General features: G+C 44.1%; 2 protein-coding genes across 5 annotated transcripts in view; both read left to right on the top strand.

Moving 5' to 3' along the window:
- Positions 1-10301, top strand: part of rnf217 (ring finger protein 217) — a 199574-nt gene extending 189273 nt beyond the window's left edge. The window contains exon 6 of the mRNA XM_068025366.1: positions 4700-10301. Within this exon, the coding sequence (XP_067881467.1) occupies positions 4700-4773 (74 nt within the window). The 3' untranslated portion in view covers positions 4774-10301. The remainder of the gene's footprint in view (positions 1-4699) is intronic.
- Positions 10302-29281: 18980 nt separating this feature from the next.
- On the top strand, positions 29282-136148 carry LOC137352577 (chromosome partition protein Smc-like). 4 transcript variants are annotated; one of them, XM_068018234.1, is made up of 12 exons: positions 29292-29353; positions 37612-37667; positions 49509-49568; positions 49852-49944; positions 51632-51710; positions 56917-57031; positions 73545-73729; positions 74703-74857; positions 92506-92668; positions 101319-101477; positions 103819-103986; positions 135906-136148. In XM_068018234.1, exons 3-12 carry the CDS (start codon positions 49543-49545, stop codon positions 136104-136106), a joined length of 1344 nt encoding a protein of 447 aa, XP_067874335.1. In that variant the 5' UTR covers positions 29292-29353; positions 37612-37667; positions 49509-49542; the 3' UTR covers positions 136107-136148. The 4 variants fall into 4 exon arrangements, with proteins under 4 accessions (XP_067874344.1, XP_067874335.1, XP_067874354.1 ...); XM_068018243.1 differs by lacking the exon at positions 37612-37667 and having other exon boundaries at positions 29282-29353; XM_068018253.1 differs by lacking the exon at positions 101319-101477.
- The last annotated feature ends 8031 nt before the right edge of the window (positions 136149-144179 follow it).

Below are 144179 nucleotides of genomic sequence, written 5' to 3'. Positions count from 1 at the left end.
ATCTGAGGAGTAACGAATGGTGCTGAACATTGTGCAATCATCAGCGAACATCCCCACTTTTGACCTTATGATTGAATGAAGGTCATTGATGAAGCAGTTGAAGATGGTTGGGCCTAGGACACTGCCCTGAGGAACTCCTGCAGTGATGTCCTGGAGCACAGATGATTGACCTCCAACAACCACAACCATCTTCCTTTGCGCTAGGTATGACTCCAGCCAGCGGAGGGTGTTCCCCCTGATTCCCATTGACCTCAGTTTTGCTAGGGCTCCTTGATGCCATACTCGGTCAAGTGCTGCCTTGATGTCAAGAACAGTCACTCGTACCTCACCTTTTGAGTTCAGCTCTTTTGTCCATGTTTGAACCAAGGCTGTAATGAGGTCAGGAGCTGAGTGGCCCTGGTGGAACCCAAACTGAGCAGGTTATTGCTCAGCAAGTGCCGCTTGATGGCACTGTTGACGACACCTTCCATCACTTTACTGATGATTGAGAGTAGGCTGATGGGGTGGTAATTGGTCGGATTGGACTTGTCCTGCTTTTTGTGTACAGGACATACCTGGGCAATTTTCCACATTGCAGGGTAGATGCCAGTGTTGTAGCTGTACTGGAACCGCTTGGCTAGGGGCGCGGTAAGTTCTGGAGCACAGGTCTTCAGTACTATTGCCAGAATATTGTCAGGGCCCATAGCCTTTGCAGTATCCAGTGTCTTCAGTCGTTTCTTGATATCACGCGGAGTGAATCGAATTGGCTGAAGTCTGGCATCTGTGATGCTGGGCACTTCAGGAGGAGGACGAGATGGATCATCAACTCAGCACTTCTGGCTGCAGATTGTTGCAAACACTTCAGCCTTATCTTTCGCACTGATGTGCTGGGCTCCCCCATCATTGAGGATGGGGATATTTGTGGAGCCACCTCCTCCAGTTAGTTGTTTAATTGTCCACCACCATTTACGGCTGGATGTGGCAGGACTGCAGGGCTTAGATCTGATCCGTTGATTATGGGATCGCTTAGCTCTGTCTATCGCACGCAGATAATGGTAGAGTGGGGGATATGCCAGTCCAGGAGGTTACAGATTGTGGTTGAGTACAATTTTGCTGCTGCTGATGGCCCACAGCGCCTCATGGATGCCCAGTTTTGCATTGCTAGATCTGTTCGAAATCTATCCCATTTAGCACGGTGATAGTGCCACACAACACGAAGGAGGGTATCCTCAATGTGAAGTTGGGACTCCGTCTCCACAATGACTGGTCACTCCTACCAATACTGTCATGGACAGATGCATCTGTGGCAGGCTGATTGGTGAGGACGAGGTCAAGTATGTTTTCCCCTCTTGTTGGTTCCCTCACCACCTGCTGCATACCCAGTCTAGCAGATATGTCCTTTAGCACTCGGCCAGCTCGGTCAGTAGTGGTGCTACCGAGCCACTCTTGCTGATGGACATTGAAGTCCCCCATCCAGAGTACATTCTGTGCCCTTGCCACCCTCAATGCCTCCTCCAAGTACTGTTCAACATGGAGGATTACTGATTCATCAGCTGAGGGAGGGCGGTAGGTGGTAATCAGCAGGAGGTTTCCTTGCCCATGTTTGACCTGATGCCATGAGACTTCATGGGGTCTAGAGTCGATGTTTCGGACTCCCAGGGCAACTCCCTCCCTACTGTATACCACTGTGCCGCCACCTCTACTGGGTCTGTCCTGCCGGTGGGACAGGACGTACCCGGGGATGGTGATGGCCGTGTCTGGGACATTGTCTGTAAGTTATGATTCCGTGAGTATGACTATGTCAGGCTGTTGCTTGACTAGTCTGTGGGACAGCTCTCCCAACTTTGGCACAAGCCCCCAGATGTTAGTAAGGAGGACTTTGTAGGGTCAACAGGGCTGGGTTTGCCGTTGTCATTTCCTGTGCCTAGGTCGATGCCGGGTGGTCCGTTCAGTTTCATTCCTTCTGGAGAGAGAGGTCCAGTGTGTGCATGTGACAACGCATGGCACTGAGTATGGATCTCAGGTTGTGGCGTGAACAGCTGTCTGAGGAATGTTGTATTTCTCAGAGATACCTGTAATCCTGGGTGGATTCAAAACCTGAAGGATGAACCTCACTCTCTCCTACATACATCGGCAGCTCTCACCTCCTGGTGGGATGGTGGGGCTGACAATGTGTAATTGCTGGAGGGCCTCCTATTGGCCCTCCAGCCTCAGGAACCATCCACTAATTGGCCTGACACTGAAAAATCATGTTGGGGGATCTATGTCCAAAGCGGTGCGGGGTCGGGACCCGAGAGTTCTCCCGATATCGGTTTCCCCACCCCTGAAGGAAAATCCAGCCTGTTCTGTTAACGATTACTGCTTAAAAGACTTGTTGAAAGAAAGTTAAATACTGAATAGAGTGTATATGACAAAAACAATTATAATTTCCATGTAATGCAATAATTGCCTAGTCTCAATGAAATAGCTGTGCTAACACATGAGCAAAGTTGCCATTAACCCATAATTTTAAGAAGTATACTTTGCCAGTTCCTACTTAACTATTGTAAGGGTTTTTAGTTCTGTTGTAGTAACCCTAAAGGAACAACAGGAACTGGAGGGTGAAACATTTTTCCATTGCCTCTGCAATGCAAGGATTGTAGAAAACCTCAATAAGAAATGCCCAACTTTAAACATTCCAATTTTACAAATAATGCCATTTAAGTGCCTATTGTGTCTTGTCTATTTTGACCATATGCCAAATGTTGCATTTTTATATTGTAATACAAATAGTTTTTTTAAGAATTGCTGAGGGTGATGCAGGTAGGCAGAACAATGGCGATGAAATTTAATGCAGACAAATGTAAAGTGCTACCCATAGGAAGAAGAGGTGGACAATACATGTATGCCATGAATGGTGTTAAGAGTATTGGTAGACTCGACATAAAAAATGTCCCACCAATACAGGGTAGCAATTTCTGAAGCTAATAGCCATAACAGTGGAATATAAGTTAGAGAAGATAATAATCAAACTTTATACTGCTCTAGTCGGACAACATTTTGTATACTTTGTTCAGTTCTGATCACCAATAAACATGCAAATGCTGGAGGCTGTGCCAAAAGGCTGATAAATATTGAGAAGAGACTGGAGAAACGGGCTTTACAATCCAGAAAGAAAATGAGTAAGAGATGATCTTGTGGAGATAGATAAAATTATTACAGGTGTAGAAAAAGTTAAGAACATAAGAACTAGGAGCAGGAGTAGGCAATTCAGCCCCTTGAGCCTGCTCTGCCATTCAATACGATCATGGCTGATCTCATCTTGGCCTCAACTCCACTTTCCTGCCCATTCTCCATAACCCTTCAACACTTTACTCATTAAAAATCTGTCTATCTCCTCCTTAAATTTAATCAATGTCCCGGCATCCACCGCACTCTGGGGTCGTGAATTCCACAGACTCACGACCCTTTGAGAGAAGTAATTTCTTCTGATCTCTGTTTTAAATCTGCTACCCCTTATCCTAGGACTATAATCTCTTGTTCTAGATTGCCCCACCAGAGGAAACATCCTCTCTACGTCTGCTTTGTCAATCCCCTTAATCATCTTATATATTTCAATTGAATCTCCTCTCATTCTTCTAAACTCCAGAGAGTAAAGGCCTGAACTGCTCAATCTCTCTTCATAAGGCAAACCCCCATCTCTGGAATCAATCTAGTGAACCTTAAGCAAGAATGTTACTTTAAACGGCCAGAACAGAACAAGGTTCTAAAAGAGGATATTTTTTGGACAGGTATCAAGAAATCCTTGTTCATGAAAGATGTGATCAACACGTGGAATAAACTTCCAGATAGAATAGTGAAGGGAAAACCCTGTTATCTTAAGAGATAATTAGATGCTACAATGCTGTGACAGGATCTCACTGGAGGAATAGTTTAGATGGGCTAAATGACCTTGCTCATCCAGAATGAGCTTGTAATTAAACCCACAGAATTTAAGCTGCTAAATAGCAGCACAATAACACTTCAATTTTTTAAACCATTTTATAAAGAAACAACCTGCAAATTTGTACTGGGTTATATTGAATTTGGTGACTTTAAAGGGATGAATGCAGGAATTATTTTGTTTAGTTTTAACAGACTCTAAATTGTGAGCTAATAAATACACAAATATTTTCAAACACCTTTGTATTTTGTCCTGTCAGATGCAGTCTCTATACGTTAACTGGCAACATAGAATACACAGAAAAAATTATCTGCACTGCATCTAATTTTACAGGGGAAGTAAACCCTTAGATGGAGCAGAGCAATAACAGGATTCACTTCCTATATTTTTATTATGTTGATTTAATCACATTGTGTCATTTTGTTAGATTATGTACCTCATCCGCTAGAAGCATCACGCTAATCACAAGAACATTTTGAGTATTCCACTCACAGAACCTAATAAAAATAATACTGCAAATCACTGTAATTGCTAAGTGCAAAACGTTAGTTTTCTTTTGTGTATTTTTGCAACTAATTGATGATGCATTTTATTTTTGTTGCTTCTCTTTAATTCTCTAGTTATTAATTAAATAATAGCATTGTGTAGTTTTAAATGGTTTCAGAATAAATCATTAGTTATAGAGCTTGCTTATCATGGAACTTTATTAACAATCAGAGCTATTGGTTTTACACAAATTAAATAACTATATTAATATATATTAACTTTCACTAATGCATTTTCCTTTTCTTTTCATAGGCTTGTTTATCTTTCCTATCTATTACATTTGTAAGAAGCAGAGGAAAAGGTCACAGACTGGCATGTTTACGTAAAAAAAGAAATGAGCCTTGTTTACATGGGTAACGACGGATATGTCAGGGTCCTCACAGAACGCTGCAGTGAGAAGCAATAGCACGCAATTAACAACCAGATATTGAACAAACATGAAACTGGGAATGTTGTCATGAATTATTTCTTGGCCATATTAGTAGTACACCATTCTCGGAATAACTTCCAAAGACCTCGCTTCAAGCACTGTGATGTACAACTCAAGAAAGAAGCAACTAATCAGATTCTTTTCTTTTTATGGATGGATCTGGGGTAAAAGATAACAGTGCTGGAGATAGGGCTGTTTTTCCATTTTGCACATGTTAGCAGTACTAAGCTGTAATCACGGATGATATGGGCCTCTGGCAATGTTTGCACTTCTTGCATTGTCCTAACACTGTCTTAAAACCTCAATTTTTGAAGAGAATTTTTCTCTGCACCATGTGATATTCCTGTACCCTTTGCAATGAAAATTCTTATCTCAAAGGATGCTTACGTACTATACACGCCGCTTCATTAAGATTTCATCTAATTGGATATTTTATACACAACTCTTCTAGCAGTTAACATTTGCAGAGGTGGCAGTTGTAATTCAGCTCAAGGCACTAGAGGTAAACTGGGATATTTTAGATTACTGCCCAAGTTGTGACTCTGCCACTTAGTCCAAACAGTAAGTAGACCTGATCTTTAAAATTCTAGAATCATGGTCAACAGCATGAGCCTGAGTTTTAGCCAAAATAATGTGTACAGTAGGTTTTGTCCTCAACAAAGGCTGTCCTTGCTTTATTTCAGTGGTGGGAAATATTGAAATCTGGTCAAAACAAACAGATTGCTGAAGTGTGAACATGCAGAACAAATTCGGATCATGCAAAAGAAAACTCATTTTGTTTGTTGCCAATTTGGCAACTTTAATGGGGCACAAACAATAAACAGTAAATTATACAAAAATAAAAGAAAATGTAAAATAAATTAAAATTTTGCCCCAGACATTGACTATGCACTCCAGTCCCTCCAGTGCCCATCAGTCACAGAAGGCCTCAAAGGGGCTGAATTTTATGAGCGTGCCACAAATTGCAGCAGCGTGCTCTCATCTCAGCGGACTGCTCACGCGGATGTGCCATTGCTGAGCCCTCTCAATATTTCGTGTGGAGGTTCATTTAAATGGAGGGGGGGGGCGGGGGCGGAGCGGTCGCCCCCAATGACGTACAGCCGGCGCCATTTTTAAAGGGCTGCAAGACCTTATTGGCAATTTCAATTTTTAAAGGGACGTTGAGGCCAAATTAAAATTTTAAACTTTATTAAAGGATCGAAGCCCCTATCCCACCCCCCAATGTACTTAAGGCACACAAAAAACTTTTCTTCCCATTAACAACTTTTCTCCCCTACCTTTGCCCTTCAGCCCCTGCCCAACATCCCCTCAGCCAATACAAAGTGTTTTCTCCACTCCCCTTCCTCCTCCGCCCTGATAATTTTGCTCTTCCCCCCCCTCCCCACCAGTGTCACTCTTCGGAACTCTGAACGGAGTTCCTAAGGCACACGAGTTCTGGCTGGTGGCCGGAATATCGGCGTGGGATGGCTGCCGGGACGAGGTAGATTAATTTGCATTTATTTTACTTCATTTTAATATTTGAATGAAGGCCCCACCGCTGAGTGGCAGAGGGACTGCACCGAGGCCTTGCCGTCGCCAGTAAAATGCGGTGTGGCCTTCTCGGCGGCGGAAGTCATGGCAGGCCTCTCCCGGAAGAATTTTCCGGGACCCCCGGCCACGACCCCAACGCCGGAGGGCTCATGAAATTCAGCCCAATGTGTTCCCTCGCCGGGGACACCTGAGTCAGGAGGCAGGCAGTCGGGCTGAACGGCACCTTCAACCGTACACTGCCTGGACCCTTGGATGGCCATCTTGGAATATTCAAAAGCAAACCTTTGGAATTTACACCTCAATTACAGTAAGTTCAGATGACTGGCTAGTATCTTCCCACTTAGCTTCACTGTTGATTTCCAGTTGTGACTATTGCCAGGCTAATGGAAGTGGAGGAAATCCTGACACTAGATCTGGCAATCACATTTTGCTTGCTTGCATTCCACCGAATAACATTAAATGATGCCATCTTAAAGTAACTTTTAGTGCCTTATTAGCAATTTTTTTGAGAGAGGAGAACCTTTCTGCTGCTAATAGCCATGCTATAGTTATTCTTCAATTCTATTTCTGTAGTATGAAATGGGTCACTTGACAGTCTAAGCATAATTTTTTAAAAAACATTAACTAATATTGCAGAGAAGTTCAAAGAAGTGGTTTTGTGGTTTTGCTAGAAATGTTTCTTCATAGTTAATATTTTAACAATTACACAGAAACATATTGATCATCCAGTAGCTCCTTTCATTGGAGAGAACTGTTGTCCTGTGTATTGAATTTCCATATCCTGCTCATTCGAACTCAAGAAATTGTAGAAGGGCCGTTTGTTTCATCAAGCCTACTCCCCCCGCTCTCTCCCCCCCCCCCCCCCCCCCCCCCCATAGTCCATATATAATTGACCTAAATCCTGGACTATATCCCATACTTTTAAAATCAAGGTTTGGCTTAATATTTATAAGAACTTCACATTGACTGAAATTTTTCTGTGAATAACTGGAAAATATACTATACTAATAGCTATCCCTTCAACACGAGCACATATTCTGTTTCCTGTTACATTGTGCATTATCTGCATTTTTTTTAAACTCTGTAAACCAATCTGTTTAATTGGACCAAGATCCTTTGAATGCAGTTTATCTTCCATATAAGGCACTATAACATCGTCATCAGCAAATTCAATATTACAAGAAGTACTGTTATCCAAATCATTTATTTGTCATTTGTGTTAATGACAGGAGAAACAAACAATTTGCTGTGGGATTCTGTTGGTCTCTTGAAGCCAGGCAGACCCTTTTTTTTAAAGTTTAGCAAGCATCTGCTTCCTATTACCAAACTAATTTTCAGTCAGCTATCTAATATGTCAGTAACTCACTGAGCCTTAACCTTCTTTAAAAGGCCGAACTGTAAAACTTTAACAATTTAATTTTCAAAATCTAAGTAGTGCACATCCACTAGTTTAGTTAATCCCTCAAATTAATGCCAGTGCTTCTAAATCGATGCTGATTATTACTTATGCTAGTAAACATTTTCTAACCAATGTAGTTAGGCTAAAGGGTCTCTAAGTTCTAGGTTTGCAATTTAACCATTTTTGAATATTGGGATAAAATCACCATTCTCTATATTTTATTTATCTCAGCACAGTCAAAACCTGATTGGATGATATGACAAATAGGTATTTTTACCTGAGATTGCAACATCTCGGAACCATGAACTATCAGTAATATGTCTCCTTTGAAACCAATTTAAAAGACTCTGCTGATTCTTTTTTATTTTAATGCACCAAAATTCTGTGCTGAAGAACTTAAGAAATAAACTATTTCTAAATCCTCACAATTAGTTTAAATACAACATTCATCAGTTTGTAGCATGTACATGTCCAGTACTGTTATTTTCCTATTAAGTTTATAAGGTGCTCATTATCAAGATTGCACATCATATCCTACACACCTACCATAATTGGCAATTTTTTTATAGTGTACTAGAAAGATAATTTCTGTGATAAGCTGACTTGTGATTGTAAACATTTATTTTTATAACTTCTAAAAATACAGTACTTTTGAAAACACTGCGATATTGACAGGTTTTGCCTAATGATAAGTCAGTAAAATCCCTCAAACGTTGACAGTGGGTAGTACAAATATCTTTGAGTGTAACAGAAAGTTGTGAATGGCTGAGAATTACATCAAAGCCCATGATAAAATTATATGTTCTGGGGGAAATTTGTTTTTATACTTTCTGTAAAATGAAATATCAATTCAGGTAAAATCTGAAAGTAGTTTTGTGATGGTAATGATGTAAGTGCATTGATGCCTCCCCTCCAATAAGACTGAAGAGATGTGAAGGTTAATTCCATGAACCAGCAGCTCCGAAATGAAGCCATATTTTCAGGGAGCATGGGGCAGAGAGTTAGGGCTGCAATATTATTTCCAGAACTCTGACCTGTGCTTCCTTTAATTACAGCTTCCTCGCTGGGAGCACAGGATCATGGAATAAGGCTATGATTTACATATTTCACTTAAAAGCAACATTTTTTTATTCGTATTTTTTCAGTAACTATTGGATCTTTATCAGGATTGACCCTCTTAGACTTTCAAACATAAATTTCATCAGAACCAATAAGCCAACACTTCTTTATGTAGAAATTTTAAAATATTATTAGGTGATTTAGATTTTTAGGAAACTTTTGATATTTTCATTTGTTTTTTGTTCTGTGAAGTCGAGTAAAATTAGTGCTAATGGTCCAGACTGCAGTGCCCTCCATCGCATCTCTATTCTGTTTCTTGCACACAAAGTAAAATCAGAAGAACAGAGAAGTCCATTATTTAATCACAAGTATTAAATATTTTTTGTCAAGGCATGTTACCCTTTAGTATATAATAGTTTACTTACTCAGAGGTTTGAACAGTCATCAGCTGCTCCTAAGGATAATTTTCACAAATTAAAGATCGTTGGGGTAAATTTTCATCTTCATTGCCTAGGCGATAATTTGATGAGCTGAACACCTGTCCATTTTAGAACCCATCTGATTAAATCAGTGGAATAAAAATTGAGCAAGCTCTACAACAGGCAGAAGTCCACTTTGTCAGATTACTGCCCATTTACTGAGCATGAAAAATTGCCCCGATGAGACATTGGGCAACAGGGCAAATTTTCTTCCCTCATTCACTATTGTTTTTTCAAGATCGTCCTCTCTCGTTTCTTGTATCTCTCAGACATATTCTTCCTGCTTGCTTTTGCCTCTGAGATGACATTGTTCATATCTGTTTTTGAAGTAACTCCTCTTCACTGGTCTGTTTTCAAGATCTATTGCTCTCTGTTGCCCTTCCTCACATTTGTTCTCTTTAATCTGAAACCTCTGTGATAGCAATCTGAGGAAAATTTCTACATCTTTGATGAATCCGATATTATCAAAGAACAAAGAAAATTACAGCACAGGAACAGGCCCTTCGGTCCTCCAAGCCTGCACCGATCCAGATCCTCTATCTAAACATGTCGCCTATTTTCTAAGGGTCTGTATCTCTTTGCTTCCTGCCCATTCATGTATCTGTCTAGATACATCTTAAAAGACGCTATCGTGCCCGCGTCTACCACCTCCGCTGGCAACGCGTTCCAGGCACCCACCACCCTCTGCGTAAAGAACTTTCCACGCATATCCCCCCTAAACTTTTCCCCTCTCACTTTGAACTCGTGACCCCTAGTAGTTGAATCCCCCACTCTGGGGGAAAAAGCTTGCTATCCACCCTGTCTATACCTCTCATGATTTTGTACACCTCAATCAGGTCCCCCCCTCAACCTCCGTCTTTCTAATGAAAATAATCCTAATCTGCTCAACCTCTCTTCATAGCTAGCGCCCTCCATACCAGGCAACATCCTGGTGAACCTCCTCTGCACCCTCTCCAAAGCATCTACATCCTTTTGGTAATGTGGCGACCAGAACTGCACGCAGTATTCCAAATGTGGCCGAACCAAAGTCTTATACAACTGTAACATGACCTGCCAACTCTTGTACTCAATACCCCGTCCGATGAAGGAAAGCATGCCGTATGCCTTCTTGACCACTCTATTGACCTGCGTTGCCACCTTCAGGGAACAATGGACCTGAACACCCAAATCTCTCTGTACATCAATTTTCCCCAGGACTTTTCCATTTACTGTATAGTTCACTCTTGAATTGGATCTTCCAAAATGCATCACCTCGCATTTGCCCTGATTGAACTCCATCTGCCATTTCTCTGCCCAACTCTCCAATCTATTTATATTCTGCTGTATTCTCTGACAGTCCCCTTCACTATCTGCTACTCCACCAATCTTAGTGTCGTCTGCAAACTTGCTAATCAGTCCACCTATACTTTCCTCCAAATCATTTATGTATATCACAAACAACAGTGGTCCCAGCACGGATGCCTGTGGAACACCACTGGTCACACGTCTCCATTTTGAGAAACTCCCTTCCACTGCTACTCTCTGTCTCCTGTTGCCCAGCCAGTTCTTTATCCATCTAGCTAGTACACCCTGGACCCCATGCGACTTCACTTTCTCCATCAGCCTACCATGGGGAACCTTATCAAACGCCTTACTGAAGTCCATGTATATGACATCTACAGCCCTTCCCTCATCAATCAACTTTGTCACTTCCTCAAAGAATTCTATTAAGTTGGTAAGACATGACCTTCCCTGCACAAAACCATGTTGCCTATCACTGATAAGCCCATTTTCTTCCAAATGGGAATAGATCCTATCCTTCAGTATCTTCTCCAGCAGCTTCCCTACCACTGACGTCAGGCTCACCGGTCTATAATTACCTGGATTTTCCCTGCTACCCTTCTTAACCAAGGGGACAACATTAGCAATTCTCCAGTCCTCCGGGACCTCACCCGTGTTTAAGGATGCTGCAAAGATATCTGTTAAGGCCCCAGCTATTTCCTCTCTCGCTTCCCTCAGTAACCTGGGATAGATCCCATCCGGACCTGGGGACTTGTCCACCTTAATGCCTCCCAAGAATTTGCACTCGAGGAGCCGCATTAACATTTTATTCAGTATGAGTTATACATTGGGCAGGGGTAGGAGCCTACCTCCATTGAAGAATGACCTAACCTGCTTGTAAGTTAGTAAAAATTATCATCTTGCATCTTTGGAGTAGCTTACAATTTTTTGCCATGTGCAACCAAAATGGTTAGTTAAAAATGGTAGCAATGATATGAATGCAGGCATTTCCTCAGGAGTTCTCCTGATTAACGATCATAACTTGGGCAGGAGGTCAGCGGAAACCCCTCTCATAAACAGATTTTCCACCAGAACTATGGCAACCAATCATGAGACCTTCCAACAAATTCCCAGTGAGATTCTTTAATTGGGGTTACTTCTAACCCTAATTCTTCAAACTCTTAACCTGTGCAAATGTAACATATTGGAATAATATCTTGGACTGTGGGGGAGAAAATAAAAATCTAAGCATCTGATATGTTGAGCCGCCAAGTGGGTATCACAAGTGCTTTTTTGATCTATGAAGGAACTAATTTAGCGAAACCACAGCCCACAATGACATTTGTATAGTACTTCCTCTTTCAATCAGTAGCATTCTGTTTAGGTCGCTCTTTTCATCTTTTGTCTTTATAACAAGATTTTTGTTTTTTCTAAAATGGTTATTAGGGTAACTGCACGAACAAACTTGGTAACTGGACAGACATATTGGTTTTATTATTTAAGTGATGTTTATGTAGGTAACATTTTTCTGTTTCCAAATAGCTGCAGTAGAATGAATGCTGCATAGTGCCCTTAAAAAAGATGGTTTCTGTTTTTAAGTATTATTTGATAATTCATCACCAAAGCACGTGCCTTTGATGTGGCCTCGTTAAAATTTGTCTTTTCACTAAGAAAATTACCTGAGATATATATGGCTACAGCTACTCAGCAATGACCCAAAGTACAAATCCATAAAGGTATTCATTTTTAATGCCAATTTAAATTCCTCTTTCTCCCCCTCCTACCACCCCGCCCCATTCCCCGGTAAGAAAGAGCAGGGGAAAAACTTGAATCTAGAGGTACTTTGCACTTGTGGTAAATGTTTAATGATTGATCTTCTGCCAATTGTGGGGTCCTGCTGGTCAGGATCAAAAAAAACTCAACAGTTTTACTTTTGCAATATAGTTTCACTGTGGAATGTGCTGAGAAAATATATTTAAGCATTTTCACTTTAATTTTATGTTTAGTTTAAAAAAAGAGATGTAGTTGTTAATCCAATGACACTGTTAAAAGCCAATTCCATAAAAACCACTAAATGAATCAAATTAGTAAAAATTACAGTGGATAATACATTCTGTGTAAATGTGTCTAATTAATGACTCATCTGCATTCATAAACTAGAAATAACAGCTTGGGTAGTTCAAGTGACTTGCGACTGGACCACAAACAACTACCAGTACTACTTCTGATAGCTTTTTGTGCAAAACCAATAGCTGAAATAATGTGACTAAGTATATCAAATGTACGAATCTAGAGAAAAATAAAACAAAATTACATTGTGTCATGTTTTTAATTTTAAGTTAGTAGTTATATTTTCTCCATTGTTTTGATTTCTTGGAGCTTCAATTGAAAAAAACATAAACCTAATTTCATCCCTTGCAAGTAACAAGTTGCTGAATTTCATAACAAAATATTCAACTTTTATGAATGGAAGATATTTTGGGGTCCATTAATTTTCTATATTTTAGCACCTTTCAGTTAAACATGGAAACATGCACGCATTTGTTTCCGATATACATGGTATCTTTTTTCGGAGTCTATATGGGGGACCAGGAGCCTATGTAAGTTGGTGAGCAACTCCTTGTGCATGAGAGGATATGGGCAAAAGAGTTTTGGATGAGCTGAAGTTTATGGATGATGAAGGATGGGAGACCTGCCAGGAGGGCATTGGAGTGTAGTGTCTGGCAGTTGTGTGTGACTGACATTAAAATACATAATTCTCTGTGTAGACAGCAGAGGAAAATCAGCAAAAGAAGTCTCAGTCAGTGGCAGGAGGTTCAAATTTGCAACCAGGAGCAAGACATGGCAGTCCCAAGAATCCGTGGACCAGCAATCCAGACAATTCTGCTGAGATCACGCCTGCCAGGAACCTCTGTCGCTGAACCTGGTTAGCTTTCTGAAGACACGGCGAAGTTCCTTAATTTGATTACCATGGCAGTTGCCCATCATGTTTAAGGCCACAAAAGTCTGGTAGAGGAATGGTTTACTGGGTGTTATCAGGGCCCTCCATTCTAGACAACAAACCTGGGTGCCCTCTGTGACCTCCCTTATAAATCAGTTAGTTCTAGTCCTCTATCCCCACTTAGGCCTCGCTTCTGTCCTTGCTGTCAAAGGGATGGGGAGATACATTGGGTTAAATTTTCATTTAGCGATGGTGGTGGGCTTGGAGGCAAGCACGTGCTGGAAATTTCATGCTACCGGTCGCTGTGCAGGTCTGCCAACAAGTTCCCACCTCTGACCTATTTTGAGGGAGGCTGCTTTCCAAACAGCATACGGGACCCTGCTGAGGCCAAAACCTGTCGGATGGATGGAGGTGGCCTGCTGGCGTCAGGCTGGGGGTGCCAGTGATGTCTCATTGACTCTCCACCAGCCCCACCCCATAGCTGTGATTGCCAGAGGACCACAGCTGTGGCCATGGGCCATCACGTGGAGGGGCTCCCCCTCCATGATGCTGGCCTGGCAGCTGTGGCCACATTTTATTTTTAAACTTGGTACAGTTTGCAGAAGGTGCCTCCATCTTGAGGCGCGGTCTCATTCTCCTACCTGCAGCGGCAGCACTCGCCTCTCCCAGTGGGGCTGCCAGCCGCCTAGAGCCTCTGATGCTCCAAATGGGTGTCCCAGCTGTGTAGCCCACCTACCATCCTCAATTGCATGCGTCTCCCTGAGACAGCCTCTTCATTGGTCGCCTGCTCGAAAATCTCCCTTGGGCTCCTGCCAGCAGCATTTTCTGGTTCCTACCTACATTTCCCAATGGCGGTATCATGACCCAGAAACGAAAAAGGCCCACTGTGTCTGACTAGGAATACCTCTACCAAACATGTACTGTCCCAGTGAAAGTCCAGAATGCAGGAAGTTTGATATTCAGACTGTCTGTCCTGTTATGGTGTTGGCCATGTTTGTGGTGTGTGGAGATTTTGCTGCCAGAAGGCCGTCCCAGATGGTTGATGACATAAAAGTACAAAAATAATTCTACATGTAAAATATCTGAGGTCATTCTGATCGCTAAATAGCTACATTACATTATAGCAACTGGAAAAAAATATTCTTTGCATACACAACGAATTCTACAAGTATTGCTTTCTTTTTAATTAAAATAGTTGGTGTAAATAACTTTTATTCGTGTAAGGAGGAACAAAATTGCAAAAAAAAAGTTATCCAGCGGAAATGAAGGCAGAAGCATTAGAGTGATTGAAACATAAGCTAATAGAAAATGTTGTAGGCCACATCCACAGATTGATGGGTGCCAACTATATTCTTGCTAAAATTAATTGAACTGCTTACCTCATAAATTATCCTGAAATGTAGACTGACTCTTATTTATACCAGTTTGTTGTTTCTGCTACATCTAATTAGAGGTTTATCCCCAAGTGTATATGGGACATTCAAACCATAGATGGGACTTCAGAAAATTAAACATTTTATCAACAGGAATTCAAAAATTGTCATTTAAATTTCCTGACCTGTACCTTTTAGTTTGGACAGGTCTTCCATTATTTGTCGAGTCTTCCTTGCAAAATGGTGCTTGAGGTTGTCCCATTGACATTGGGTGTTTGTTCCTAGGTTCACCTGCACAAATGATGACTTTGAAACAAATTTTAATGTTATAGTGAAAAAAAAGTTACTCTGATATCAGTATATATAAGTCCCATACTGTGTCAAGAAAAACAATATGCCAAATAAGGAATATTAATTCATCAGTTGGAAACTTACATTAAACCTTTGATGGAAAAAAATCCTGCAGTTAACTTTTAAAAGACTGGCAGCCAAGATGGCCACTGCAATTTTCATCAGATACATCTTTTCACATTCCAAGGCCTCCAACAAGAGACAGAGGCCTGAGGAGCATGGATCCAGAACAATGGCTTGCTCTAAGTGATTGAATTACCTAAGATTGCTTCATTAGCATAGTATTCAAGGCAATCCTAACACTTTGAAAGAGCAAACACCTTCAAATGTAAATATTGCCATCCTGAGGACTGGGGAGCCAATTCCGAACCTTGAATCTCACTAGAAGGTTCCAGAGAATACCCTAAGGCAGTCATATGACAGTGGCGCAGTGGTTAGCACCGCAGCCTCACAGCTCCAGCGACCCGGGTTCAATTCTGGGTACTGCCTGTGTGGAGTTTGCAAGTTCTCCCTGTGTCTGCGTGGGTTTCCTCCTGGTGCTCCAGTTTCCTGCCACATGCCAAAGACTTGTAGGTTGAGAGGTAAATTGGCTATTAGCAATTGCCCCTAGTATAGGTAGGTGGTAGGGAAATATAGGGACAGGTGGGGATGTGGTAGGAATATGGAATTAGTGTAGGATTAGTATAAATGGGTGGCTGATGGTCGGCACAGACTCGGTGGGCCGAAGGGCCTGTTTCAGTGCTGTATCTCTAAACTAAACTAAACTAAACTCTGTGAAAGCTGGGAGTTTTCTTGAACAAAGAGAGTCAAGCCAGTAACTCAGACTGTGCAGCAGCAGAAAGCTGTATGCCTCCCCCCCACCCCTCTCTCTCAAGATAACACCACAAGTTTTAGAAGCATCTCCGACTGTGGACCCTCCAAGCCTCAGATTGTTGCAGACAGAGACCAGGGGAAGAGCGCCACCTACAGGTCTGCTTCCAAGAAAACTCTGAGCCATGCAGGCCATCCACAAAGTGCAGTTTGATCAGCCAAAGACTTCAAGAGTACAACTTCAGCCAGAAGACCATCGAATCATCCAACCTCACAGACTGTGTATTTAATTTCCTTTTATTCTGGGCTCTAATCCAACCACAAAATCTACTTTTCACTCTGTCATCTATTTGTGTGTGTGTGATTCTCGGGTGAATGTGTAGCGCATTTTTAAATTTTTTTTATATCGGGTTTAGATTGTTGAGAATAATAAACTCACCTTTTTCTTGTTTAATCTCAAGAAAACTTTTCCGATTGGTTCTTTCACAATCACCTTAATGGTAAAAAGTAAAACACTCACTGAGGTGGTTCGCACAACCACTGTTTAAATGGATTAAACCCTGTTCTGGTCAAATAAAAGGAAGGGAAACAGGGGAGCCTGTGACCACCTCCTCACCTGGCTGTAACAACTGCCAAAATAAACATTTAAAACCCAATTCTAGATAAAAGTAAAACTTCAACATTTTTCTTTTTCTTCATAGCTTCTACTTCTCCATAATCAGTTATTCCTAACTCATATGTTTCTATTATTTCACATTATTATTCAGAGCTTAGCTGGTCTGCTGTCCTGTTGCCAGCATGTAGACCCTGCATTTATTTTTTCACTCAGTGGGCTGGATTTTGTTCCCAGCCTGACGTTGGGTTTCGTGGGGGTGGGGGGTTCCGGAGAATTGGAGCGGCAGCAGCCCACCAAGGAACCCGATGCTGGGATTGCCAGGCCCAATCTTCCCGGCAGTGGGGAAGCTCCGTGGCGGGCCCTCCGCTGCTCTGCAACAGGACTCTGGTTTAAATATTTAAATTACATGTTTGCATTCATTAAAATCTAATCCACAGAGATCTTACCTTCAGTTCCTGATCTTCGCGACATGCGGCACTCATGCGCCTTCACTTTCCCGTCCAGGGAAAGCTGGCACCACTGAAGTAGGGGAGGGGTGAACTCTGAACTTTGTGTATAGGGAAGGGGTGAACTCTGAACTTTGTTGAACTGTCTGCAGGGCTGGCAGCCTTTTAAAAATGGCACCAGCACCTGCTTCTGCATCGGTGACACCGTAAACGGCGTCACCAGCACCACTCCCACCACGTAATTGTGGGGGGGTGGCCACCATTTTCCGCAGCGGCGTGACTACAAAATTCAGCCCAATATGTGGCTACTCGAACAAAGAATGTAATAAAGTGGAACAAGTAGGCTACCTAAAAAAAACACAAAATTTGGAAAATTGTGACCACAATATAAATAGGTTCAATGTAAGAATGGAAGAAGGAAAAGAAGAGTCAAGGACAAGGATACTTATGGAGAAAAGTCAATTATAGTGAATTAATATGGGACATTTCCCAAATTGAACAGGAAAAATTAGTTAGAAAGCAGATTAGTTCAAATGTGAAACTTAAAAAAGAAACATTTAAAACTTAATTGGGTATATAATAAAGCCAGAACAACTATAAATTTTATATATAGAAAAGCACAAAAATATTAGTAAAGTGAAGAGGGATTATGAGAGAAAATTAATTGAAAAAAGGCAAGAAGATGGTTTTCTTTAAGTGCATTAATAGTAAGCAGATAGGGATAGGGGCACTAAGAGGTGAAAGACAAACTCGTGAACAGTGAAGGAATGATAGAAATACTCGGCTGAATTTTATAGAGGCCTCGATGTCGGGATCTGACGGGGGTGCGGGGGGGTTGCGGGCATGAAGATTGTCCCAGATGAGGCCACAGACCTTGACGCCGGCAGGGCCTGGCCCGATCCTCCCAGTGGCGGTGGGGCACTGTGGCAGCCCCCATGCCGCTGAACGACGATACCCGGATTTGAATATTCAGCTGGGTACTTACCATTGATTAATATGCAGGCCGCTGTGATTCAGGCAGCAGGTTACGATCTTCATTCAGATGTGTGGAACTCACATGCCTTCACTTTCATATCTGTGAAAAGCCAGTGGCACCGAAGTGTCAGTGTGCTGAGCAGGCGAAGGTGGATGGGGGACTGCAATGTGTGGGTTTAAACTCTGCATGTAAGAAAGGAGGTGGGTGGGGGACTGCAATGTGTGGGTTTAAACTCTATGTAAGAAGGGATGTGGATGGGCGACTGCAATGTGTGGGTTTAAACTCTGCATGTAAGAAAGGAGGTGGGTGGGGGACTGCAATGTGTGGGTTTAAACTCTGTATGTAAGTAGGGAGGTACACTGTGCCCTTTTTCCACAAAGGGGCCACTCTGCGCCCACTAACGTTTGGGGGGGGGGGGTGGGCGGTTTAGGGGGCTGTCCCTGCAATCAGCCAATGCTGTTTGTGGGAAGGGGGAGCAATAGCCTTCTATGACCCCTTTGTGGGGGGGAGGGGTAGGGGCCAAAAATGGTCGCAGGTTTAGGTCATGTTGCCGATGGCCCCATCCAGGCAACATCAGTAACATAACCGTGCTCATGCTGCCCCACTCTTATTCAAAGCTAAGATGGGCAATGTCATGCCATGACATATAGGTGGTGACGTAACGCAGCTGAAGCACCAATTTACATCACTCTCTGCCCTGATAGGTGCCATTGACCTACTGAAGGATCTGTACTTGGGCCCCAGCTATTCACAATATATATCAATGATTTGGATGTGGGGACCAAATTAATATTTCCAAGTTCACAGATAACACAAAACTAGGTGGGAATATGTGTTGTGAGGAAGATGCAAAGTGGCTTCAAGGGGATTTGGACAGACTTAGTGAATAGGCAAGAACATGGCAGATGGAATATAATGTGGAAAAATGTGAGGTTATCCATTTTGGTAGGAGGAATAGATGTGCAGAATATTTCTTAAATAGTCAGAGATTAGAAAGTGCAGATGTACAAAGGGACCTGGGTGTCCTTGTCAATAAGTCACTGAAAGCTAACATACAGGTGCAGCAAGCAATTATGAAGGCTAATGCTATGTTTGCCTTTATTGCAAGAGGATTTGAGTACAGGAATAATGAAGTCGTACTTCAATTGTATAGAACCTTGGTTAGACCACACCTGGAGTACTGTGAGCAATTTTGGTCCCCTTACCTTAGGCAGGACATTATTGCTATAGAGGGAGTGCAACAAAGATTCACCAGGCTTGTTCCCGGGGTGGCGGAGCTGTCCTATGAAGAGAGATTGGGGAAATTGGGCCTGTATTCTCTAGAGTTTCAAAGAATGAGAGGTGATCTCACTGAAACCTACAAAATACTTAGAGATATACAAGTCATATGCAGGTAAGATGTTTCCCCTGATTAGGGAGTCTAGAACCAGGGGACACAATTTCAAAATAAGGGGGAAGCCACTTAGGGCAGAGATGAGAAATTTCTTTACTCAGAGAGTTGTGAACCTTTGGAATTCTCTATACCAGAGGGTTGTGGAAGCTCAGTCATTGAGTATGTTTAAAGTAGAGAATGACAGATTTCTAAATATCAATGACATAAAGGGATATGGGGATAGTGTGAGAAAAAGGCATTGAAGTGGATGATCAGCCATGATCATATTAAATGTCGGAGCAGGCTCGATGGGCTGAATGGCCTACTCCTGCTCTTATGTTCCTGTGTTCACCTGCAGCATACAGATGAAACTGGTCCACCCTGTCTTTCTTAATCCAAGTACAGTGAGGAGCCATATCCACTGGAGATGGAACGAAGAGCAAGGCACAGCCCACATGGAAGCTCATGGAATCGAGCAGCAGCAGCCACCAAAGCACATTTGATGCTTGAGAAGACAGCGGGTCTATAGGTCCCGCATGACATACCTGCAGATGTCAGAGCGTCAGTGTCAGAGGCTGCTGCAGATGTCCAGAGAGGCGGTGACACATCTCTGTGCACTGCTGAATGATGGCCTGCAGCTGATGGGGTTTGCTGGACACGCTATGCCTGTGGCCCGCGGCTCTTAACTTTTAAGCCTCCGCATCATTCCAGGGACCCACCGGCAACCTGTGTGGTGTTTCACGGTCAGCAGTGCACAGCTGCGTCAGGGAGGTCACAGATGTCTTATACAGGGGTAACAGTTAATTTACAATTATTAGAAGTAATTAAAAAAATCTTTTCAGGCCCCCTCCCACCCACCCCCAGTAGCATTACATGTTATTCCTGACCTTCCCCCCACCCCCCAACCATTGCAAAGTTCAGAACCTTTTACCTTTACCCCCTTCCCATCATCCCCTAGACCAATCAAGTAAGTTTCCCTCCCACCTTCCCACACTGATAAGCTTACTTCCTCCCCCCTCCCCATAAGTGTCGTGCCTCGATTCCCTCGATTCGGAGGCGCTGCTGGGATGAAGATTGCAGTGGCAGTTCAGGGGGCAATGGGAACTTCATTACCTAAGGTATGTAAATTCATTTGAATATTTTAATGGCGGTCCTGTCGTCAAGCGGCAGGGGTCCGCCACTAGGCCTCTCCGCCGCTGTCAAGAGGACGGGCGCTGCCGACGTCGAGGTCGGTGGCGAGCCTCATCCGGAGCAATCTTCATCCCCCCCACCCCCGCCACCATTCCTGACGCGAGGACTCTCTAAATTTCAGCCCTGAGAGTCAGCACTAGAGGGCCCTCGGATTTGGGGCCATCACGGATTCCCACAGGTGCAAGGGGTCTCGACTGCATACATGCGGCCATCAAGGCTCCAGCCGGACAACCAGCCACATACCTCAATAGAAAGGGCTTCTACTCCCTCAACGTGCAGCAAGTATGTGACCACAGGAAACGCTTCATGCGCCTGCTTTCTAGGTAGCTGCCATGACTCATTCATCCTGCGCCAGTCCCACGTGCCAATGCTCTTCACTGCACCGGCTCAGATCCAGGGTTAACTTCTTGGGGACAAGGGCTACCCCTTGCAGATATGGCTCCTGACACTGGTGAGAAACCCCACCAGCGATGCAAAGGAGAGATACAACGCCTGCTATGGCTCAACATGAGCTACCATTGAGTAGGCCATCAGCATGCTGAAGATGCGCTTCCACTGTCAGGATAGATCAGGTGGAGCCTTGCAGTACTCACCAGAAAGGGTTGTGCACATCGTTGCTGTATGCTGTGCTCTGCACAACTTTGCAATACAGAGGGGGGAGGCCTTGCAGTATGATGAGAGACTGGAGCAGGAGACATGCTCAGACAATGAGGACATAGAGGAGATGCAGCAGCATGTGCGAATGGGTGGACCAAGAGCATCGATGCAGAACAGACATGGAGAACAGACAGCAAGGGATGCACAACAACGCATTATTGCTGAGAGCTTCCATAATCCCTGAGGTGCACAATATGCTCCCCATGTCACACATCACTGTGCTTCATCTGGTTGGCAGTGTTCTGCATCTGTGACATCTGTGTCTCCACTATTACTGGCAGCAGATGACTGAACCATTGCCCATGTGACTGCAGCGGTGCAGTGCCACATCATGCAAACTGGCATGGTGATGATGTTGTTCCATACATTTCTCTCAAGTCAATGATGTAATGGGAGGAGACATAGTCGGCACATGCTGACATGCATCATTCACACAGTAAAAAAGAGACATCTGTTAGAAAAACACATTTAGTGAGAAGGAATTAATACATAGGCATGTCACCTGTGATAATCCAAATGTGTCATTGTGTCTTTTTGAAACGTTTGCGGGTGCTCCTTCGCAGTGCAACCTCTGTGCTCGCAGCTTGACTGGAGGCAGGCTGCTGATCAGGACGCCCTTTGGCTTTGGTTGACTTGGGCAGTCGTCCTCTGGGTGCACGAGGCCCGGAGGTCCCTGGCTGCCTGAGGGTCTCCTGCACCAGTGCAGGGCTCTCCTCAGACATCATGGCTGCTGCAGCTGGACTCATCAGTGGAGGGGCTGAGGAACCGGTGTCCATATTGGAATTACCCTGAGGGGAGACCCCAGATATGGACCACTGGCTCGCCTCCTCCCTCTCAAGGCTCGTAGGAACCTCGCTGCTTTCCTGAGAAGAACCAGGAGCAGAGACACTCTCCAGGCCCCTGGTCCTCTCTCGCCTAGCCACTGTTGTATCCAGCTCATGGCCGATGCAAGGGTTTGCAGGTCAGTGTGCATCTGTGGAATGTGGCTCTCCATGAGGGCCGCCATCTTTCCATGGAGGAAACCACGCGCTCATATGCCTGGGACATGGCAGCTGTCATGGCCTGGATGCACTCCCCCATCGTCTGCTCATGGCTGCGCATGGCCTGTGGCATCTCCACCAGATGTTGCCTTACCTCTCCCTGCAACTCCAGCATGCCCTGTGCTGTTGACATCAAAGGGTGGTCATCAACCTGGGGCTCAGCAAGGGCCTGGCCATGCACAGTCCTCCAACTGTCAGAGGCGTTGCCTGTCTCAGCCAGCTGTTCGGCCGCATGCGCGGTGCTCTCACCAGGTTGTGACCCAGACTCTAAAGCCGAACGCATTCCCACCAAGGTGTCTCTGTGCTGGTGGAAGGTGCAGGAGTGTCACGGGACGCTGTGTCCTCTGAGATTGTCTCTTCCTCAGAGGTGCTGGAACTCCCCAGGGCCTCCAATGCCAACTCAGAGCGTCGCCCTGCACGAATAAATGAGAAGAGCAGTTTTAGGTTCACTGGTGTACATGTCACGAATATGACAACATTGTGTCTACAAATGAAACGTTTTGACTAATCATTGCATTTGTCAAACAAATATATGTCCTCCCTGGCCGCCACCTAGCTCGAGGGCCTCCTCCTCAGCCTGGGATAGTGGTCGGATGTCTGGCAACCCTCCACCAGTCCTGGAGGGCTCCCTTGCATCGTGGACTCTCTTTGCCTGGAAGAGCAACGATGCAGGTGTATAATATTACCAAACAACAATATGACGTTTAGCACAACAGGGGGACTAAAACAAAAGGTGGGGGAAGCTCAGTCTGTATTACGGATTCTGCCTGGCATGTAGATACCATGCTCTGGGGTGAAAATAAGACTAAATTCCTTCACACATGCAGCCACCCATGTGGCATTAATACTCCCTGCCCGACCTCCCTGACTTTAACATGGCAGTGACACCTATGTGCCACTGTGTGTGGGCAAACCCAGGTCAGAAGGTGCCTTACGAAATAGTGCCACTTACATTTGCTGAGCGCATAAATCGTTTATCCTGTTGCGACACTGGACTCAGTCTTGGAGAGTGACCCCATGGCAGCTTACCTCCTCTGCAATCTCCATCCAGGCTTGCTTAGTCAGGCGGGAGGGCCTGTTCTTACCATTGCTCGGGAAAAGGATCTCCCGCCTTGCCTGTACAGCCTGGAGGGGAATGAGCAGGGAAGTAACGCTGAACCGTGGGGCCACCCTTCCTCGCACCTCTGCCATCTCCTGTGCCTTGCAGGGGTACTGGTATGGCAGATATGGATGAACAGCTTCTGTGCTGGCTGGTCAGCTCCAGCACCAATGTATTTTATTAGAATGTGAATGACTGCAGGGCTGGCTGCCGTTTAAATATGACGCCAGTACCCGCTGACTTGGCAGCTGATGCCGTTTACGGTGTCGGTCAGCCTGCCCCCTCCACATTATTGGGAGTGGGGGGGGGAGAGGCCCGACCCGGGCAGGCTAATGAGCCACTGCGCTTAGGATCACGGTGGTTCCGCGACGTGCGGGCCGCTATTTTTTTCGCCCACCACCACAATTGGCGGCGGGCACATAAAATCCAGCCCACTAAATAAGTACTTTACCTCATTTTTCACAGAGGAGATGGATACTGGGATTGTAAAACCAGTAGTATTGGTGCAAGACAGTTATGGTGGGGGTGTTACGATTCAAAGAGAACTGGTACTAAAGAGGTAACTCACATTTAAAACAGCCAAATCACTGGACCTAGTCAGTTACATCTGAAGATCCCGACGGAAGCTGAAGAAGGAATGATGTGGCTGGCACTCAGATCGGTTACTGTGCAAATGTTGATTTTGATTTTTTTCCTGGGATGTGTAAAGATGGAGAGAGGACTATTCATGCTAAGAGCAGATGAGATAATTATGAGAATGTTTGCCTGTTGGACACGATCGAATGGTTCTTGCACCTGGCAGAGGCACTTGTGCATGTCGGGTTTCTCAGGCTTCTGAACAGTGTTTCCTTTCTGGTACCCAGAGTCTTCCTGGTCCAAATTGATTCCTCATTGAAGATTAATATATGGAATGTTTTGCAAAGGACACTTTGGCTGAGCTGTCACTGGAACTAAATTCACCAACATGGTTTTTATGATACTACTGATGTATTATTTTAGTGCTTTTGTGAAAAATGTTCATAGCTGTTCTAATAAAAACTTATTTACTTAATTTACAGGATATTAATTTATGCTCATTTTTATACAGAGGGTATGAATTGTGACAGAGGACTGGAAGAGGTTATGGATGGTATGGATGGGTGAGGCCATGGAGAGATTTGTAAATGAGAATGAGGATTGTGATTTCAGTGCATTGGAGGATGAGCAGCCAGTAACAGTGAGGGAAACTTAAAGTAGGGCAGGATGTAAGCAGCATAATTGAAGATAAGTTGGAGTTTAGGTGGAGTGTAGTTTGGGAAGCTTGTGAGGAGAGTATTGGAAAGGTGAATTCTTCTTATTTCGACCTTCCTGTTTTTTTTTCATTTGTGGCACTGAACATTGAAACTTTTGCCATTGTGAACAATCTGCCTCTGACAGCTTTTGTCAATCCCTTTCACAATCTCAAAAACTCTACTAAGTTAACTTTTAATTCCCTCATTTCCAAAGAGCGAGCTCAAAATCACAGAATCGTTACAGTGCAGATGGAGGCCATTCGGCCCATCGTGTCCATGCCGGCTCTCTGAAAGAGCAACTCCCTCAGTTCCATTTCCCTGCCTTCTCCCCATAACCCTGCATATTCTTCCATTTCATATAACTGTCTAATTTCCTTTTGAATACTTCAATTTACCTGCCTCCACCACGTTCTCAGGCAGCGCATTCCAGACCTTAACCACTCGCTGCGTGAAAATGTTTATCCACATGTCACTTTTGCTTCTCTTACCAAATATTTTAAATCTGTGCCCTCTTGTTCTTGATCCTTTTACAAGTGGGAACAGTTTCTCTCTATCTACTCTGTCCAGACCCCCTCATAATTTTGAATAGCTCTATTAAATCACCTCTCAATCTTCTCTTCTCCAAGGAAAATAGTCCTCACTTCTCCAATCTATCTTCATGACTGAAGGTTAGTATGTAGGTACAGAACATAATTGGGAAAGCTAATAGATGTTATCATTTATTGCGAAGGGAATTGAATACAAAAGTAGGGAGGTTATGCTTCAGGGATAGCGCAGGAAAGTGGCGTTGAGGTACATGATCAGCCATGATCTAACTGAATGGGGCAGCAGGCTTGATGGGCTGAATGTCCTTCTTCTGTTCCTATATTCCTATGTTCCTATTGAATCTCCTTATATTCTTGAACATACTTTGCTAACAGTAAATTCATGTTCCCAAACTGATTCTAGGAAGGACAAATAGGATAGGTTGCAAAGTAGATTCGGGCGGCACAGTGGCGCAGTGGTTAGCACTGCAGTCTCACAGCTCCAGGGACCTGGGTTCGATTCTGGGTACTGCCTGTGTGGAGTTTGCAAGTTCTCCCTGTGTCTGCGTGGGTTTCCTCCGGGTGCTCCGGTTTCCTCCCACAAGCCAAAAGACTTGCAGGTTGGTAGGTAAATTGGCCATTATAAAAAAAATTGTCACTAGTATAGGTAGGTGGTAGGGAAATATAGGGACAGGTGGGGATGTTTGATAGGAATATGGGATTAGTGTAGGATTAGTATAAATGAGTGGTTGATGGTCGGCACAGACTCGGTGGGCCGAAGGGCCTGTTTCAGTGCTGTATCTCTAATCTAATCTAGATTGGAAAGCAATGCAAGCTTCGGGTTTGCAAGTAATTCTCATTATGAAAAAAATCTGATATACACAACCCATTATGTATAAAATCGTTACAGATCAATTACCTACATTTTCCAGTGATTATGCTGACAATTTTCTCCTCATAGCTTTATCCTTTTAAGACTGAAGGATAACATAATTGAATCCAACTTGGTTTATATCTGAAGCTGTAAGCTTTCATTATTAAACAAAAATTATTTGTCATATCTATATTGATTACACATTGAAAACATTAGTCTTTTACATTTTTAGTTGATGTGATCAGCAGTTTTGAAATAGATTGTCCTTACTGGGCATGACAATTGCCAATATCAACTTTTTGTCAAAAGGCTTACGTATGCTTTGAATTTCTTGTCAGCTTTGGGTGAGTGAGGGGAAGGATCTAGCGCAAAACAGGGGACACAAGTCCTGGCCCACCTATTTATGTCTCCCACAAAAGTATCCATGGAAGTTCTAGCCCATAGCTGGCCCAATGACCAGTGCATAACTACATCAACAAAAGGGATAGTTTTCAATAATTCTGCTTAATTCAAACACTAACACAAGATATTAATGCTATGCATGATTAAAGAAGAAAAGCAGCAAACAGTGAAAATCAGAAAAACAGTAAGTACTAGAAATGCAAGGTATGTTCATCAGCATCTGAAAGAAAATATGGTTTAAACTTCAGCTCAGGGGGAGGGAATGTATTTTGGTTTTTGCTATTTTCCTTCATAACCACCATTTGTTAATGACACGACTGGGGTAGAAGCTCATCTGGGGCGGTAGCACAAAATGAGTGCCATTGCTTTGGCTCCCTGTTATACGCCTCTTTAGACAAACGCAATAGACAGATAGTAGTCCAGTATAACGGGCAGGTAATGTGATACCATCTGTTTTGTGCCACCAATAAAGACAAATTTCTACCTCTCAATCCTTTTACTATGTTTCAGTAAAGTGACAAGTACGGTGGCTTAATGTTGAGACCACTACTGTTTCAAATTTACATCCATGACTTGGATTTGAAACTTGATGACAATTAGATTTGCTGATGATATAAAACTAGAAGGTGCAATAAAGTTAAGAGAGGCCAACGGGAAGCTACAGAATGAGCAAAAAAACAAAATGAATGGACAGAACAATAGCAGATGAAATTTATTGTAAACACAGGTTAAAATATTCCGAAGAAGGGTCACTGACCCGAAACGTTAACTCTGCTTCTCTTTTCACAGATGCTGCCAGACCTGCTGAGTGGTTCCAGCATTTCCTGTTTTTATTTAAAATATTACACATTGGAAGAAAAAATGGGGCGCATACATTCTTCAAGAATTAGTTAAAATATTAAAGATGGAATTGAAAAAGACCTAGGAGTCTTAATAGACTCAACATAGCCAAACAATGCAGAGCTGAAATCAGCATTGGCAATGGAATGCTGAACTACATAATAAAACTAGTAGAATACACGTCATAGAAAATAGTGATCAAACTGTACTGTGCTCTGTTCAGCCTCCTTTCTTTGGCCTCCTTGTCTCGAGAGACAATGGGTAAGCGCCTGGAGGTGGTCAGTGGTTTGTTAAGCAGCACCTGGAGTGGCTACAAAGGCCAATTCCAGAGTGACAGACTCTTCCACAGGTGCTGCAGATAAAATTGGTTGTCGGGGCTGTTACACAGTTGGCTCCCTCCTTGCGCTTCTGTCTTTTTTCCTGCCAACAGCTAAAGTCTCTTCGACTCGCCACTCTTCAGCCCCGTCTTTATGGCTGCCCGCCAGCTCTGGCGATCACTGGCAACTGACTCCCACGACTTGTGATCAATGTCACAGGACTTCATGTCGCATTTGCAGACGTCTTTAAAGTGGAGACATGGGCGGCCGGTGGGTCTGATACCAGTGACAAGCTCGCTGTACAATGTGTCCTTGGGGATCCTGCCATCTTCCATGTGGCTCATGTGGCCAAGCCATCTCAAGCACCGCTGACTCAGTAGTGTGTATAAGCTGGGGATGTTGGGCGCCTCGAGGACTTCTGCGTTGGAGATACAGTCCTGCCACCTGATGCCAAGGATTCTCCGGCGGCAGCGAAGATGGAATGAATTGAAACGTCGCTCTTGGCTGACATACATTGTCCAAGCATCGCTGCCGTAAAGCAAGATACTGAGGACACAGGCCTGATACACTCGGACTTTTGTGTTCTGTGTCAGTGCGCCATTTTCCCACACTCTCTGTTCAGCCTACACCTTGAATATTCTGTCCAGTCCTGATCCCTAAAGAAACAAGGGAGATATTCAAGAGTTAGAGGCAGTGCAGAGAAGAACCAGAGATCAACCATTAGGTTGATTGCTCATATCAGGGGTCTGAATTATGAGGACAATTGGAAAGACTTAAGCTATTTAACCTGTAAGAGGTAATCTCAGAGGCATATAAGATGGTAAATGTTATGGAGAAAGGTAATCCTAAATGTCACTCAGAATTACACTGAGAATAGAACATGGGTACAGTTCAAACTAGTAAAAGAGAACTTTGGGATTGATATAACGAAGTTCTTCATACAGAGAGTGATCCGCACTTGGAAAAGTCACCCAAGCAGTGATGCAGGTAAAAACACTGAAATATATTTTTAAAGAACTGTAAGCAACAATGGTGGTGAGTCTAGGATTGCTCGGGATGGAGGAATAAGAATTGCTTTCATAGTCTTCCTCATCCCTAAGTATTTTACGATCCAAAGGAATGTGTAGGGAAGCAACATGAATAGCTTGTAAATAATTCATATGTGATACGGCGAATGGACAAGGGGGTTGTCTGCTATATTGGTCATAGGATAGAAATAGACGGTTAACTTTTTCAACAAATGGAAGGGGAATAATGAAAAGAGTGATCGTGGTGCATTTAACAAATATGGGGAAGCATCTAAATTAAAAGCTCTTGAGAGGGAGAGTTTTATTTGAGCCCCAGTAATGGCTCGGATATTATCCTTACTGTTTGAGAAGCTCTCGGACAACACCAGAGCCAATGAAACGATTCTTAATCAAAACAGGAAAAAACTTCCGACAAAAATAGATAACCTGAAAGACTGGGAGTCTGCATATCTCCCAATTATATATCGTCCTACTCGCAAGTTGCTCAGTGAGAGGCTGCCCGACGAGGTTGCATGAGAAACGTATGATAGCACCAGTTCCTGGGTCAGACGGATGTTTGTGTTCGTCTTGGTAACGGAGAGCTGAGAAAACTGAAACTCAAGGACAGTCCAGAACCTGAAGGTATGTGTTGCCGTCCTAAATATTGATATAATGCAAGGGAGTGACCAATACATTCATTGCAATAACTGGAGGGAACTCAACAAGTGCGGCAATTCAATAGGAAGTTGTCCCGCCGTTTGTGATTTTTGTGTTTTGTCGCAGTTCAGAAACGTAAATTTCCAATCATTTCGGTCAAAAATTGCAAACTTTGATGTTTCAGCATTCTTCAAAACAGACTCAGTTCCATTGTTAATTGATTTTAAGATTAATTGTATTATAAATATTCCAGCAGCACAGTGTTTCTGCAACCAACCCTTCACCCCACTATCCTTGCAAATTGCTGTCCCATCTCCAACCTCCCTTTTCTCTCCGAAGTCCTTGGACGTGTTGTCGCCTCCCAAATCTGTGCCCATCTTTCCTGGGACTCCATGTTTGCATCCCTCCAATCAGGTTTCTGCCCCTGCCACCAAAACGGTTCTTGTTAAAATCACAAATGACATCTTTTGTGACAGTGACAAAGGTAAACTTTTCCTCCTCATCCTTCTCAACCTGTCTTCAGCCTTTGACACAGTTGACCACATCATCCTCCTCCATCTGGGTGGGTCTGCTCTTACCTGGTTCCATTCTTAGGTATCTAATTGTATCCAGTGTATTATTGGGGAAGAGACAGGCGTTTCTGTGGCCGCAGACATGAATCCAGGATGGTGTTTTGCCTCCCTGGTGCCAGCGTCAAGGATGTCACTGAACGACTGCAGAGCACCCTGAGCAGGGTGGGTGAACAGCCAGCAGTCATGGTCCACATTGGGACCAATGACATAGGCAGAAAGAGGGATGTAGTCCTGCAGAAAGAGTTTACTGAGCTAGGTAAGAAATTAGCAAGCAGGATCTCAAAAGTAGTAATCACCAGATTACTTCCAGTGCCAGGCACAAGTGAGTGTAGAAACAGGAAGATAATGCAGATGAATGTGTGGCTGGAAAGATGGTGCAGGAGGGAGGGCTTTAGACTCCTGGGACACTGGGTCCAGTTCTGGATAAGGTGGGACCTGTACAAGCCAGATGGGTCGCACCTGAACAGAGCTGGGACAAATTTCCTTGCGGGGTGATTTGCCAGTGCTATTGGGGAGGGGTTAAACTAACTGGGCAGGGGTGTGGGAACCAGAAGGAAATATTAGAAAGGAATAACAGGGTGCACAGAATACTGGGAGAGATGGATGGCACTAGAGTAGGGAATAGTGAGTTATTGGATGGGGTCAGAGTAAGGGAGAAAGTAATAATGTCTAAATCGGGGTTAATGTGCATGTATGTGAATGTATGGAGTGTTGTTAATAAGATTTGTGAGTTACAGGTGCAGATTGACATGTGGAAATATAATTTTATGGCTATTACAGAGACCTGGCTCACACCTGGGCAGAACTGGGTGTTAAATATTCCTGGATACAAGGTGTTCAGGAAAGATAGAAAATGGAAAAAAGGGGGAGGGGTGGTGATATTGATTAAGGAGAGCATTGCAGTGCTGGAGAGAGAGCATATACCTGGTGGGTCAAGGATGGAATCTCTTTGGTTAGAGCTAAGGAACAAAAAAGGTGCAGTTTCATTGCCTGGTGTAGTATCTAGGCCACCAACTAGTGGAAAGGATGAAGAGGAACAAACTTGCAAGGAAATTATGAGAGAAGCAAGAATTATAGAGTCGTTATAATGGGGGAATTTAATTATCCAAATATAGACTGGGATACTAGCAGTATAAAGGACAAAAAAGGGCAAAAGCTCCTAGAGTGTGTTTCAGGAAAATTTCTACAACAGTTTTTCTAGTCCAACGAGAAAGGAGGCACGGCTAGATCTGGTTTTTGGAAATGAGGTGGGCCAAGTGGATCAAGCGTCAGTAGGAGAATATTTAGGTGACAGTGATCATTGTATCATAATGTTTAGGTTGGCTATAGAAAGGACAAAGAAAAATCTAGAGTAAGAATAATTAACTGGGGGAAAGCCAACTTCAATGGGGTAAGAATGGATATGGGCCAAATTAATTGGAATCAAATGTTGGAAGGAAAAACAGTAGGTAAACAATGGACTACCTTCAAAGAAGAGATATTCCTTTGAATGGGAAAAGTAGGGCAAATAAATGTAGAGCTCCCTGGATGACAAAAGATGTCAGGTAGATAATACAAAAGAGAACCAGGCTGCATATAGAAGGTTCAGAGGGGAAGTGAAAAAGCAAATAAGAGAAGCAAAGATAGTATGAAAAGTAACTGTCAGCTTACATAGAAGGGAATCCCAAAGTCTTCCATAGGCATTTAATAGTAAAAGGGTGGTAAAAGGTGGAGTAGGACTGATTTGGGACCAAAAGGGGGATTTACCCGTGGAGGCAGGGGGAATAGTTGAGGTGTTAAATGAATACTTTGCATCTGCCTTTACCAAGGAAGAAGATGCTACCCAGGCCACAGTGAAAGAGGTAATTAATACACTATATTAATGACTAGGATGAAGGGACAGAGTATATTAACCAAATTTGCTGACGACACGAAGATAGGTTGGAAAGTATGTTGTGAGGAGAATACAAAAAGTCTGCAAAGGGGTATAGATAGGTTAAGTGAGTGGGCAAACATTTGGCAGATGGAGTATAATTTGGGAAAATGTGAGGTTGTCAACTTTGGCAGGAAAAATAGAAAAGCATAATATTATTTAAATAGACACTGCAGAATGCTGTGGTACAGAGGAACCTGGGTGTCCTTGCACACGAATCACAAAATGTCTGCATGCGGGGACAGCAAGTAATTAGGAAGGCAAATGGAATGTTAGCCTTCATTGCAATAGGGTTGGAGTATAAAAGTAGGGAAGTCTTGCTACAACTGTACAGGGCATTAGTGAGACCACACCTAGACTACTGTGTACAGTAGTCTTCCATAGGCACTATGGAAGTCACCTTACTTAAGGAGGGACATACTTGCATTGGAAGCAGTTCAGAGAAGGTTCACTGGGGTGAGGAGTTTTTCTACTGAGGAAAAGCTGAGCAGGTTGGGCCTATACTCATTGGAGTTTAGAAGAATGAGAGGTGATCTTAATTGAAACATAAAAGCTTTTGAGGGGATTTGACAGGGTAGACGTTGAGAGGATATTTCTCCTCTTGGGAGAATCTAGAACTAGGGGGCACAGTTTCAAAATAAGGGTTCTCCCATTTAAGACAGAGATGAGGAGGAATTTCTTCTCTCAGAGAGTCGTTCGTCTTTGGAATTCTCTACCTTATAGAGCAGTGGAGGCTGACTTATTGAATATATTCAAGACTGAGTTAGACAGATTTTTGATCTACAAGGGAGACAACAGTTATGGGGGACAGGAAGGAAAGTGGAGTTGAGACCATGTTCAGATCTGACAGGGCAGGCTCAAGGGGATGAATAGCCTACTGCTGCTCCTATTTCTTATGTTCCATTTGCGGACAATACTAAATTGGGGGAGAGTATAGTTAGCACTGAGGAGGGCTGTGACAAAATACAAAAAGACATTAATATATTTGCAGAATGGGCATGTAATTAGCAAATGAATTGCAATATAGATAAGTGTGAGGTGGTGCATTTTAGTAGGAAGAACAAGGCCACACACTCCTTGGAAAATAAAAGTTTAACTGGGATAAAGGAGCAAAGGGAATCGCTAAAAGTAGCGATGCATGTTTATAAGGCTATTTTAAAAAGTGAACAAAGCACTGGGGTTCATTTCTAGAGGGAAAGGATTGAAAAGCACATAAGTTATGTTACCTTATATAGATTCTTGGTTAGACCAGACTTGGAATACTGTGCACAGTTCTGGTCTCCATATTATAAAAAGGATGTAGATGCACTAAAGAAGATGCAAAAAAGATTTATAAGGGTGATACCAGAATTGGGATGTGATACTAATCAGGAAAGATTGAACAGACTGGGGCATTTTCCTTCAGCAAGGAGAATGCTGAGGGGGTGACCTGATAGTGGTCTTTACCCTAACAAATCTTTTCATAATCTGAGAGAAGATGTTTCCACTTGTGGCGAAGCCAACACCTTGAGCCCTACATATAAGATAGTCACCAAGAAATTCAATTTTGTAATTACAAATTTGTAATTTGTTCTGAGCTGTGGCTACAAACTGGAAATAAGATAAAAGAGATTCTCAATGTATAACAGAAGTCCAAATATTGGTGATGAGAAGTCTTTTGGTGCAAAGACTGTACCATTATACAATGCTTTTAGGCCAAAACAGTTCCCTTTGAAATGCAGAACCATTGAGGCAACTACGCCTAATGTATTACTAAAGTGAACAATGGAGTACCATTCTCAAAATAATTTTAGGGTATTTTCTTTTATAAAATGTATATATTTTAAATGAAAACTGGATAATACCATGTTTCTCCATAATTCATGGCTTGTTAATGAAATACAAACGTGCAATTTGAAATTAATTCAATTCAGGGAATTCAGGAGAAACTTCTTTACCGAGAAAGTGGTTATAATGTGGAACCCACCACCACAATTGAGGTGAATAGCATAGATGGATCTTAGGCATAGCTAGATAAGTGCATGAGAGAGAAAGGAATAAAACAATATGCTGATGGGGTTAGAAAAAGAGTGATAGGGGAAGGCATGGACCAGTTTGGCCGAATGGCATGTTTCTGTGCTGTATTTTCTATGTAAACATTCTGAATTTGGGCCTGTGATGTAAAAACAAGTGGTTATCCTGAAACCAGAGTGAAACACTGGATTGTGGTAGTGTTCACTAAATATATAGGCAATATTCCAACCCATATTGCAGGGGAAAACTATGAATTGTACAAAAGCTGTTTGCAGCAATGGCAGATTTAGATATTTTCAAAGGAGGATGTGTATCTTTCCGAATAGGAAACTGAGCCATTCCTTGTCTTTCATTCTGTCCTGAAGCCTTTACCATGGGATCACAGTAGCCATTTCCATTCATGGAAACATAGAAAATAGGAGCAGAAGTAGGCCTCTCGAGCCTGCACTGTCCAAATTCAGTAGCCTGTTCCCTCTTTCTCCCCCTATCCCTTGATTCCTTTAGCCCAAAGAACTATATCTAACTCTTTCTTGAATATATTTAATGATTTGGTCTCAACTGCTTTCTGTGATAGAGAATTCCACAGGTTCACCACTCTCTGGGTGAAGAAATCCCTCCTCATCTCAGTCCTAAATGGCTTACCCCGTATCCTTAGACTGTGACCCCTTGTCCGGGACTCCCCCGCCATCGGGAACATCCTTCCTGCATCTAGTCTGTGCAGTCCTGTTAGGATTTTGTAGGTATCTATGAGATCCCCTCTCATTCTTCTAAACTCTCACGAATACAAGCCTAATCGACCCATTCTCTCTTCATACGTCAGTCCTGCCATCCCAGGAATCAGTCTCGTGAACCTTCACTGCACTCCCTCCATAGCAAGAACATCCTTCCTCAGATAAGGAGACCAAAACTGCACACAATATTCAAGATGTGGTCTCACCAAGGCCTTGTATAATTGCAGCAAGACATGCTTGCTCCTGTACTCGAATACTCTCGCTATGAAGGCCAACATACCATTTGCCTTCTTAACTGCCTGCTGCAGCTGCATGCTTCCTTTCAGCAACTGGTGCACAAGGTCTTGCAGCACCTCCCCCTTTCCCAATCTATTGTTGTTCAGATAATAATCTGCCTTTCTGTTTTTGCCACCTATGTGGATAACCTCACATTTATCCACATTATTCTGCATCTGCCATGTATTTGCCCACTCACTCAACCTGTCCAAGTCACACTGGAGCTTCTCTGCATACTCCTCACAGCTCACACTCCCACCCAGCTTTGTGTCATCTGCAAACTTGGATATATTACATTTAATTCCCTCATCTACATCATTAATATATATTGTGAATATCTGGGGTCCTAGCACTGATCCCTGTGGTACCACACTAGTCACTGCCTGCCACTCGGAAAAAGACCCATTTATTCCTACTCTTTGTTTCCTGTCTGCCAACCAGTTCTCTATCCATGTCAGTACCTTACCCCCCAAATCCCATGTGCTTTAATTTTGCATGCTTATCTCTTACGGGGGACCTTATCGAAAGCCTTCTGAAAGTCCAAATATACCACATCCACTGGTTCTCCCTTATCTATTCTACTAGTTACATCCTCAACAAATTCCAGTAGATTTGTCAAGCATGATTTTGTAAAACAAAAACAAGAAATGCTGGATTCACTCAGCAGGTCTGGCAGCATCTGTGGAAAGAGAAGCAGAGTTAACGTTTCGGGTCAGTGACCCTTCTTCGGAACTGACAAATATTAGAAAAGTCACAGATTATAAGCAAGTGAGGTGGGGGTTGGGCAAGGATGGATTTTGTAAATCCATGTTGACTTTGTCCAATCATGTCATTGTTTTCCAAGTGCTCTGCTATTACATCTTTTATAATGGACTCTAACATAGTGGCATTGGTACAAACCTCCATGAATAGTAAGCTGGTTATTAAGGGTACTTGCTATGAGATAGAGATAGAGAGGGAGAAGATGCGAGGAACAGCAGGAAAAAGAACAGGGGAAAAAACCACGGAAGGAACAATGTGAATTCCAGTTGTGCTGAGTAGCTGTGCACACATGCAGTTGGATCTGGAATAGCGAAAGCAATCAGCTTACATATTTAAAGCAAAAATATTACATTTATAACACTTATGTTTTGAATTTCACCTGCATTTTGGCATATTAAAATAAAAAATAATAAAGGCAGATCAAAAAATTTCAAGTGCTCCACAGAAGTTGCTGTAAACATCATCCTGACAGTATTCAGAATACTTGTCCTTTTAATGGCAACAGAACAGAAGCAGAATGAGGGGCATGCATAGAATAAGGACACACCAAAAGAGATTATGGCCAACTGGAAAGTACCCTCTCTTCAGAGGCAATGCTGCTCCCTTGACAATGTAATAGAAGAGATCTACTTAAGGAGGCAATGGCTCAGTACAGAGGCATGGAAGAAACCCTGTGTCCTGTTGCAAATTGATCTTCAAACATCTCTTCAAACACAAAATCAAATAAAGAACAGAGATACATTGGAACGCTGAACTTCATATCATAAAATGATTTACTGCACACTTAGATATTTACAATGGTTTCATGCGCCTATCATGCTTCCTCCTGGGGACTCTCTGCTGGTCTTAAATTTACCTGATGTTGCACTAGGGTGATGTCTGAGAGCTAGGGGCATAGGAGCATAGGAATAGGAGTAGGCCATTTAGCCCCTCAAGCCCATCCATGCCATTCAATGAAATCCTGGCTGATCTGTGACCTAATTCCATATACCTGCCTTTGCTCCATATCCCTTAACACCTTTGGTGAACAAAAATATATCGATTTCAGTTTTAAAATGAACTATTGACCTAGCATCAATTGTTGTTTGCTGAACAGAGTTCCAAACTGCTACCACCCTTTGCGTGAAAATGTGTTTCCTAATTTCACTCCTGGTCGTGTTTGTTTGTGCTATGGTATCGTTAGCCATTTGGGAGGATGGTGGCTGTCGCATCAGGACACATCAGCTGGTTGCATTGCAACTGCAGGTGTGTGGCCTGATACCTTCATGATCATGAAGAGGCTCACTGAAGTGGTCATATAAGCTCTGAACAGAGGAGAAGGTGACATTGTGAAGGTGGATTCTATCCACCTCACGTTCTGGTCCCAGGATTTAAGCTCCTTCTGATCAATCATGTCAGTTAGATCTTGCAGGCCCTGAGCAGTTTCAAAGCTCTTGTAAACCAGTTTCCATGAATGTCTGCAAACAGTCCTCCAAGACCTAATTTCCAATGATCAAAGCATCCATGTCAAATGCACTGGCTGGTCTACAGGTCTCTCTGTTAGGTGAGATGAATGCAGATGTTCCTGGTACCACCACTCGCTCCAAATAACACTGCACTCTATTGAAGTCTTCCGAGAAATTGGGATTGAGAATGGCACTGAACTCTGCCATTATCTGAGGCCCTCTGATAAGGTTTTCTGTGCTTCAATGTGTGAATGATGCTCATTCAGGATCCTCCTTTTTAGAGCAAGGCCACAGAGATCTGTTTGTACGCTCACGAGCCAGAGGCTGAATTCTGTAGAGCGTTTGGTCACTTTTACTTTTGCCTTCACCCTTGTGCATAGTGAAACATCTTAACAGAGCTATCTACATGAAATAGTAGATTGCTGTCTACTGCTGAGATAGATGGAGAAAGGGTGGCAATGTGCCTGGTTAGCCAGAGATTGAAGGTTGTTGATTCTTTCTTCCTTCTCTCCTTGTTTTGGGTTATCTAAAGAGAAAAGGTGAAGAGATGCTGTGGATACCACAACAGTTCCTCGATTGATTTTGAAGGTACGTGATCATGTTTCTTGCCATTGATAATTGGTGAGTAACATTCGTGCCACACAACTACCAGGTAATAACCATCTCCAACAAGAGAGAGCCTAATATCTCCTCTTGACGTTCAACAACATTACCATTACCACATCCCCCATCATCATCATCATCCTATTAACCAGAAACACAACTGGACCAGTCTCATTTATACCATGGCTATTAAATAAGTTCACAGGCAGGATAATCTGTCACAATTAGCTCACCTCCTGAATTCTGAAAGTTTCTGCACCAGCTACAAGGCACAACTCAGGCGTGTAATAGAATGCTGTCCATTTGCCTAGATGGGTGCAGCTGCAACAACATTCAGGAAGTTCAACACGATCCAGGATCAAATAATCTGCTGGATTTGCACCTGATCCATCATTTTAAACATCCAGTCTCTCCACCACTGGCATACCATGGATGTGGTGCATTCTGTATACAGGATGCACCAACAGCCACTCACCAAAGCTTCTTCAGTAGCACCTACCAAACCTGCGATTTCCATCACCTAGATTGAAAGGGGAGCAGGTGCATGAGAATACTATAACCTCCAATTCACACACCATCCTGACTTGACTTCTTCAGTGCTGGGTCAAAACTACCGACCTAAAAGCATTGTTGGAGCACCTTCACCACGTGGACTGCAGAGGTTCAAGAACAAGGCCCAGCATCACCTTCTCAAGGGCAACTAGGGGTGAACAATAATTGCTGGCCTTGCCAGCATCCCAATATCCCAAGAATGATTATTTTTTGAATTCTTTGCACTCTGAAACCATTGTATGGGCAAGCTGCAGATGGCTAAACACACCTACAGTTGACACTTGCCCTTCAACATCTCCAACAGGTTCCCAGCCTTATGGCATGCCCAGAACCTTCAACGTTTGCTACTCATGAGAGGTCAGTTGTCAGGAGGGCTGCCACCCATGGCCCGAGATCCTCAGTGGACCCTTTCTCTTGAGAGAGAAAAGAGGACATGAATTAATCTCCTACTGAAGGTTTGACAATTTTTTGTTACAACGGTTGACACATAAGGTTGTAACGGGTAGCAGGCAAGAAAGGAAAAAAGTGAGATGTGACTTTTTTTTAAATTCATTCATGGAATGTGGGCGTCACTAGCTATGCCAGCATTTATTGCCCGTCCCTAATTGTCCTTGAGAAGGTGGTGGTGAGCTGCCTTCTTGAACCGCTGCAGTCCATTTGGGGTAGGTATACCCACAGTGCTGTTAGCAAGGGAGTTCCAGGATTTTGACCCAGCGACAGTGAAGGAATGGCAATATAGTTCCAAGTCAGGATGGTGTGTGACTTGGAGGGGAACTTGCAGGTGGTGGTATTCCCATGTATTTGCTGCTGTTGTCCTTCTAGTTGGTAGAGGTCACGGGTTTGGAAGGTGCTGTCTAAGGAGCCTTGGTGCATTGCTTCAGTGCATCTTGTAGATGGTACACACTGCTGCCATTGTGCATCAGTGGTGGAGGGAGTGAATGTTTGTCGATGGGTCTACTTATCTAAAGTAGATTGGAAGCGGCTACTTGAAGGTAAGTCAGCGCCAGATCAGTGGGAGGCATTCAAGCAAGAGATAATGAGGGTTATAGAGTAGAGTCATTTACGGCATAGAAGGAGACCATTCTGCCCATCAAGTCCATGCCAGCACTCCCTGGTGGAATCCAGTCAGTCCCAGTATCCCCCCCCCCCTTGATCTCCATAGCCCTGTAAGTTTATTTCTTTCAAGTGCCCATCCAATTTCCTTTTCAAACCATTGATTGTCTCCACTTCTACCACCCCCGTGGGCAGCGAATTCCAGGTCATTACCACTCACTGCATAAAAAAGCTGTTCCTCATATTCCCGCTGCCTTTCTTACCCAAAACCTTCAATCTGTATCCCCTAGCCCTTTGTTATGACCAGGTGAGAAAGATGTCTAGGGGCCCTCGCAGCCTTCACCTGGTCTTACTGTAACAAGGTTTAATTTTTAAACACATCGTGTTTTCAGCTCCCCCTTGGTGAAGTTTTTTTCACCGCTTTCCAATTATAAGGCAAAGAAACCAGCACAAACAGGTTTTCTCAGGTTTAAAGAAGAAAAGTGAAATTTTATGAAACTTAAACTCTAATTCACTTAACGCCTACCGATACATGACACGCCCACGCTAGCATGCACACGCAATACACACATGCAGATAGAGACGGAAAGAGAACAGAAGAAATAAAGTGGAAAAGTTTAAGGCAATATCTGAAGAGGTTTTTTTGTGTTACAGTTCTTTGAGCTCACTGTAGTATCCTTTATTGTAGGTAGGGGGCCCAGTATTCTTCTTAAACCTTGTTCGCTGTAGGAGACTTTTCTTTCTTGGGGTTCATGTGTCTTCAGTGGATTTGGAATTCCATGAGAAAGAGATGGGAGCAGACAGGAGAGGCTGTGGCAAGCCAGCATGAGAGATCTTCCCAGTCCAGGAGCATTCTGCTTGCTGCCCAAACAATTTGTACAAATTCAAAAAACTCAGGTTGTCCAGCAGTTTAGTCATGTGACTAGCTGGTTTGACCATGTCTGTTTGTGTATTTCGCCATCTTAGCAGTCAACCTGGAATACTAGCTTCCCCACCTTCAACTGTCTGGTGATCAAAAGTCCATTGTAGATTGACTGTGGCAGGGAATGGTCCCTTGTCCTTTCCAATCACTGTCTGTTAATATGCACATATCTTTCCAGCCAAGGGTCCATTGTGGGTTGAATGGCTGCTTTGTCCTTCCAAACACTGTCTGTTAATATGTAAATATCTTTTCCAGCCACAGATGATCTGTTTAACAAGTCATTTCTTCACTCCAGTAACAGTTTAAAATCAATGTTCATGACAAAATTAATGTTCCCCATTCTTGGCAGGTGGCGGCCCAGCATGACACCTTGTACCTTCAGTTAATGGCAACAGTTTTTCCTTGTTGAACCTATCTAAGCTTGTCATATTCTTGTACACCTCTATCAAATCTCCCCTTAATCTCCTTTGCTCCAGGGAGAACAACCCCAGCTTTTCCAACCTTGTAACTAAAATCCTCCATCCCTGGACTTCTCAAGGACACTCACATCCTTCCTAAAGTGTGGTGACCAGAACTGAATGCAATACTCTGGTTAGGGCCTAACCAGAGTTTTATAAAGGTTCAGCATAACTTCCCTGCTTTTGTACTCAATGCCTCTATTTATGGGGTCCAAGTTCCCATATGCTTTGCTAATCACTCTGTCAATATGTCCTGCCACCTCCAAAGATCAAGGCACATGAACCCCCAGGTCCCTCTGCTCCTGCACACTTGTTAGAACTGTGCCATTCACTATATATTGCCTTGCTTTATCCGTTCTTCCAAAATGCATCATCTCACACCTGTCTGTATTAAATTCCATCTGCCCATTCTGCTAGCCAATCTTTTTTTATTTCATTCATGGGATGTGGGCGTCACTGGCGAGGCCAGCATTTATTGCCCATCCCTAATTTCCCTTGAGAAGGTGGTGGTGAGCTGCCTTCTTGAACCACTGCAGTGCATGTGGAGTAGGTACACCCATGGTGCTGTTAGGAAGGGAGTTCCAGGTTATTGACCCAGCGACAGTGAAGGAACGACGGTATAGTTCCAAGTCAGGGTGGTGTGTGGCTTGGAGGGGAATTGCGGATGGTGGTGTTCTAAGTGATAGAGGTCGAGGGTTTGGAAGGTGCTGTTGAAGGAGTCTTGGTGAGTTGCTGCAGTGCATCTTGTAGATGGTACACACTGCTGCCACTGTGACTCAGTGGTGTCCTGTTTGTATCATCGTCATTGTTTGCCACACCTCCAAGTTTGCTATCAGTGGCAAATTTTGAAATTCTCCTCTGTATTCCAAGATCTAAGTCACTTATATAAAGCAAAAAAGACAATGATCCCAGCACTGACAATTGGGGAACATCACTGTCTACCATAATCCAGTCTGAAAAACAACCATTTACCACAAAGTGCTGTTTTCTGTCCTTAAGCCAAATTTCTATCCAATAGGACACTGACCTTCCTATTCCATGAGCTTCAATTTGGTTAACCAACCTTTTATTTGGTACTTTATCAAAGTCTTTCTTAAAATCCATATAGACAATATCGACCGCATTCCCTTCATCCAAACTTCTCTGTTACTTCATCAAAAGTCATTAAGTCATTGAAGGTGGCAGGACAGGTTGAGAGAGCAGTTAATAAAGCATACAGTATCCTGGGCTTTATTAATAGGGGCATAGAGTACAAGAGCAAGGAAGTTATGTTGAACTTGTATAAGACACTAGTTCGGCCTTAGCTGGAGTATTGTGTCTAATTCTGGGCACTGCACTTGAGGAAAAACGTGAGGGGATTGGAGAGAGTACAGAAGAGATTCATGAGAATGGTTCCATGGATGAGGAATTTCAGTTATGAAGATAGATTGGAGAAGTTAGGACTGTTTTCCTTGGAGAAGAGAAAGCTGAGAGGTGATATGATAGAGGTACTCAAAATCATGAGGGGTCTGGACAGAGTAGACAGAGAGAAACTGTTGCCACTCGTGAAAGGATCGAGAACAAGAGGGCACAGATTGAAAGTATTTGGTAAGAGAAGCAAAAGTGACCTGAGGAAAAACTTTTTCACGCAGCGAGTGGTTAAGGTCAGGCATGCACTGCCTGATAACGTGGTGGAGGCAGGTTCAATTAAAGCATTCAAAAATGAATTAGACAGTTATATGAAAAGGAAGAATGTGCAGGGTTATGGGGAGAAGGCAGGGAATGGAACTGAGGGAGTTGCTCTTTCAGAGAGACAGTGTGGACATGATGGGCCAAATGGTCTCCTGCGCTGTAATGATTCTGTGAAAAAATTCAACTCGATTTAATCAAACATGATCTGCCTTTTACAAATCAGTGTTGGCTATCCATCAGCGCAAGAATGTTCCCTTAATAAAAAAGGGTGGAACTAGCAAATCCAGAGCTCCATGGATGTCAAGTGGCTTAAAGGAGAGGATATAGAAAAAAAGGGAAAGTTATGACAGATACTGAGGGCCCAATATGACAGAAAACCTAGAGAAGTATAAAAAGTGTAGGGGTGAAATTGAAAAAGAAATTAGGACAACAAAGGGAGGACATGAAAAAATATTGGCAAGTAAAATCAAGGAAAATCCAAAGATTTTTATAAATACATAAAGAGCAAGAGAATAACTAAAGAAAGAGTAGGGCCTATTAGGGATCATAAGGGTAATCTGTGCGGAGAACATTGTATGGTTCTCAATGAATATTTTGCATTTGTTTTCACAAAAGAGAGTGACAATGTAGACATTGCAATCAGGGAGGAGGAGTGTGAAATATTAGATGAAATTAACATAGTAGGAGAGGAAGCATTAACGAATTTAACATCTTTGAAAGTGGATAAATCCCCAGGCCCGATCAAACATATCCTAGGCTGTTTAGCGAAGCAAAAGATGAAACAGCGGAGGCTCTAACCATCACTTTCCAATCCTCTCTGGCTACAGATATAATGCCAGAGGACTGGGGGACAACTAATGTTGTACCATTGTTTAAAAAGGGAGAAAGGGATAGATTGAGTTAGGCCAGTTAGCCTAACCTCGGTAGTGGGAAAATTACTGGATAAAAATTCTGAGGAACAGGATAAATCTTCATTTAGAAAGACATTTATTAATCAAAGACAGTCAGTATGGATTTGTTAAGCGAAGATCGTATCTGACCAACATGATTGAATTTTTTGAGGAGGTATCAAGGAGACTCAATGAGGGTAGTGCATTTGATGTAGTCTATATGGAGTTTAGCAAAGTTTTTGATAAGTTCCAACATAGCACACTGGTCAAAAAAGTAAAAGTCCATGGGATCCAAGGCAAAATGGCAAATTGGATCCAAAATTGGCTCAGAGGTAGGATGCGGTCAATGGGGTCTTTCTGGAAGGCTATTTCTAGTGAGGTTCTGCAGGGCTCAGTAGTTGGTCCCTTGCATTTTGTGGTATATATCAATGAGTTGGACTTGAATGTAGGGGGTATGATTAAGAAGTTTAGATACTGAGAAGTGTAGAGGAACTGCGGGTCCTTGGAGTGCATGTCGACAGATCCCTGAAGGTGGCTGAATAGGCAGATAAGGTGGTCAGGAAGGAATATGGGCTACTTGCCTTTATTAACTGAGGCATAGAATATAAGAGCTGGAAGGTTATACTGAAATTGTATAAAATGGTAGCTAGGCCACAGTTGGAGTACTGTGTGCAGTTCTGGTCACTGCACTGTAGGAAAGATATGCTTGCGCTAGAGAGAGTACAGAGGAGATTTATGAGGATGTTGCCACGAATGGAGAATTTTAGTTATGAGGAAAGATTGGATAGGCTTGGGTTGTTTTCTTTGGACAAAGGAGGCTGAGGGGAGACCTAATTGAAGTGTATAAAATTATGAGGGGTCTAGATAGAGTGGATAGGAAGGCCCTAGTCCCCTTGGTTAAAGGGTCCATAACCAGGGGGCATGGATTTAGGGTAAGAGCTTAGGAGGCTGAGAAGGGATTTGAGGAGAATTTTTTTCACCAGAGGCTGGTGGGGAACTGGAACTCACTGCCTGAAAGGGTGGTAGAGGCAGAAACCGTCATAACATTTAGAAGGTACTTGGATATGCACTTGAAATGCTGTAAACTACATGACTACAGTCCAGGAGCTAAAAAGTGGGATTAGGCTGGATGGCTGCTTGTCGACTGGTGCAGATACGCTGGGCCGAATGGCCTCCTTCCGTGCTGTGAATTTCTATGATTCTATGTGTAGTACTTTGGCAAGAATTGCAAATGGATGACATACTCGGGAATGGCGCTTTTGTAGGCAGCAAATGAGCCAGGACGAGAGAATGGATCAGAGGTTCAGAGTTCTGCCCTAGAATACAGTGAAGGTAATTAATGAAGGAGTGCTACACATGCAGAGAACGGAAGGATGGGTGAGAGGGTTAGGTTGTTTACCTTAGCTGCTCAGGTGAGCTTGTTAGACTTCTTTCTGCACTGCAGAAGAGTCCTGGGGGTCACACAGGTCCACTCACTGCCAGAATTAGGTTAAATGAAGAGGCTTATAATGTTGCCTAAAAGAGTAGTAAGTCTGAGGGAGGATTTTAAAATTCAACAAAAGATGACTAAGAAATTGATCAACGAAGAGAAAATAGGATATGAGAGTAAACTGGTGAGAGACATAAAAACAGATGTAAAAGCTTCAATAGGTATGTAAAAAGGAAGAGATTAGTGAAAGTGAATGTGGGTCCCTTAGAGGCAGAGATAGGAAAAATGTGAATGCCTTCCCTTCCCACCCCACCACCAATTAATGCCCAATTAAGGGTCTCATCTCACTGCTGCCTGAATTAGCCCAGTGGCGGGCAGGCCTGCCGCCGCACAGGGAGCAGACCAAGCAAACCTATGCAGGTTGCTTGCCGACTTCAGGGGTGGGGGTGTCCCTAGTTAAAAGGCACTTTGTGCCTGAATGAGGGACCCGGCATCACGAAGGGTGGCGGGGGTTGCCTGGAGAGAGCCACTCCCCCTGCCATTACTACTAACCTCCCTACAACCCCCTCCTCGCAACCCCCAACCAACAAAACCCCTCCTGCCCTGATTTACCTGTGGCCTGGGTCCAGCACCTCCTGTGAGTCCAGTACCAGCAGCAGCTACTGCCTCCGTGGTGGTGCTGCTCAGTTAAAGAGCTGTCGGCCAATCAGAGACTGGCAGCTCTCAGAGGGCGGGATTTCCAGCACCGGGGTCCTTGATCCCAGGGAAGGCCTGCCGCTGTCCACTTAAATGCCTAATTGGCGCTTGATTTGGTGGGCCTTCCACAGAGGAGGGAACGCAGGGCTACCACCGGCGCTTTAGCCAGTGGTCAAGACCCCCGTCACCCAGATAAAATCCCAGCCTTTGTATCTGTCTTCATGGCAGAAGACACAAGAAATTCTAGAAGTAGTGGGGAACTGGTATGAGTAAACAAATAGCACTGGAGATAGTAATAGGACTAAAAGCCAACATATTCCCTAGACCTGATGGCCTGCACCCTGATGGGATTTTAAAAGAAGTCACTACAGATATAGTGGATACATTAGTTTTGATTTTCTAGAATTCCTTGGACTCCTGAATCGCTCCTGTAGATTGGAAGGTAGCAAATGTAATCCCACTATTCAAGAAAGGAGGAAGAGAGAAAACAGGGAACTATAGGCCAGTTAGTCTGACAACAGTAGTTGGGAAAATGCTAGAATCGATTATTAAGTGGTTGAAAAATCACAATATGTTTAAGGAAAGTCAGCACGATTTTGTGCAAGAGAAGTTGTATCTGCCAAATCTGCTGAGAGTTTTCTGAGGTTGTATCCAGCAGGGTGGATAAGGGAGAAGTGAATGTAGTGTATCTGGATTTTCCAAAAGTATTCGTTAAGGTGCCATACAACAGGTTATTACAGAAAATTAGAGCTCAGGGGATTGGGTATAATATATTAGAATGGATTGAGGATTGGTTGAGACCAAATCCGTGTTTTATACAGATTTATCACAACTTCCTTGTTCTTGTAATCAATGCCCCTATTTATAAAGCCCAGAAACCTGTATGCTTTATTAACCGCTTTGTCAACTTGCCCTGCAACCTTCAATGATTTGTGCACATATATCCCCAGGTCTCTCTGCTCCGGCACACCCTCTAGAATTGCACCCTTTAATTTACATTGCCTCTCCTCATTCTTCCACCAAAAGTTACATCTGCCATTTGTCAGCCCATTCCACTAGCCTGTCTATGTGCTCTTGAAGTTTGGCACAATTGTCCTCAGTTCACAATACTTCCAAGCTTTGTGTCATCTGCAAATTTTGCAATTGTGCCCTCTACACCCGTGTGTAGGGATAACATATATCAAGAAAAGCAGGGGTCCTAACACCAAACTTTGGAGAACTGCTCTATATACCTTCCTCCAATCTGAAAAACAACTGTTCACAACTACTCTCTGTTTTCTATTACTCAGCCAATTTTGTATCCAAGCTGCTATTGTCCTTTTTATTCCATGGGCTCTAGCTTTGCTGACTAGCCTGTTATGTGCACTTTATCAGAGGCCTTTTGGAAGTCATATACAGCACATCAAAAAACTCAAGCAAGTTAGTTAAACATGATATGCCTTTAACTAATCCACATTTGTCCAGTAACTGTTAGTTTTGACCTGAGTTATCGTTTCTAAAAACTTTCCCACCAGCGAGATTAAACTGACTGGCCATGTCGTTGCTGGGCTTATCCTTACACCCTTTTTTGAACAAGGGTGTAACATTTGCAAATCTCCAGTCCTCTGGCATCAACCCATGGTATCTAAGGAGGTTTGGAAGATTATAGCCAGTGTCTCGGCAATTTCCACCATATTTCCCTCAGAATCCTTGGATGTATCTCATCCAGTCCTGGTGACTTATCAACTTTGAGTACAGCCAGCCTATCTAATACCTCCTCTTTATCAACTTTTAGCCCATCCAGTGTCTCAACTACCTCCTCTTTCACCATGACCTGGGTAGCACCTTCTTCCTTGGTAAAGACAGGTGCAAGGTACTCATTTAGTACCTCAGCCATGCCCCTGCCTCTATGCATAAATCTCCTTTTAGGTCCCTAATTGGCACCACTCCTCCTTTTACCACACTTTTACTATTTATATGCCTATAGAAGACTTTTAGATTCCCTTTTATGTTAGCTGCAAGTCTCTTCTCATACTCTCTCTTTGCTTCTCTTATTTGTTTATTCACTCCCACTCTGAACATTATATATTCAGCCTAGTTCTCAATTGATTTATCCACCTGACATGCCATATGCACCCTTTTTATGCTTCATCTTACTCTCTATCTCTTTCATCAGGGTGCTCTGGATCGGTTTGTCCTACCATTACCCCTCATGGAAATGTACCTTGACTGTACCCAAGCTATCTTCTCTTTAAAGGCAGCCCATTGTTCCATTACAGTTTTGCCTGCCAATCACAAGAACACAAGAAATAGCAGCAGAAGTAGACCATATGGCCCATCGAGCATGCTCCGCCATTCATTATGATCATGGCTGATCTTGGGCTTCATTTCTACTTTCCAGCTCGCTCCCCATATCCCTTGGTTCCCTGCGATACCAAAAATCTATCCATCCCAGCCTTAAATGTATTCAATGATGGAGCATCCACAACCCTCTGGGGTAGAGAATTCCAAAGATTCACAACCCTTTAAGTGTAGTAATTTCTCCTCATCTCAGTCCTCAATGATCAGCCCCTTATTCTGATATTGCGTCCCCGTGCTCTAGATTTCCCAACCAGTGGAAACAATCTCTCAGCTTCTAACATATCAAGCCCTTTCAGAATCTTGTATGTCTCAATTAGATCACCTCTCATTCTTCTAAACTCCAGAGAGTTTAGGCCCAATTTACTCAGCCTCTCATCATAGGGATCAATTTAGTAAATCTTTGCTGCACTGCCTCCAGTGCAATTATATCCTTTCTTAAATGTGGAGACCAAAACTGCACACAGTATTCCAGATGCTGTCTCACCAAAGCCCTGTACAATTTTAGTTCGACCTTTTTATTCCTGTACTCCAATCCCCTTGCAATAAAGGCCAACATGCCATTTGCCTTCTTAATAGCCTGCTGCACCTGCATGTTAACTTTGTACATTCCTTGTACAAGTATACCCTTTGATTTCACATCTTTGATTTCAATTTACTTGGGCCAGATCTGTTCTCATCCCATTGAAGTTGTCCCTCCCCCAATTAATTATCTTTACTCTGGATTGCTCCTTGTCGTTTTCCATAACCAACCTAAACCTATGGTCACTGTCACCTAAATATTCCCCTACTGACACTTGATTCACTTGACCTACCTCAGTCGCCAGAACCAGATCCAGGAATTCATCCTTCCTTTATGGACTGGAAGCATACTGACATAGAAAATTCTCCTCAACACACTTCCTCTCTGTCCTTTACACTATTACTATCCCAGTTTTTATTAGGATAATTAAAGCCTCCATTATAACTACTCTATAATTCTTGCACCTCTCTTCATTGGGGAGTCCAGAACTAGGGTCACTGTCTCAGAATGAGGAATTAGCCATTTAGGACTGAGATAAGAAGAAAGTTCTTCACTCAAAGGGTTCTGGTTTGGAATTCTCTACTCCAAGGAGCTGTGGACGCTCAGACTTTGAGTATATTCAAGTCACATACATTTTTGGATACTAAGGGAATCAAAGGATATGGGGATAGTGGCAAAAGTATAGCTTATGTAAAAGAGCAGCCATGATCTTTTTGAATGACAGAGCAGACTCAAAGGGCTGAATAGCCTACTCCTGTTTCTTATGTCGAACTATCTCCTGACGTCAAGCACCTGACCCTCCTAATCAGTATTTCTGTTAGGCGAACATCCAACTGAGAATTCTGAAGTTAGCTGCTGTTCCTTTCGCCCTTGCTGCCGTCTTCTCTATTAGTTGCACCTATTTACCCCTACTTTTCAATTTGTACTCCCTATCATCTCTCTATCCATGAAAGTATATTTCCAGGGTATTGATAGGGCTGGTCTAGTTCAGCATCTGATTGATGGTGACCCAAAGATGTTGATGTTATTGGACTTGGTGATGACAATGCTGTTGAAAGTCAGAGGTGGATTGCTGGGATTCCTTGTTGGAGATAGTTATTGCTCAGTGCTTAAGTAGCATGAATTTTACCTGCCACTTGTCAGACCAAGGCTGGACATTATCCAGGTGCTAGTATAGACCGGCATGGACAATTCATTATTATTGGAGGAGTTGTGAATGAAGCTAAACACTGTAGAATTGTTATGGAATAATCCCGCTTCTAACCTTACTTTTTGTCATTGTTCTGCTTTCTTAGGCTTAGCTGGAAAAGAAGCTAACTTCTTCTCAACATGAACACTTTTCCCAACGAATTCAAGTAAGATTACGGAAAGTAAAGAATGGTTTTTGCTATGTATTTATCGGTAACTCACAGTGGGAGTACTCAGTGACTACCCATTTGTGAGGCAGACTAGATAACTCACCATGGACAATGTTGCAAGAGTGGTACAGGCTGGCTTACTCGTGGCAATAAAAGTTGTATTTCATGGGGGATATTGAGGATATATTCTATATATTTGTGAAAATAATACTGTATATTCTTTGTATCATGTGTTCGCATAATTCAGTTGTTGCACAGATTTCTTCCTTTCCTCCTGCAGTTCAGCTGAAAACCCTTTGGCCAGTGTTGAAACCGAGTTTATAAAGAATCTCCAGCAACAGATCTATTATCTGGAACTTGAAGCCAACTTTCTATATCCTTTCCGTACCAAGATTGTTCAGTAATTATGTTGACATAAGAAAGCAATCCCATGGCACACACATTTATTTATTTCCAGATTGCAAAGTGCCTCAATAGCTTTAGCTCACATCCCTGATTTGACTGTCATTCAAACTGCTTTTAATGGGTAATTTTCTCCAGATTTCAGACCAGGTTTGAAATATAGCCCATCAGAGCAGTGGAGTAATTTGTTTCATGAGATGAAAGGTGAGCCAGACCAGCCTAGACCTGCCAGAAAAACACTCCGATCACCCAAACATGCTAGTGTCAGTGTGCCTGAACAAAGCTGGTTGCTTTTAGCAGGAGATTTTCTAGAACTCCTGGTCACCATCAGGTTTTCAGCTTAGAATTTAGGGTAAACTAATGAAACTCAGCTGGAGAAAGTGGGAGGTGCAGACAGCGCTGGTCTCTGAACAAGCACTGACTTGCAAAATAACCACCTAACTTCGGCGCAATTCCTAGCCAAGGTCTGGCCATGTTCATTGGTAAGTTGAGAGTGCTACCTCTCTCTTTGGTAATCAACATCCTGCGGGGTTACCATTGACCATAAACTTAACTGGCCCAGCCATATAAATACTGTGGCTACAAGAGCAGGTCAGAGACTGTGAATTCTGTGGCGAGTAACTCCCTCCTGACTCCCCAAAGCCTGTCCACCATCCACAAGGCACAAGTTAGGAGTGTGATGGAATACTTTCCACTTGTCTAGATCAGTGCAGCTTCAACATCACTCAAGAAGCTGAACAAAATCCAGGACAAAGCAGCCTGCTTGATTGGCACCTCGTTCAGCACCTTAAACATTCACTCCCTCCACTACCAATGCACAGTGGCAGCAGTATGTACCATCTACAAGATGCACTGCAGCAACTCACTAAAGCTCCTTCGACAGCACCTTCCAAACCCACAACCTCTACCACCTAGAAGGACAAGGACAGAAGATGCATGGGAATGCCACCATCTGCAAGTTCCCCTGCAAGGCACACATCATCCTGACTTGGAACTATATCACTGTTCCTTCATTGTCGCTGAGTCAAAATCCTGGAACTCCCTCCCTAACATAACTGTCCATGTACTTTAATCACATGGACTGCAGTGGTTTAAGAAGGCAGCTCACCATCCCTTCTCAAGGGCAATTAGGAATGGGCAATAAATGCTGGCCTTGCCAGCAATGCGCACATCCCAAAAATGAATTTTAAAAAATCAAAGCAAACTACTGCGGATGCTGGAAATCTAAAATAAAAAAAGAAAATCCTGGAAATATTCAGAGGTCAGGCAGCCTCTGTGGAGAGAGAAACAGAGTTTACATTTCAGGTCAATAACCTTTCATGAGATGTAGACAAAGTTCTGATGAAAGGTCACAGACCTGAAATGTTAACTCTGCTTCTCTCTCCACAGAGGCTGCCAGACCTGCTGAGTATTTCCAGCATTTTCTCCTTTTCTTTCTCTGTAATTGGTAACTAGTTTTAAATAGGCTAGCTGGAATTACATAAGTGACTGGGAATATTTTAGGAAGATTTCAAACTTCAAAACATAGATGTTTCTATTGGTAATTTGAAACAATCTGTGGCAGACTTTATGTAAAAGGAACCCAATCTCACAATAATGCCCTAATGTCATTAGCTATCTGCATGCATTTTGTTCTTAATATCTTAACCAAAATATACTCGTGATCAAACAAAAAAATCCGCCATGCTCCAGCCAAAGGTGAAATCAGAAGCAGAGAGAATGTTACAGAAACTACAGGTAGCATTTAAGATTTTAAAAAAATAACCAAATTATTTCAATTATTGTTGCTTAACCTAAATTCAAATGTGCTACAAGGAGTGTGTGGAGTGGAAGAAGGATAAGGCTGACTTCTTCATCGATAGAAACATGACATGACAGCTTACCCTTCCCCGCCACCCCTCCCAACACCCTGGCCCCATAAATAGCTCAGTAAGTTTATCTACACAGGCCAAGACATAGAGTCATAGGCCAGAATTTTACCCAACTGAAAAGTCAGTGGCGAACCTGCCTCCACCTGACCTGGGGATCCGGCCTGCATTTTGCGATCCCCAGGCCTTTAATTGGTCTGAGGTGGGACTTCCACCCCATTGAGGCAGGAAGTTCCGCCTAATGGAGCTGCTGGCCAATCAGCGGGAGTGGTGGTCACTGCTGGGACTGCAACCCAGCTGAAAATGCAAGATGTCGGGCACCCCCGGAGAATGGGTAAATTTTGGGGCCTCGCCGGGGGCAATTGGTCGGGTCCCCAGCGAGCCAAGGGTGGTCGATTGGTGGGACGGGAGGCGTGTTGGACGTTGGGGGTGGTTGGGCATCGGGACAGGCGTCCGTCGGGCACAGGGTGCCTGATCAGGAGGGTCGCCCACCCCCCACCCCAGGCCGTCGAAAAACTTCCTACTTTTAACAGCCAGTTTTTCTCAGGCCTGGGCCACCCACCAGCCAAGGGTAAAATTCCCCTGGAGGCGGGTGGAGGCCCTTAAGTGGTCTTTAACTGGCCACTTAAGGGCATTGATTGGCCTGGGGCGGAGGGGCCGTTTGTCGCCACTGTCGCCCTGCTTAAAGTGGCGGCGGAGAAGGGAGCAGGTCAGGAAGGGCCGCCAAGCCTTCCGCTCCATTTTATATCCCGCCACCATCCCACTCTTTCGAGGGTTGTAAAACTCCGGCCATCGACTTAGTACGCACAGAAGGAGGCCATTCAGCCTTTCAAGACCCTGCCAACTCTCTGTTGGACAAACCAATCAGTCCCATTCCCCCGCTGTATCCCCATAGCCCTGCAAGTTTATTTCCCTCAACTGCCTGCCCAATTTCCTTTTGAAATCATTCATCGTCTCCACTTCCACCACCCTCCAAGGCAGCGAGTGGCATACCATTACCACTTGCTGCATAAAAGGTTCTTCATCACATCCCCCTGCATCTCTTGCCGAAAACCTTCAATCTGTGTCCCATAGACTTTATACTATCAGCTAATGGGACCAGCTTTTCTTTTTCTACCTAATCTAAACATGTCATAATCTTGTACACCTCTATCAAATCTCCTTTGCTCCAAGGAGAACAATCCCAGCTTCTCCAACCTAAACTTGTAGCTAATCTCGTTCATCCCTGGAATCATTCTGGTAAATCTCCTCTGCACCCTCTCAATGATCCTCGCACCCTTCCTAAAGTGTGGTGACCAGAACTGGACACAGTACTCTGCATGCAGCCTCACCAGTGCGTTATAATGGTTCAGCATAACTTCCCTGCTTTTATACTCAATACCTCTATTTATGAAGCCCAAGATCCCATACGCTTTGCTAATTACTCTCTCAATATGTCATACCACCTACAAAGGTCTATTCAAATGAACCCCACCCCCCCCTTTCCAGGTTCCTCTAAACCTGCACATTCTTTAGAACTATGCCGTTAAGTCTATATTGACTCTCCTCATCCCTTCTTTCTAAATACATCACCTTACACTTCTCTGTATTAAATTCTATCTGCCAGCTCTCTGCCCATTCTGCTAGCCTAACTATATCTTGTTGCAAGTGGTTCATATCCTCCTCATGGAATCACCAGCAAATTTTGAAATTTTGCTTTGTATTCCAATATCCAAATCATTTATATATACATATGTATGTATATTTATATGTATATCTATATATATATACCTCAATTAAAAATGCAGTGGTTCTAGCACTGACCCTTAGGCAACACCACTATCTACCATCCTCCAGTCTGAAAAACAACCCTTTACCATGACTCACTGTTTTCTGTTCTTAAGCCAATTATTTATCCAAGCTGATATTGACCCTCCAATTCCATGAGCCTCAATTTTGATAACCAGCCTTTTATATGGTACTTTGTCAAAGACTTTCCTAAAATCCATTTTGACAACATCCATTGCATTTCCTTCATCATCTGTTACTTCATCAAAAAATGTAATTAGATTAGTCAATCAAAATCCGCCTGTTACAAATCTGTGTTGGATCTTCTTCATTAACTCAAATCTCTCCAAGTGCCTGTTAATTATTTTCCCTGATTATTGTTTCCAAAACCTTACCTACCAATGATGTTAAACTGACCACCCTGCAGTTACTAGGACTGTCCTTACATCTTTTCTTGAATATGGGTGTCACATTTGCCACTCTCCAATCCTCTGGCACGTCCCCATATCTAGGGATGTTTGGAAGATTATGGCAAGCCCTTCCGCTATCTCCACCCCCACTTCCTTTAGCGACCTGGGATGCAAGCCATCCAGGCCAGGTGTTCTATCCACTCTAAGCATAGCCGGCCTTTCCAGTACATCCTTCCTGTCAATTTTCACCCCATCCATTATCTCTACCATCTCCACTTTGATCAATATTTTGTCAGCATCCTCTTCCTTAATGAGTACCTTATATCAGTGCTTACTAAGTATTCTAGCCTTGCCCTGCACCGCCAAGCATATGTCACCCTCTTTGTCCCTCATAAGCCCCACCCCACCCCTTATTACCTGCTTGCTATTTACATGCCAGTAGAAAATTTTTGGGTTCCCTTTTATGTTAACTGCCATTCTATTCTCATATTCTGTCTTTGCCAGTCTTATATTCCTCTCTACTTCCCCTCTCAATTTATTGTATTTGGCCTGGTTCTCACTTGAAGAATTCACCTGACATGCAATATACACCCTCTTTTTTTGTTTCATCGTACTCTGTATTTCTCTCATCATCCAAGGAGTCCTGGCTTTGGTTCCCCTACCTTTTGACTTTGTTGGAAAGTACCAAGCCTGTACTTGAGACATCTCCCACTTAAAGATCACCTATTGCCCTATTACAGTTTTTTTTCTGTCAGTCTTTGGTTCCATTTTACCCTGGCTAGATGCCCTCTCATCCCATTGAAGTTAGCCCTCTTCCAAGTTAGAAGTTCAACTTTAGATTGTTCCTTGCTCTTCTCCATTACTAATCTAAACCTTATGATATGATGAGTACTCTACCCAAGTGTTCCCCCAGACACTTGGCACACCTCATTTCCCAGCACTAGATCCAGCAATGCCTCTTTCCTTATTGGTCAAGGAAGTTCTCCTGAAAACATTTCAGAAATTCCTTACCCTCCTTTCCTTTTAATCTAACATTATCCCAATTGAAATTTGGATAATTAAAGTTCCCCAATAAAAAGTTTTTGCACATCTCTGTGACTTCTCTGCAGATTTGCTCCTCTATCTCTCTCACTATTTGGAGGCCTATAAAATACTTCTAGTAACGTGATCATACCTCTCTTGCTTCTCAACTCTAACCACATAGATTCTGTCCTTGCTCCCTCAAGGGCATCCTCCCTTTCCAACACTACAGCATCTTCCCTAATCAATACTGCCACCCCACCTCCCTTTTTCCTTCCTGATCTTTTCTGAACAATAATTTGTATACTTGAATATTAAGCGCCTAGTCCTCAATGTTTTTTAAGCCACGTTTCCATTATTGCGACTGCATCATATTCCCAAATGGCTATTTGTGCTTGTAACTCACTGACCTTATTCACCACAGGTCCCTGTAGGTCACACCCTGAATATATGACAGGGTACACGCTAGAATTGATCCAGGGTCTATGCTAAGTTGGCTGATCTTAGCTGGGACGTGATAGGGGTGCAATAATTGGCCCAGTAAAGAATCACTCCTTTTTCAAAGTATTGGGGCCAGAAATCTGTAATCCTTCTGCCATAACTCTAGTGAAGGTGAGCTGGAAGGGCTGGAAATTGGCTCTAGACCCAAACATTGCTGGATCCCACCTTTATGAAGCCAGAGATGTAGTGGGGGGGGTGGGGGGCAGTGCCAATGGCAGCAACTCTCAACATCAGGAGTTCTCAATCCCAAGTCCTCAGCTCTCATGTGGACTAATGTATCATCAGCAGCATACTGAATGGTGAAAGTGCCTCGACCTGTGGGTCCAGACTGGGATTATGGCCTCCATAACTCAAAAGCAAATAAGTGACGGATAGTATTGGACATGCTGATGGATGCTCGGAGACACCTCGTTGCAGATTTTTGACGCCCTGCTATTTATTTTGTTTAACTCACTGCTCACTTACTGGATTCCTACCTGGGTGATAACAACAGTGTATTTTATTATATTTTTCAATATTTTTTTTTAATGTGATGGAACAGGTAGTTTACAAATGGGAAAAAATCATAGTAGAGTGCAGAGGGGGCTTTCCTAAGGTTAGGTTACATTGTCAAGGTAATGTAGAGGTAGCCTTTCTTTGAATTTCGCTTGATTGCATTTGGATGTAAAGACTGAAGGAAGAGCCCTTAATGTCGAGTTAGAAGACAGGTAACTTATTCTCAATATTGAATACCCAGTTGCTAAATATCAAAGATTGCAAAAATTGAATTTTCATCCATATTTCAGTCTCTTTCTTAATGCAGTTACACTGAGATCATGCATTGTGGCCTTCTATGCTACTACAGGTGTCAGACTTGCCTTAGTAATAACACTCTCATCTCTGAATCAGAAGATCAAAGGGTCAAGCTGCACTCCAGATACTTGAGCACATAGTATATGTTGACACTTCAGTGTTATCGGAGGTGCTATTGTTTAGATGACATTTTAAATTGGGGCCCTATCTGTCCTCTCAAGTAGAAGTAAAAGAACTTGTGGCAAGCTTCTAATAAGAGCAGGTGTCCTGGCCAACATTTATCCCTCTGATAACACCATGAAAAACAGATTGATTAGTCATTATCTCATTGCTGCTTTTGGAATTTTGCTATGTGCAAATTGTTGTCACTTTTCCCTACATTACAATAGTGACTACACTTCATAAGCTGTGAAATTCTTTAGCCCATCGTGAGGTTGTGAGCGGAGCTTTTAGAAATACAAGTTGTTTCTTCCCTTGTTAGTAAATTTCTTGATGCAAATATAGGGGAAAAGTATAGAAATGTTTTATTTACGAGCAATGTTCTTATTCCTCATGGCTTTTATCAATATGTTTGTCCTTGCTCAGGAGATGTGTTCTCAAGTTGATGGTCTACGCTTAGAACTGAAAAGAAAAGAAGCCAATTTAAGCATGTTGCAGACTGAAAAAGAGAGACTCAGCAACCAGCTTAACCTCTCAGATGGCAAGTTATGTGATTGGCACATGTAGTACAGATATATATAACATGAGGCTCTGTATTTTTGCTTAATATCAAAGTCGATTTGTTTGCAACAATAACATGGACAGGATTTTTAGACCTCGCTGGGCCAGGAACAGAGGCGGACAAGTGGCTGGCATGCCGGTTCCCCGGCACTATCCCACCTCCACGCCATTTTCTTGGAGGCGGGATTGGGGAGGGGGAGCGGCATGGCTTAAGAACAATTGTTGGAGGCTAACAGTTTAGCTGCCAGAAGGCCAGCACTCCAGGACTTTAGAGGCCCTCCCTGCCTGCCTGGGTTTGCAACAACTACAGGCCACCCTGTGGAGGGGATCCCCAACCCCCGCCCCCCCCACCCCCCGCCTCGCCACAGTGGTGGCTCAGCTGCAAAGGCCATTTTTTAAGTTGGAAAATGTTGGAGAGGGTGCCTCCACTTTATTTCGATCTCATTTACCTTCCATGGCATCCTGCTGCTGCTTTCAAGCTTGAGGGCCTCCAATTGACCCTCCAGCTTCGAGAGCCCACCCACCATCCTTAATTGGGTGGCAAGCTTATCCTTTGGCCATTAAATGGCCAATTTGGGGAAAAAGACAGTTGAGTAACTGTTGCCCACACAGTGTGGGCTTCTGAACCCTATTTGAACTTGATGGCAGGGTTCAGAAACCCACAGGAAAATCCTGTCCTCTGTATTTATATAGTGTCTTTAAAGTATTAAAACATCCCAAGCTGCTTCTCAGGAGCATTATAAAGGAAAATTTGACTCTGAGGCAATGGAGGAGTGGGAATTGAGCAATAGTGGAGTGAGATGTAAAGCTCAGAGGCAGAAGAAGCCTGAGACAAGGAGGAGTGCGAGCCGAGCGAGCTGTAAAGCACAGCGTCAGAGGAGTCGCGAGTCCAGGAGAAGCGGGAGCTGAGTGAGAGCAGAGCAAGGTATAAAGTGCAGTGTCAGAGGAGGCTGGAGACCAGGAGGAGCGGGAGCTGAAACTAACCCAAACACAGGCAGAAATTGAAAGAGTGACATCAGAATCAGTGCAGAGAGGAAGGAGCGTCAGAACCTGAGGGAACAAAAATCATGATTGAAGGTAAGTATTGAGGTAAGGATCTAAGATAAATAACTAGAGCAATTAAACCAGTTGTATAAACTGAGAGCTTTTAAGTTTTAAATCCAAAGTTTTGTAATTTTAAGTTTTATTTCTGATAAGTTTAAATAGTAGTTGAATAAATAAAGGCATGGCAGATCGCCTCAGTCCTGTTGAATGCACATCCTGTACTATGTGGGAACTCTTGGCTGCTTCTGATGTTCTGGACAATCACATATGCAGGAACTATTGTCAGCTGGAGGAACTTGAGCTCATCCTTTCAGAGATTCAACAGCAGCCGGCAACACTGCAGTGCATCCACAAGGCTGTGAGCTATGTGGATAGCACGTTTCAGGAGGAGGTCAGCCCGCAGCTTAAAAATGTGCAGAGAGGAAATGGGTGACAGCCAGGCAGCAAAGGACGACCAAGCAGGTAGTGCAGGAGTCCCTTGAGTGCATCTTGCTCTCTAACCGGTATTCAGTTCTGGCGGCTTTAGCCAGAGCCAAGTCCTTAGCACCATGGGTGGCTCAGCTGTACAGCAGGGTAGGAAGAAGGATAGAAAAGTGATTGTGATGGGGGACTCAATAGGGAAACAGACAGGCATTTCTGTGCCAGCATGTGTGATTCCAGGATGGTATGTTGCCTCCCTGGTGCCAGAGTCAAGAATGCCACTGAGCAGCTGCAAAACATTATGAGAGGGGAGGATGAACAGCCTGTGGTCATGGTTCATATTGGTACCAATGGCAGAGGTAGAAAGAGGGAAGAGATCCTGTAAGTGGATTTTAGAGAGCTAGGAAAGAAATTAAAAAGCAAGATCTCAAATGTAGTAATTTCTGGATTGTCACAGTGCCATGTGCTTGTAAGTACAGAAATAGGAGGATAGTGCAGATGCAAGCTGGAGAGATGGTGCAGGAGGGAGGGCTTTAGGCTCCTGAGACATTAGGACCACTTCAGTAGTAGGTGGGACCTATACAAGTGGATGGTAGCACCTCAACAAGGCTCGGATCAATATTATTGCACAGAGGTCTGCTAGTGTGATTGGGGAGGGTTTAAAGAAGCTTGATAGGGGGATGGAAACATGATTGTGAATTCAGAAGGGACTGAAGGAAAGCTGCAAAGAGAAGGCAGAAATTTAGTAAGCAAGTGTGGAAAATAGAGGAAACAAAGGCTAGAAAATAGACAACAAAGGACTTGTTCAGTGATCAATGGTGTATGCGTAAATGCAAGGAGTCAAGTGAATAAGGCAGATGAGCTGAAGGCACAGATTTACACTTGGAAGAATAATATACCGATTACTGGTTTAAAGGTCAGGAAAGGTGACTTAACATTCCTGTTTACTGGGTTTTCAGATGGGGTAGAGAGGGGGATAAAAAACAATGAGGGAGGGTCACAATGTTGGTTAAAGAAACAATCACAACAACAACAACAACTTGTATTTACTTAGCACCCTTAATGTAATAAAACATCTCAAGGCGCTTCACAGGAGCATTATAAAGCAAAATTTGACAGCAAGCCACATAAGGTAATATTAAGGAAGATAGCCAAAAGCTTAGACAAGGAGGTAGATTTTAAGGAGTGCCTTAAAGGAAGAAAGTGAGTTAGAGAGGCAGAGAGGTGTAGGGAAGGAATTATAGAGCTTAGGGCCTAGGCAGCTGAAGGCACGGCCACCAATGGTGGAGCGATTAAAATTGGGAATGCTCAAGGTGCCAGAATTAGAGGAGCACAGATATCTCGGAGGGTTGTGGGGACGGAGGAGGTTAAAGAGATAGGGAGGGGCAAGGCCATGGCGGAATCTGTGAACAAGGATAAGAATTTTAAAATCAAGATGTCCCTTGACCAGGAGCTAACGTAGGTCAGCGAATACAGGAGTGATAGGTGAGCAAGGGTAGAATGTGGGAGACCAGCCAGGAGTGCATTGGAATAGTCAAGTCTAGAGGTAACAAAGGCATGAATGAGGGTTTCAGCAGCAGATGAGCTGAGGGTGCGAAGCTGGGCAATGTTACGCAGGTAGAAATAGGCGGTCTTAGTGATGGCGTGAATATGTCATATGTGATTATGAGGAAGCTCATCTCAGAGTCAAATGTGACACCAAGGTTGCGAAAAGGCTGGTTTAATCTCATAACGTTGTCAGCGAGATGGATGGAATCGGTAGCTAGGGCACAGAGTTTGGAGTGGGGACCAAAAGCAATGACTTCAGTCTTCCCAATATTAATTGATTCATTAATTGGAGGAAATTTCTGCTTATCCAATACTGGATGTCGAGTAAGCAGTCTGATAATTTCGCAACAGTGGAGAAGTCAAGAGAGGTGGTGGTGAGGTAGAACTGGGTGTTGGCAGCGTACATGTGAAAACTAACACTTTGCTTTTGGATAATGTTACCGAGGGGCAGCATGTAGATGAGAAATAGGGTGGCTGGTGGCCAAGGATACCAAGGATAGATCCTTGGGGGATACCAGAGGTAATGGTGTGGGAGCAGGAAGAGAAACCATTGCAAGTGATACTCTTGATACGAAGATGGTGTGGTCGACCGTGTCAAAGGCTGCAGAGAGGTCGAGAAGAATGAGAAGGAAAAGTTTACCTTTGGCACAATCACATAGGATACCATTTGTGACTTTGAGAAGAGCTGTTTCTGTAGTGTGGCAGGGACGGAAACCTGATTGGAGGGATTCAAACATGGAGTCCGGGAAAGATGGGCACAGATTTGGGAGGTGAACGCATATTTCAGGACTTTGGAGAGGAAAGCGAGATTGGAGATGAGACAATAGTTTTCAAGGATGGTGAATGCAAGGATTAGTTTTTTTGAGGAGAGCGATGATGAGGGCAGATTTAAAGGAGACGGGGACAACACCTGAAGAGAGAGAACTGTTAATAATATTGGCTAACAAGGGAATCAGGAGGGGAAGTTGGGTGGACTGGAAACAGCTACTTGAAGGTAAATCAGTGTCAGGGCAGTGGGACGCATTCAAGGATGAAATCAAGAAGGTTCAGGACCCCTATGTTCCCACCATATAAAAGGGTGGGATTCAAAGATCTAGACCCCTCTCCCCCCACCCCCCCCCCCCACCCCACCCATCCAAATAGGGTAGGATAAGGCAGAAAAATGGAAGCTTATGCCACATACTGAGAGCTCAATACTGTAGAAAGCCAAAAGGAGTATAGAAAGTGCAGGGGAAATTAGGAAGGAAATTAGGAAAGCAAAGAGAGGGAATTAAAAAATATTGGCAAGTAAAATGAAGGGAAAACAAAAAAAAACCCTGAGTGGAGGCGCAAAATGATGGCATAGTTCTTAATGAATACTTTGGGGGGAATTTATCCTGGCGGCGGGGTCTCGACATTCCGAAAAAGCGACGCCGAGATCCCCGCATTGCCTCTTCTCCTCCGGAAGGACCGCTGAATCTGGTCCCGATCAGGCATGTAATGGACAGCGGCGGGCCTTTCACAGGATCAAGGACTCCATTGCTGGAAGTCCTGCCCTTGAAGAGGTGCCGGCCAATCAGAGGCAGAGGCGGTAGCTGCTGTAGGAGGAGCACCTACCAAAGGTCGAGGAGCGTTGCTGGAACCAGGCCTCAGGTAGGCCGGGGTGGGAGGGGTCTAATGGGGTGAGGGGTCGTGGGAGATGGGAATAGGGGAGTCAGCAGCAAGGGCAGAGGTTGGCTCTCAGCGGGCCCCTCATTTTCCCGATGCCGGGTCCTGCATTCAGGCACTGATTACACATTGACAGAATCTGAACAAATGATGGACACTTATGATGCATCATGTACTTCGCATGCACATATGTCGGATCTTTGCAAGCAACAGATTGTGGCAGATAATGGTTTGACTGAGAGTGGACCAAGTGATAGTGAAGATCCTGATAAGGCCATTTATCCTAAAGGTCAACTACCAAACGTTGGGACTAGAGCAGCATATATGCCAGAAGGACTAGTGAATGGAGGGAAGCCACCATTACAGGAAGGGCAGGAAAGGCCACAGGGAAATACAAACATTGGCTGAATGTACAAGACAAGGGACAGGATATCAGAACTATAGATTGACAGATGGAAGTGAAAATATGGAAGGCCAGAAAACATAGCATAAGTTCAGACAGTGGGCCTGAAGATGATCATAGTCCAAGGTAAAGGTGACAAACTTGTGAAAGGAAATCTGGTTGTAGGAGGGACAGGTCGAGTAATAGTAGTCCAGAAAGGGATCGAAACTCTAGTAGGGGATATGGTTTCACTAGAGCAAGGACCAGAGAGCAGGCAAGGAGCGCCACAAGTAGGAGCCCTTACGATAGAGAAGCTCTAGTGGCTACTAACAAGCTGGATGGTAAATTGATAAAGGATGCCAAGAAAAAAGAGCTTGACAGTTGGAGAGAGTTTGGCATATACACGGAGGTGCAAGATAGAGGACAACCAGCATTGTCCCATAGATGGATCTGTACAGAGAAAGTACTTCTCGATAGTACATATAAAGCAAAGGACAGACTTGGAGCTCAGGGATTTGAGGAACGACTAGGTGACCAGGAAGTTAGAGTGGACTCCCCAACAGCAGGAAAAGCAAGTTTGAGGATTTTCCTAGCCCTTTTAGCGACACACTCATGGGAATGTAAGTCCATTGACATCAAAGCAGCATTTTTGCAAGGGGAGAAATTTAAAAGGAATGTATTTTTAAAGCCACCAAAAGAAGCTGGAGATATAGAGGAGAAATTATGGAAGTAAAGCAAGTGTGTTTATGGGCTAAACGATGCATCCAGGGTGTGTTATTTTTCAGTTAGGTCCATCCTACTAAAAGCTGGTTGTATTCAACTGAAGGTGGATCCGGCAATGTTTTATTGGTACTATGTAGAAAAAAGAGCAGGCATTTTCATGATGCATGTGGATGATTTTCTGTGGGGAGGATCTGAGGCATTTGAGAAATTTGTGGTAGATAAATTTCTGCAGGAATTTAAAATTGGAAGTCAGGCATCCGGAGCTTTTAAATATATAGGGTTGAATATTCGGCAGACTAAGTTGGGAGTAACCCTAAATCAACAGTCTTACCTAGAAAACGTTAATAGGATCCCAATAAATCAGGCCAGTTCCCTACAAAAGGAAGACTCTGCAACCAAGGAAGAAGTAGATCAGCTTAATCAGGCAGTTTAACTGGTTGTGCACACAAACTAGGCCGGATGCTTGCTATGATGTATTAGAATTGAGCACCATGCTGAAACATGCTACTGTTGGGGAGGTGTTGAAAGCAAATAAGACGTTGAAGAGATTGAGTTTTGATAAATGCACACTCAAGTTTCCACCATTGGGTGACCCAGAAGAGATGAAATTGGTAATATTTAGTGACGCCTCACACGCTAATCTTCCCAATGGTTATTCAAGTGCAGCAGGGTTCATTATATTTTTGGTGGGAAGAAATGATAAATGTTATCCATTAGCCTGGGAATCGAAGAAAGTAAAGAGGATAGTTAAAAACACCTTATCTGCTGAGACCCATGCACTGATAGAAGCGATAGATATGGGTATATATTTATCGAATATTTTAAAGGAACTCTTGTATAAGGGGTAATCAGAGAAGAGTTTTCCTATAGAATGCTACATAGATAACCATTCTCTCTGGGACAATGTTCATTTGACAAAAAGTGTCGCAGAAAAGAGGTTGAGGATTGATCTCACGAGTAAAAAAGAAATGTTGGAAAGAAAAGAAATTTCCAAAATAAAATGGGTTGATGCAAGTCATCAGTTGTCGGATTGTTTTACTAAGAGAGGTGCTTGTTCAAAAAAATTGTTGGATGCTCTCGAAGAGGGCCGACTTGTGTTATGATAAGTTGGGAAAATGTGGAAAATTTTTTTACGATAAGATCACTTTTTCTTCAAACAAGTTTTTTTTATGGGGGAATATACAGCATGTTAATGGTTGGTGCTGTTGAAAATTAATGTTAAATAATGTAAAGAAAAAGGTGTCATTTTTTGGTTTTATTTCTTTTTCTTATATATATGTATGTATTTAATTTAAAGAAAAAAGGTGGAATCTGTTATGGTCTGAAGTCCTGTTGATGGATGATAAATACCTGGTTGTTTTCAAGATAATAGGGTGAACAGATGTTGGGTGTTCATTAGTTAATTGTATTCAAGTGTGTATATACAAAGAGCCAGGCAGCACTGGTGGGTGGTGTTGTTTGGAGAGCAGAAGTAAGCACTCTGACAAGCAATAAACAATCTACACCAAAGCATCCTAGTCTCAGGGTCTTCTTCACAAACTGGCTTGACGATTTCTGAAACAGACTCCACCACCTTCTGAGGCAAAGACTTCCAAAGTCGCACAACCCTCTGAGAGAAACAAATTCTCCTCATCTCTGTCCTAAAAGGACAACCCCTAATATTAAAACAGTGCCCATATTTCTGGACTCACCCACAAGAAGAAACATCCTTTCCACATCCACCTTGTCAAGACTGTTCAGGATCTTATATACTTCAATCAAGTCTCTCCTCACTCTTCTAAACTCAAGTGAGTACAAGCCTGTCCAACCTTTCCTCATAAGACAACCCTCTCATACCAGGTATCAATCTAGTAAACCTCCTCTCAACCGCCTCCAATGCATTTACATGCTTCCTTAAATAAGGAGACCAAAATTGCACATAGTATTCGAGATGTGATCTCACCAATGCCCTGTATAACTGAAGCTTAACATTCTTACTTTTATTTTCAATTCCTCTCATAATAAAGAATAACATGCCATTAGCCTTCTTTATTACTTGCTGTACCTGCATACTAACTTTTTGTGACTCATGCACCAGAACACTTAGATCCCTCTGCATCCCAAGCTGCCAAGAGAAGCAAGGGAGGAAATAGCAGAGGCTCTGACCATCATTTTCCAATCCTCCCTGGCTACAGGTATGATACCAGAGGACTGGAGGACAGCTAACATTGTACCGTTGTTTAAAAAAGGAGAAAGGATAGACTGAGTAATTACAGGCCAGTCAGCCTAACCTTGGTGGTGGTCAAATTATTGGGAAAAATTCTGATGGACAGTATAAATCATCATTTAGAAAGGCATGAATTAATCAAGGACAGTCATCATGGATTTATTAAGGCAAGGTCATGTCTGAGCTAACTTGATTGAATTTTTTGAGGAGATAACAAGGAGGGTCGATGAGGGTAGTGCATTTGACGTTATCTACTTGGATTTTAGCAAGGCTTTTGATGAGGTTCCACATGGCAGACAGATCAGAAAAGTAAAAGCCCATGGGATGCAAGAGCAAGTGGCAAGTAGAATGGAAATTAGCTCAGACAGGAAGCAAAGGGTGATGGTCGTTAGGTGTTTTTGTGACTTGAAGGTTGTTTGTGGAAGGGTTCCACAAGGCTCGGTACAAGGTCCCTTTCTGTTCATGGTATATATTAATGATTTAGACTTAAATGTAGGGGGAATTGAGAAAGACATTTGGAGATGAAATATAAATTGGCTGTGTGGTTGATAGTGAGGAACGAAGATATCAGTGGACTGGTCAAGTGGGCAGAAAAGTGACAAATGGAATTCAGTGCAGAGAAATGTGAGGTAATGCGTATGGTTAGGACAAATGGCAAGGGAATACACAATAAATGATAGGATACTGAGAAGTGTAGAGGAGCAGAGGGACGAAGTTCATGTCTACAGATCCGTGAAGGTAGCAGGACAGGTAGATAAAACGATTAGGAAGGCTAATTAGTCACTTTGCATTATTAGCTGAGGCATAGAATATAAGAGCAGGGAGGTTATGCTCAAACTTTATAAAACACTTGTTAGGTCACAACTCGAGTACTGGGCACAAGAGTGGGTACAGAGGAGATTTACAAGGATGTTGCAAGGAATGGAACATTTTAGCTCTGTGGAAAGACTGGATAGGCTGGGATTATTTTCTTTAGAACAGAGGAGGCTGAGAGAAGATTCAATTATGGTGTATAAAATTATGAGATGCCTAAATTGAGTGAATAGGAAGGGCCTATTTCTGTTAGCAGAGAGGTCATTAACCAGGGGCCATAGAGGTAAAGTAATAGTTAGAACGATTAGAGCCATAGGGTGATACAGCACTGAAACAGGCCTTTTGGCCCACCGAGTCTGTGCCGACCATCAACCACCTATTTATACTTCTTCTTTCTTCTTCTTCTTTGGCCTCCTTGTCTTGAGAGACAATGTGTATGTGCCTGGAGGTGGTCAGTGGATTGTGAAGCAGTGCCTGGAGTGGCTATAAAGGCCAATTCTAGAGTGACAGACTCTTCCACAGGTGCTACAGATAAAATTGGTTGTCGGGGCTGTTACACAGTTGGCTCTCTCCTTGCGCTTCTGTCTTTTTTCCTGCCAACTGCTAAGTCTCTTCGACTCGCCATACTTTATGGCTGTCTGCCAGCTCTGGCGATCACTGGCAACTGACTCCCATGACTTGTGATCAATGTCACAGGACTTCATGTTGCGTTTGCAGACGTCTTTAAAGCGGAGACATGGACGGCCGGTGGGTCTGATACCAGTGACGAGCTCTCTGTACAAAGTGTCCTTGGGGATCCTTCCATCTTCCATGCGGCTCACATGGCCAAGCCATCTCAAGTGCTGCTGTCTCAGTAGTGTGTATATGCTGGGGATGTTGGCCGCCTCGAGGACTTCTGTGTTGGAGATATGGTCCTGCCACCTGATGCCAAGGATTCTCCGGAGGCAGCAAAGATGGAATGAATTGAGACGTCGCTCTTGGCTGACATACGTTGTCCAGGCCTCGCTGCCGTAGAGCAAGATACTGAGGACACAGGCTTGATACACTCGGACCTTTGTGTTCTGTGTCAGTGCGCCATTTTCCCACACTCTCTTGGCCAGTCTGGACATAGCAGTGGAAGCCTTTCCCATGCGCTTGTTGATTTCTGCATCGAGAGACAGGTTACTGGTGATAGTTGAGCCTAGGTAGGTGAACTCTTGAACCTCTTCCAGAACGTGGTCGCCGATATTGATGGATGGAGAATTTCTGACGTCCTTTCCCATGATGTTCATTTTCTTGAGGCTGATGGTTAGGCCAAATTCGTTGCAGGCAGCCGCAATCCTGTCGATGAGTCTCTGCAGACACTCTTTAGTGTGAGATGTTAATGCAGCATCGTCAGCAAAGAGGAGTTCCCTGATGAGGACTTTCCGTACTTTGGTCTTCGTTCTTAGACGGGCAAGGTTGAACAACCTGCCACCTGATCTTGTGTGGAGGAAAATTCCTTCTTCTGAAGTCTTGAACGCATATGAGAGCAGCAGGGAGAAGAAGATCCCAAACAGTGTAGGTGCGAGAACACAGCCCTGTTTCACGCCACTCAGGATAGAAAAGGGGTCTGATGAGGCACCGCTATGCTGAATTGTGCCTTTCATATTGTCATGGAATGAGGTGATGATACTTAGTAGCTTTGGTGGACAACCAATCTTTTCTCGTAGTCTGAAGAGACCACGTCTGCTGACGAGGTCAAAGGCTTTGCTGAGATCAATGAAAGCAACGTAGAGGGGCATCTGTTGTTCACAGCATTTCTCCTGTAGCTGGCGAAGGGAGAACAGCATGCCAATGGTGGATCTCTCTGCTCGAAAGCCACACTGTGCCTCAGAATAGACACGCTCAGCCAGCTTCTGGAGCCTGTTTAAAGCGACTCGAGCAAAGACTTTCCCCACTATGCTGAGCAGGGAAATTCCACGGTAGTTGTTGCAGTCACCGCGGTCACCCTTGTTCTTATAGAGGGTGATGATATTGGCATCGCGCATGTCCTGTGGTACTGCTCCCTCATCCCAGCACAGGCAAAGCAGTTCATACAGTGCTGAGAGTATAGCAGGCTTGGCACTCTTGATTATTTCAGGGGTAATGCTGTCCTTCCCAGGGGCTTTTCCGCTGGCTAGAGAATCAATGGCATCACTGAGTTCCGATTTTGATGGCTGTACGTCCAGCTCATCCATGACTGGCAGAGACTGGGCTGCATTGAGGGCGATCTCAGTGACAACATTTTCCCTGGAGTACAGTTCTAGGTAGTGTTCCACCCAGCGGTCCATTTGCTTGCGTTAGTCAGTGATTGTGTCCCCTGATTTAGATTTGAGGGGGCGATCTTCTTGATGGTTGGTCCAAAAGCTCTCTTAATGCCATCATACATTCTTCTGATGTTTCCGGTGTCACAGGCCAGCTGAATATGACTGCATAGGTGTTGCCAGTAGTCATTTGCACAGCGCCTGGCTGTTCTTTGTGCAGTGCTTCTGGCTACTTTAAGTGCTACGGATGTTAACTCACTGGGGGCTTTCTTGTAGTTCAGCAGTGCAATGCGCTTAGCGGCTATGACAAGTTCCAGCTCTTCAAAGTGAGATTGAAACCAGTCTGCATTCCGCTTCACACGTTTTCCATAGGTGGTCATTGCTGAGTCATAGATGGCGTCTCTGATGTGGGCCCACTTGGTCTCTGCATCCCTGTAGGAGTGTTTTGAAGGGCTTTTTCAAGTGAATTTAGAAACTTATGTAACAGCTGTGGATGAGAAATTCTACTAGTTTTGATGCGCGGGTGGCCCTTCTGCTTGGAATGATGCAGCTTCTTTGGTTTGAGTCTAACCTTGCTGTACACCAGGGAGTGGTCAGTGTCGCAGTCCGCACTGTGGAAGCTGCGTGTGATTTGAACACTGTTTAAAGAGGCTCGCCTTGTGACGATGAGGTCCAGCTGGTGCCAACGACGTGATCTTGGGTACCTCCAAGAAACCTGGTGACAGGGTTTAGTATGAAAGAACGAGTTGGTGATGCAGAGGTTATGATAGGCACACAACTCAAGCAGTCTCTGTCCATTCTCATTCATCCTTCCAATGCCATAGCGCCCAATGCAGGAGGGCCATGAGTCATCGTCGGCCCCAACCCTGGCATTAAAGTCCCCCAGCAGGAACAGGTGTTCGGTATTGGGGATGCTACTAATGATATTATGGAGTTCCTCGTAGAACTGGTCTTTAGCTTCATGTGGGGAGCAGAGTGTTGGAGCATAGATGCTGAGTAGGTGTACTGGACCAGAGGTGAACAGTCGAATGGACAGTATGCGTTCTGAGCCATTTGAAGGTGGCTCTATCATGCTGAGCAAAGAGTTTCTGATGGTGAAGCCCACTCCATGCTGTCTTGGTTCTTCAGGATCCCTACCCTGCCAGAAGAAGGTGTAGTCTTGCTCTCTTAGAGATCCGCTCGCAGGGATGCGTGTCTCCTGAAGTGCTGCAATGTCCACATTGAGTCTACTGAGCTCGTTGTTAATGATGGCGGTCTTCTGAGAATTGTTGATTTGTGTAAGGTCTTCCGACAGGCCAGGACACATATTTCTGACGTTCCAGCTTGCAAAACGAAGGTCTGGTACCTTCTTTCCTTTTTTTGTCGTGCTGTTTGGTGCGGTGTTACAGTCCACTTGTCAGGCAATGACCCTGAGCTCCAAGCACCCATTGAAGCAGGTGGACTGTGGCGGGACAGAACCTTACTGACCAGGGGCTGCCCTGTTTGAGGCGGGCGGCAGCTGTCCAGTGAGATGCGATGACCTCTCCCACCGACAAAGGCAACCTGTGGCGCCCAATCTCTACGCCAGTTGATCTGGACTTCTAACCCGTAACTGTTGCCTTCCATGTTGTTTTGGTCGCTGTGAGGCGACTATGGAGTGACCTCTCCATGGCGCATGCATGAAGTTTGTGAGTTGCCCAAGCGTCAAAACCCCTCTCTCGGCATTCCTGGTGGGGTCCAAAGGAGTGTAGAGCATGACTTTCGGCACCGGTATGGCTGCAGGAACTGCCGGAAACATGCCAAAGGTGACACATGACCTCCTTCGGGGTTCCGCTCCAAATTTGCTGTTAGGGTTTACTCCCTTAGCCTTGGTCTCTCCTGAGGTGCCCACAAGGCAGTGGGGTTTAATCCCATATTCCCTCCCACATCCCCACAATTCTCCGACCTACACTGGGGGCAATTTACAATGGCCAATTTACCTATCGTCCTGCAAGTCTTTGGCTGTGGGAAGAAACCAGAGCACCTGGTGGAAACCCACACAGTCACAGGGAGAACTTGCAAACTCCACACAGGCAGTACCTAGAACTGAACCCGGGTTGCTGGAGCTGTGAGACTGCGGTGCTAGCCATTGCGCCACTGTGCCACCCAGATTAGAGGGCAGTTGAGGAGAAAGATTTTCTCTCAGAGGGTGGTGGGGTCTTGAATTCACTGCTTGAAATGGTAGTGGAGGCAGAAACCCTCATCACATTTAAAAACGCTTGGATATAAACTTGAAGTAAAAGGCTACAAAACACAGAATCACACAGAATCACAGAATTGTTACAGCGCAGAAGGAGGCCATTCAGCCCATCATGTCTGCACCGGCTCTCTGAATGAGCAATTCACTTCATGCGATTCCCCCACCTTCTCCCCACAACCGTGCACATTCTTCCTTTTCAGATAACTCTCTAATTCCCTTTTAAGTGCCTCGATTGAATCAGACTCCACCACACTCTCTGGCAGTGCATTCCAGATCCTAGGCTTGCTGTGTGAAAAAGTTTTTCCTCATGTCACCATTGCTTCTTTTGCCAATTATCTTAAATATACGCCCTCTTGTTCTTGATCCTTTTACGAGTGGGAAAGTTTCTCCCTATCTACTCTGTCCAGACCCCTCACGCTTTTGAATATCTCTATCAAATCACCTCTCAGTCTTTTTTTCACCAAGGAAAACAGTCCCAACTTCTGCAATCTATCTTGGTAAATGAAGTTCCTCATCCCTGGAACCATTCTCGTGAATCTTTTCAGCACTCTCTCCAGTGACTTCACATCTTTCCTAAAGTGCGGTGCCCAGAACTGGATACAGTACTCCAGCTGAAGCTGAACCAGTGTTTTATACAAGTTTAACAAAACCTTCTTGCTCTTGTACTCTATGCCCCTGTTGATAAAGCCTAGGATACTGTATGCTTTATTAACCGCTCTCTCAATCTGTCCTGCCACCTTCAATGACTTATGCACATATACACCTTTTGCTCCTGCAGCCTTTCAGAATTGTATAATTTATTTTATATTGTCTGTCCATGTTCTTCCTACCAAAATGAACCACTTCACATTTCTCCACATTGAACTTCATCTGCCACTTGTCCACCCATTCCACCAATCTGTCTGTATCGTTCTGAAGTTCTACACTATCCTCCTCACAGTTCACAATGCTTCCATGTTTTGCATCGGCTGCAAATTACCAACTTTTTGTGACTCATCTACAAGAACACCTAGATCCCTCTGCACCCCGGAATTCTGCAGCCGTTCTCCGTTTAAGTAATATTCTGCTTTTTTATTCTTCCTGTCAAAGTGAGCAACTTCACATTTTCTTACATTGTACTCCATCTGCCAGAGTTTTGCCCACTCACTCAACCTATCTATATCGATCTGCAACCTCCTTATGTCCTCTTCACAACATACTTTCCTACCTATCTTTGTGTCATCTGCAAATTTAGCTACCATGCCATCACTCCCCTCATCTAAGTCATTGATGTAAATTGTAAATAGTTGAGACCCCAGCACAGACCCCTGCGGGACTCCACTCGTCACATCCTGCCAAACAGAAAAGGACCCATTTATGCATACTCTGTTTTCTGCCAGCCAGCCAATCTTCTATCCATGCTAATATGTTACTCCCTACACCATGAGCTCATATTTTGTGCAGTAACCTTTTATATGGCACCTTGTCAAATGCCTTCTGGAAATCCAAGTACAGTACGTCAATGGGCTCCCCTTTATTCACAGCACATGTTACTCCATCAAAGAGCTCCAATAAATTGGTTAAAAATGATTTCCCTTTCACAAAACTATGCTGACTATTCCCGATTACCTTGAGTTTTTCTAAGTGCCCAGCTATAACCCCCTTAATGATCGATTCTAACACCTTCCCCATGACAGGATGACAGGCGTCAAGCTAACTAGCCTATAGTTACCTGTTTTCTGCCTCCCCTTCCCTCCACCCCCCCCCCCTCCCCCCACCTTCTTGAATAGAGGGTTTATATTTGCTACTTTCCAGTCTGATGGAACCTTTCCAGAATCTAGTGAATTTTGAAAAATTAACACCAATGCATCTACTACCTCATTAGACACCTCTTTTAAGACTCGAGAATGAAGTCCATCAGAACCCAAGACTTGTCCGCCCACAGCTCCATCAGTTTGCTCAGTGCAGATCATCATATTTCAGTGGCATTGGATGTCAGGTCAACATGGATGTTTGTGTGCCATGTGGTATCTGCATCACCAACAGCCTTGCATTCTAACACAGTGCTTATCTCCAATGCGTTGTCCTCCACAGCGGTCAGGGTGGCTATGACTGGAGGGCCATCCCCACCCTAATTCTCTGTCTCTCTCTGGTGATCTGTGCTTTCTTCTGCAAGGAGAGGAAGAAGAGTATTGAGTGTGAGAAATGAAATGACATTTGTGGAGGATGACGGTGATGGATGGGTGTGTGATGGCAATAAGATGAGGGTGAGTGTCATATTGACTGTTCAGATGGGGAAGTGAGGAGGTGTCTCGAGAAAGAGGGATGGTTGCATCTGTGAGGAGTGTTGATTTGAGGAGTGCTGTGCAGGAGAATGCTGGGGAAGTCAATGCGTAGGGGTTAGTACCTGAATGTGACATGTTTACTCATCTTTCCTGCCTTGCTGAGGTCATTGAACCTCTTTGTATCCATGAGTGAGAGACCACACTCCTGCTCACCTTCTCAACCATTTACAGCCATGCCTGCTTGTCTTCAGAGGCAGGCTTCCTTCCACTGGGAACAAAATTTTTCAGTGGGCATGATCTCCAGGGAGACTCCCTCATTGAGACTCCATCACTCCAGTTGTTTTCTCAGTTGCCAGTTGCAGGATGTTTCCATTCTGTCCGTCACCGAGATCCCTTTAAATATTGAGGCTCAATAGTCAGGTGCAGATCCTGATCACACTCATGCATTGTGCTTAGTCAGGAAACCCGGAAGCAGGATGCTAATGCCATGGCTCAGTTAAAGTACCATGAAAAAAAACACTTCATGATCTTTCAGGTTCCCAACCCACTGCCAGCCTTCCCTGCTGTGAGTGGGTCCAAACGTTAAAATTCAACTCTTTGGCTTTGGTCTTCCCAATGTTTAGCTGGAGGAAATTTCTGTTCATCTAGTATTGGACGTCAGAAAAGCAGTGTGAAAAATGGGAGACGGTTGAGGGATTGTGAGAGGTGGTGGTGAGGTGGAGCTGGGTGAAGCACCTTGGGAGGTTTTTGTTATGTTAAAGGCACTACATAAATGCAAGTTGTTGTTTTGCTCAGTAGGAAATAATTTTCAACAGATTACCAAGTACTTTGGGATACAATATATGACAAATGACAAACCTGCCTGCCCTTTACTATGAAAAATGATTTATAAAGGTGCATTAAAATGGTTTTATTTTTATTTTGAAAAGTTCTCACATGAATGTAATTTATTTACAAACTGCAGATTTTCATTTGAAGGAAAAACAGTCTCTTGTGGACAAAATAGTGCAGCTGAAGAAGATGAAGGAGCTTTCAGACAGGGAGCTCTCACACAAAGAAATGGAATTGCTGCAGAACAAACAGGAACTGGAACGACAGCTCACTAACCTAAAGAACAATGAGCATAAAGTCAGCATTATAAAGCAACAGGTTAGTTCAGCATGTCCATCAGATGTCCGTGTTTGGTAAATTTAAGTCACTGATAGTTCAAATTAAGTGGTGAGGCATTTGAATTGAACTGAAAGTTCCTGTAAATGAGCAAGCAGTACACAGCTTGGTTAAATATGCAAATCTGGCTTCTACATCGATTGTAGGATCCCTATTGCAATTCTGAGGTGAACATGGGCATTGAGTAGCCTAAACAGTAGCCCGTAAAGGCCACTCAAAAAATAGGCCAGGAAATGTTTTGCTTTTAATTTTGTGGAGCCAGTTCTGCTCTTCCTGTGCCCACAAGAAAATTTAAGCCCCTGGCCAGATCATTTGAAGGCAACCCCAGGATCAACAGCCTTCTACCAGGCAGACCTGCCAGCTAGCTCCTCATAGGAATCAACTGATCTCCTGCCCTCCCATAACCAGCTAGTGGGGTTCCCATTTGGTACCCTCAGCATGCATTTAAATGAGGTCTGAACCAAAATGGTTCACACTTTATGGCACTTTGTAATTCTATGTAAGCCCAGGATACCCTTCTCCAATGCTTCCAGATCCCAAAACTTATATCCTAGTGATCTCAAATTTATGCAACATCTCCAATGCACTCAGAACCCATCTCCAAAGTTCTCCTGGACCCTAAAACACTCCTCAAAGAGTGCTTGATCCTGCAACCTCTTCCAGTATTGCTAGATCCCATTTTCCATCCCCATGCTTCCAGATCCCAAGGCTACTCCCTAAGCTAATAAATCAGTGTTCCTCCTCCTACTAACTGGCTCAACATGGCATACTAGTCTTACAAGAGCTGCACCTCACCGTAAGCAACACTGTAGGACATTAGTTAATAAGTTTTTTTTTAAATTCCAAATTTCAATAAAATGCTGTTAAAAACAAATGCTGAAAATCTTCTGATTTAATGTGCAAATTGAAACCATGCTAATTAAGTGAACTTTATTTTGTTTAAATTTGTTTCCAGATTGAACAAAGGTCAGAGCAAGAGAAGGTGATTGAGACACAGCTCGGAGAAAAGCGTCTGGAGCTTTTAAAAGTGCAGTCAGCTCTCCATGAAATGGAGGAAAAGTATTATTCCAATACAGCCACCATGCAGGATAAAATCACACGTGATTTCAGGTACTATCTTGGTGGGGAGTGGGGAAGAGATCGAACTTCAAGTTAGCCAATCAGAGATAAAGAATTCCAAAATAATGCTTTATTTCATTGCCATGCTATGACTTTCCCTTGATGCCCACTTACCATTGTGCCAGTAATCCACACTTGACCACCATCTTAAGTATTTTTAAAAAGGAGAAAAGGACATTCGACACAAGAAGGTTAAATTGTACACATTTAAAAGGAAAAGAAAGACTTGCATTTACATAGCACCTTTCATGACCACTGGACGTCTCAAAGCGCTTTACAGCCAATTAAGTACTTTTTGAAGTGTAGTCACTGTTGTAATGTAGGAAACACAGCAGTCAGTATGTGCACAGCAAACTCCCACAAACAGCAATGTGATAATGACCAGAGAATCTGTTTTTGCACTGTTGATTGAGGGATAAATAATGGCCAGGAAACTGGGGATAACTCCCCTGCTCTTCTTCAAAATAGTGCCATGGGATCCTTTACATCCACATAAGCAAGCAGATGGGACCTCAGTTTTACATCTCATCTGAAAGGCAGCAGCTCCAACAGTGTCAACCTTGATTTATGTGCTCAAGCCCTGAAGTGGGACATGAGCCCAGACCCTTGTGACTTAGAGGCGAGAGTGCTACCAACTGAGCCAAGCTGACACTTCTAGCAGAGAGTCAGGAGCACATTGGGAGCATATACGCAGCCTCATTTAAAGCACAAATACAGCCATCGAGACACATAATAATAACCCCATGCTATATAGACTTTCATCCGTCCATGCGCAGATGGTGTCAGACCATAAGAAAAAAAAAGGAAGGCGAAAGCCCAGCAGCATCACAAACTTGCTCCTCCTCACTTGTGCTGTGTGCTTCACTAGATGCTCCAGCACGACCTTGTTTTTCTGATTCCCCTGAGATAGCTGTACTTGAGCTGGTTTCTGTGTGGTCAGGACTGCTTCAAAGGGGCTCATGCGATGTCCCAAATTCCTGTACATTCCAGGTGGCAGGTGCATCATCTTGGCAGGCCTCTACACTAAGAGAAAGGAAACATATGTTTTGGAAACTGAAGGTCTGGTTAGCTTTTCATTTTCATCTCTGAAACCTGGTTTACCTAGAATGAAATAAGGCAGGTTCTACAAAGAGTGGGGGCTCTGCCCCACCAGATTATCAGCCAGATGGTGAAGATGAAAACCTTCCCCCATATTGAGGGCAATACATTGAGCATGCCCCCTGCTGCTGATGCTGCTACTGGGTAGTTGTACCTGTATGTTAATAAATAAAGCGGTTAGTTTGAGGAGAAAGAAAAAAGAAATTTAAAAGAAAACACCATCATAAAAGAGCCTGGAAATGTACCCAGCAGAAATCGAACCCTTCAGGAGAAAAGGAGGAAAATCTGAAAAATAATTTAAAAGCGAAGAACTGGCTAGAATCTTGAATGTCTGAAGGGGGGCTCTCTTCTAATAAGAATAAAATTACCGGGTACCCAAGTACATCCAGATAGTTTAATTTTACACTACATGGGACATTTTTTTAAAACCACTGAAAGTGATTATGGAAAATGAATCATAAAATACTGAAGAATGAAAAAACTAAGCAAAGCTAATCAATCAAGGTGGTGCTGGAGGCCAAGCAGGTGAGATAGATCTTGGACATAAAACAATAATTTGTATTTATAGGGCACCTATAATGTAGGAAAACATTCCAAGGTGCTTCACAGGAGCGCTCTAAAACAAAATTTGACACTGAGCCACATAAGGCGATATTAGGACAGATGACCAGAAGCTTAGTCAAAAAGGTAGGTTTTAAAGAGTGCCTTAAAGGGGAAAGAGAGGCAGAGAGGTGTAGGGAGGGAATTCCAGGGCGTAGGGCCCAGGCAACTGAAGGCACGGTGCCAATGGTAGAGCAGTTAAAATTGGGGATGCTCAAGAGGCCAGAATTAGAGGATTGCAGATATCTCAGAGGGTTGTAGGGCTGGAGGAGATTACAGAGATAGGGAGGAGCAAGACCATGGAGGAATTTGAAAACAAGGATGAGAATTTTAAAATCATGGCGTTGCATAACTAGGAGCCAATGTAGGTCAGCGAGCACAGAAGCAAGAAGCTTCCAGGCTATTTGTGTAACATTTTTCTGTTGGTAATTAGATTTTATTCAGATGAAAATAGGTGATAAGGTTACAACTAGATCAAATTGGTTAAATTGCTGGTGTTAAAGTAAACTTAAAGGAAACAGAACTGTGAAATTAACTAAGAAAGTAGGAAAGAGGAAATTATATTAGTCATATTGTTCTGTGAAGACACATTTCAGCTAAAGCTTTATGTATGTAAGGTACTCATTCATATCTGCCCAGAAGGACATAATTTGGCATGCTAACTTTAATAGCATTTGTGGTGTTTTTGAGATCTGAAAGATTTTAAAACCTTAAATTACAACTTTTAATATTTGAAGGAGCGAATATTAAGTCATCAACCAGGTAGGAAATCTAACCAGTGTATGAAGAGAAAAGGGCACTTGGGCAAATGCCTGAACCTTCCTGCCAAGAAGTTAATAAATTGCAACAGGCTGATGTGTAACATTTTCCTGTTGGTAATTAGATTCTATTCAGCTGAAAGCTACTATTGTGATAATGTTCAAATTTATTATTACACAAAGATTTAGTTTATGCATTCACAGTGGCTCTGGTTTAAATGATTCACTATTCCTTGTAGACATGTACTTGTTTCATGCATGCAAATTAGAATGTCACAATCTATCAATCAAACTTTCCAGAGCAGTAATGCATTACTGAATTATTTACGGTAAATGTAGCTAACAGAGAGTACCACATGAATGGTTTAACTTTTACTATCTTCGATGTTTGGATGTGGATGTTTGTTTCCAATATACAAGAATAACAGTTCTGTAGAACAGTACATCTTTCCTTGTTGCACTCAGTGTTTATACAGACCACTGCCAAGTTAGGTAAAGTGTTATGTCTTTGATGTGCTTCACCTACCAGTGAGTGAGATGCACTGAATACCATGCCTGCTAAATTGGAGTAATCCCATAATGTATTGTGCACCAGATAAGAAAGTTATACTAAACATTTAGCAATCACTGGTTAGGCCTCAGCTGGAGTATTGTGCACAATTCTAAACACCACACTTTAGGAAGGATGTCCAGGCCTTGGGGAGGGTGCAGAGGAGATTTACTAGAATAGTAGCAGGAATGAAGGACTTCAGTTATGTGGAGAGACAAGGAGTTTTAATAGAGGTGTTCAAAATCATTAAGGGCTTTCATATAGTAACTAAGGGCAAACTGTTTCCAGAGGCAGGAGGGTCAGTAGCCAAAGGACACAGATTTAAGATAATCAGCAAAAGAACCAAGGAAAGATGAGGGTTTTTTTATACACCATGTTGTTATAATCTGACATTTACTACTGGAAAGGATGGTGGAATCAGATTCAGTACTAACTTTCAAAAAAGATTTGAAACGGAAAATAAAATGCGCGACTATGAGGAAAGAATAGGTGAGTGGGAATAATTGGATAGCTCTTTCAGAGAGCTGGCACTTACACGAGGACTGAATGGTCCCCTTTTGTGCTGTATGATTGTATACGCACTCAGTTAAGAGAAAGCTAAAGTGAGGACCTTTTATAACCATCTACAGACTCGAAGAGTGAAACTTTGCACCATGTATTAAACATCAGAATGCAGTATGGGTTCCAAGATGCTACAGTGGAGTCACCATAACATTATTTGACTGCTGGACCATCACCTAGGGCAGGTCTCAGCAGACACAACACTTGGACCTACTTCTGCTTTGTCAATAAGTAGACCAAGTATTTTATGTTGTATGGGTATCATTTTCATCATCACATAGATTTTGAAATATTGGCCAGAATTTTACTGAGTCACTGAAAGCGGGAGTTGGTGGTGTGTGGGTGGGGGGGAGGGAGGAAGCCGTAAAATGTGATCAGGACGTGTTCGGCCAGAAGTCCAACGTCGTGACATCAATTCCGAATTTTATGTGCAGCAGGAACCCTGGAGGGGAGACTTCTCACTGCGATGTGGCAGCAGATCAATTAAGGTGGTTAAAACAGCAGTTAACTTGGATTTTAAGTTGCTTTTAGAGTTTTATGAATGGCACACAGAACCACAGGGCTTCAGAGCCCCACCTGGTTAAAGGAGGTGAGACTTCAGTGCTCCCTGTGCCAACCAGCCATACTGAGACCCAATGTGTGTTGGAAGGGAGGGTGGCGAATGGAGGCCATTGCCAGACAATGATAGAAAGGGGGTAAAGGTGGCAGCACCAACAGAAGGGTCATGTTGCAAGGGTGACATTGGGGCAGTGGCACTTGCTCCCAAGGGACTAGCCAGGGAAAGGTGTTGGGGGATGTGGACCGCAAAGAATGTGCAGGACTGTGAGAGAGCCCACCTGCCATGTGCCTGATTCATCCAGTCTTTGTGGCCCCCACCCCCGCCCCCCCCACCCCACCACCGTGGAGGAGGAGGAGCAACACAGAGGGAAGGAGATGTAAACACCGGCAGGGCACAGCAGGAATGTAGGGAGCAGCAAGAGGGCCAACGTCCAGGTGAGTATGCTGAAGAAGGGGGCAGAGGGACGCACCAACAGCCTCCTGCATGAACAAGGCCCTATCCCCCGGAGAGATTCTAATGCGCACGGCTATGCTATCACCAGATGTCCAAATGGTAGTGTCATCATTGACTGAGGCTCTCCTGGGAGGTTATCACTGATTTCTGTGCCATGCTTCAGGGCTGCCATGGCTTTCATGGACACCCAATGCCAGTGGTGCTGAAGATCACCGTGGGTCTCAATTTCTACACCTCTGAATCTTTATAGGGATCCACATGTGTGACATGTGTGGGGTCTCCCAGGCTGCAGCCTATCAGTGCAGCAAGGAGATGACCAAGGCCATATTCAAGATGGCTGGCGACTATATGTGCTACTGAACTGACTTAGACAGTCAGGCTGAGAGGTCCATCGGCTTTGGTTCCATCGCTGGATTCGCCCAGGTGCAGGGTGTCATTGATTACATGCATGTGGCCATCAAGGCTCCCACAGAACCCCCCCAGCGACCTTCATCAACAGAAAGGGCTTCCTTTCCATCAATGTACAACTAGTCTGAGACCATCAAAAGAGGATCCTTCAGGCGTGTGCACAGTTCCTGGGAAGCAGCCATGACACCTACATACCTCAGCAATCCCAGCTGCCAGAGCTGTTCTGGCCACCGACGCACTTCAGGGCTGGATTCTCAAGGATGAGTGTTACACACTGAAGACATGGCTGCTCATGCCTGTGAGGAACCCATACACTGCAGCGGAGGAGAGGTATAATACCTGTCATGGGTCTGCCTGGGCAAACATCAAGCGGGCCATTGAGTCAAGTGCCGAGATCGATCTAGTGGAACCCTTCAGTATGCCCCAGCGAGGGTCTCGCGCATCACGGTGGTTTTCTGTGCTCTACACAACCTAGCACTGCAGAGGGATGAGGCCTTGAATAATGAGGGCATAATCAATCGCCACTCCTTATTGAATGAGGAGGATGTGGAGGATGCTACTCAGCAGGCGGCGTAGGATGAGGAGCCCCTTGGACCAGAGGCATGGGATAATGAGAGACGTACAACAGAGCTTGGGTCAATCTCAGACACCCATTTCTTGTGACCCTGATGCCCTTTCACAATTAGTGAAATAAAGCTTCACCTTTACGTGGACCTGCTGTTACCTACTTCATCTTGCACTCCATCACCTAGCGCCCAGGGTCACTGCGCACTGACAAAGCTGAGTAGCTGACCAGATGCAGCCTACTCCATCACTAGTAGCTATTTGAGGGGGCAAGGCTGTAGATGACATCTAACAAGGAAGCAAGAATGGAAAGGATGACCAACAGCAGTGACTCTAACATTTATTGAGTGGCACAACATAATAAAGCTTTAACATCTACAAAATCTAAACACCCATTAACCCAAGTGCATCCAGGTGCTCTTCTTAACTTACTTGCTTGTGTTCCCACATCGTGCCATCCCTGTGCTTGCAACTGAGGTGGAGGCAATTTACGGACCAGCCTGTCCCATGGCTTGGGAAGATGTTGGCGGCCGTCCTCTGATTTCCTGAGGCTTGGAGGGCCCCAGCATGCTGAGGGGCTCCTGCACAGGCACAGGACCCTCCTCTGTTGAGTGGCGTTGGGATCACTGGCAGAGGGGCTGAGGAACTGCTGTCCATATTCTGCGTGTCCTGAGGAGAGCCTCCAGATGCATTAGGCAGCCGCCTCTCCTCCCTTGCATGGCACACTTGTACCTCCTTGCTGACCTGAGAAGGATGAGCATCTGGTGGAGACTCCGAGTGCCTCATCCTCCTCTTGCCTTGCCACTGCTGCATAGAGGTCATGGACAAGGTGATGATATGCAGATCTGTGTGAATCTCTGGCATCCACTGAGTGGTTTGCTGCAGCTAGCTGTCCATGAGGGTCACCAGCCTGAGGCATGGCAGCACTCACAGCCCGGATGGACTCCTCCAATGACTACACAGGGATGTGCTTAGCCTCTGGCAGTTCTGTCAGGTGTTCCCTTACCTCTCGCTGCAGCTCCAGCAGGTGACGTGTTGCTGAAAATTCCCTCGCATTGCCACGCGTCGACCTTGAAGAGGAAAACGCTATGAAAAATCTACGCAATCTCTATCCAGGCTTGCTTAGTCAGATGGGACGGTCGCTTCTTCTAGTCCCTTGGGAAGGGGACCTCCCGCCTTGTCCTTGCAGCGGAGGAAGACCGGCAGGGAGGCATCGCTAAATCGTGGGGCCACCCGGTGTCTTCCCTCTGCTGTATTTGCAGCACGCTCCCATTCAGCTCCTTCAGGGTCTTCTGCATTGTAGTCAGCAGAAGGGATCTTTAATACTTTAACATCTTTAGTATTCGCAATAAGGTAGATGAATTAACAGCGCAAATAGATATAAGTGGTTATGATATAGTTGCGATTACGGAGACATGACTGCAAAGTGCCCAAGGATGGGAACTGAACATCCAGGGGTATTCAATATTTAGGAAGGGCAAGCAAAAAGGAGGAGGAGTAACGTTGTTAGTAAAGGAAGAAATCAATGCAATAGCAAGGAAGGATATTGGCTCGGAAAATCATGATGTGGATCTGTATGGGTGGAGCTAAGAAACACCAAGGGGCAGAAAACGCTGGTAGGGATTGTCTATAGGCCCCCAAACAGTAGTGGGGATGTAAGGGATGGCATTAAACAGGAAATTAGAGATGCATGCAATAAGGAAACAACTATGATCATGGGTGACTTTAAGCTACATATAGATTGGTCAAACCAAATTAGCAATAATACTGTGGAGGAGCATTTCCTGGAGTGTGTATGTGATGGTTTTTTCGACCAATACGTTGAGGAACCAACTAGAGAATAGGCTATACTAGACTGGGTATTGTGCAATGAGAAAGGATTAATTAACAATCTTGTGTGGGGTCCCTTGGGGAGGAGCGACCATAACATGGTAGAATGCTTAATTAAGATGGAGAGGGAAGTAGTTAAATCCAAAACTAGGGTCCTGATTCTAAAGGAAACTACGAAGGTATGAGGCACGAGTTGGCTATGGTAGATTGGGCAACTTTACTAAAAGGGTTGACGGTGGATAGGCAATGGATAATATTTCAAGAATGTATGCATGAATTACAACAATTATTCATTCCTGCCTGGTGCAAAAATAAAACCAGAAAGGTGGCTCAACCGTGGCTTACAAAAGAAATTAGGGTTAGTATTAGATCCAAAGAGGAGGCATATAAAATTTCCAGAAAAAGCAGCAAATCTGACGATTGGGAGCAGCTTAGAATTCAGAAAAAGAGGACAAAGAGGTTGATTAAGCAGGGGAAAATAGAGTATGAGAGTAAATTTGTGGGGAACATAAAAACTGAGTGTAAAACCTTCTATAAATATGTGAAGAGAAAAAGATTAGTGAAGACAAATGTAGGCCTCTTATAGACAGAAATGGGGGAAATTATAATGGGGAACAAAGAAATGGCAGAACAATTAAACACATACTTTGGTTCTGTCTTCACAAAGGAGGACACAAATAACCTCCCAGAAATGTTAGGGAAACCAAAGGTCTAATGAGAGGGAGGAACTGAAGGAAATCAGTATTAATAAAAAAAATAGTTCCAGGGAAATTAATGGGGTTAAAGATTGACAAATCCCCAGGGCCTGATAATCTATATCTCAGAGTACTAAAGGAAGTGGCCCTGGAGATAGTGGATGCATTGGTGGTCATCTTCCAAAATTCTATAGATTCTGGAGCAGTTCCTGCAGATTGGAGGTGGCAAATGTAACCCCAATATTTAAAAAAGAAGGGAGAAAAAAAACAGGGAATTACAGACCAGTTAGCCTTACATCAGTAGTGGGGAAAATGTTAGATTCTATTATAAAAGATGTGATAGCAGTATACCTAGAAAGCATAAACGGGATTAGGCAAAGTCAGCATGGGTTCACAAAAGGGACATTATGCTTAACAAATCTACTGGAGTTTTTTGAGGATGTAACTAGTAGAATAGATAAGGGAGAACTAGTGGATGTGGTGTATTTGGATTTTCAGAAGGCTTTTGATAAGGTCCCACATAAAAGGTTAGTGTGCAAAATTAAAGCGCATGGGATTGGGGGTAATATACTGGCATGGATTGAGAATTTGTTGACAGAAAATAGAGAGTAGGAATAAATGGGTGGCAGGCAGTGACTAGTGGGGTACTGCAGGGATCAGTGCTTGGGGCACAGCTGTTCACATTTTATATTAATGACTTGAGTGAGGGAACTAAATGTAACATTTCCAAGATTGCAGACGACACAAAGTTGGGGGGGAAAGTGAGCTATGAGGAGGATGCAAAGAGGCTCCAATGTGATTTGGACAAGTTGGGTGAGTGGGCAAATGCATGGCAGATGCAGTATAATGTGGATAAATGTGAGGTTATCCACTTTGGTTGTAAAAACAGAAAGGCAGATTATTATCTGAATGGTGATAGATTGGGAAAGGGGGAGGTGCAACGAGACCTGGGTGTCCTTGTACACCAGTCACTGAAAGCAAGCATTCAGGTGCAGCAAGCAATTAGAAAGGTGAATGGTATGTTGGCCTTAATTGCAAGAAGATTTGAGTACAGGAGCAAGAATGTCTTACTGCAGTTATACAGGGCCTTGGTGAGACCACATCTGGAGTATTGTGTGCAGTTTTGGTCTCCTGACCTGAGGAAGGATGTTCTTGCCTTGGTGGGAGTGCAAAGAAGATTTACTAGGCTGATTCCTGGGATGGCAGGATTGACGTATGAGGAGAGATTGGGTCGACGACCTATATTCACGAGAGTTTAGAAAAATGAGAGGGGATCTCATACAAACCTATAGAATTCGAACAGGACTAGACAGGCTAAATGCAGGGAGGATGGTCCCGATGGCTGGGGAGTCCACAACCAGGGGTCACAGTCTCAGGATATGGGGTATGCCATTTAGAACCGAGATGAGGAGGAATCTTTTCACTCAGAGGGTGGTGAACCTGTGGAATTCTCTACCGCAGTAGGCAATGGAGGCCAAGTCATTAAATATATTCAAGAAGATAGATATATTTCTTAATGACAAAGGGATCAAGGGATATGGGGAGAAAGCGGGAACAGGGTACTGAATGAGACGATCAGCCATTTTTTTTTTGAATGGCGGAGCAGGCCCGAGGGGCCAAATGGTCTACTCCTGCTCCTATTTTCTATGTAACACAAAGAACAAAGAACAGTACAGCACAGGAACAGGCCATTCGGCCCTCCAAGCCTGCGCCGATCTTGATGCCTGCCTAGACTAACACCTTCTGCACTTCCGGGGCCCATATCCCTCTATTCCCTTCCTATTCATATATTTGTCAAGATGTCTCTTAAACGTCGCTATCGTATCTGCTTCCACCATCTCGCCTGGCAGCAAGTTCCAGGCACTCACCACCCTCTGTGTAAAAACCTTGCCTCGCACATCCCTTCTAAACTTTGCCCCTCGCACCTTAAACCTATGTCCCCCAGTAACTGACTCTTCCACCCTGGGAAAACGATTCTGACGATCCACTCTGTCCATGCCGCTCATAACTTTGTTAACTTCTATCATGTCGCCCCTCCACCTCCGTCGTTCCAGTGAAAACAATCTGAGTTTTTCCAACCTCTCCTCATAGCTAATGCCCTCCAGACCAGGCAACATCCTGGTAAACCTCCTCTGTACCCTCTCTAAAGCCTCCACGTCCTTCTGATAGTGTGGTGACCAGAATTGCACGCAATATTCTAAGTGTGGCCGAACTAAGGTTCTGTACAGCTGCAGCATGACTTGCCAATTTTTATACTCTATGCCCCGACCGATGAAGGCAAGCATGCCGTATGCCTTCTTGACTACCTTATCCACCTGCGCTGCCACTTTCAGTGACCTGTGGACCTGTACGCCCAGATCTCTCTGCCTGTCAATACGCCTAAGGGTTCTGCCATTTACTGTATACCTCCCACCTGCATTAGACCTTCCAAAATGCATTACCTCACATTTGTCCGGATTAAACTCCATCTGCCATTTCTCCGCCCAAGTCTCCAACCGATCTATATCCTGCTGTATCCTCTGACAATCCTCATCATTATCCGCAACTCCACCAACCTTTGTGTCGTCCGCAAACTTACTAATCAGACCAGCTACATTTTCCTCCAAATCATTTATATATACTACAAACAGCAAAGGTCCCAGCACTGATCCCTGCGGAACACCACTAGTCACATCCCTCCATTCAGAAAAACACCCATCCACTGTTACCCTCTGTCTTCTGTGACTGAGCCAGTTCTATATCCAACTTGCCAGCTCACCTCTGATCCCGTGTGACTTAACCTTTTGCACCAGTCTGCCATGCGGGACCTTGTCAAAGGCTTTACTAAAGTCCATATAGACAACATCCAACGCCCTTCCCTCATCAATCATCTTCGTCACTTCCTCAAAAAACTCAATCAAATTAGTAAGACACGACCTCCCCTTCACAAAACCATGCTGTCTCTCGCTAATAAGTTTGTTTGTTTCCAAATGGGAGTAAATCCTGTCCCGAAGAATCCTCTCTAATAGTTTCCCTACCACTGACGTAAGGCTCACCAGCCTATAATTTCCTGGATTATCCTTACCACCCTTCTTAAACAAAGGAACAACATTGGCTATTCTCCAGTCCTCTGGGACCTCACCTGTAGCCAATGAGGATGCAAAGATTTCTGTCAAGGCCCCAGCCATTTCTTCCCTTGCCTATCTACACTCCCTTCCCTAGGCTCATCATCCACCCAAGTCCTTCTCCTTGGTGAATACGGATGCAAAGTACTCATTTAGCACCTCACCCATTTCCTCTGGCTCCACGCATAGATTCCCATATCTGTCCTTGAGTGGGCCAACCCTTTCCCTGGTTACCCTCTTGCTCTTTATATATGTATAAAAAGCCTTGGGATTTTCCTTAATCCTGTTTGCCAATGACTTTTCATGACCCCTTTTAGCCCTCCTAACTCCTTGCTTAAGTTCCTTCCTACTGTCTTTATATTCCTCAAGTGCTTCATCTGTTCCTAGCCTTCCAGCCCTGACAAATGCATCCTTTATCTTTTTGACTAGGCTCACAATATCCCGTGTTATCCAAGGTTCCCGAAACTTGCCAAACTTGTCTTTCTTCCTCACAGGAACATGTTGGTCCTGGATTCTAATCAGCTGACGTTTGAAAGACTCCCACATGTCAGATGTTGATTTACCCTCAAACAGCCGCCCCCAATCTAAATTCTTCAGTTCCTGCCTAATATTATTATCATTAGCCTTCCCCCAATTTAGCCCCTTCACCCGAGGACTACTCTTATCCTTATCCACAAGTACCGTAAAACTTATGGAATTATGATCACTGCTCCCGAAATGCTCCTCCACTGAAACTTCGACCACCTGGCTGGGCTCATTCCCCAATGCCAGGTCCAGAATGGCCCCATCCCTAGTTGGACTATCTACATACTGTTTCAAGAAGCCCTCCTGGATGCTGCTCACAAATTCTGCCCCATCCAAGCCCCTAGCACTAAGTGAGTCCCAGTCAATATTGGGGAAGTTAAAATCACCCACCACTACAACCCTGTTACCTTTACATCTTTCCAAAATCTGTCTACATATCTGCCCCTCTACCTCCCGCTGGCTGTTGGGAGGCCTGTAGTAAACCCCCAACATCGTGACTGCACCCTTTCTATTCCTGAGCTCCACCCATATTGCCTCGCTGCATGACCTCTCTGAGGTGTCCTCCCGCAGTACAGCTGTGATATTCTCCTTGACCAGTAATGCAACTCCCCCACCCCTTTTACATCCCCCTCTAACCCGCCCGAAGCTTCTAAAGCCTGGAACATTTAGCTGCCAATCCTGCCCTTCCCTCAACCAAGTCTCTGTAATAGCAACAACATCATATTTCCAAGTACTAATCCAAGCTCTAAGTTCATCTGCCTTACCTGTTATACTTCTCGCATTGAAACAAACGCACTTCAGACCACCAGTCCCGCTGTGTTCAGCAACATCTCCCTGCCTGCTCTTCCTCTTAGTCCTACTGGCCTTATTTACTATCTCCTCCTCATTTACTTCACTAGCTGTCCTATTGCTCTGGTTCCCACCCCCCTGCCACACTAGTTTAAACCCTCCCGAGTGACGCTAGCAAACCTTGCAGCCAAGGTATTAGTGCCCTTCCAGTTTAGATGCAACCCGTCCTTCTTGTACAGATCCCATCTGTCCCTGAAGAGAGCCCAATGGTCCAGATATCTGAAACCCTCCCTTCCACACCAGTTGCTCAGCCACGTGTTTAGCTGCACTATCTTCCTATTTCTAGACTCACTGGCACAGTGGGTTAGGCAATCATTTAAAACAAGGCAGCAATGCATAAAGGGCTGGCAGCCCTTTAAATATGGGGCCAACACCTGCCTAGCGCCCAGGTTCAGTGCACACTGACAAAGCTGAGGAGCTGACCAGACGCAGCCTACTCCATCACAAGCAGTGCATCGAGGAGGCAAGGCTGTAGATGACATCTAACAAGGAAGCAAGAATGGAAAGGATGACCAACAGCAACATTCGGACAGCTGATGCCACCACTTCCGCTCTGTAATTGGCCAGGCCGCGCGCCTCCCGTGAGTTAATTGGGCCGGCCGCTGTGTGGTCACGCATGACTGACCACATGACACTCGAGCGAAAGCAGCACCCACTTCAGGTGCTGTTGCCGGGACCCGTAACCTCCATACAAAATTCAGCCTATCATGTGTGCTATAGATGAACAAATGCTTTGCAAGGAGAAAGAATTATGACCTGCAATCGACCACTGCAATATGTAATAAAAAGGTGCTTTTTTACTGTTGTAAAATGTGTTTGAAAATGATGAAAAAGTATGTTGGTAATGCAATATTGTTCTGTCAAGTTTGAAACAAATACAATACAAATATTGCATGGGGAGGGATGCAGGAGCACAAAGCTATTTAAAGTTGTTGCTGGTTTGTTCTTGACTTCTACCTCATCAGATTATAATGGATACAAGAGCTTAGTTGGATTAGTACAAAAGCATTCTTAAGTATGGGTGGGGAACATAGAAACATGTGAATTAGAAGCAGAAATAGGCCATTTGGCTCCTCGAGGCTGCCCTGCCATTTGATAAGATGGTGGTTGATCCTTCTACCAATCACCTGAAATCTGTGCCCCCTGGTAATTGACCTCTCCACTAGGGAAACAGGTCCTTCCTGTCTATCTAGGCCCCTCACCATTTTGTACACCTCAATTAAGTCACCCCTCAGCCTCCTCTGTTCTAGCTGATCCAACCTTTCTTCATAGCTGCAACTTTCAAGTCCTGACAAGCCTTCATTGCTCTCTGAGGAAACAAATTCCACAGACTAATGACCCTCAAAGAGAAAAGAATTCTCCTCATCTCCATTTTAAATGGGAGGCCCCTTATTTTTAAACTGTGTCCCCAGTTCTAGTCTCACCCATAAGTGGAAGCATCCGTTCAGCATTCACCCTGTCAAGTCCCGTCAGGATCTTATATGTTTCATTAAGATCACCCTTCATTCTTCTACAAAAGGTATGGGCCCAACCTGTTCAACCTTTCCTCATAAGATAACTCCTTCATCCGAGGAATCAATCGAGTGAAACTTCTTTGAACTGTTTCTAATGCAGTTCTGTTCTTTCTTAAGTAAGGATACCAAAACTTTACACAGTACTCCAGATGTGTTCTCACTAAAGATCTGTAAAGCTGCAGCAAAACTGCCCTACTTTTACATTCTATTCGCAATAAACGACGGCATTCCATTTGCATTCCTTATCACTTGCTGTACCTGCAAACTAACTTTTTGTGCATGGGATTTGGGCGTCACTGGTCAGGCCAGAATTTATTGCCCATCCCTAATTGCCTTTGAGAAGGTGGTGGTGAGCTGCCTTCTTGAACCACTGCAGTGCATGTGGGGTAGGTACACCCACAGTGCTGTTAGGAAGGGAGTTCCAGGATTTTGACCCAATGACAGTGAAGGAACGGCGATATAGTTCCAAGTCAGGATGGTGTGTGACTTGGAGAGGAACTTGCAGGTGGTGGTGTTTCCATGCATTTGCTGTTCTTGTCCTTCTAGTTGGTAGAGGTCGCGGGTTTGGAAGGTGCTGTCTCAGGTGCATTGCTTCAGTGCATCTTGTAGATGGTACACACTGCTGCCACTGTGCATCGGTGGTGGAGGGAGTGAATGTTTGTGGATGGGGTGTCAATCAAGTGGGCTGCTTGATGGTGGTGTCGAGCTTCTTGAGTGTTGTTTTTGCTGCACACATCCAGGCAAGTGAAGAGTATTCCATCACACTCCTGACATGTGCCTTGTAGATGGTGGACAGGCTTTGGGGAGTCAGGAGATGAGTTACCCACTGCAGGATTCCTAACCTCTGACCTGTTCTTTTAGCCACGGTATTTATGTGGCTACTCCAGTTCAGTTTCTGGTCAATGGTAACCCCTAGGATGTTGATAGTAGTGGATTCAGCAATTGTAATGCCATTGAATGTCAAGGGGAGATGGTTAGATTCTCTCATGTTAGAGACGGTTATTGCCTGACACTTGTGTGGCGCGAATGTTACTTGCCACTTATCAGCCCAAGCCTGGATATTGTCCAGGTCTTGCTGCATTTCTACATGGACTGCTTCAGTATCTGAGGAGTCACGAATGGTGCTGAACATTGTGCAATCATCAACGAACATCCCCACTTTGACCTTATGATTGAAGGAAGGTCATTGATGAAGCAGCTGAAGATGGTTGGGACTAGGACACTCCCCTGAGGATCTCCTACAGTAATGTCCTGAAGCTGAGATGATTGACCTCCAACAACCACAGCAATCTTCTTTTACGCTCGGCACAATTCTAACCAGTGGAGAGTTTTCTCCCTGATTCCCATTGACTCCAGTTTTGCTAGGGCTCCTTGGTGCCATACTCATTCAAATGCTGCCTTGGTGTCAAGGGCAGTCACTCTGCCCTCACCTCCTGAGTTCAGCTCTTTTGTCCATGTTTGGATCAAGGCTGTAATGAGGTCTGGAGCTGAGTAGCCCTGGCGGAACCCAAACTGAGTGTCACAGAGCAGATTATTGCTACACAAGTGCCACTTGATAGCACTGTCAATGACACCTTCCATCACTTTACTGATGTTTGAGAGTGGACTCGTGGGGCAGTAATTAGCCGAGTTGGACTTGTCCTGCATTTTGTGGACAGAAATACCTGGGCAATTTTTTACATTGCCGGGTAGATGCCAGTGTTGTAGCTGTACTGGAACAGCTTGGCTAGGGGCATAGCAAGTTCTGGAGCACAGGTCCTCAGTACTATGACCAGAATTTTGTCAGGGCCCATAGCCTTTGAAGTATCCAGTGCCTTCAGTCGTTTCTTGATATCACATGGAGTGAATCGAATTGGCTGAAGTCTGGCATCTGTGATGCAGGGGACTTCAGGAGGAGGCCGAGATGGATCATTCACTCGGCACTTCTGGCTGAAGATTGTTGAAAATGCTTCAGCGTTATCTTTTGCACTGATGTACTGGGCTCCCCCATCATCAAGGATTGGGATATTTGTGGAGCCACCTCTTCCTGTTAGTTGTTTAATTGTCCACCACTATTCACAACTGGATGTGGCAGGACTGCAGAGCTTAAATCTGATCCATTGGTTGTGGGATCACTTGGCCCTGTCTATTGCATGCTGCTTCTGCTGTTTGGCACATAAGTAGTCCTGGGTTGTAGCTTCACCAGATTGACACCTCATTTTGAGGTATGCCTGATGTTGCTGCTGGCATGCCCTCCTGCACTCTTCATTGAACCAGGGTTGATCCCCCAGCTTGATGGTAATGGTAGAGTGGGGGATATGCTGGGCCATGAGGTTATAGATTGTTTTTATTTTGTGCAGTAACCTTTGATGTGGCAGCTTATCGAATGCCTTTGGAGATCCAAGTACACCACATCTACAGGTTCTCCTTTATTCATATTGCTTGTTACTTCCTCAAAGAACTCTAATAAATTAGTCAAACACAATCTCCCTTTCACAAAACTATGTTGACTCTGCCTGATTGCACTATGATTTTCTAAATGTCCTGCTGTAACCTCATTAATGATGGATTCTAGGATTTTCCCAATGACAGATGTTAGTCCAACTGGCCTGTAGTTTCCTGCTTTCTGTCTCCTTCCTTTCTTGAGTAGAGGTGTTACATTAGCTTTCTTCTAATCTGCTGGGATCTTAACAGAATCAAGGGAATTTTGGAAGATCACAACTAATGCATCTACTATCTCATCCGCCACTTCTTTTTTCAGACCCTTGGATGCAGGCCATCAGGTCCTGGGTATTTGTCAGCCTTTAGTTCTAATAATTTTCCCAGTACCTTTTCCCTGGATTGTTTTAAGTTCTTTCCTCCCTTTTACCTCTTGTTTTTCAAGTAACTTTGGGATTTTTTGTCTTCGACAGTGACGACTGACACAAAATACTTGTTCAACGCTTCCGCCAATTCATTGTTACCCATTATTATTTCCCCAGACTCACTCTCTGGAGGACCAAAGCTCACTTGAGTTACTCGTTTTCTTTTTAAATACTAGTAGAAACTCTTTCAGTGTTTATATTTCTCCCGTACTCTAATTTCTCTCGCATTTTTTTAGTCATTCTTTAATCTGTCCAATCTTCTGATCTACCACTAATCTTTGCAGAATTGTACACTTTTTCTTTCAAGTTGATACTATCTTTAATTTCCTTAGTTAGCCTGATGGCCTGTATCCAAGGGTCTTTAAAAAAAAGTGGTGGATGAGATAGTAGATGCATTAGTTGTGATCTTCCAACATTCCCTAGATTCTGGAAAGGTCCCAGCAAATTGGAGACTACCCATGGTCATTTCACTTAAAAGCCTGTTCAGACTTTTACCGAGTAACTAGTAATGAAAGCAGTGCTGTTGCTACCTCACTTAATGATCCAGATGAAGATGGTTTAATGTTTATGTAGAATTGTGACCTGCTAGAAATCAGTGAAAGCCTTTAAAGAGCTCCGCTGCACCAGTCTGAGCTTGGTGTTGGTGATTACTCTTGTCAGAATGCTTTTGATGATATGTCATAGGATCTGTGCAACATAAGATCTTGTAATGTTCTTTCCTCCACCAGAGATGAGATTCGTCACCTTTATCAACAGCTCCGTGAGAAAGAGATGATGAGAGAGCAGGACCGCTTCCTTAGAAACAAAATGGCAGACGACTGTGCTGCTATGACCAAGGAACATGCTATACTACATTCACAGACTCTTGAGCTGAATAAGCAATTAGAAAGGGTATGTGGAAATTACTCTTGCATAATAATTCAATATTTGAAACTAATTGCTGAATATTTAGGCCCTGATGGGAGTGGGCGGGCATGTAAATTCGCACCACCAGCTGGCTAGTTCCCTGGCTCCATCCTGCTCCCGGGCCACTTTCCTGGATTGTTGGGGGGTGGGGGGCAGTGGGAGGAGGGATGGAGTGCTACCTGCCTACAAGCAGCAAGTAGCCAATTGACCTTATTAAAGGTGTATTAAGGCCTATTGTCGAAAGCCAACTGGAATTGTCCAATCAGCTTCCAGGTGCCCAGAGGTGTCAGGGAACAGGGCAGCTGCCTGGAGGCGGCCTCCCGGCAACAGAATGCAGAATGGGGGACCAGTGCTCCAGGCACGCTTTGAGTCTTCAGCCGCAGGTTGCCCTGTGGGTGGGTACCTTTCCCATCTTGCACGCACGCACGCACCCACCACAACCCACCCCCCCCCTCTCTTCTCAGGCACCCTCCCCATGGTGGCCCTGCTGATGCGGGATTTTTTTTTACTTTAAAGTTAAAAAAGTTGGAGAAAGGGTGTCTGCATCTTGGGGTGCCCTTACTTTCACTTACCTGGAAAGGCAGCCTGCTACTTCTTCAGTGCTGGAGAGCCTCCTATTGGCCCTCCAACTTTGAGAGCCTGCCTATGCTCCTTAATTGGACAGTAGCCTGCCCTCTGGCCACTAATTGGCTAATTTGGGGAAAATCACATTGTCGGCTTCTGACCCCCATTTGAATCTGACAGCGGGGTCCGAAGCCCACAGGGAAAATCCTGCCCTCGTTTTAGTTACTAATGTCAGTTGGTTTGTTGGATTTGGTTGAAGTTAACCACCCTTTCAATTTGAGGCAAGCTCCAAGTTATTGAATTTGAGGAGTCATAGTTGACAGAACAAGTGAAAATTTGGCTTGGTAATGTTTCGGCTATTTATAAAAGACAGATTAAAAGACACATCAAAGTTTTCATTTCAACTCTGAAATGTGACAGAATATTTTGAACGAGCTGTTTTATTTACATGCTAAATTATGTAAATTACTCCCAAATATTGTATGTAATATCTTCTTTATGGTAGCAAACTGATGTCAAATTGATAAACACATTCAAATAATATTGGCTCAGAAGATCTGAGTATTGCTGGGTAAGATATGAACATGGGTTCTGTCCAACAATTGGGTACTTGTGCTACAGGAAGGGAAGAGGGAGACTCAGAAAACTCATTGGGTGGTGGAATCATGGAGTAACTGCAAGACTTAACAGGACAAGTTGCAGCAGAATGGCACCTTCAAAAGGGACCAAATGAAGGGCCAGACTTTCTCGAAGCATGATGTTGAGGTATTAACTCAAAGGAGGCATGGCATACTTGGGGTGGTAGAAAGCCAATGCGTTAAGCTGCCTATGCTACGTGATAGGAGGTGGCATCTCCATGACCTCCAGGGAACCCTTTCTATGTTGAGAGAAGTTTAATGATCTTACAAGCACAGCAAAAGAAAGAGATGTTCGAGCCAACTGCCTTTCATACTTTGTGAAATCCTTACAACAAGGCATCATTCTGTTCATTCACAGTGTTCAGTCCCAGCCCAAAGTTTAGAGAAGTTGGGATAAGCATTTTCGTGAGTTCTGATAATACCAAATTTTGTAAAAGTTAAGGTTTGCACCATACAACAGCATGGACTCGATGTGCCAAATGGCCTCCTCTGTGCCCTAAATGACTCTATGATAAATGTTGATGTGTTCCAAATGTGAAATTGAGAAAGTAAATCAACACATTGCCGGCAGCATCCTACCCCACCTTAAGTATGTGTTTTTATTTTATTCCTTTGCCTTCTCTCCTGGAGGCAGTAAATCATAATACAGTAGGATTCCACGAGTGCCATTAGCCTCCAACTGGAAATGGGTGTCAGGGGGCCATTTTACAGCATGAAGCATCACAGTTGAACCCGAATCTTGACCTCAACTGATTGACACTTGTACTCTTTCTACTGGGGTGATGGCCTCAGTCAAAAATGTGGAAACATGGCTGATTTTATAATCAGTGCCACAGAAGGCAATGGCTATGCTAGTTGAGATCAGGTAACTCAAGGGATCAATCTATTTGCCTTGATACCACACCACATGCTATGTTGACTACCTAAGGCATGGAGAAAGTTCCAAATGATTGTATTTCCAATTAGATTTCCCTGTCATGTTTGCTGACATTGCTAACAGTTCTCTCTCCTCAGGTGCTGTCCCTCTCTCCTTCAAATTTTTTGATTTTTTATTAGATTTAGAGATACAGCACTGAAACAGGCCCTTCAGCTCACTGAGTCTGTGCCGACCATTAACCACCCATTTGTACTAATCCTACACTAATCCCATATTCCTACCACACCCTCACCTGTCCCTATATTCCCCTACCACCTAGCTATTCTAGGGGCAATTTATAATGGCCAATTTACCTATCAACCTGCAAGTCTTTTGGCTGTGGGAGGAAACCGGAGCACCGGGAGGAAACCCACGCAGACACAGGGAGAACTTGCAAACTCCACACAGGCAGTACCCAGAATTGAACCCGGGTCGCTGGAGATGTGAGGCTGCGGTGCTAACCACTGCGCCACTGTGCCGCCCATGCCAAAATTCCATTTGCCTTCCTTATTACCTGTGGTACCTGCATACTAGTTTTCTGCGATTCATGCACGAGGACACCCAAATCCCTCTGCACTGAAGCACTCTGAGGTTTCTGTCCGTTTAGATAATAATTTGCCTTTCTATTCTTCTGACCAAAATGGATAACCTCACACTTATCCATTTGCCAAATTTTGGCCCATTCACCTAACCTATATATATCCATTTGTAAATTTCTTATTTCTTTATTGCAACTTACTATCCCACCTATTTTGGTGTCATCTGCAAATTTGGCTATCGTACCTTCTATCCCTGCATCCAAGTCATTAATATAGATTGTAAATAGTTGGGGCCCAAGGACCGAACCCTGTGGCTAGTTACATCTTGCCAACCAGAAAAAGACCCATTTATTCCGACTCTGTTTTCTGTTGGTTAGCCAATCCTCTATCCAAGCTAATAATTGGCCCCTAACCCCATGTGATCTTACCTTGTGTATTAACCTTTTCTGTGGCACCTTATCAAATGCCTTCTGGAAGTCCCGATATACCACATCTACAGAATTCCCATTATCCACTTTGCTTGTTACATTTTCGAAGAACTCTAGCAAATTAGTCAAACATGATTTACCCTTCATAAAACCATGCTGACTCTGATGGATTGCATTTTGACTTTCTAAATGTCCTGTTATTACTTCCTTAATAATGGATTCTGACAATTTCCCAACGACAGATGTTAAACTAACTGGTCTATAGTTTCCTACTTTCTGCCTCCTTCCCTTTTTGAATAAGGGTGTTATATTAGCTTTTTTCCAATCCGCTGGAACCCTTCCCGCATCCAGGGAATTTTGGAATATTATAACCAATGGATCCACTATCTCCACTGCCACTTCCTTTAAGACCCTAGGTTGTAGGCCATCAGGCCCTGGGGACTTGTCTGCCTTCAATCCCAATAGTTTGCTCAGTACTTTTCCCTGGTGATGATTGTTCTAAGTTCCTCCCTTTCTATAACCTCTGCATTACCTGGTACTATTGGGATGGTACTAGTGTCCTCCACTGTGAAAACTGAGGCAAAATACTGATTTAGTGTCTCCGCCGTTTCTGTGTTCCCCTCTATTAACTCCTCAATCTCATCCTCCAAGGGACCAACATTCACTTGAGCTACTCTCTTCCCTTTTATATGCTTATAGAAGCTTTTGCTATCCTTTTTTATATTTTGCGCTAGTTTTATTTCATAATTTACCTTTGCTCTTTTTATTACTTTTTTAGTAACCCTTTGCTGATCTTTACAAGTTTCCCAATTTTCCAGGAATAAGTAACTCCTCATCAAAATTTGCAGATGATACCAAATTGGGGGTATAGATAACAATGAGGAAGAATGCAACATAATGAAAGAAGACATTAGAAAACTTACAGAGTGGGCAGTTAAGTAGCAAATTAGCTTTAACATAGATAAGTGTGAAGTGACGCATTTGGTAGGATAAACATTGCCAACAGCTTAGAAAATAAGAAACTGAATGGGATAGAAAAGCAAAGGGAACTAGGGATACAAATCATGAAATGCAGCATCACAGGTCAGCTAAGCAATTGAAACTACGAACAAAGCACTAAGATTTATTTCTATGGGTACATAATTCAAAAGTAGTAAAAGTAGTTAAACTTGTATAGGACCCTGGTCAGGGCATATATGGAGTACCATGCACAGTTCTGATCCTTGTTCTATAAAAAGGACATAGAAACACCGGAGAAAGTACCAAAAAAAAGATTTATAAGGGTGGTACCAGAACTCAGAGATTACAGCTATCTGGAAAAATTGAAAAGGTTGGATTTTTTTTTTTGGAGAGAGGAGATGTGTTACAGATGACCTGATAAAGGACTTTAAAATTATTAATGGGGTGTACAGGGTATATTGTGGAGAGAATATTTTCACTTGTGGGAGAATCCAAAACTAGGGGCTATAAATACAAGATAGTTATTAATTAATCCAATAGAGAAATAAGGAAAAATTTCTTTACTCCTAGAATGATTAAAATGTAGAATTTGCTACCACAGGAAGTGGCTGAGGCAAATAACTTAGAGCTTTCAAAAGGAAACTACATGAGTACATGAGTGAAAAGGGAATAGAAAGATATGCTGAAAGGCTGAAGTGAGGTAGATACTGTGAGGAGACATATGGAGTATAAACACCAAGCACAGACACAGCATGATGCAGCACGGAGGAGGCCACATGGCCTATTGTGCCTGTGCCATTTGTCATCATCACCCCATCTTCAAAAAAAAATCATTCACCTCTCTATTTTTGCAAACTACTGCCCTTCTCCAGCCTCCCTTTCCTCTCCAAAGCATGTTGTCGCCTCCCAAATTTGTGTCCACCTTTCCTGGAACTCCATGTTTGAATCCCTCCAAACAGGTTTGCACCTCTGTCACAGTATTGAAATGGCTCTTATCAAAGTCACAAATGAACTGTGATAAAGGTAAATTGTCCCTCCATATCCTTCTCAACCTGTCTACAGCCGTTAACACAGTTGACCACACCATTCTCCTCCAACGTCTCTCCACCATTGTCCAGCTGGGTGGCACCTGGTTCCATTCTTATCTAATCGTAGCCAGAGAATTGTCCTCAGTGGCTTCTCTTCCCATTCCCGCAGATACCTCTGGTGTCCCACAAGGATCTATCCTTGGAATCCTCCTATTTCTCATTTATATGCTGCCTCTCAATGACATCATCCGAAAACATGTCAGTTTTCACACATATACTGACAACACCCAGTTCTACCTCACCATCACCTCTATAGACCTGATCGAACACTGTCCCTAAATTATCAGACTGCTTATCTGACATCCAGTACTAAATGAGCAGAAATTTCCTCCAATTAAATTTTGGGAAGACTGAAGTCATTCTCTTTGGTCCCCACCACAAACTCAGCTCCCCAGCATTTTCCCCGATGTGGGTGAACACTGAGACGGGTGGGTGCAAAAATTCATATCACTGACTGGCTGGCTCCATCCCTCCCCTGTGTCATTTTCCTGGAGGTGGGGTCAGAGGCGGCACTTAACAATAAAGGCCAATTAAGGCCTATTGTCACAGGCTGACTAAGCCGACTGGGTATAGGCCAGCTGCCTGGGGATAGTCTCCTGACGGTAGACTGGGAGGCCAGTGGACAGGCAGGCTTTGAGGCTCTCCCTGCCTGTTTCTCCTCAGCTGTGGCCCCAGACCACACTGTGGAGGGGTTCACCCTCCACAATGAGGGCCTGGCTGCTGAAGACATTTTTTAATTTAAAGGTTTAAAAAGTTTGGAGAAAGGGCGCCTCAAAATGCAAGTGCCCTTTCTCTCTCTCTCTGTTACCTGAACTGTAAGTTGCTGCTCGTTTAGTGCCTCACATTGACCCTCCAGCTTCGAGAGCCCACCTGCCATCCTTAATTGGACAGCAAACCTGTTCTCTCTCTCCCATTTGACCCTGATGTCACAGGGAAAATCCTGGCCCTTCCCTCTCCCTGGCAACTGTCTGAGGCTGATCCAGACTGTTCGCAATTGCAGCTTTCAACCACATATCTGCACTAAGATCAAGGGCAAGATTTTCCCTCTGGAGACAGGAAATGGAAGTTAGGACCGTTTCCAGATGCACCCCTGGGTGGGGGTGGGTGGGGGAAGCAGTCACTAGCCCTGAGTTTCCTGTGAGCGTCCCCTTGATTGGCCTTGAGACTGGTTTGGCAGCCAACACGCAGCCGTGGTAGTGGGAAGGGAGGTGGGACAGCTCAAGTACAGGTCCAGTTGCTGCCGGTTTAGAGCTGTAACTTCAAGTTGGAAGAGCATAGAAGCTTAGAATAATAGAATGTCTTAGAAGAGCTAGAGGCTTGGAACCCGAGGCAGGGCAGTCCCTCGACCTGTTGATGCAGATCTGGAGGTCCTCCAGGATGCTGTAAGGGAGAAGAGGGTGGTCCTCTTCACGGAGGGGGGCAGCAGGAGACCATCCATCTAGACTAAGAAGGTCTGGACAGAGATAGCTGACACAGTCAGCAAAAGGAGTGTGATGCGCAGAAATTGGATCCACTGTAGGAAGAGGTTTAATGACCAGCTCTGGCAAGTTGCGTGCAAGCCCCAATCCTCAGGACATTCACTCTCCAGCAGATACAAAAGCTGAGGAGCCTCAGGCCGCATGCTGCTCCTGAACATGGGAGGAGTGTGTACCCAGGGTCTTACCCTTCAGAATGGCTGAGGACCTGCCAACACTGAAACATGCAGCTTCTAATGAACAGGAGCAGCTGGCATCAGCCAGAGAGGCCAGTGGTGCCTTACCTCACTCTCTTTTGTCCTTGCAGGAGAAATTGGCTCATAATGCCTGGGAAAGAGCCCAGACTGGTGGATGGGTTCCCTATCTACACGTGATCATTGCTGTGGAGGAGGAAGCCATGACCAATGCCAGGGTCACGGACAATGAGGAAGTCAGGCATGGTGAGATGGGCATCTGTGGTGGGGATGGTGATTAGAGAGTGCAATGCCTTCATTAAAGGGGAGCATTGCACTCCACCCCATCCAGCAGCATGCCGAACACTGAGTTACATTGGGAAGCTTCAGCACTGCAGAGGCTTCTGCTCTCCAAGGCTGGTTCTCAAGATCTCTTCTTGTGTCTCCCACTGGTGCAGACATCAAGGCAATCAAACCAACTCCCTCACCATCATCGGGGCAAGCGCAGCAACAGCAGAGCTCAGACCAAACACCATCACACCTTACAAGCGCACTTTCCACCAGCACAGATAGTGTGGCACTGCACGAGGAGCATGGCATTAGTGTGCAGGAGAAGGTGCCAGAGGCCGAGGCAGCTATGTGCAGTCCCCCTCGGAGCATAGAGGACAGACACACCTCTGCTCAGCTGGGCACAGATGCAAAGCCTCAAGGGTCACAGAAAAAGAGGCTCTACCTAGACCAGCAGCAGGAGATGTGCTCCGATATGTTGGAATTCTCTGAGGCAGTGTGTGGTCACAGAATGAGAACAGAGGAGTCCATCCAGCTCATGTGCGCCACAATCGCTTGGGGCTTTGAAAGCTTGAGCTCCTCCATTGAGAGAGTGGCCAACCTCATGGAAAGCCATATGCGGCAGCACTTAGAGCTCATGCAGGAAATGTGCATTGATACACACAGAATGCATGCATGCCACACTATGTGGCATGGACCAGTCAGTGGCACTGATGGCACAGGGATCTTTGGAGGGGATGCCAGTTGCGCCACAGCTGGTGCTCCCTCACAGTCATCTGGAGAGCCAGCCAAGGGCTAAGGATGTCATGAAGGAGGATGAGGGTGCCACCCCTCATGTGGCAGCATCATCCTCGACCTCCTTGGCCTCTCTAACTGAGGGAGCATCTGTGCAGCAGGGCCCAGTGATGGAGGCTGCCCCCCCAGCGATGCGGGTGCAGCAGCTTCTGGAGGTGCCCGCAGGGCCATCTCCAAGATGAGGACAACCACCACATGCATTTCAGTCGCAGACAGAGACAAGGGAGCAGGCTGCCAACCCCTCTTCCAAGAGCACAAGTGGAGAACCGCATAGAAGTAGCTGAGATTGGAGGGTACCGTGCAGGCAGAGGACTGAGTGGGTCACTGGAGTGTCTTCTACCTGTAACTGTGCACTGTTTCCCTTTATTAGTACCATGTAAATACTGACGCTTGAAGCCAGGTGTGTGAGCCTCTTTTTATTTTTTTATTATTCATTCATGGGATATGGGCATCACTGGCTAGGCCAGCATTTATTGCCTATCCCTAATTGCCCTAGAGAAGGTGGTGATGAGCCGCCAGAGGAATAAGATGAGGTGTGAAGTGGTGAAGGAGAGCAAGGGTACGTCAATGCTGACGATGAAACCTCCGGGCAGATGTGAATCCTTCATTGGTGGTAAGAGTTTACATTTTCCAGGCTATGTCATCAATGTTGTTGTTGTTGTTGAAGTGCCTCTTTCTGTATTGCAAATGGTAATAACATAATTCTGGTTCTCCTTTTGCTGGTATTCTTGATGCTACTTGTTAATATCATTTCTGGGTGATGTGTTATAGGAGAGGATGCTGAAGGAAGAGACAGATAGTTTCCGTACTTCCAGTGTAGTTCAACTGATTACTGTGAAAGACCATGAGGAGCAACTGCGGCATGAGGTTAAAAGGCAGAAGGAGCTCCTGAAAATTGAGAAAAAAAAATTTAAGGAACTTATGGAAAAGGTAGTTGGAGTTAATGGAAAAAACTTGAATGAAGAATAGTAACTTGCTCTGATCATCTTTCTTTAAAAGGAAAATAAACTTACTGGAAGCAGTATTACTGTTAAAAAGAGAGGTCACCTTACCAAATACTATTTTTTTTCCCTCCAGTTCTTTTCTCTTGATTTCTCCACAGCATGCACCATACCTGACAGAGAGGACGTGCTTTCAAGAATCTCAATGTGTAACTGGCTAGTTGAAGGTGTGCCTGGGCTCCCCAAAGGCAGCACTGTCTGATTTCTCTCATCCCTGTGGTGAGATGTCCAGCATCCACTTGGTACCTCACCATGTTTACACAGCTGAGATCACCATCTCAGTAGTGTAGATCTTCAGGTCCAGAGGAGAAGCATGACACCTGACAGATTGGTTGGAGGTAGGTCACATTCTTGGAAACAGCTGATGGAGTAACAAGAGTACCCAAAGACTTTGAAGTGCTATCCTAGAGATGCTGTTCAAGCAGGTGCAATATTTGAAATACAAGAACACAATTGGTGATTGAGGCAGAAACTAAGTCAACTTTCAAGATTAGATTGGATAGGTGGATGATGGAAAAGAAGTTGAAGGAATTTGGAAAGAGGGTGGGTAAAAGCGATTGGAATGGTTTTCTCATCAGGAGGGTAAATGTCAACATGAACTGGTTGGGCTAAGTGGCCTTTTCACTGTGCTGTGTCTATGTATTCCTATGTAAAAGGAAGAGTTACAATTGGAGAGAAATAGTTCAGTGTCCTGAGAATGTTCTTCATATTGTTTGCAAAATGGTACATCAGAAACAAGAAAGTGAATGAGAGTTGAGATGTATCATTGACCAATAGTAGGTAGGATATGGTTAGCTTAGAAACATAAATATGGTGAGATTCCCATGTGAAATCCCATGCTGGAACTTAAATCAAAGTAAGAAATTGGTACAAACTCACATTAATTAATCCTAAGGAAGGTTCAAATATCTAAAAAAAACTCTAATTGGAACCTACCTTCTAAAGCAATGCAGTGTTTCATTTCAAAATTGAGGACAATTAAAATGTACATGTTTGAGTGAAGTCTGTATTTGGTCTTTACCGTATTTGGAACCTTAGAAGACCCATAGTGGGACCCACACCTGCTTCAAACAAGTGTGAATCCACTGGCCCTAATGGGTAGGTGTGTAGAACCATGTAGGGTCACTCAGGAATGTCTCCAGATAGAAAACCTAACACCAAGCAACTGTTTGTAGTCCTAACACAGGGCAGATGGGATGAAAATTGGATGGATCCAGGTTCCTCCCCAAATCCAGGCACAGCATGGCGCCCAATTTATATGGAAAATGTACACCAGTTTCTGTACTGATCTTCCTGAAGGAAACTTACCTCTAAATTTCCTGTGGAACTACGGAACCTAAAAATCAAGTGAAATGAGCAGAAATTCACTATCACCAATTAATATAGTAGCAAATGGCCTGCTGCCCATTGCCAAAGATCCTTACTGTCGGAGCTTCCAGCCTTTTCTGCTTCTCCTCTTCAATTATTATATAAAATGAGGGTTGCCCATCAGAAAAGCCATTCCGGCTCCTACGTCATTCTGAATGCAGAGTGTGGGGAGCCGGGGCATCCAACAAAATTCAAGGAATAGTTAGACTGGCAGCAGTGTAGGTCTTAGTCTTTTTTTAAAAATCATGAAGAAAATAGTTATGAAACTCCAGAAATCTCAATTGCACCAAAAGTAGGGGACTTCAGACTGTGCTGTACCTAAATTTTACAGCATAAATCTACACCAGAATATTACCCAACATCAATGTGAGAAACAGAAGTGGGGTGGTCTTGCATGGGGGCAGGACTATGTAAATAAACAGCAGAGGATTTTGTTGAAGATATTTCCAGAAGTGTCGCTAACGATCAAGGAAATTTGTATGTACCAGTGTTTCAGCATAAACCAGGCACACTTGAACTTCTCAGTAAAAGCTGTTTTCACACCATAATTATACCAAGAAGTTCCAGGAAATAACATAAGCAAAATACTGCGGATGTGGAAGTTCCAGGAAATAATGGGTCATAATAATGTTCAGTGCTAATCTGGCACTTAATCTTTTTAATGCTGCTGTGATGATTAATTCCTCTCCAAAAATAGAATGTGAAACATTAATGAAAGTTGAGGAAAACTACCAACATTTGCTTTTTGAAGTAATGAGGAAAACCTCAACCATTTCATAGCCACAGCTAAATTGAAAAGTGAATATCTGGCTCCGTCATGTTATGCATTTTGATTAGCAGTAAGACAGGTTGAGCAAATCAGAATTTGTAGTGCTAATTCTAACTTTGCTTTAAACCCTGAGATTCTGCTCCTCGAAGAAGGGAAAACCTCTGTTGAACTGAACGAGGCCACTGTGCGTAGTCGCATAGCCGAGACAGAAAACAGATTTGCAAGTGACGAAGAAGAGAACCTGCAGCTGCAAAGGGACAAAGCTCTGCTGGTTGACCTTATTACTGATTTACAGAATCAGGTACCTGATTCTTCACCTAATTATTCACGCTTTGCAGTAATTTATACACTGAAAATCTAATCAGTTCTATTTTACTTTAAAGAGACCAATCGCTGGCTTCAGATTGCAAAATAATTTTATAGTTCACTTAGCCACCCTCTGCTTTTGTTGCTGTCAGTTGGGAAGTGATATCAAAAATGTAGCCATGAAATATGCAGTTGTCGTCTTAGGTTGCCTCCCATAGAAATACAGAATATAAAGATCATTTGGCTATCATACCTATGCCAATGCTAGCTCTTAAACTGGAATTGATCCTATTTATCTGCTTTTTCTCTGTGTCTTTTGACATTATTCCTATCCAACTACTTATCCAATTCCATCTCAAATTACGTTCAAGCCTTTGCTTCAGTTGTCACTTATAAAGTTTTCCATGTTCCACTATTAAGAGTCTCTCTGCACTATTGCTTTGTCTTTCACCACAAGCAGTAACACGCTTTGCCTTTGTCCCAGGACATCTTCGTTATTTAATCTCTCCTGCCCTATCAAACATCTTCCCCTTTGTTCTCTCCCCCTCCCTACCTCCCCTTCGCTTGCTTAAAACCTAATTCTTTTCTCATCTTTGTCAGTTCTGATGAAAGGTCACAGACCTGAAACATTAACTTTGCTTCTCTCTTCACAGATGCTGCCAGACTGGCAATATCCAGCACTTTTTGTTCACTGTACTTTATCCGTGGCTTTATGTACTTCCTATAACAAAGTGCCCAGAACTACTCACAAGTGTGACCCAAACAATAGTTTGTGAAAATTCAGCATAACTTCCTTGTTTTTTATATTTATTGCCCCTTTGTATCATATCCAGAATTTAACTTGCCTTATTCCAAATCCAGAGATTTAATCACATAATCCAGGAGGACAAAGGATCGGCACAACATTGTGGGCCGAAGGGCCTGTTCTGTGCTGTATGTTCTATGTTCTATGTTCTATGACACCTCAGTGAAGTACTGGAGAAGTGCTGCACTTGCCATCTTCCAGATGAGATGTTAAATTGAGGCCCCGTCTGCCCATTCAGCTGGGCGTAAAAGATCCCATGACATTATTCAAAGAAGAGCAGAGCAATTCTCCCCAGTGTCCTGGCCAATATTTATCTTTCAACTAACTAAAAACAGATTATCTGGTCATTATCTCATTGCTGTTTGTAGGACCTTGCTCTGTGCAAATTGGCTGCCATATTTCCTATATTATAATAGTGGCTACACATCAAAAATACTGCATTGGCTGTAAAACACTTTGGGACATCCTGAAAGCATGAGATGATGAGATATTGACCAGGAAATTTTTTTATTGATGTTGGTTGAGAGATAAATATCGGCCAGGACACTAGGAACAAATCCCCTGCAGGTGAAGTGGAGTCTCTGGAGTTGACTTGAACTCGTAACTTTCTGTCTTTGAGGTGAGCCATGGCTGACACCCATGTTAATGATCTTATCCTAAATGGTGTAAAATCCTTAATAGCTTGGCTTTCACCATTTATTTTCCACCAAAATTGAACAATTTTGCAGTTCTTCGCACTAAACTGCATCTGCCACTAACCTACTCCCTCAGCCAACTTGTCTATGTCTTGGCTTTAAATTGTTTTCATCAGTAAAGATTCATATCATTCCTCTTGTGCCTATTTCTAAACCATTTATATAAATGGAAAACAAGAGGCTCCAATACAAATACCCAACCAGCTGAAAGAAAATCCATTATCCTTTTTCGATTTTTGTACCCAACCATCCTTCTATATCTCTGTTTTGCCTTTAATACCACGTGCCTTAACTTTCATAACAAGTCTTTTAATGATGAATCAACGATTTTCTGAAAATCTACGGATTGAATGTCTGCATATTCCCTTTTCTCAATAGTCTGATTTTCTCATAAAATTTAATTCAATTAGTCAAACAATATTTACAATTGTCTGCTGACAATCTCTGCTATGTTTATGACTTTGGATTCACTTTTATCATCTTGTATTATGGATTTAGGGTTGTTTGCTATTTTCTGACCACTTATTGGTGATAGGGAACACTCACTTGCCAACCATACATGAGAAAACTCTCCACGTTTGCAATTTTCCAAAACGAACTAGTGCACAAGATTAACTACTGCTTGATCAGAAAATTACCCATTAATTAAAATAAAACTAGTTGCTATATAATTTCCTATATTATTTCTTTCCCCATTCTTGAACAGAGATATAACATTTAACACTCGCCACTTACTTGGTACATTCCTACTGTAAAAGATTTTTGGAAAATTATGGTTGGTGTCTCTGCTATCTCCTCCCCAGCCTCAATCAGTTTTCTGGGATGCGTTCAGTCATTCTATTTTTAAACCTATTAACTGTCTAAGTGCGGCTTTCCTTTTGAATATTAAATGCCAATAGTGACCCTTCCACATCCTCCTCAGATAAAGCTCGAGCCCCACTTCCACTTTTCTCTGTAAAAATTGTGGTAAAATACTTACTAAGCATCTCTGCCATTAGTGTCCCTCTTTATCACTAAGTGATTCCAGCCCTTCTCAAACTATCCTTTTACTTTGCTTGTACAAATAAAAGCCTTTATTTCCCTTTATATTGATTGGCAGTCGAGTTTCATTCACCCTCTTAGCATTGCTAATTACCCTTTTTGTTTCCTCTAATTTACCTATATTTATCTTGTGCCTATTTTTTAAAACCTAATTTTTGCTCTAATCTCTTTACGCATGGCCTTTGATCTACCTCCTTTGTGCCTAACTAGAATGTGCTTAACCTTTGACTTATTTGTCTTGTATTTAAATATTTCCAAATGCTGGCCTGTAATTTGATTTCTCATTTTTTTTAACAATCAATTAATCAGTGCTAAATTCCCTATCATCTCACTTAATTAGTTAATTTCCAGTACTACACCATTACTTTTGACTTTTTGGCCCTAAAATTTCTCAGGAACAGAGGCACACTCTTAACTGAAGAAAGACAGTACAGTCTAGCACAAGGAAATTTGTCCAGGACTCTGATATGTCAGATCCTACCTCCGGTCCGGTATTTTAATTGGGCTTGGGGTGGACTGCCCCAAACATGGCCCATGACATCAGAGGGGCTAGAGCCAGGGGAGCGATTTCCCACGTTGGCAATTTCCTTTGTCCCACCCCAACTCTGCCGAATGATATAGACCCTGGGAAGAACTGTTGTACAAGTTAGCTAATGTACAGAAGAGGGGCCCATGAGAGTTCCTGGCTGGGTTCATGGCATGGAAGACCCTTGAAATGGATCTACAGTATTTTTCTAATTGTATCTTTATGAAGATGGAGGGGTGATCAATTTTGCTGGGGAGGCTGCCAGAGGTTCCCCAAGCAGCCAGCTGGCTCCGCCCTTCTTACTCCTCCCTCCGATGGGTGCCCAAGATGCAACCACACAGGCCCTGCTGAAGAAATGCAAATGAATTACTTAAGGAAAGCCAGCACTGATTTGTTAAGGGCAAATTTTGTTTAAATTTTCTGATGATGTAACAGAGAGGGTTGATGAGGGTAATGCATTTGATGTAGTGTACTTGGACTTCCAAAAGACATTTAATAAAGTGCCACAGAACAGGCTGTGAGCAAAGTTAGAGCTCATGGAATAAAAGGCACAGTAGCAGCATGGATACGAAATTGGCTGAGTGACAGGAAACAGAACGTAGTGGTGAACGGTTGTTTTTCAGACTGAAGGAAGGTGCATGTGGGATTCCCCAGCAGTCAGTGTTAGGACCCAAGCTTTTCTGGATATATATTGACACAAAACTTGGATGTATTGTGAAGTGTGAGGAGGTTAAGTGTTAACTTCAAGAGGACATCGGCTGGTGAAATGGGCAAACAAGTGGCAGATGAATTTTAATGCCAAAAAAGAGTCAAGTGATTCATTTTGGTAGAAAGAATGAGGAGAGGCAATATAAATTAAAGGGTACAATTTTAAAGGAGGTGCAGGAGCAGAGGAACCTGGGAGTATATGTACACAAATCATTGACGTTTGCAGGGCAGATTGAGAAAGCGGTTAATAAAGCATAGGGGATCCTGGGCTTTATAAATAGGGCTTAGAGTATAACAAGGAAGTTATGTTTCTGTCTTGGCATTTCTTCATGGACAAAGATTTTGAGAAGGTTGTAGTCATCGTTTGCAGGCCCGCTGGTGGCTAGTCAGGCCTTTCCATAACTGGTAGATTCTCCCACAGCGGGTACAAGTGAAGGTGTGGTGGCTGCTGGGGACAAATGCATCTATCCTTTTCCTCCTTTTCTCTTTCACGCTAGTTCTTTGTTTAGTATCTGTAGCCCTTCTGATGTAGCATCTCGAGGCATCACGATCTATGGCCTGCGCTTCCCACTGGCGATGGTCGATGTGGCACACAGAGAAGGGCTCTCCGTACAACACTACCTTGGGCAGGCGACTGTTATCCATCCAGGCAACGTGACCCGCCCAACGCAGATGGCTTTGCAGGAGGATGGCCTCAATGCTGGTGATGTTGGCTGTTTCCAGGACTTCAATGCTTGTGAATCAGTCCGGCCAACAGATTTTGAGGATGCTGTGGAGGCAGCATTGATGGAAGAGCTCTAGAAGGCATACATGACAGCGGTATAAGACCCATGACTCAGCGGCATACAGAAGGGTGGTGAGGCTTTGTACACTTTGAGTTTGGTCTATGCTCTGAGGCTGTGGTTGCTCTACACACGTTTGTACGTCTGCCGAATATTCTGTTTGCTTTTGAAAGCCTATTGTCCACTTCCTTGTCTATGGTGGCATCCAATGAGATGACATTCCCCAAATAAGTAAACTGCTTGACAACATTTAGCTCAGTTCCCTCAATGGCAATGCTTGGTGGTTTATATTTTTCTTGGGGTGCAGGCTGATGCAGGACTTCAGTTTTCTTTAAACTGATTTTTAGTCCGAAGAGTTGTGCTGCCTTGGAGAAATGCGTTATATGTTGCAGGTCTGACTGACTGTGGGACAGGAGAGGCAGTCATCAGCGAAAAGAAGTTCACGGATGAGTTTTTCTTGTGTCTTTGTGTGAGTCTGAGGTTGAAAAGGCCTCCATCAGTCCGGAAGCATACGTAAACTCCCTCCTTAAGGTTTTCCGCTGCCTGCTGCAGCATCATGCTGAAAAAGATGGTGAATACGGTGGGGCCGGTCCACATCTCTGCTTCACACCATTGGACATTCGGAAGAGACTCGAGGGGTCGCTTTTTTCTTGACTTGTCATTTTCATGAAACTGCTTCACCATGGCCAGGACCCTGGATGGCATCCAAGCTTCAAGGATTTTCCAAAGTCCATTTCTTCTCAGTTTCGAACGCCTTGGTGAGGTCTACAAAAGTGACGTACAGGCCTTTGTTTTGCTCACAACACTTTTCTTGTAATTGTCTGAGTGCAAATACCATGTCAGTGGTGCCTCTGTTGGTTCTGAAACTACACTGGCTCTCTGGGAGTTTTTCTTCCGCAATGGTAGGCACCAGCCTGTTCAGAAGTATTCTAGCCAGGAACTTCCCAGCAATAGAAACGAGGGTGATCCCACAGTAGCTGGGAGCAGTCTGATTTTTCTCCTTTGTTTTTGTACAAGGTGATGCTAACAGCATCACGAAGATCCCGTGGAATCCTGCCCTGTTCCCAGCAGGCCATGAAAAATTCATAGAGCTTGGTGTATAGGGGAGGGCCACCATGTTTCAAGGCTTCGGGTGGAATTCCGTTGGCTCCGCGGCCTTTGTTGTTCTTCATCTGGTTGATGACGATCACAGTTTCCTCCAGAGTTGGGCTCTCGTCCCATTCTTCTTTGACAGGCTGTTGTTGGATGCAATTGATGGCAGTATCATGCACAGTGCAGTTGGCGCTGAAGGGAGTTTCAAAGTGCTCCGACATGTGATTCAGGACTGACTCCTTGTCAGTGTGTAGGAACTTGCCATGGCGCTCCGCAGGGGGTTTTGGATTTGATATGCTGGTCCATGGACAGATTTTACTGCTTCATAGAAATTTATATCGCCAGTATCAGCATACAGTTGAGTTTTTTCTGCAAGTGCAATCCACCAGTCATTTTGGATGTTCCTCAGTTTACATTGAAGGGTGCTGCATGCTTGATGGTAGGCTGTCTTTTTCTCTTGGCTGGCTGGCTGAGCCAGGTGATCCTGATGAGCTGACCTTGTTATTTTTTAGCAGATCTTGAATTTCCTCGTCATTTTCATCAAACCAGTCCCTATTCTTCTTGGTGTTGGGTCCGATGACCTCATTGGAAGTAACCAGTGCTGCAGCTTTGATGTGTTCCCAGAGTTCTTCTGAAGTGGAATCAGCAGTGAGATCAGGATATTCCAGTCTAGTCTGTAAGGTTGCTTGATATCTATCTCTGCAAGATGAAGTTTGCAGGTTGCTGACTCGAAATTTCTTTGGGTTGTCTCTAGGCCTGTTCTTGCACTTAGGCTTGAAGTGGAAGTTCAGCGTTGAATGAACAAGCCATTGATCTGTATGACATTCAGCACTGGGCATGATTCTAGTATGCAGGATGTCTTTTGGGTCAGACTGGCGCACCAAGATGTAATCTATCAGGTGCCAGTGTTTAGAGTGGGGATGCATCCATGTGGTCTTGAAGCAATCTTTTTGTTGAAAGAAGGTGTTGGTTATGGACAGCTCTTTTCTGCACAGAGTTCCAAAAGTAAGCATCCATTTTCATTACAGTTTACAACTCCATGGGTTCCAAGCACTTCCTTCCATGCCAGGCTGTCAAGGCCCACTCTGGTGTTGAAATCGACAAGGATGACAATTTTGCCCCTTGGGAGCGACATTCTGGATGAGTTCACGGAGATCTGTGTAGAACTTAACTTTGAACAAGGAAGTTACGTTAAACCTGTATAAAACACTGATTCAGCATCAACTGGAGTATTGTATGCAGTTCTGGGTACCACGTTTTAGGAAGGATGTTAACGCATTAGAGAGGGTGCTGAAAAGATTTATGAGAATGGTTCCAGGCATGAGGAATTTCAGTTATGTGAATTGATTGGAGAAACTGGGACTTTTCTCTTTGGAGAAGATTAGGAGGAGATTTGATAGAGGTGCTCAAAATTATGAAGGGTCTGGACAGAGTAAATAGGGAGAAACTGCTCCCATTGGCAGAAGGGTCAAGAACCAGAGGACACTGATCTAAGGTGATTGGCTAAAGAAACAATGGTGACATGAGGAAAAAACCTTTTTGCGCAGTAAGGGGTTAGGATCTGGAATGCACTGCCTGAGAATGTGATGGAGGCAGATTCAATCGAGACCTTCAAAATAGAGTTGGATAATTATCTGAAGAGAAAAAATGTGCAGGGCTACAGGGGAAAGATGGGAGAGCGGGAATAGGTGAGGTGCTCTTGCAGAGAGCTGGCACAGACATGATGGGCCAAATTGCCTCTTTCTGCATTGTAACCATTCCATAATTCCATTAGCTGACCCTGCTTTGTCCCTGGACACTCAGGTTGAGTCTATCACCAGTGCCCACTCCACTGCATTTCTGACAACGCAGGAGCAAGGATTTTTAGCTCTTTACTTTGTTTTCAATGAGAGCTTAATTATTTCCTAAGCATTGTCTTACCTTTAGGTCAACTGCTTCTTCTGATCCATTATCCAGAGCCAAATCTAATGATGCATTCTTCCTTGTTGGCATGCAAGATACTGATTTAAGGAAACAGTCCTAGGTATATTCTTGAAACCCCTTTTGATCACAAACCTTATCCCATTAAACCATGAACAATATTCAGATAACTATATCAGGGATTATATTAAAGTTTTTAAAAATGCATTAGGGTAGCTGGGTGGCTTTTGGTGACTATTCATCTTTGGAATAAAAGCAAAATGCTGTAGATGCTGAAAATCTAAAATAAAAATAGGAAAAGCTGGAAATATTCTGCAGGTCTGGCAGTATCTGTGGAGAGAGAAACAAAGTTAAAGGACAGGATTTGTAGGCCCTGATGGGGGCGAGTACGGAGACGGGCTAGTGCAAAAATGAACATTGCGATGCCAGTTTGATGTCGCCATTCTGAGTGCTGGCGATTTTGCTCAGGAGGGGGCAGAATGGGACTCTAAGCCATCCAATTTAGAAAATAGGCCAATTGATTTTGTTAACAAGCTTGTTGTCAAGAGCCAGTTTGGAATTTTGGTGGTGGTGCACGGGTTACTTGATGGAACAGTCCAGCTGGAAGGAAGCAGCAACACATTGGGGAGCCAGCTCTGGCCACTGCATGCAATTAGTTGGGCCCATAAAAGGGTGCACAGTTGAGAGGGGCACTCAGCCACTGGCACACAGGTGCTATCAGGTAAGCAAAGTTAGCCGAGCAGGTGGTCTGTGTGCATTCGATTAGTTGAGGGGGTCATGAGTCTCCTGGGATTGTGAGTCCATCAGTGGGGGAAAGTGGGGGGGGCGGGCGTGTAGCTAGTAAGGATTGTGAGTCCAGCTGACTGCAAGCAAGGCAACAGCTGGACATGGGATTAAGATACTTGGAGATAGGGTCAAATAACAATGACAACACCCTCAGGAGCAGATGCAGAGCCCCGAGCATGAGGAGGGCAGAAGAGAGGAACCTGGTATAGGAAGACAATGACAGCCATACCTTCAGTATGAAGTGTACTGCCAAAGAAGCAGCTACCTGGAGACAATCGGAGAATGAGTGCCGGAGGAGACTGCGCCTATCTTGGCAGATGGTCGGGAAGATTTGTGCCCTCATTGAGGAAGACCTTAGACCTCTCAGTACTGCTTGAATGAGTGGCTAGGGAGATTCATCAACATGAAGGGCATCCATTCCCTAAACATTCAGCTGGTCTGCAACCACAACAAGAGCTTCATACATGTGCGCACTCACTATCCTGGCAGCTACCATGAGGCCTTCATCCTCTGCCAGTCCAAGGTGCTGCATCTCTTCATGCCACCACCCAAACTTAGTGAATGGATTCTAGGAAGCAAGGGATATCACTTGACGAAATGGCTACTCACCCCTTTGTCGCCACAGAGTCGCTACAACCCAAAGCCATCTGCTCACAAGGACCACCACTGAGTAGGCGATCGGGCTTCTGAAGATGTGGGCAGTTCCCCTCGGAGGATGGAGGACAGACACAGCCCTGTTCAGCTGGGCATAGATGTAGGGCCTCAGGAGTCACAATAAATGAGGTTCTACTTTGACCAGCAGTGAGTGATGTGTGCCCACATGCTGGAGTTCCTTGACACAGTGTGAGGCTGAGAATGGAGAAGTCCATTCAACTCATGTGCACGATTGTGGCTCAGGGCCTCTCCCAATTCCTCCTGCTCACTAGTGCTGTGCTCTTTACAGTGACACCCGATCTAACCAGAGGACCCACTGTTGAGTGTATCTGCGCTGCTGAAGGGTGTGCTTGGATGATGCGACCGTACTAGGTCTGCTGTTGTGGATTCTTGAGAGGCCCCCAATAATACATTTGCACTCTCCCTCCACAACTGAGTCTGTGGGAGACATAAGAAGGTAGATCATGAGAACTTGCCTGTGACAGCAGATACCTTTGCATTGCTGAGGCTTTCCACTGGAAATGAGTCTTTGGCAAGCTGTCGGACAGGGAGGGATACACTCAATCCCCTTCATCTACAGATCTCTGGCTTTCCACCCTCTCCTTCAGCTGTTCCCATCTCTCCATTGCCCACTTGTCCCTACAGAGCCACCCTGGCGATTTCCATCGCTGCCTCCTCTATGGCACTGAGGACTGCGATCTGGGGCATTCCTCCTCCGGTGTGAGCCCTCTCTCTCGAATTATTTGCCCTCTTCTGCAATGAAGAGAGAGAAAGAGATATATAAGGCACTGCTGACTTCTCTTATTTTTTGGGATAGAAATGCAATACTGTACCAATGTGCCTCCTGGCTTGCTGTAGTCATGTGACCTCTACCATGCAGCACTCTGACTGCAGGCAGCCATTACAGTCAGTTTCATTAAAGACTCAGTATACACCAGACTGGTGTCCTGTGAGCTTGTAACATGGTGTCAGAGTGGAGCTGAGATTGAGTGGTGAAGAAGCACAGCTACGGAACAAAGGCCACAGGAATGGTCACAACTGCTAAAAGCCACAGGAAGCCACAGAAAAGGAACAAAGAAACAGCTAAAAGCACAGGATAAGACAATGACTGCAAATTTACCTCCGCCTACGCTGGTCAAAATGAAAGGTGACATGAAACAGAACTAGCAGTTTTTCCACTCGCAATGGCAAAATTACGAAATTGCGACGGATTTAATTAAAAAAACTAGAGCAGCTACACTTTTATCACTGTTGGAGAGAGACTGTTACAAAGTGTATTCCTCCCTAAATCTCTCTGAAGAACAAAAAAAAAGGACAGCAGAAATTTTGAAAGCCTTGAAGGCAGACTTTGAATCCCAAGTGAACATAATCTATGAACGGTATGTGTTTAATATTAGGGCCCAAGGTGAAACAAAAGAGTCAATTGATCAATATGTTACTGCATTAACACAGCTTGCAGAATCCTGTGACTTTGCGCAACAAAAGATGATCTAATTAAAGACAGGATTGTATTAGGCACAAGAGATCCCGCAGACAGCACATGTCTACTGAGAGAGGAGAAACTGACCCTCAGGAAAGCGATTGCAGAAGTGCTGAGGTTGTAAATCAGCAGCTAGAGCATATTCATGGCAGAAGAGATGAGGCTTTGCATTATGCTGATAGACATTCCAGGCCGAAAGGGCAGAAAAGTCACAGACGAAGGGCAGGATGCAAATACTGCAGAGGACATCAACCACAGGAGAAGGCATGTCCAACGAGGGGAGAGCAGTGATCTCACTGCAAGAAGCCGAATCATTCTGCATACAAGTGTTTGGCTAGAAGGAAGCACAACAAGCAGGTACAGATGGCCACTGGAAAGATGTCACCTGAAGATTCTGACGAATCACTATACAACATACAACAGGTTGGTTCAGTCTGGTCGATAGGTGATAAATGGTTTGTGACAGGAATGATGACTGCAGAAGGAGAACATCAAATCAACATAAGGTGTCAGATAGACACTGGTGCGTCATGCAACACCATAACCTTCACAGACCTGTGCAAAGTGGCTCAACATGGTGATCCAAAAATGAAGCCCTCGAAAGTAAGGTAGAGGCTAAATGATGGCGCCATACTCGTGCTGAGAGGACAAATTACCATGAGAGCCCATAGCAATGGAAAGAACGAAGATCTGGAATTCCAGATCATGGATGGCAAGCAAAAACCACTCTTCTCAACAGAAGCAAGTCTAAAGCTTGGACTGGTAACCCTCAAGGTGCAAAAAGAGGTTTGCAACGTGTCGCAGCACACTAAACCATTGACCGTGGAACAGATCCTAGAGGAGTACAACAATGTTTGGATGTCTTCCTGGAGAATATCATCTTGAAGTAGATGAGAGGGTGAGACCAATTCAGCATCTACTGAGGAAAGTTCCAGTTGCCTTCAAGGCCAGCCTAAAAAACAAGATAGAAGGCAGTAATCAAGAAAGTGACAACCCCTACAGAATGGATTAACAGCTTGGTAGCAGATAAACAACCTGGAAAGCGGAAAGTATGCATCGACCCAAAGTATCTAAATAAATCTCTGAACAGATCACACTACCCCATGCCAACCATCAAAGGAATTTTGCCACAACTTGCAAAGGCAAAAATCCTCACTACCCTAGATGTGAAGGATGGTTACTAGAAGGTGAAGCTGGATGAAAGCAGCAGCTTTCTAACCATATTCTGGATGCTGTTCGGGAGATACAGATGGTTGTGCATACTGTTTGGCATTTCCAGAGCTCCAGGAGTATCAACGCAGACAGCATGAGACGGTTAGTGATCTTCCCAGAGTGGAAGCTATAGTGGATGATCTTCTAGTTTATGGATGTAGATACTCAACGGAAGAAGCCATTGCTGACCATGATCAAAATCTACTGTGACTGCCGGACAGAGCTCGCCAGAGGAACCTGAAGCTGCACAAGAAAAAATTGCAATTAAAGATGCCCAAAGTCAAGTACATAGGTCTTGTACTGACAGCAAAAGGTCTTCACCCAGATCCTGAATAGGTGAGAGCAGTAGCAGTGATGCGGCGACCAACAGATGTAAAAGCAGCGCAATGATTTGTTGGATTCGTTAACTATTTAGCAAAATTCTTGCCCAATTTGTTGTGGGAATGTGAACCACTACTTCAACTCACCGCCAAGGACGTGCAGTGGTATTGGGGCACAGCACAAGAAGCAGTGTTCACTAAAATCAAGCAACTAGTGACGGCTACGCCAGTGCTGAAATACTATGACGTAAAAGATGAAGTTACCCTACAGTGTGACACCAGCAAGACAGGACTTGGAGCAACCCTAATGCAGCAACAACCAGTTGCATTTGCATCCAAGACATTAACGCAAATGGAACGACGCTACACTCAGATCGAGAAAGTGTGTCTGGCCATTGTCTTTGCTCATGAATATTTTCATCAGTACCTACTTGCAAGACACAAAGTGACAGTCGAGTCCGTCCGCAAGCCACTTCAAAGCTTTTTCCTCAAGCCGCTACTATCTGCTACAAAGCGTCTGCAAAGGATGTTACTCTGGTTACAGAGATATCATCTGGATGTGACATCCAACCAAGGGAAACAGATATTCATCGCTGATATGCTGTTGAGAGCAGCACTCCCTATGAAGAAAGTAGAAGATGCTACGACAGAGTGTGAAATCTTCCAGATCCAATATTAAGCTGCAGCTCTGGAAGTCATCAACCCAGCAGAGACATTGAATCTGGCAGACACGCACCTTGCTCAAATCAAGCGAACTACCCAACAAGATCCAACTCCACAAGTGTTGCAAGATGAAAGCATGTTCTGACAGCATCAAGGATCCTCCTGTGGTCACAAGAGTGTATTGGGCTTAGAGATGAATTGACAGCCCAAGATGGCATCTTGTACAAAGGAAATAGAGTCATTATCCCTAAGGAGTTGAGAGAGAGATGCTAAAGCACATCCACGCAAACCACCAAGGAATTAAGTCAAGTCTGAGGAAGGCAAAAGAAGTGCTCTACTGGCCAAACATGAGCAATGAAATCAAGGACCACATCAGCCAGTACAGTGTGTGCAACGAGTACCAAGATAAACAAGCTAAAGAGCCGCTGATGACACATGGCATCCCAGACAGACCTTGGATGAAGATGGGAGTAGACATCTTCACTCACGAACATATGAATTAGGAGCGGAAGTAGGCCATTCAGCCTCTCTAGCCTGCTTCGCCAATCAAGATCATGGCTGATCTGTTTGTGTCTTGAATTCCACACTCCTATCTACCCCTGATAACCTTTGATTCCCTCCGCCTTAGAAATATTCAGTGACTCCCTCCACCACCTTCTGAGGCAGAGAGTTCCAAAGTCGCCCTCAGAAAAACATTCTCCTCACCTTTGTCCGAAAAAGGCGACCCCTAATTTTAAAACAGTGCCCCCTAGTTCTGGACTCACGCACAAGAGGAAATGTCCTTTCCACCTCCACCTAGTCTGGACCATTCAGGATATTTTATACTTCAATCAAGTCTCCCCTCACTCTTCTAAACTGCAGCGAAAATAAGCCTAGTCTGTCCAACCTTTCCTCATAAGACAACCCACTCATTCCAGGTACTAGTCTAGTAAACCTCCTCTGAACCGCTTCCAACACATTTACATTCTTCCTTAAATAAGGAGACCAAAACCGCACACACTATTCAAGATGTGGTCTCACCAATGCCCCATATAACTGAAGCATCACATCCTTACTTTTATTTTCAATTCCTCTCATAATAAAGGATAACATTCCATTAGCCTTCTTTATTAATTGCTGTACCTGCATACTAACTTTTTGTGACTCATGCACTAGAACACCTAGATCCCTCTGCACTTCGAAATTCTGCAGTCGTTCTCCATATCAGTAATACTCTGCTTTTTTATTCTTCCTGCTAAAGTGAACAACTTCACATTTTCCCACATTATACTCCATCTGCCAGATTTTTGCCCACTCACTCAACCTATCAGTCTGCAACCTCATGTCCTCTTCACAACATATTTTCCTACCTATCTTTGTGTCATCTGTAAATTTAGCTACCATGCCATCACTCCCCTCATTTAAGTCATTGATATAAATTGTAAAAAGTTGACGCCCCAGCACAGACCCCTGCGAGAATCCACTCGTCACATCCTTCCAATCAGAAAAAAGGACTGCCAGCCAGCCAGCCAATCTTCTATCCATGCTAATATGTTATCCCGTACACCACGAGCTCCTACTTTGCAAAATAACCTTTTATGTGACACCTTGTCGAAAGTCTTCTGGAAATCCAAGGACAGTTCGTAATAGGCTCCCCTTTATCCACAGCACATGTTACCTCTTCAAAAGAATTCCAATAAATTGGTTAAACATGATTTCCCTCTCTCAAAACCATGCTGACTATTCCCGATTACCTTGAGTTTTTCTAAGTGCCCAGCTATAGCCTCCTTAATGATCGATTCTAACACCTTCCCCGCGACAGACGTCAAGCTGACTGGCCTATAGTTACCGGTTTTCTGTCTCTCCCACTCCCTCCCCTTCTTGAATTCTTTTGGGCCTCCTTATCTCGAGAGACAATGGATACGCGCCTGGAGGTGGTCAGTGGTTTGTGAAGCAGCGCCTGGAGTGGCTATAAAGGCCAATTCTGGAGTGACAGGCTCTTCCACAGGTGCTGCAGAGAAATTTGTTTGTTGGGGCTGTTGCACAGTTGGCTCTCCCCTTGCGCCTCTGTCTTTTTTCCTGCCAACTACTAAGTCTCTTCGACTCGCCACAATTTAGCCCTGTCTTTATGGCTGCCCGCCAGCTCTGGCGAATGCTGGCAACTGACTCCCACGACTTGTGATCAATGTCACACGATTTCATGTCGCGTTTGCAGACGTCTTTATAACGGAGACATGGACGGCCGGTGGGTCTGATACCAGTGGCGAGCTCGCTGTACAATGTGTCTTTGGGGATCCTGCCATCTTCCATGCGGCTCACATGGCCAAGCCATCTCAAGCGCCGCTGACTCAGTAGTGTGTATAAGCTGGGGATGTTGGCCGCTTCAAGGACTTCTGTGTTGGAGATATAGTCCTGCCACCTGATGCCAAGTATTCTCCGAAGGCAGCGAAGATGGAATGAATTGAGACGTCGCTCTTGGCTGGCATACGTTGTCCAGGCCTCGCTGCCGTAGAGCAAGGTACTGAGGACACAGGCCTGATACACTCGGACTTTTGTGTTCCGTGTCAGTGCGCCATTTTCCCACACTCTCTTGGCCAGTCTGAACATAGCAGTGGAAGCCTTACCCATGCGCTTGTTGATTTCTGCATCTAGAGACAGGTTACTGGTGATAGTTGAGCCTAGGTAGGTGAACTCTTGAACCACTTCCAGAGCGTGGTCGCCAATATTGATGGATGGAGCATTTCTGACATCCTGCCCCATGATGTTCGTTTTCTTGAGGCTGATGGTTAGGCCAAATTCATTGCAGGCAGACGCAAACCTGTCGATGAGACTCTGCAGGCATTCTTCAGTGTGAGATGTTAAAGCAGCATCGTCAGCAAAGAGGAGTCTTGAATAGAGGGGTTATATTTGCTACTTTCCAGTCCGATGGAGCCTTTCTAGAATCCTGTGATAATCAGGTACCGGTGAGATTGTAGAATTACCGGTGAGATTGTAGAATGCGTGAAAGGACACTTCGATCATTACGGCATTCCAGACATTGTGATGACCGATAATGGCCCGCAGTTCATGAGCGAAGAATTCAGCCGCTTCATAAAGGATTGGGAAATTCAACACCATTCATCATATCTACACTATGCCCAGTCAAATGGAAAGGCTGAGGCGGCAGTGAAAATCCCAAAGGAATCATAAAGCAATTGTGTAAATCTGGCACAGATGTATACAAGGCAATCCTCAAGTGGAGAAACACATCTACCGAAGGTATGGAAAGCCAGAGGCAGTAACTGGCGTGAGTGACAAAATCAAGGTGAAATGGCAGAAAGCCAAAGTTCACTTTGACAAAACTGCCAGAATTGAGCATTGGAGAGCCAGTAAGGGTACAAACCTTCAACGCTCTCAACAAGAGTCAGCCCTGCATCGAGCAGTTGTCACTTCAATCGTATGCAGTGGAAATGAACGACCAGATATACTATCACAACTGCAGACACACACAACTGGAGAAGCTGTTCCGTCACAGCAGGTAGCCAATCAGGAAGATGCGAACTCACCAACTCCACAGACCATAGAACAACCATCAGCCCCAGAGGTCCACAGCATCCCAACAACGGAAATGGAACAACGGTTACCATGGCAGCAAGTAACACGGGAACGACACTTGCCGGAGAAGGAAAATCGACCAGATGAACAACTAACGACAACGGGCGCCATTAAGAGAATGGCACAATTTAATGACTATGTGTGCAATGCATGTGCAGATACTGACAAGAATGACGAACTACTAATGCATGAGAACAGTTGTGTGCATAGTGGGTAACTTGGGCAACTCACAGTGTAAATGATAATGCATGCAATTTATTTTTGTACGAAAGGGGGGATGTTTGGGATAGAAATGCAATACTGTACGAATGTGCCTTCTGGCTTGCTGTAGTCATGTGACTTCTACCATGAGGCATTCTGACTGCAGGCAGCCATTACAGTCAGTTTCACTAAAGACTCAGTATACACCAGACTGGTGTCCTTGTGAGCTCATAACACTTATCAATGACAGCAGCATGCCAGAAGCTGCTGCATGCATCAGTGCTGCCAGGTCCTCAACAGTGCTAGAACTCTCAGCCTGGGGTCAGTGATCACCCTGGGCACACATTTCTCCAATATTCAGGAACACCATGCACCCTCAGCTGCTATGGCTGATGGAGGCTGCAGAGCTGGAGGCCTGTCATCTGGGTGTCGCGTTACACTCACCTTGCCAGAACAAAAGGAGGTCATTAAACCTCTTGCGGCACTGCACGCCCACAACTTCTGCGACCTTCAGCCAGGCCAGCTTTGTTTGGCTGGGTGGCCTACTCCTGCCACTCTCTAGAAACAATGCCTCCTTCCTCTCTCTTAGCCTCCAGCAGCACCTCAAGGGCTGCATCAGTGAAGCATGGGGCAGCCCTGTCCAGGCTGCCTGGCCTCTGCCTCTCCTCCTGGTGATCTGGAGCTTGCATAATGAATCAAAATGGCTACCACAGTAATGGCTGCCGTGATGCCTTTAGTCGGGCCCATACTTTACAAGTCCCGCCTCCATCACTCCTGCTAATTGGCTGCCAAACCTACCCTCCAGCAGACATCAGGGAAATTCACAGGCTGGGACTGCTTTCCTCCCAGTATGGGGTCAGGACATGGAAATGGTTCTGAATTCTGATTCCTGACCCCGGAGACAAAAATCCAGTTTGATGATCTTTCACCAGAATTCAAAAAAGTTAGAAAGGCAACAGGTTTTAAGCAAGTAGAGAGGCAAGAAAGTGGAGTGGGGGTGGGGGTGTGGAGGAAGGAGAGGAAAGAGCACAAGCGTTGTTACAGGGTGGAAGGCAGGAATCATTAAAAATGACAAAAGGGATGATAGTGCAAATCAAAACAGGATGGGAATGGGACATGTGAAGAGATAAAAGATAGATCTAGAGGAGGTGTAGATGGAAATAACATTACCAACAGCTGCTGTCTGGAAAAAAATGGGGAAAGGGGTTATGATCTGAAATTGTTGAATTCAGTGTCGATTTTGGAAGGCTGTAAAGTGCCTAATTGAATGAGGTGCTGTTCCTCAAGCTTCCATTGAACTTCAATAGAATAGTGAAGGAGGCTGAAGACTGAGAGGTCAGAGTGGGACCCAAAACATTAACTCGGTTTCTCTCCACAGATGCTGCCTGACCTGCTGAGTATTTCCAGCACTTTGTTTTTATTTCAGATTTCCAGCATCTGCAGTGTTTTTCTTTTATTTGAGGTCAGAGTGGGAGTGGGGTAGCGAATAAAATGACAGGTGACTGGAAGCTCAGGGATATGCTTGCGGACTGAATGGAGGTGTTCCATAAATTAGTCACCCAATCTGCTTTTGGTCTCCCCAATGGAGGTAAAAGAGCAGTTGTTGCATCTCCTGTGTTTACACGGGAAGAGGAGGGGGTATTGGGGGGGATGCTTGATTAGTAGACCATGGAGGGAACAGTCCCTTCAGAATACTGAAAGGGAAGGGGAGGGGAAGATATGTTTGGTGGTGGCATCACATTGGAAGTGGCAGAGGATGATCTATTGAATACGGAAGATGGTGGAGTGAAAGGTGAGGACAAGGGGAAACCTATCATGTTCTGGGAGGGAGGGGGAAGGGGTGAGAGCAGAGGCACAGGAAATGGGACAGAGGCCCTGACAACCATGGTGAAGAGAATCCTCAGTTGAGGAGAAAGGAAAACCTATCAGAAGCACTGGTATGGAAGGTTGCATTGTCAGTACAGATGTGAAGGAGATGGAGAAGCTGGGAGAATGGAATAGTGTCCTTACAGGAAGGAGGGTGAGAGGAAGTGTAGTCAAGGTAGCTGTGGGAGTCAGTGGGATTTCGGTGAATACTTGTCAATAGTCTATTCCCAGAAATGGAGATAGAAAAGTTGAAGGGGAGGGAAGGGAGAAAAATGGAAGGAAAGTTGATGGAATTTTTCCAGTTCAGGGGGAGACTTGGGTTCAAATCCTGCCGAGACTGATAAATGAGGAAATTATTGTCCTATTGACCCCCTACATGTCCTTTATGGCTATGTTTGGGTAGACTCAATCCAGTTGTATTGCATATGGATTCACAACATAAAATTGTCGGAGGTTTTCCACTAATTGGCTGTCTTAGTAAGCAAGTTTTGAGGGTGCAGGTTGTGTGCAGTACAATGATATCAGACTGCTGCATTATGAAGTATTCGCAAAGGTTTTGATTAAGGCACATTTTTAGTGCAGAGTAAAGAGAGTTTTATTCTTATAATCTTTATGAAGCACTGGTTTGGCCTCAACTGGAGTATTATGTCCAATTCAGGAAGGATGTGAAAGCTTTAGAGAGGGTGTGGAAAAAAATTTAAGTGAATGCTTCCAGGGATGTGACAGTTCAGTTACATGGATAGATTGGAGAAGCCGGGATTGTTCTCCATAGAGGAGAGATGGTCGAAAGGAGATTCGAGAGGTGTTCAAAATCATGAGAGGTCTTAAACAGAGTAGTAAGGGAGAAACTACTCCCATTGGCAGAAGGGTCAAGAACCAGAGGACACAGATTTAAAGTGATTTTTTAAAAATTCATTTATGGGATGTGGGCATCGCTGGCCAGGCCAGCATTTATTGCCCATCCCTAATTGCCCTTGAGAAGGTGGTGGTGAGCTGCCTTCTTGAACCGCTGCAGTCCATTTGGGGTAGGTATACCCACAGTGCTGTTAGGGAGGGAGTTCCAGGATTTTGACCCAGCGACAGTGAAGGAACGGCGATATACTTCCAAGTCAGGATGGTGTGTGACTTGGAGAGGAACTTGCAGGTGGTGGTGTTCCCATGTATTTGCTGCCCTTGTCCTTCTAGTTGGTTGAGGTCGTGGGTTTGGAAGGTGCTGTCTAAGGAGCCTTGGTGTATTGCTGCAGTGCATCTTGTAGATGGTACACACTGCTGCCACTGTGCGTCGGTGGTGGAGGGAGTGAATGTTTGTAGATGAGGTGCCAATCAAGCGGGCTGCTTTGTCCTGGATGGTGTTGAGCTTCTTGAGTGTTGTTGGAGCTGCATCCATCCAGGCAAGTGTAGAGTATTCCATCACACTCCTGACTTGTGCCTTGTAGATGGTGGACAGGCTTTGGGGAGTCAGGAGGTGAGTTACTCGCCTCAGGATTCCTAGCCTCTGACCTGCTCTTGTAGCCACGGTATTTATATGGCTACTCCAATTCAGTTTCTGGTCAATGGTAGCCCCAAGGATGTTGATAGTGGGAGATTCAGCAATGGTAATGCTGTTGAATGTCAAGGGGAGATGGTTAGATTCTCTCTTGTTGGAGATGGTCATTGCCTGGCACTTGTGTGACATGAATGTTACTTGCCACTTACCAGCCCAAGCCTGGATATTGTCCAGATCTTGCTGCATTTCTACACGGACTGCTTCAGTATTTGAGGAGTCACGAATGGTGCTGAACATTGTGCAATCATCAGCGAACATCCCCACTTCTGACCTTATGATTGAAGGAAGGTCATTGATGAAGCAGCTGAAGATGGTTGGGCCCAGGACACTACCCTGAGGAACTCCTGCAGTGATGTCCTGGAGCTCAGATGATTGACCTCCAACAACCACAACCATCTTCCTTTGCGCTAGATATGACTCCAGCCAGCGGAGGGTTTTCCCCCTGATTCCCATTGACCTCAGTTTTGCTAGGGCTCCTTGATGCCATACTCGGTCAAATGCTGCCTTGATGTCAAGGGCAGTCACTCTCACCTCACCTCTTGAGTTCAACTCTTTTGTCCATGTTTGAAGCTAGGCTGTAATGAGGTCAGGAGCCCTGGTGGAACCCAAACTGAGCGTCACTGAGCAGGTTATTGCTAAGCAAGAGCCGCTTGATGGCACTGTTAATGACACCTTCCATCACTTTACTGATGATTGAGAGTAGGCTGATGGGGCCGTAATTGGCTGGGTTGGACTTGTCCTGCTTTTTGTGTACAGGACATACCTGGGCAATTTTCCACATTGCAGTGTTGTAGCTGTACTGGAACAGCTTGGCTAGGGGCACGGCAAGCTCTGGAGCACAGGTCTTCAGTACTATTGTCGGAATATTGTCAGGGCCCATAGCTTTTGATTGGCAAAAGAATCAAAGGTGACATGAGGAAAAACCTTTTTATGCAGCGAGTGGTTACGATCTGGAATGCACTGCCCAAGAGGGTGGCTTTCAAAGGGGAATCGGATAAGCACCTGAAGAGAAAAAAAAAATTGCAGGACTACAGGAAAAGGGCGGGGGAATAGGACTAGTTAAATTGCTGTTGCAGAAAGCTGGCACAGGCTTGACCAGGCTGAGTGGCTTCCATTTGTATTGTAACCATTCTTTGATTCTATTCCATTCAGTCTAACCCATGCTACACTCAACCTGGGAGTACTGAATGCTGACAATTGGATGCAGAAATGGACCAATGTTCTATCTCTCAGCTTGAAAGCATAAAATTCACCCAAAAAACTATTTTTGTAACACTCAATGTCATTATTGTTACGCATTACGTAGAAAATCTGGAGTTTAGAACCATGCTGTATGACTTCTAAACCATTTAAGTCAAACAACATTTCCAAAATCATGATTCACAGCTTTTTTGATTTAAAGTCATCAAAAGTGATAGGTTGCGTGTAGTACAATAATATCACACTGATGCATTATGAAGTGTTTGCAAAGAATTCACTTCAAAGAACAGACTCCAGGTGACAACGAGTAGGCCAAGAGTTGTTTTGTGCTTGGACAAGCAATTTAATCCACTTAGCATCAATAATAAAGGTGTCTTATAAGTGAAAGATCAATGGCAATTGAACCAAGCATTAGACAAACAGAGTAGCTTCTATTATCTCCCCGATTATGGTTTGAAGATCCCAAAGTCACATATTGAATAAAGCAGATTAGAAAACAAAATCCTTTTGACTGCACTAAATACTGCTTTAATGCCACTTTCTAATGTCACCACATTATAGTAGATATCTGCAGGCACAGCAAATCATTTCCAGCATTCATTGGCAGTGGATCAAAACTGGAAAAAAAACTAACATTCCTATATCCGACAGCTATTTAAGTAGAGGCCATTAAAGTTACAAGGTAGATTTGAGCCGTGATGACACAGCATTGGCAGCTTAGTGCAGACTGAACCTGCGTCAACCACCAGTTTTACTTAAGGTCCCTGCATAGGGAAGATTGAAAGTAAAGCTTATGATAATCCAAATATTACACATCTGGTCTTTTCACAAGATAGATATGGATGAGGAAGTCAAATTTAGCCCATCTTAGTTCATCCATGCAGAAAAATCATTGCAGTCAACTCTCAATACCTCTCATACTTAACCCAGCAATGCATTGCATTGGAACATGTGTTTGAATATCTGTGTTCACCCCAACGTAAAGGAAGTAAACCTTTCCCCCACATTTCACCCCAAACAATATCGAGAGCTAATTGTGAAACTGTTTCTGGATCTGAAAAACAAGGTTGCAAAAGTAGTGTTTTCAGTGAGTTTTGTGCACTTACACACACAGGAAGTTGGCTTGATCATGCAACTGCTGTAATCCATTTGGTATGGATTTTTTTTGCGTAAGGTTTATTTTAGTGAACTGCATTGATTATTAGTAGGATTTATCAGTACTGATAAGATTTTATTAATAATTCTAAGGTGTTGTAGTATTGGTAAGGTTTTTTTTAGCAGTAGCAAAGGGTTAACTAATAAATAAAGGAATGGCAGGCACGCTTCAACCTCGAGAGTGCACCTCCTGTGCTATATGGGAGCTCCAGGATGCTTCCCGTATTGTGGAGAACCATTTGTGCAGGAAGTGTTGTCAATTGCAGCAGCTTGAGCTCTGTGTTTTGGAACTTGAATGGCAGCAGACAACACTGCGGTGCATTTGTGAGGATGAGAGCTATGTGGATACCATGTTTATAGATGTGGTCACCTCACAGCTTAAGAGTATGCAGGGAGAGAGGAAATGGGTAACCGCCAGGCAGTCAAAAAGAATCAGGCAGGTAGTGCAGGAGGCCCCGGAGTGCATCTCACTCTCCAACAGGTATTCAGTTCTGAATACTGAGGAAAGTGATGCTTCACCTGAGAAGTGCAGCCAGAGCCAAGTCCATGGCACCACGGGTGGCTCAACTGCACAGGGGGGTACAGGGAAGACTGAAAGAGCCATAATGATAGGTGATTCAATAGTCAGGGGAACAGACAGGTGTTTCTGTGGCCGCAGACGTGAATCCAGGATTGTGTGTTGCCTCCCTGGGCCAGGGTCAAGGATGTCACTAATTGGCTGCAGAGCATCCTGAAGGGGGAGGGTAAACAGCCAGCAGTCGTGGTCCACATCGGAACTAACGCCATAGGTAGAAAGAGGGATGTGGTCCTGCAGTCAGAATTTAGGGAGCTAGGTAAGAAATTAGCAAGCAGGACCTTAAAAGTAGTCAGATAGATTGGAGAGTTGGGCAGAGAAATGGCAGATGGAGTTCAATCAGGGTAAATGCGAGATGATGCATTTTGGAAGATCCAATTCAAGAGTGAACTATACAGTAAACGAAAAAGTCCTGGGGAAAATTGATGTACCGAGAGATTTGGGTGTTCAGGTCCATTGTTCCCTGAAGGTGGCAACGCAGGTCAATAGAGTGGTCAAGAAGGCATACGGCATGCTTTCCTTCATCGGACGGGGTATTGAGTACAGTTGGCAGGTCATGTTACAGTTGTATAAGACTTTGGTTCGGCCACATTTGGAATACTGCGTGCAGTTCTGGTCACCACATTACCAAAAGGATGTAGATGCTTTGGAGAGGGTGCAGAGGAGGTTCACCAGGATGTTGCCTGGTATGGAGGGCGCTAGCTATGAAGAGAGGTTGAGTAGATTAGGATTATTTTCATTAGAAAGACGGAGGTTGAGGGGGGACCTGATTGAGGTGTACAAAATCATGAGAGGTATAGACAGGGTGGATAGCAAGAAGCTTTTTCCCCAGAGTGGGGGATTCAATTACTAGGGGTCACGAGTTCAAAGTGAGAGGGGAAAAGTTTAGGGGGGATATGCGTGGAAAGTTCTTTACGCAGAGGGTGGTGGGTACCTGGAACGCGTTGCCAGCGGAGGTGGTAGACGCGGGCACGATAGCGTCTTTTAAGATGTATCTAGACAGATACATGAATGGGCAGGAAGCAAAGAGATACAGACCCTTAGAAAATAGGCGACATGTTTAGATAGAGGATCTGGATCGGCGCAGGCTTGGAGGGCCAAAGGGCCTGTTCCTGTGCTGTAATTTTCTTTGTTCATCACCGGATTACTCCAAGTGCCACATGTGAGTATAGAAATAGAAGGATAAGACAGATGAATGTGTGGCTGGAAAGCTGGTGCAGGAGGGAGGGCTTTAAATTTCTGGAATATTGGGACCGGCTCTGGGCGAGATGGGACCCGTACAGGCCGGACAGGTTGCTCTTGAACAGAGCTGGACTGAGTTCCTTGCTGGACATTTTGCTAATGCTGTTGGGGAGAGTTTAAACTAGTTTGGCAGGGGGATGGGGACCTGGAGGGTAGACCCAGTTGGGATAAAAATCAGAAGTGAAAATGGAAGGCAGAAAATTAATGGATGAGTCTGGAAGACAGAGGAAACAAAGGTTAGAAAATTAAAAAAAAGATTGGCAGTGCTCAAGGGTATCTATTTCAATGCAAGGAGTATAGCAAATAAAGCAGATGAGCTGAGGGCACAGATAGACACGTGGCAGTATGATACCATAGCTATTACAGAAATATGGCTTAAGGAGGAACAGGAATGGCAACTCAACGTTCCTGGTTACAGGGTTTTCAGACGCGATAGGGAGGGGGAATAAGAAAGGAAGGGGTGTGGCAATTTCGATCAAAGAAAATATTACAGCTGTGAGGAGGGATGAAACTTTGGAAGGTTAATCAAATGAGGTCATATAGATTGCGCTAAGGAACAAAATAAAGGGGCAATCACACCGCTGGGTGTGTACGATAGATCCCCAGACAGTCAGAGAGAGATAGAAGAGCAGATATGTAGGCAAATCTCTGAGAAGTGCTAGAACAATAGGGCAGTAATAGTAGGGGATTTTAACTACTCAGATATTAACTGGGATAGTTTTAGTGTGAAAGGAATTGAGGGAGCAGAATTCTTGAGGTGCATTCAGGAGAACTTTTTGGCCAGTATGTAGCAAGTCTAGCAAGAGAGGGTGCAGTTTTAGACATAGTTTAGGAAATGAAGCTGGGCAGGTGGAAGGAGTGGCAGTGGGAGAGCATTTCAGTGGATGTGGTGTATTTGGATTTTCAGAAGGCTTTTGATAAGGTCCCACATAAGAGGTTAGTGTGCAAAATTAAAGCACATGGGATTGGGGGTAATATACTGGCATGATTGAGAATTGGTTGACAGACAGGAAATGAAGAGTCGGAATAAATGGGTCTTTCTCTGGGTGGCAGGCAGTGACTATTGGGGAACCACAGGGATCAGTGCTTGGGTCCCAGCTATTCACAATATATATTAATTACTTGGGTGAGGGAACATTTCCCAGTTTTCAGATGACACAAAGCTGGGGGGGAATGTGAGCTGTGAGGAGGATGCAAAGAGGCTCCAATGTGATTTGGACAAGTTGGGTGAGTGGATAATGCATGGCAAATGCAGTATAATGTGGATAAATGTGAGGTTATCCACTTTGGTTGTAAAAACAGAAAGGCAGATTATCTGAATGATGATAGATTAGGAAAGGGGAGGTGCAACGAGTCCTGGATGTCCTTGTACACCAGTCGCTGAAAGCAAGCATTCAGGTGCATCAAGCAGTTAGGAAGGCGAATGGTATGTTGGCCTTCATTGCAAGAGGAATTGAGTACAGGAGCAAGGATGTCTTACTGCAGTTATACAGGGCCTTGGTGAGACCACATCTGGAGTATTGTGTGCAGTTTTGGTCTCCTAATCGGAGGAAGGATGTTCTTGCCATGGAAGGAGTGCAAAGAAGATTTACTACGTTGATTCCTGGGAAGGCGGGATTGACGTATGAGGAGAGTTTGGGTTGACTAGGCCGAAATTCACTAGAGTTTAGAAGAATGAGAGGGGAATCTCATAGAAACCTATAAAATTCTAACAGGACTAGACAGGCTAGATGCAGGGAGGATGTTACCGATGGCTAGGGAGTCCAGAACCAGAGGGTCACAGTCTCAGGATACCGGGTATGCCATTTAGAACCAAGATGAGGAGAAATTTCTTCACTGATGGTGGTGAACCTGTGGAATTCTCTACCACAGAAGGCAGTGGAGGCCAAGTCATTAATTATATTAAAGAAGGAGATAGATATATTTCTTAATGCCAGAGGGATCAAGGGATACGGGGAGAAAGCGGGAACAGGGTACTGAATTAGACGATCAGCTTTTTTGAATGGTGGAGCAGGCCCATGGGGCCAAATGGCCTACTCCTGCTCCTATTTTCTATGTTTCTATTTTAGTGGCAGTGATCATAATTCAGGCAGTCTTAACATGATTATGGAAAAGGACAAGGAAAGAACAGGAGTAGAGTTCTCAATTGGGGCAAGGCCAATTTTACTAAACTGAAGAGTGATTTAGCAAAAGTAGACTGGAAACAGCTATTTGAAGGTAAATCAGTGTCAGAGCAGTGGGAGGCATTCAAAGGGGAGATTCAAGGGGTTCAGAGTAAACATCTTCCCACAAAGAAAAAGGGTGAGACGGCCAAATCGAGAGCCCCGTGGATGTCAAGGAGCTTACAGGGTAAGATACGGCAGAAAAGAAAAGCTTATGTCGACACTGAGAACTCAATACAACAGAAAGCCGAGAGGAGTATAGAAAGTGGAAGGGTGAAATCAAAAAGGAAATTAGAAAAGCAAAGAGATGGTATGAAAGAATATTGGCAAGCAAAATCAAGGTGAACCCAAAGATGTTTTATCAATACATTAAAAATAGGGCCCATAAAAGACCAAAAAGGTAACCCATGTGTAGGAGCAGAAGATGTTGGTATGGTTCTTAATGAATACTTAGCAACTGTCTTCACAAAAGAGGGGGACGATGCAGATATTGTAGTTAAGGAAGAGGGGTGTGAAGTATTGGATGTGATAAACATAGGGAGAGAGGAAGTATGAATGGGATTAGTATCCTTGAAAGTTGATAAATCACCAGGGCTGGATGAAACATACCCCAGGCTGTTTAAAAAAAACAAGAGAGGAAATACCAGAAGGTCTGACCATCATTTTCCAATCCTCACTGGATACAGGTGTAGTGCCAGAGGTTTGAGAACTGCTAACGAGGGATAGACCGAATAATTACAGGCCAGTCAGTCTAACCTCAGTAGTGGGCAAATTATTGGAATCTATTTTGACAGGATAAACTGTCACTTTGAAAGGCACAGGTTAATCAAGGATAATCAGCATGGATTTATTAAGGGAAGATCTTGTTTGACCAACTTGATCGAATTTTTTGAAGAAATAACAAGGAAGATAGAAGAGAGTAGTGCAGTTGATGTAGTTTACATGGATTTTAGCAAGGCTTTTGACAAGGTCCCACATGGCAGACTGGTTAGAAAAATAAAATCCCATAGGATTCAGGGAAATGAAGCAAGGTGGATACAAAATTGGCACAGTGCCAGGAAACAAAGGGTGTTTTTGAGACTGGAGGGCTGTTTATCGTGGCGTTCCACAGGGCTCAGTACTGGGTCTCCTACTTTTGTGGTATACATTTAACTATATGGATGGAAATGTAGGGGGTATGATCAAGATGTTTGCAAATGACATAAAGATGGGCCGTGTGGTAAATAGCGAGGAGGATAATTGTAGGCTGCAGGAAGATGGGCAGAAAAGTGGCAAATGGAATTCAACCTGGAGAAGTGTGAGGTGATGCATTTGGGGAGGTCAAACAAGGCAAAGGAATGAATGATTAATGGGAAAATACTGAGAAGTGTAGAGGAAGTGAGGGACCTTGGAGTGAATGTCCACAGATCCCTAAAGGTAGGACAGGTCGATAAAGGTGGTTAAAAAGGCATATGGAATCCTTTCCTTTATTAGCCGAGGTGTAGAATATAAGAGCAGGGAGGTTATGCTGGAACTGTATAACTCATTGGTCAGCCCACAACTTGCGTAATGTGTGCAGTTCTGGTCACCTCATTACAGAAAGAGAGGGTACAGAAGAGATTTACGAGGATGTTGCCAGGACTGGAAAAATACAGCTATGAGGAAAGATTGGATAGGCTGGGGTTGTTCTCCTTGGAACAGAGAAGGCTGAGGGGAGATCTGATTGAAATGTACAAAATTTTGAGGGGCTGGATAGAGTGGAGGTGAAGGGCCTATTCACTTTAGCAGAGAGGTCAGTGACTAGGGGGCAGAGATTTTAAAAAAGTGATTGGTAGTAAAATTAGAGGGGAGATGAGGGAAAAAGTTTTCACCCAGAAGCTGGTGGAGGTCTGTAACTCACTGCCTGAAAGGGTAGTTGAGGCAGAAACTCTCAACTCATTCAAAAGGAGTCTGGATATGCACCTCAAGTGCTGTAATCTGCAGGGCTACGGACCAAATGCTGGAAGGTGGGATTAGCATGGGTGGATCATTTTTCGACTGGCACAGACACAATGATCCAAGTGGCCTCTTTCTGTGCCTTAAACTTTCTATGATTCTATAAAATCATCTTAATTTACTGCAATTGCTTCATAGTTTGAAACTCGGGTAGAAATTTCAGGGCTGCTTAGAGAAGTGGTATGTTCAGTAAGTGGAAAGTAAATGGACAGGTAGCATAGTCGCTATATTACTGGAATAGTAATCCAGAGGCTTCGACTAATGTTCCAGAGACATGAGTTCAAATCCTACCACAGAAACTGGGAAATTTAAATTCAATTAATTAAATCACTCTGGAATAAAAATCTAGTAATGGTAATCATGAAACTACCAGGTGGTCATAAAACTCATCTGATTCACTAATGCCCCTTTAGAGAAGAAAATCTGCTGTCCTTACCCAGTCTGGCGGCATGTGACCCAGACCCACAGCAATGTGGTTGGCTCTGAAATGGCCTACTCAGTTGTATCAAAACACTACGAAAAAGTCAAAGAATAATAAAATTGGACAGAACACCTGGCATTGACCTAGTTATGTGATATGACAAAGGCACAACAAGCCCAGTCAACTTGCAAAGTAATCCTAACTAACATCTGAACACTTGTGCCAAAATTGAGGGAGCTGTGCCACAGAGTGATCAAGCAAAGGCCAGACATAGTCATACTCACAGAATCATACCTTTCAGTCAATGTCCCAAACTCCTCCATCAACATCCATGGGTACGTCACGTCCCACTGGTAGGGCAGACCCACCAGAGTGGCAGCACAGTGGTATAGAGTTAGGAGGGAGTGGCCCTGGGAGTCCTCAACATTGACTCCGGACCCCATGAAGTCTCATGGCATCAAATATGGCCAAGGAAACCTCCTTCTGATTACCAACCACACGCCTCCCTCAACTGATGTATCAGTGCTCCTCCATGTTGAACACCACTGAGGGTAGCAAGGGCACAGAATGTACTCTGGATGGGGGACTAAAATGTCCAATCACCAAGGCCAACTCGGTAGCACCGCTACTGACTGAGCTGACTGAATCCTGAAGGAGATATCTGCCAGATTGGGCCTGTGACAGGTGGCGGTGAGAGAAGTAACACAAGGGATAAACCTACTTGACCTTTGGTAAATGTGACCACTGCACAGTCCTTTGCAGACAAAGTCTTGTCTTCACACTGAGGACACCCTCCATTGTGTTGTGTGGCACTAGCACCACATTCAATGGGCTAGAATCAAAACAGATCTAGTTGCTCAAAACTGGGCATCCAGAAGGTGCTGTAAGTCATCAGCAGTAAAACTGTATTCCACCACAATCTGTAACCTCATGGCCCAGCAAATCCCTGACTCTACCATTAACATCAAGCCAGGGGATCAACCCTGGTTTGTGAGGAGTGTAGGAGACCATGCCCGGAGGAGCACCAGGCATACCTAAAAATGAGGTGCCAGCCTGGTGAAACTACAATATGGGCCTACATGAATGTTAAACAGTGGAAGCAGCATACTATAGGCAGAGCGAAGTGATCCCACAACTAACGAGACAATGAAATCAAAGCTCTGCAGTCCTGCAACATCCAGTCATGAATGGTGGTGAGCAATTAAATGACTAAATGGGAGGAGGCAGCTCCACAAGCATCCCCATCTTCAATGATGGCAAAGCCCAGCACGTCAGTGCAAAGAATGAAGCTGATTCCTTTGCAACCATTTTCAGCCAGAAGTGCTAAGTGGATGTTACATCTTGGCCTCCTCCTGAAGTCCCCACCATCACAGTTGCCAGTCTTCAGCCAATTTGATTCAGTCCACGTGATAATCAAGAAACAACTGGGCATACTGGATACAGCAAAGGCTGTGGGTCCCAACAACATCCCAGCTGTAGGCTGAAGACTTGTGCTCCAGAACTAGCCGCACCCCTAGCCAAGCTGTTCTAGTACAGCTACAACAATAGCACCTATCCGGCAAAGTGCAAAGTTGCCCAAGTATGTCCTGTCCACCAAAAGGCAGTAAAAATGCAATCCAGCTAACTACCACTCCATCAGTCTACTCTCAATCAAGAAGTGATGGAAGGGGTCATCAACCGTGCTATCCAAGCAGCACTTACTCAGTAATAGCTACTCACCAAAGCTTAGTTTGGATTCAGCCAGGACCACTCAGTTCCAGTCCTCAGTAGAGCCTTGGTCCAAACATGGACAAAAAAGTGCTGAATTCCAGAAGTGAGGTTAGAGTGACCGCCCTCATGATGAATGTGACATCATGAAGCCCTCATAAAATTAAAGTCACTGGGAATCAGGGAAAACTTTGGGACAGGGCCAATGCCAGAGCAGTTTTGGCTAAAATCCGCTGCAGACCTGAATTTCCGCCTCAAGATTACAAATCAATATCCTGCTCTTAATTCATTAATGGAAGTAACATCAAATTCTGGGAAGTCCTATGTCATCTAATTCTTTAATTAAAGGAAATACTATTTTTTCCCCCAGGCAACACACTGGCTGCATTTCCTGCCACAACAGGCTGGTGCCACTACGGGTAATTTTAAACTTTTGGCAATAGTATGAAAGAGGTGATGCTGAGTTGACAGCCCTTTTACACCTCTGCTGATTGAAGGAGTCTGATGCTGTTGATTTTCAGGTTGACAATGTTTCTGCATTGTAGGTTACAGGGAAAGGTTGATAAGTGTTGGTTATTTTTATTTGAGTGCAAGGACAGGAACAAATAAAAAAAGTATGTTTTATTTTTCATCTGACGATGTAAACTGTTTTTACATTTGAAAATCACTTTTCATACATCTTTGACTTTCTAATTACTAACTTTTGACTTGTATTATAAATCTGTCAGTAACAGTGCCACATTTACCTGTGTGCTGAGAGTCTTGTGATAATTGTACCAGTAATCAATTAGATCTGTGCTGGTAACAATAGGAACACTAGAGGGCGTTAGCCATACATCCTATGACACTTGTTTCATGTGCTAAAATCAATTAGATAATAGCATAATGTGCCCTCCTTTAATTTCATCTGTTGTCATCTGCACTCAGGACTCCAGGAATATTTATCACTAATGGCAATTATATCAGCTTGGCTGATGAGGACTGAGATGAAGAGAAATTTCTTCACCCAGAGAGTGGTGAGCCTGTGGAATTCGCTACCAAAGAAAGCAGTTGAGGCCAAAACATTATATGTTTTCAAGAAGGAGTTAATTATAGCTCTTGGGTCTAAAGGGATCAAAGGGTATGGGGCGAAAGCAGGAACAGTTTACTGAGTTGGATGATCAGCCATGATCATAATGAATGGCGGAGCAGGCTCGAAGGGCCGAATGGCCTACTCCTGCTCCTATTTTCTATGTTTCTATGTAGTAGCATTCTTGCCTCTGGGTAAGAAGTCTCAAATTCAAGCCACACTTAAGGATTTGAATACACAACCTAGACTAAAAATTCAATGGAGTGTTGGTTTCTATAATGGATGTCTGATCTGCAATGTCACTATTCAGATTGGGCAGCAAGTTGAGAATCAGCACCATTATATCTAAAGTGTAGATGTCTAATATATTGTATTGACTTCTATTATGGACTAAAGTTGACTCAGTTAACTCAGTCAAATTCTGTATAGGAATTGTTGTTCTTGAGCAATTGCATTCATTAAAATTAAAATATTAGAGTAAACATGCTGAAAACTTCAAATTGGTATTTACAAGCTGCAAATTTCAATTCTTTTATACAGCTTTCAAGTAAGGAGAAAGAGCTCTGCCGAATCTACTCGGAAATACAATTATTTGATCAGGACATTTCCACTCTGAAATCCCAGAATGCTCTGGAACAATCTCTTCGCTCTGAAAAATGGCAGGAACTCTCCAGAGTATCTAGCTCTATGATGGAATTAACCGGGTCAATGAGCAGAAACATTAAAAAAAAGGCTTACTAATATTTGGGTCAATATACAGTGTGATTTACAGGTTTATATGGATGAAATAAATAAGCTAAAACCTGCATTTTCTGAAATACTTTAAAAAACTAACTTTATTTTGCAATTTGTGCCAGACCTGCTTCTTGTTTATATAATACCAGTAAACTGAAATTTGTACCAAATACTAGGAATAAATAATGTTGCTCTGTTTGCTCCCTCAATCGTCAGGGTGCAGGCATGAGTCTATTTGGCACACAACTGGTTTAACCAACCATTATCAGACCTGGCTGGACCACATCAGTGTATATTGAGCCTCACTCTCCTTTGCCAAAAATCACCCACTATTCTAGAACCATCTTGGAAAGAAAACATGACCCTCGACTTTTTTTTCACCATGACCAATGACTTCATTAAACCCTTCTCTCTGCTTCTTCCACCCTCACCTCTAACTACAAATGCGAGGAGCTCATGGATTTCTTTGTCACCAAGATAGAAACCATGCATTCAGCTTCCCTTCCCCATGCCCACCAAACTAAGCCTGACTCCATCCCACTTTTAATACTGAATTCCATCTCTACAGTTTTTCTTCCATACCCTCCGAGTTCAACTCATCCACGAGACCCACGTTCTGCTTCCTCAACCCCATTTTCACTAACCTGTTGACAGCTCAACTTTTCTGCCTGGTCCCATACTAGCTGCCATCAACTCTCCTCAAAAGGACTCATCCTTGACACCACTAACAACCCATCTCTATGTTCCTTTTCCTGACCACAGTCCTTAAATGTATTGTTACCTCCCTGGATCATGTCCATCTATAGCAACTTCCTGCATGAATCACTCAAATCAGGTTTCCGCCCCTACTAAATGGCCCAACCAAAATCACAAACAACATTCTGTGACAATTGCACATTATCTCTCATCATCCGGCACGACCTTTGGGTCGCCTTTCACACAGTCAACCACACCAAAATCCTCCAAAGCTTATTCTACATTGTCTCAGCAGATGGAACTACCTTCACATAGTTCCTATCTCGTAGCACCTCAAACTTAAAATTTTCATCCTTGATGTTTAACTGGTCTTGATCCTCCTTATCTCTTACTTCTCCAGCACTTCAGCTTGCCCACTCTCCAAACTCTAAATCCCCAACTTTGTGGCTCCTCGTCCCTTCGCCCCACAACCAGTGATAGCTGTTCATTAGCAACCATGCTCTGAATATCCCTCTCCAACCCCTCTGCTGCTCCTCCTCCTCCTCCCTCCGCTTGTTTAAGACTCTCTTTAAAACCCACTTATTTTAAGCAAAGCTTCGGACTTCTCTGCGAATATCTCCTTTTTTGGCCGGTGCTTATTTTTTTCTTAGGCCTCTGGGATGCAACTTGGGACATTTCTTTATGTTAAAAGCATTATATAAATGCAAATCGTTGTACTAATAGGTTATATTACAATGCCCAGAATGTCTCAGAACTCCCAGCTCCAAATGATCTTTCACCAAAATCTTGCTTTGCAAATTTAAACATTTCCTGTGCGCTGCCAAATACTAAAATGTATAGCAACATTGAAATTCTGATGCAATTTTCTAAATGATATATAAACAATGGCCTTTAAAAAAAAATAGCCAGATACTGTTCATAGTTAATTTAAAAGACCACAACAAGGTACATTTTCATCTTCAGAGCATGGGCAGTAACCTGGCAGCGATCAGGTGGATTCTGTAAAGGGCAGTTGATCCACTTCACTGGATTACCACCCAGGCAGTGAAGACAAAAATCATCCCAAATCTTAAATTGCACATTACACCAAGATTCCATCTGTATGTTCAGGCGATTGTGCCACCGTTCAAAGAAGAACAGGCATGTCCTCCTTTTTCTACCAATACCACCATAAATAGGTTAACTGATCATGTATTCAGTTGCTGTTTGTGAGTCCTTGCTTTCTGTAACTTCGTTGCTGTAATTGTAACCGTGAATTGCACTCCAAACGTTAAGCCCAAGGTTGTGAAAAGCTTTGGGATGTCTTGAGGACTAATAAGATGCTATATAATGCAGCCCATCAATGTGAAAACGGATACTAGGAAATCCTACTCCAGTGAATGACAAGCAAACCTTTTCTGCATTTATAAAGTACCAGCATAGGTCTGTTTGTATTATTGCAGAGATGAACAGTGTTCAAGAGACGCACGTTGTTATCTCCCAAAATGTGCCTGTGAATTTTTTTTTTATTCATTCATGGGATGTGGGCGTGACTAGCTATGCCAGCATTTATTGCCCATCCCTAATTGCCCTTGAGAAGGTGGTGGTGAGCTGCCTTCTTGAACCGCTGCAGTCCATGTGAGGTAGGTACACGTACAATGCTGTTAGGAGGAAAGTTCCAGCATTTTGACCCAGCGACAGTGAAGGACGCCAATAAATTTTCAAGTCAGGATGGTGTGTGTGACTTGGAGGGGATCATGGAGGTGATGGTGCACCTGCTGCCCTTGTCCTTCTAGATGGTAGCGGTCAATGGTTTGGGAGGTGCTGTCTAAGGAGCCTTGGTGCGTTGCTGCAGTGCATCTTATAGATGGTACAGACTGCTGCCACTGTGCGTTGGTGGTGGAGGGAGTGAATGTTAGTGCATGGTGTGCCAATCAAGCGGGCTGCTTTGTTCTGGATGGTGACGAGCTTCTTGAGTGTTGTTGGAGCTGCACCCATCCAGGCAAGTGGAGAGTATTCCATCACACTCCTGACTTGTGCCTTGTAGATGGTGGACAGGCTTTGGGGAGTCAGGAGGTGAGTTACTTGCCACAGGATTTCTAGCCTCTGACCTGCTCTTGTAGCCACAGTATTTATATGGCTGCTCCAGTTCAGTTTCTGGTCAATGGTAGCCCCTAGGATGTTGATAGTGGGGGATTCAGCAATGGTATTGCCATTGAATGTCAAGGGGAGATGGTTAGATTCTCTCTTGTTGGAGATGGTCATTGTCTGGCACTTGTGTGGCATGAATGTTACTTGCCACTTACCAGCCCAAGCCTGGATATTGTCCAGGTCTTGCTGCATTTCTACACAGACTGCTTCAGTATTTGAGGAGGCGTGAATGGTGCTGAACATTGTGCAACCATTAGTGAACATCCCCACTTCTGACCTTATGATTGAAGGAAGGTCATTGATGAAGCAGCGGAAGATGGTTGGACCTAGGACACTACCTGAGGAACTCCTGCAGTGATGTCCTGGAGTTCAGATGATTGACCTCCAACAACCACGGCCATCTTCCTTTGTGCTAGGAATGACTCCAACTAGCAGAGAATTTTCCCCCTGATTCCCATTGACTCCAGTTTTGCTGGGGCTCCTTGATGCCATATTCGGTCAAATGCTGCCTCAATGTCAAGGGCAGCCACTCTCACCTCACCTCGAGTTCAGCTCTTTTGTCCATGTTTGAAGCTAGGCTGTAATGAGGTCAGGAGCTGAGTGGCCCTGGTGGAACCCAAAGTGAACATCACTGAGCAGGTGATTGCTAAGCAAGTGCTGCTTGATAGCACTGTTGATGACACCTTCCATCACTATACTGATGATTGAGAGTAGGCTGATGGGGCAGTAATTGGCCGGGTTGGACTTGTCCTGTTTTTTGTGTACAGGACATTGCCAATTAGTCATTTAACAAGCAAGGTATTTGAAACTATTGCACATTGAGAGTATCCCAGGACCAGCTTATAACATGGTCTGTTGACCTTCATTAAAGATAGTATTAATTCTACTGCATTCAGATAAACAAACAAATATGTTTGCTGGAATTGTTACACTTCTTTGTGATTTATGGCAGTAGTTGTGGCCATATAATGTTTTAAGTATTGTTGGTGTTCTGGAAAACAAAATGGTCAGAGTTCCTGCTCATTTTCAAATGGTGTTTGATATGATTTGTTGATATAAAGGTGCATGATACTAAAGGGATAAGAAGTTGTTTCAAAGGCACAACACAGAACTAGTTATTGTTATCAGACTGAAGTAATGATGCAAAAAGTGAAAACAAGGTTAACTTTGAAGAGTAATGTCATGCCCTCTTATATCTCATCTACATAACATCATAGAATGGTGCAAATCAAAAGATCATTCGGCCCATTATGCCTGTGCTGGCTTTTTGAAAGAGCTATACAACTAGTTCCACTTCCCTGTTCTTTACCCATAGCCCTGTAATTTTTTCTCCAACAGATATTTATCCAGTTCCCTATTAAAGTTATCGTAGAGTTTGCTTCCACCACTCTCAGGCAGTGCACGCCAGGTCATAACAACTCGCTGCATAAAAATGTTTCCCATGTTACCTCTGGTCCTTTTGTCAATTACTTTAAACCTGTGTCTTCTGGTTACTGACCCACCTGTACAGTGGAAACAGTTTCCCCTTATTTACTCTATCAAAACATAGGAATATAGGAGCAGGAGTAGGCCGTTCAGCCCATCGAGCCTGCTCCACCATTCAATATGATCTTGGCTGATCAACCACTTCAATGCTTTTTTCCCACACTATCCTTATATTCCTTTATGTCACTGGTATTTAGAAATATGTCAATCACTGCTTTAAACATACTCAAAAACTGAGCTTCCACTGCCCTCTGGGGTAGAGAATTCGAAAGATTCACAACCCTCTGAGTAAAGAAATTGCTCCTCATCTCAGTCCTAAGTGGCTTCCCCCTTATTTCGAAATTGTGTCCCCTGGTTCTAGACTCCCCAACCAGGAGAAACATCTTACCTGTATCTACCCTGTCTATCCCTTTATTTTGTAGGTTTCAATGAGATCACCTCTCATTCTTCGAAACTCTAGAGAATACAGGCCCAGTTTCCCCAATCTCTCTTCATAGGACAGTCCCGCCATCCCGGGAACAATCTGGTGAACCTTCGTTGCACTCCCTCTATGGCAATAATATCCTTTCTAAGGTAAGGGGACCAAAACTACGCACATTACTCCCGGTGCGGTCTAACCAAGTTTCTTTGCAGTTGAAACAAGACTTTGCTACTCCTGTACTCAAATCCTCTTGCAATTAAGGCTAACAAACCATTAGTCTTCCTAATTGCTTGCTGCACCTGCATGTTAGCTTTCAGTGACTTATTGACAAGGACACCCAGGTCCCTTTGTACATCTACACTTTATAATCTCTTACCATAAATATTCTGCACATCTGTTCCTCCTACCAAACCTCTGCCATGTTCTCGCCCACTCACTAAGTCTATTCAAATCCCCTTGAAGCTGCTTTGCATCTTTTACATGACACACATTCCCACCTAGCTTTGTGTCATCCACGAACTTGGAAATATTATATTTGGTCCCCACATCCAAATCATTGATATATATTGTGAACAGCTGGGGCACAAGTAATGATCCTTGTGGTACCCCACTAGTCATAGCCTGCTAACGAAAGAATGACCCGTTTATTCCTACTCTGTTTTCTGCCTGTTAACCAATTTAATCCATGCCAGTATATAACCTCCTATCCCATATGCTTTAATTTTGCTAACCAACCTCCTGTGGGGGACTTTATCAAAAGGCTTCTGAAAAATCCAAGTATGTTTGTGGCCTTGGAAGGTGAGAAGGGAAAAGGGCAGGTGCTGCATCTCCATCACTTGCATGGAAAAGTGCCACAGGAAAGGGAAGGCGTGTTGGGGGTAACTGAGTGGACCGTGTATCGCGTAGGGAATGGTTCCTTTGTAATGCTGAAAGGGGAGGGAAGGCGAAGATGTCTTTGGTGGTGGCATCATGCTGGAAGTAATGGAAATGGTGGAGGATGATCCATTGAATATGGAGGCTGGTGGGGTGGAAGATGAGGACAAGAGAACCCTATAATGGTTCTGGGAGGGAAGAGGTGAGAGCACAAATGCATGAAATAGAACACAGACACAGTTGAGGGCCCTGCCTTGTTTGAGGAAAAAGGAAGACATATCAGAAACACGTAGTGTGGAAGGTCGCATCATTCGAACAGATGCAACAGAGACAGAAGGGAAATTTAATGCTGGCAACAGGGGTCTTGATGTCGGCGGAAACCAATGCCGAGATACCCACGTCACCTCTTTTCCAGACGGCCTGCCGAATTTAGTGCCAATCAGGCATTTAAGTGGATAGCCGCTTGCCTTCCATAGGATTTAGAACCCTATCACCGGAAATTCCGCACTTGGAGAGCTGCCGGCCAATCAAAGGCTGGCAGCTGCTGCGCCACTGCAGAAGCGGTGGCTGCTGCTGAAGATGATCATCCTGGAGGCTAAGGATCGCTGCTGGACCCAACCTCAGGTAGATCAGGGCAGGAGGGGTCTTGAGGCAGGGCTTGTGGGTGAGGGTGGGGAGGGGTTGTGGGTGGGGGGGGGGGGTCGGCAAGGGCACGGGATGGCCTTCAGTGGCGCGTCCCCCCTTCCTGATGCCAGGTTCCTTGTTCAGGCACTGTGCCTTTGAACAAGGGACCCATGCCCCGGAGCTGGGAAGCAGCCCGCACACTGTTATTCGTGCTATGCTTCCCATATGCTAACGGGGGGTGGGGGAACGAGGCCCTTAATTGCCCAGTTAAGGCCCTCAATTGGCAGCAGGGCGGGAAGGTCGTTCACAGGCCTTCCCACCCCAGATGAAATTTTGGCGGAGGTGGGATAGTGACGGGAACCCCCCCCCCACCCCATCACCATCCCACTCGATTTTATGCTCTTCCTGCCTCCAAATCCGCCGCGGGGAAAAGCATAAAATTCCCCACGAAGAAACTGGGAGAATGGAAAAGAGTCCTTATGGGAAGCAGGCTGTGAGCAAGTGTCAACACGATAGCTGTGGGAGTCAGTGGGCTTATAGTGAACATTGGTTGATCTCTTTCTCCATTCTGGGGATAAGCTAAGTCAAGGGTCAGAGAATGATCATGTGGACACAAGGGTAGAAATTGGAAGCAAAACTGATGAAATTTTACAGTTTAGGATGAGAGCAGGAAATGGCACCAATACACAGTCATCAATGTACCGGGGGAAAAAAGGCGAGGGAGGGGGCCTGAGTAGGACTGGAACAAAGAATGTTCCATATATCCCACATCCGGGTACCAATAGCAACACCTTCTATTTGATGGCAGTGAGTGGAGTTGAAGGAGAAGGTAGTCAATGTGAGAACAAGTTCAGCCAGGCAGAGGAGGGTGGTAGTGGTGGATGGGGACTAGTTGGGCTTCCATTTGAGGAAGAAGCAGAGAGGTCTCAGACCATCCTGGTGGGGGAATGGAAGTGTAGCGGGATTGGACGTCCATGGTGAAAAGGAGATGGTTAGAGCCAGGAAACTGGAAACTTGAAAGTGACAGAGGTCACTGGAAGAGCCACGGACATGACAGCGTCACTTTCCCTGCTCCTGGAGAACAACTTCAGTTTTAGTTTCTCCATCCAAAGTCTTTTAACCCCAGTACCAGTCTGATCGATCTCCTCTGCACCCTCTCCAAGGCCTTGATATTCTTCCTAAAGCGTGGTGCTCAGAATTGAACACAATATTCTAGCTGCCGTCTAATTAGTGTTTTATAAAGGTTCAGAATGATGTCCTTGTTTTTGTACATGACACCTCTATATATAAACCAAAGGATGCTTTATGTCTTTTTAACAGCCTTCTCAACTTGTCACCACCTTCAATGACTTGCGCGCAAACACCCCCAGGTATCTGTGTTCTAGCACCACCTTTAAAATTGTACCATTTAGTTCATAGTTCATTCTTCCTACCAAAATATATCACTTCATGTTTCTCTGCCTTAAATTTCACCTGCCATGTGTCTGCCATTTCCCTAAACTTTTCTCTGCTCTCTGAGGTTTGTTACGATCCTCCTCACAATCTTCTAGATTACCAAGTTTTGTGTCATCTGCACACTTTGAAAGTCCAGGTTATGAATATATAAATCAAAAAGAGCAATGGTCCCATCACTGACCCCTTCAGTCTGTGAAACAACTGTTCTCTCTACTTTCTGTCCCTTAGCCAATTTTATACCCATGCAGGCACTGTTTCTTTAATCCCATGGTCTTCAATTTTACTAACAACTCTATCATGTGGTACTTCATCAAGCACCAATCCTATATATGACCATAGTAAATGATCTCTCTTTATCATTCTCGACCAGTCTGCAGCCTTTGACACACTTGACT

This window comes from Heterodontus francisci, chromosome 3, assembly GCF_036365525.1.
Source record: "Heterodontus francisci isolate sHetFra1 chromosome 3, sHetFra1.hap1, whole genome shotgun sequence".
NCBI lineage: Eukaryota > Metazoa > Chordata > Chondrichthyes > Heterodontiformes > Heterodontidae > Heterodontus > Heterodontus francisci.
Note: the sequence above shows the minus strand (reverse complement) of the source record. Positions and strands in the feature narration are given on the sequence as shown.

What these genes read in the sequence shown, in the direction of transcription:
- LOC137352577 (XM_068018243.1), top strand. Translation starts at nt 49,543, where the DNA reads ATGAACACTTTTCCCAACGAATTCAA. An exon ending in TCAGCATTATAAAGCAACAG is followed by an intron (nt 73,730 to 74,702) that starts GTTAGTTCAGCA and finishes ATTTGTTTCCAG; the next exon opens with ATTGAACAAAGGTCAGAGCA. An exon ending in TTACTGATTTACAGAATCAG is followed by an intron (nt 103,987 to 135,905) that starts GTACCTGATTCT and finishes TCTTTTATACAG; the next exon opens with CTTTCAAGTAAGGAGAAAGA.